General features: G+C 39.1%; 1 protein-coding gene across 1 annotated transcript; it reads right to left on the minus strand.

Annotated features, from left to right (window-relative positions):
- Window positions 1–21,836: 21,836 nt before the first annotated feature.
- Window positions 21,837–106,893, minus strand: grin2ca (glutamate receptor, ionotropic, N-methyl D-aspartate 2Ca). The gene is made up of 13 exons (XM_042505857.1): window positions 106,840–106,893; window positions 83,396–83,840; window positions 61,562–62,163; window positions 56,781–56,895; window positions 49,086–49,297; window positions 35,947–36,115; window positions 33,519–33,672; window positions 32,661–32,786; window positions 29,399–29,628; window positions 26,886–27,046; window positions 26,582–26,769; window positions 24,626–24,858; window positions 21,837–23,665 (listed from the first exon to the last, which is right to left on the minus strand). Exons 2-13 carry the CDS (start codon window positions 83,822–83,824, stop codon window positions 22,046–22,048), a joined length of 4,239 nt encoding a protein of 1,412 aa, XP_042361791.1. The 5' UTR covers window positions 83,825–83,840; window positions 106,840–106,893; the 3' UTR covers window positions 21,837–22,045.
- Window positions 106,894–137,971: the final 31,078 nt, after the last annotated feature.

The following is a 137,971-nucleotide window of genomic DNA, read 5'->3' on the forward strand; positions in this document are numbered from 1 at the left end:
ATTGATATCCATTGAAACAGCTGTTGTTGATTTTCTTTACGCTTTATTTATCCAGGGAAGGTTTGCTGAGCAGGAGCGCTCTTTTTTAATAAACACCCCGTGGACTATCTCAAACTCATACAGTTGCACACAGTTACACCTGCGATCTGCACAGTGTTAGTTTGACAATGATGTTCACAGAGTCTATGGGAGCAGGATAAAGGGGCTCCTCATGGGTGCTCAAGTTGATCAGAGGGGCATTTCAACTGACTAGAGGGGTGCTTGAGGGGTGTTTGAACAATCTGCAGGGGCATCTAACACAGCTCCACCTAGAAAGACAATAAGGCTCATCAGATAATTCGGACTGACTACAAGTTGGGCACTGGACTGAAGAGAACTTAAGGCAAAGTCCTCCTAAAACCTATCTATACAGACTAGAGAGGCACCTTGGTTGACCAGAAGGTCGGCCAACTGTCAGTCCGACTCAGCTACAAGGATGCTTGGTCTGAGTGAAGGGCCACTTGGTCATTTGTACTGAGTAGAGAATCACTTTGATTAGATCAGACTTCCTTGAAGACCAGTAGGGCATTTGAACCGACTAGAAGTAATTAGGCAGTGTCATACAACGGTTCATGTGATATCTTACAAATCCATACCACTCAATGGGGCAGTTGAGTTGACAAGAGGGCCGTTTAGACTAACTTGCAAACACCTGGGCATTTACACCAAGAAGAAGTGCACTTGGGCTGACCAGAAGGGCACTCGGTGGGTGCCTTTGAAGAAATATGACAATGGAATTGTCCTTTAAAATCTCACCATATCCTGGTTGAAATTAAGTCTTTAAAAAAGAACCAAAAGAAACACCACTTGCCACAGAGTGTTAGTAGAATTACCCATCATGCCAGTCAAACTTGCAGTGTTTTGGGTGAGACAACCTTTCATGTCAAAGCTGCCCTCATCATCATTTCACAGATAGAGGAAGTGTGTCGTAATGTTCAGTCCCTTCAGTTCAGTGATTAATAGATTCAGTGAAGTCATTCCGTAAAGCCATTCTTTAAAGAAAATAGGGAGTGGGGGTAAATGGACAAACATGTTGACATTGTAGTTTCTTTGGGGAACATTAAGCTTTTATTGATTTTACCTTGATTACTCACAGGCTCCCCGACATGCATACAAACAAAGACTCTACCATTTTCTTACAAATGAACTCTGAAGAAAAAGGTGAATGAGCGCATGGGAAAAAAAGAATATTCTTTTTTTTTGTGTGTGTGTGTTCCTCAACCTTGTACCCGGCTCTGTCTCATTACCAGAAAGGGAATGGCTCTCCAAAATGATCAGGCCTGTCCTCCTTTCATGTCTCTCTCATCTCATAGACATGGGAAATGAAATGGAGGAGGAATGGAGGACCCCATTAAAGCACTCCCATTGCCCTTGCACCAGCCATAGCCAAAGACGTGCAACGCTGGAGGATTAAGCGAATGATGAGAGGAGGTATGTACTTGTAACTGATGGGATTTTGAAGGTCAATACCAAATGACATCAAAGGTGGATGACGCTGATTAACTGATGCCCAGATTTTTTTTAAACAAAAAAGCCAATATTGTCACAACTGGTCAAACCTTAGCTGTGACAGGTGTAGACATACAGTGTCTATTCACATCTGGTACTTTTCACTCTGATTTCCCTTTAAACCTATCTTCAGTTGCTGGGTTGAGCCACTCCATGTGACAGACTTCCAGAAAAAAGTCACACATTGGATTAAACTGCGGTGACAGTCTGATGAGTCCATGCTATAATTTGCAACTGCGTAAAAATTGCATTACCTTATTTGCTTTATGAGTTTGTGAAGTTCTCGCAGTGGTTTGTTCTGAAGCATGAGCTGGCCTTAAATCAGTGGTTCTCTGCCACATCCTGGATACCTGTGTTTTGCCACATGCAGTTCTGTAGAAGTACAACAGGCTTATGTAAATATTAGTGCAAATTTAATGATATACTGTAAGTGGCACAAAATGCATGCATACATGGATGGTAATTCCTCTTATGTGACATGTAAGTTTTAACTTTTTTTGGCAGACTTAATTATTATGTTCTCATGGATAAAATATACCAAGACCAGCCCAGAACAACTGCCTAATTGAATATTATCCAGTTGGCTTTGACAATTAGTGGACTGTATAATCCCATGATTTTGGTCTTAGTTTAGCTTGTAAGGGATTAATCTATTATTCAGTGTTAGCTATGAAGAAACTACAAGTATACTGAATTTAAACACTTATGAACATCTGCCCACAGCCAAAAAGAATCCTCTCCAGGATTCAACTGATTCAGTAATCAAAGGGCTGGGCAAACATGTCAATATATCATAAAAAAAAAAAAAAAAAAAATCAAAAATATCAGTATTAGTGTCACCCCTCAAAGAACCATTTGACTTGAAACCTATTATTGCCAGATATGCACTTACTGTATTGTAATTAGGTATTTTGACCACATTATTTCAAAATGAGAAACAACACAGTTACTTCCTATCTAGAAAAAGTTGAGCTGTCTCACAGGAGCAGTTTGATGGATAAAGTAATATGACTCTATTTAATAAGTCTTCTTCCTCTTGCATTCTTTAATTGTTGAACCTTTTCTTCTCATCCACCCTTTCACACTTTCACCCTTTCACCACCCCACGAAAACCCCCTACCCCTATTCTCAAAGTGACTCTGAGCATCTGGGAAAATTTATGGAGTGTGAGGCAATTTATTCAATGTGTGGATGAGCGGGAGGCTCAAGAGGACAGTATGATGATACCATCCTGTGTGTGTGTATGTGTGTGTGTGTGTGTGTGTGTGTGTGTGTGTGTGTGTGTGTGTGTGTGTGTATTAAGATGCATGCTATCAGAATGCATTTATTTCCATAATGCAAAGAAAGTTTTCAGAGATCAAGTGAAGTTATTTGCCTTTGCTATAAACTGCCCTTCTTGGTAACTTACATTTGTGTGAGTATGTTTATTAGATGTAATGAGGAGGAAAATACAAGGGTTTTGTCGGACACCACTGACATGAACGCATAATTTGAATGTAAGCTTGTGTGCTGCAGAGCAGGTAAGTGGCATGACATTAGTGACATGAATATTGCCTAAAAGAGGGGTGAGGAGAGCCAGCGGTCATAAAATCAATTGTGTTTCTAAATAGTCTCGAGTAGCTGCCTTTTGTGTTAATTGATCCAACTGTGGCTTAATTAATGGCATGCCACTTTAATGGAGAATAAATACTCATCAAGGTCACTGAGTCAACTCCCCAACAGAAACAGAAGGAGTGTCCCACGGCTTTCATTAGGATTTATATCCAGACATTCCTAACCATACCAGAGGGTTTTATGGTGTCTTGAGATGAGCCAGGTACACATACATCTGTCTGTCTGTCCATGCATCCGGCCATCTGTCCATCTGTCCATCAGTCCATCCATCTGTCCGCCCATCTGTTCATCCATCCATATGTCCATCTGTCTGTTCGTCCATCCATCTGTCCATCCATCTAAAATCCATCCATCCATCCATTCGTCTTTCCCACCGTCCGTCTGTCCATCCATCTACAATCCATCCACCCAATCATCTGTCCATCCATCCATCCATCCATCCATCTATCCATCCAATCATGTATCCATCATCCATATGTCCGTCCATCCATTCATCCATCCATTTATCCATCCAATCACTTATCCACTCATCCATTATTTTCCGCTAATCCAGGGATAGGTTGCAGCAGCAGGCAAGCAACACTTTCCAGCTCCTCCAAGGGGATCCCAAGGCATGCCTTTGCCAGATGAAATTTAATCCCTGCAGCGGCGTATTCTGGGTCTACCCTGGGGCTTCCTATCAGTGGGACATGCCCAGAAAACCTCTGACGGGAGGTACCCAGGAGGCATCCTGATCAGATGACCTTCCGACACAAAGAGGCAGTGGCTTGACTATGACTTTCCTATGGATATCTGAGCCACTCACTCTATCATTAAGCCTGGCCACCCTACAGAGGAAACTTATTTCAGCGGCTTGTATCCATGATCTCATATCTGAGGTCAATAACCCAAAGCTCATGACCAGAGGAGGGCTGTAACATGAAAAGTCCAGTAAATCAAGAGCTTTGCCTTCAAGCTCAGTTCTCTCTTCAAAAGAACACTGGACATGATAAAAGAGCACACACAGGGAGGCAAACCTGAAAAGTAAAACATTTAAAAGGGTGCACTTCTAATCATAACTTTCCTCCACTCTCCTTTCAGCTGTCACATCAAAGAGTCTGAAAGAGATAGGGTCATATAATTTGCATGATGGAGCTGATGATATCATCACCACAGTCGCAGTGTGGAGAAGTGCTTGAGAACAGCAGGTTGCTGGTTTGAATGCCTGGGCCAGATGGCAAAATGTGGTTGGAGAAAATTAATGATTAAAGAGTGAATGTTTACCTTTCTGGGATTTTAAAGGTAAGGCCATATGGTCGTGTGCGCAATCAAATTATCAAGGGCACATGTGTCACATGCCGGGGCAAAAAGGTCAGTTATGATAATTTTGTACCCGAGGAAAAAGGCATTTGTGTATATTGAGCTATTTTATATAAGGGATTTGTTCAAACTTTGTATATTTGTCCCATAATTTGGTAAAGCACTGTACACAAACCACAAACAGAATTATACATAATAAACAAGGACAGCTTCCATCAAGCGTTAAAAGCTACAGTAAAAAAAAAAAAAAAAAAGGTGGGCATTTGAGACGTGATTTGCTGTGATGGAGGCTGCAGAGCTAATATGGAAATTCTAAATTACTGAGTGCTTTAAAAACAAAAAAATAAAATATTAAAATAAATTTTAAAAGTGCTGGGTGCCAATCATTGCGCTCATTCACCTGATGAACCAGCTCCAGATTAAGAAGATCTGCAATCAGCAAAATGCAGCCCAGTATCCCGGAATTATGTTCACATTTGACTGTTCTACATTGCATGTTATATGTCCAATGCCAACGTTAAATGCCAGTGCAAGAGGTAGAGTGCCAATAGCAAGGCAGAGAATGAGCATGTGGAGGTCGTGATTATAGATCAGAGTGTGTATTATCTTAATGTAATGCTGGAAACTGGAGTTTGTGTCCTTTCATAGACACAGCAGTCAGTGTGTGCTTCTAAAACCAGGACGTTTCTCTAACCCTAAGTTGTCCAACCTTAGACAAATTAAGTGTATAGCATACTTATCCAAAACCAATGTGATCTCACAGGAATGGCAACAACCTCTGAAGACAGCATTACGAGCTCAATGGTGGTTTGTATGATATCTAACGAATTTTTGCAACATGAATAGTCATGTTGTGTACTTTATATCAAGGTACATACTTAACACAAAGTCACAAAGGTTAGATTTAGGCAAGCAAAGTGACATAGTTTAGGTTTAGGACAGGAAATATGGCTGGGTGACATGAAGTTACATGGTTAAGTTAAGCAAAAGAAACATGATTGGCATTGACAAGAATTTTAGGTTAGGTCAAGGCAAGTAAAGTTACAAAGGCTAGGTTTAGAAAAAGATACATGGCTGAGTGTTGTAAAGTTCTGTAGGCTAGGTTTAGGAAAAGAAGCCTAATGACATAACATAACTTAAAATGATTTAAAGTTCTCTTGGTTTCACATGATTCTAGACACCAGTCTCTTCAGAGAAAGTCCTGTGTTTTCTGACCCATCCATCAACCCAACTTGCCTCCTCATATGACTTCCTTTCTCCCGTTAGTCCATTGGTCACATGATGGCAGTCTTACCGACTATGTGGGTTATACACAAATTACTAGCTCATGATTATATGTGTTGTGTATAAAATATGTTGCATTACTTTTCATAGGTACATGAGAACAGTGCACAAGAACAGCCTTAAGTGGTGGTGGCATGGTTTGGTAGGCACCAAAAGTAGTTGGTTAAGTTTAGAAAAACACTATGGTGTCCATTAGAATAACTACGTTTGCTGTGTATGGGATGTAGGTATTTTGTAAAATCTCGAAAATACGTCACATAAGGTGACTTGAGTAGTGACGATTTGCATTGGTAGTTGGACTGAACCATCAATGCAATGGGCTGGTATTTGGGGACCTGGGAATGAGACTTAACAATCAACTATCTTCCTCCAGAGTTACATACAGCACTTTTAACTACATAAGAATATGAGTACAATAAGTTAAAAGACATCAATGTCGGTTTTTAGTTTCACACAAGACACAAACAGTGGTCTCCTGGGTGACAGTCCTACATTTGTTTGATCTATCCATCATCCCAACTTTCACCCTATGTGGACTTTCTTCCTCTTAACAATACTTGTGGGATCGTGACATTATTGAACCAGGGAATTTGTGTGTCCATCAAGACAAAGAATCCTAAATGCCTTTCCATCGGCACTGTTTCCATGGTGCCAGAAAATAAGCTCTAATACTGCAGCTCTGTTAAACTACTGCTTATCTGGAGCTATCAGTACAGTGTCTCTCTGGTTTCTGTCTTTAGTTGGCTAGCTTTGCCCGCATCTTTTGTTTGCCCCAAACCATAAACTCTCTCTAACTTTAAATCTAAAGTACTTGCAGTTTCTAAGAGTTTTTCAGATGTTGTTATTTAAAAACATCATCATTGAAAGGGTGTTGCAGAAATGTTTAGTACCATCCTTCTTATCTGGCGATTAGGTTGCAAAATGTGATGAAATGAAGGCATGAATGAACACCTAAAGGACATGACATGCCAGCGTTATCTTGTCTGTGCTGTCAGTGTAAAGTAAGATGCTTTGACATCAGGAGAAATTTGTATCCAAGGACTCAATCAAAATAACACCACAAGCTCTTACATGGGATCTGACAGCCGACCAAGGTATGGTATCATTTACAGTCGCTTCTGGGAAAACACTTGTCATATTGTTGCTGTTTTGTATTTACTTTACTGTTTTCACTGGCTGTGATTAATGAATCTGTCAGGTGAGGCAGTTAAATATATTTTGATTATTTAAATAGTGTCATAGCCGCTGAATTTTCTATTTATCTAAGACAATTTACAGGCTTAACAGTAGTTGTGACTGGCTGTCAATCAAAACTTTTCACCAACCTATTATATGCTAGATGACATTGTTCCTCCAAATGATTACATAATGTAAGCCCAACATACAGCAGCATGTCTAAATGAGTTACCAGCACTGTTTCTGTTTACCAACTCATTCCCATGCTGTCCTGGCACCACAGACCCTCACATGTGGCCACCATCTTTTCCTGACAGTGCAGTTCAGAGGAATGCCCCCGTGGGATCCTGACTTATCTGCAGGCCTTGGATAATGCGCGATGGAAATCAGGCTCCATCATGGCCAACAATCTGCTCCTCCGAGGGCTCCTGGCTCTGCGTTCTGGTTGGCCCATAACATTTCTCTCAGCGCCAGCACGCTCACGGTTACACACTAACCCAGGGTCCAGATGCCGAGGCATCTGCCCATATATACAATGTAATGCTGGCGCCCTGTGGACCAGGCAGAGTGGCTGGATGCCAGCAGACTGGAACCACCAGGGGCCAGTCCCCAGCCTGTCTCCCCAGTTTATGGATTAGTCCTCTGAAACAGCTTTGTTTCATTCACTCAGTCAGGACATGAATAAAGTACATTTACTTTGATTGATATGATGCAACAGACATTTAATTTAATTTGTGACATTTTCATGTATGACGCACAATCCTACCTGTTTTTTGTTTTTGATCAGTAGCACTTGTTACCTTGCAAAGTTATCAGGTCCATACCACATGGTATTACATAACCCAACTATTTGTAGATCAAAATTTAAAAAACACAGCCATCTTTTGATGATGCAGTTGTACTTTACCCATCTGCACAGCTGCAAAGGTCAGTGTGGTGTAAATTTTGCACATATCAGCAAAAGTCTAGGTGGGCCTCTGTGCAAAAGTCCATGTGGAGTCTAAAAATGACTAAGTGCAAGAACTGTATGCTCTGACACAGACATCCAGTGCACAGTAGTATAAATAAGTATACTCCCAACTGGACTCAGCAGATGTGCATGCTTTTCTGTTTTACTTTACTTGTTGTCAGCATATGTGGATGTGTCTCCATGTGTCAGTGGATGGTTGCAGACTATGACTTGAAGACATGGGCAGATTACATAGATCATAAAGTATTCACCTGTTCACCACTCCTGAAAGAAGCGGTCTCTTCGTTGACTTTACACCCATTGCTGTGGCCATGTCTGCTGTTAGCTACCGTTCCGTTAGCTTGTTTATCGTCTATTTATGAAAGCACATCAGTTGTGTTTCCATAGTTCTTACTTGATGCCTGTCTACAAACTATATGATCGTCCCGCTATTTGAGGTGTGAGGTGAAAGTAAAAATGGAAAGTTAAATTCCTTAAGTAACCAAAACCAACTATACTTTGGAAGTCAAGCCAAGGGCCATTAAAAATTGGCTTGAAGGCCACAATTGGCCCCTGGGCCAGACTTTGGACATATCTGATATAATAGATGCAGATTCAGAACTGTTTTTGCATCTACTGTCTACTTTAAAGACTGCAGTTGTGTCTGTCTTGTGCTCTTTTTACACAGATATTGCACTTAAGGGCCACTAAGGAGTTCCCTCTTAATGCCTCCTTTGCATTTTTACACAGAAATTGACTGCTCCTGATTATAGATATTATCACATAATTAAAAAAGGAGTGATCAGTGTGACACATAACACTATGCACGTCAGCAAAGCTCTCTAGTGTGACATTAGACATTAAACATTAAAGATAAGTCTGCAGCACTTTTTTTTTTTTTTTTTTTTTACAAAATAATGCAAAAACATAGCATTAACAATTTAGTTGGCAACTGATACCATCCTCTGCTCAGGGGAGGGTATGAGCTCCCAATTCTCACAGTTTTCCCAATATGTGGACGCTTTCGACTGCTGTTCTTCCTCTTTAAGTTAGCTGCAAACTGCCATCAGCTACTTTTTAAATCTTCTGCATTGGGTCGCAAACAGATACGTCTTTCCTTTGCATTTTTAAAACAAGAAAACTGCGTTGTGATGTCACAGTTCTCATAGAATCCATGCATTGTGATTTCACACGCTGACAGAAGGCGTTGAGATTTCAGAAGATTGTACTCTAGAACTTGGTTTCAAAATTTTGCACTTACAGGCCCTCCAGATTGCTGTTGTTGTTTGAACAAAAGGCCAAACTGCAACAAAAGTTCAATGTTTCATGCAAGAACCATTGCTGTGTAAACGGCCCTTCACAACATCTTATCTGTCCTGGCCATGGTTCTTTCCTGCCGCTTCTCCTTTTTACACAGACACTGTTTCAGTGCTGTTACGAACGTCTCTGGCTGTGCCCCCATTCTGGGATCATCCCTTATATACAAAATGGCAAAGCAACATAAAGGCACCATATTCCCACCCTGAACAGCCAGTGTAAAAGGGGCTTTGGAGTATGTTAGGCCCTTTAATTACCACATTGCATATCTACATAATTTCAGGTAACATATATTTATGTACAATATTTTTAATATCTTGTACATCAAATCATATAAGAAGATAGAAATAAATGAATTTTGCGACAAGCATATATATATTTTTTTATATAAATAAAGGGCTTCTTCCACACTGATACCTAGTTCTAACATGAAAAGATAAGATGTAAGATAGGCGTGTACTGTAAACTATTTGATTTAATGTAACTGCTGAAAAAGACCAGTTAGAGCTGACCTGTAAGAAATGCTCTGCACAGCAGCAGGCAGTTTTGAAAAATGATCATATAGAGATTGTGATATTGATCTTTTCCCTCTGCATACCAGTTCTGCATTAAGAATTGGCTAAATCAAAGGGTCAACAGCTGTTGCCTTAATCCATAACAGTCTGCTTTACTGCATTATTTCATACTTCCATTAGCCTAATCACGTCAACACTTTTCCTCCTTCTCCTCCTACTCCTTCTCCTCCTCCTCCCCTGGGCATCACACAGTTAAAATGACCACATATCCTGATTGAAAATGGATCCAGTTCATCCATCAAAACTACATCGACATGACTTTCTCAATACCACATACATTTAATGCTTAATGTCTTTACTTAGCAGATGTCTGTTGAAGTCTGTAAGAGATACGTCAGAGGGTTAATTAGCTTGCATTTTTTTAAAAGTAAAATGTGGTCATTTAACCCTTTAAAACCTAGAGTGACATCACTTACCTTGTGCTGCTTTAAGTTGCCTTTCACAGGTTTTTAAAGCTTTTAACATTAAACATATTAATGCAGTTTCTTTCAAAATCATAGAAAAAGGCTATGAGCAATTTGACAAGAAATCTCCTGCCATTTGCAAGGAATTAGTGGATTTAGAAAATATATATTTTTTAAACTAGGGAAAATATATTATTATATATTTTATTTGTAACATATTACCATAGTTAAGTATTTAATTTTATTTATTTGACAGAATTATTATATTTTTTTTGTAATTGTAATTAATTTGTAAATTGTAATTACAATTTTCTTTTTCAAGTCTTGTTTGACTTGTGCATTCTTCTATTGCTCATTGCCTTCTTCCCATATTTTTAAAAAGAAATCAAGCCAATTTTCTCAGGTTTCAATTTGTTCAGTCTAAAAAATGAATTATTTCACAAAAACAAACTAAGAGATTTTTTATTTGTGATTATTTTTTCCTACCTTGTACTTTGTACCTTTTATATAAGATTGTATTATTTGTCTTTTGTGATTGGGCTCATTGTCTGTATGTGGAATGCCATGTTTGGGCTCTGACTGTTTCGGTTAGTCTGAGTTTGACTGATACAGCTGCACTGCAGCACCAACTGTTTGCTTGTTGGATGTCCGTTGCATCATTTAGCTTTGAACCCCTCCCCATAATAAAGCAGCTGATTATCAGACATCTTTTAAAGGTGACACGTTCGACTTCTCGGCGTTGCTATCTTTGTATCTGTGATTTAGTAAGATAAAAGTTGGAAATCTTTTTCATGTGCCGTTTCCATTATTTTGTCCACACCCCCCTGCGGCTCTGCGTTTCCCTCCGCAGAGCTGTCATCCCTGCAGTGGAAGGGGAGTTCAAGGATTCATCAAACAAACAGCAGGCCTCGGTCTCTGCAGAAACTCGCTCAGCTGGTCAGCGCAGGTCCACACATCACAACTGAGCTAATGAGAAGGGCCTCGATGGGTCACTTTGTGTGTGTGTGTGTGTGTGTGTGTGTGTGTGTGTGTGTGTGAGTGAAGTGAAGTCTGGCTCTCCTCCAGCTTTAACTCATCCAGGTGGTTTGATTAAACACATCACTAACACATTGTCTGTGCGTTAAGCAGAGAAGTGTGGGAGACAAAGTGAAGGGTAAAGTAGAGGAAGTAGACACTGAGTAGAAAATCCACACAGAATTTCTCACTAGAAGCTAATCTGGTATTTACAGTACATACTGAACTATTACATTACCTCCCTCTGCTGTGTGTTGACTCTCTTTGGGGCTGCTGAACTACAAAACACGAATCCACTTTTTCTTCTTCCTCTTCTTGCATCTTTTCAAAGTTCTGCACTGCAAGTCTCGTTCATTGTATTAACTCTACACATGAGAAGCAGCAGAATAAATGTGTGCCGATGTGATTATTTGATGGTGGGCCACATGTGGCATTATACTGCTTTCACCTCAGTCAGGTTCAACTTTGACCTTGTTAGTCGGTGACCTTTCATTACAACCTACAATATGAAATGACAGCCGTCTGTGACATCACCTGAAGTGATATGTGATGGACGACAAGCTTATTCTGCGTGTCTTAGATTCTCCACAACGACCTTAACCCTTTAAAATCTGTGCAAATTGGCTTGATTTCTGTCAAAAGCACGGGGAGATGGCAATGGGAAAATTGGTAACAACGAACAAGCAAAAAAAAAAAAAAAAGACGAAGAAGTACAAAACAAATAATCAAGGAAATTAACTGAAAAAAGTGCTTTTAAAATGAAAAATTCTGTGGCATAATTTTAAATCTGTAATTGTGATAATTATAAGCATAGACATTTATCAGTTTTCTAAATTTACTAACTAAATTTACTTGCAATTTATGGAACATTTCCTACCAAGTTGCTCATTGGCCTTTCTTCCCATTTTATTGAAAGTAGTCACACCGGTCTGAAAGCAGCACAAGAAAAGTGATACCGCTCCAGGTTTCAAAGGGTTGTATTTATTTATTTTTTTTGTGCCTGTTGACAGTATCGTCTTATATATTGAGATATGCAACATTCTTTTGGTAAAAAACACCAACCTTTGACTTTATTATGTCAACAAAATGAAACAAGGAAAGAATTTTAAAACTGGCTTTATCCAATGTTCAGATTTCTGATGTGGAAATTTATGCAAATTATTGTATATTTAATTATGCCTCATTTGGTCACTGGGCATTTACAGGGGTTGCTGCTTGTTTATTTGGTTACTTGGCGTTATTTCTTCCTAGTCAGCCTGCTGATCATGTGTTGAGAGTTTCTCTCACCTCTCTCTTTACAGATAATATCAGCTGCTTGTTCCCATCTGTGAGCTTCAGATCCACTTTGAGAATGAAGGCAGCCTCACCCTTTACAAAAGGACTTGACACTGATGTGTGTGACCTGTGTGCTCTGTCAGTTGATCAGGTATGTGGTGAGGTGTGTTTCGTTGTTCCGAGCTGAAATAACTTTTTTATCTGTAGTTCATCTAATTTAATGAAAAAGATGACAATAATTCAACCAGTTTAAGGGTGGCAGCAGGGAAAATAAATCGTTCATTTAATGTGATGTTAGACGCCACCATATAAAAAAAACCCTCCAAAACTGAATGCCTGTCGCTTGTAGCTATAACTTTCTGACTACAGACACACATCAGAAGCTCAGATGTACCTCTGACTTTAGCTCATTTTAATATTTTCAATATGCCAAGGGAATCACGAGTGAAATCATATTCATAAACTCTTCCCTGGCGCTAGATATAATCTTGTCCAGTATTTATGTGGTAAAATTGGGAAATGAATTGTCTTGCATGGCTCGACTATGCCCACCTTCTGCGAATTGGTACGTTTCAAAGAGGGCCGCAAGGGAATGAATTTGTCACGATACAAAGCACACAGATCACAGAATTAGTCATTAATTATTGTGTGAAATGAATGAAGATTGGTCTGGTCAGTGAGCATAGTGAAAGAGTTCATCCACAGAGATTTACTTTAGGGTTCCTGAAATGAGTTGATTCGGCTGAGAGTCAGTTCTCACACTTATTAAGTGCTTGTGGCATTAATCTGTCTTTGTCCAATTAGGGGTCACGTTTCTATATGATACTAGGCTTCAATGAAAAGTGCTCTTGCGAGGTGATATCAGTGAAAAGCTCCAGTTGGTGAGTGCATCATGCTGGGATGGAGCTGCACAGAGCATTTAACCCAGAAAGACTTTCAAATGATATCAAAGTCAGCTTTTCCTTGGTAAAAAAAAAAAAAAGCATGGATAGTTACACAGGAAATCTATTACATGGAAATCTGCAAAGTCTTTATGAGTGTCCAATTAACCACAGTGTTTATGTTGTTGAAGTAACTGTGGGAATAACAGAGAAGCTGCAGACATAATTAATAACAATTGTGTGATAATAACAAAAACAATGAGACAGGATTTCCCTTTCATCGCATGCCAGCAAGACGAGGAACATCTAAATTCTAATTCCCCTTTAGTATGTGTCCCCTCTGACTGTGTATTTCATGCCAGGCATGAGAGGAAGTAATGAGGGGTTCTTTTTAAAGGGACAGTTCATGCAAAAATAAAAAATACACCTCTAGTGCCATTTATCAGTCTAAATTGTTTTTGTGTGACCTGCTGAGATATTAGACATAGAGATGTCTGCCTTCTCTCAGATATAATGGAACTATGGCGCTTGATTTGTGGTACTCAAAGTAGGAAAAAATACATCTGAAAAACTCCACAATAATCAGTCTTTACAGAAATCACGACCTGGTTACTCAAGATAATCTACAGACCACCCACCAACTGCACAGAAAGGAGGGTGCATCGAGTGCTGGCTCGCCTTGCACCACTGAGCTAGCAAATGTTACAGCTCACCCGAGGACTATGGCAAAAATTTTTACATCCCGTGCAGTTATGAGCATGAGCCTCTCGTCCATGAGTAGTTGCACACTTCCTCCTGCGCAGTGATACAGATGGAAAATGAGAAAATAGTTCCTTGGGGAAACTGCTTACCACAAGGTGTGCAGATTATCTCTTAGGTGCGGATATCTCCAGTTGCCTCTCTGGCTTTGCTTGGCTAAACTTGTCCTAAATTTAGGCTCTTATGTATATGTGCAACTCTGTATGGTGCTTTCAGTGGTTGGCTTTAGAGAGTATTGTGTGGCACTCAGTAAGATGAGGAAAATCACTCACCAGTCTGTTAACTCTCTTACCGCTGACTTCTGGCTGGCTAGGTAAAGGTTTTCAATTGTAAATATCAGTAGACATTAACCAAAAGAGGATGAATATGGGCACCCTCTGAACTAGCATCCTGCTAGCCATTGTGCAGGCATTGGAAATAAACTGGATGACCTTTGCACCACATATGTTTCCAACTGGATATCAGGAATTGTAATATCACTTGATTCACCAAAACTAGGCTATATCCTGGACAGCACCATTTAACCCGAAGGCTCCTTTTCAATATGCTAATCCAATAGAGTCTGGCTAGAGAAGGAGAGGAGGAATGTGTTATAAGGTGAATAAGGACTGGTGTGGCGGTGGAAATGTGAAGTGATGTCCCATTCCTGTTGTGAGCTCCACAAGCCGAGTGCTTTCTTTTATTATTTGTATTTAAGAGAAGGCAGACATTTTAATGACTGATATCACAAACACTCGGCAACTCACACTGAAACAATCTAGACCTATTAATAGCACTACAGGAAGAGTAAAAATATGAATATTTTACTTTCAGTTGAATTGTCCCTTAAAAGGTTATCATGATCGATTGATTGTAGGTTTTATGGGCTACTTGTTAGCTGCTTGATCCAATAAGTTAACTACAAACCCAACTAGCAATTTTTGGTTCTAAAAACATTCTGAGAATGGCACTAGTAATGTTTTCAGCATCACTTTGTTTCCAGAATGTTCATTAAGTTAGGGTTTTTTTGTTTGTTTTGTTTGCATGTCACATTACATTTCCTTTTCATTAAAAATGTTCCATAATTTCAGGCCTCAGTTACATGTTCTGAATGTTACTTTAAAAATGTTCTTCCTTTGTTGTCATGTAACATTGTGAGAGCATTTTATTAAAAAGAACACTCTATGTCACCTCTCAGCATCACCAAAACATTCTCAAAATATTGCAGTTATAATGTTACGTCTTTGTCAGCACTTAACCTTATATGGACATTATTTGAAACGATAAACATCCTTAAAACGTTATGTGAACATTAGAATAAAACATTTTCTTTAATATGTAATTGCAACTTGTTAGCCAATGTTGTGGGAACGTTTCCTGCCAGCTAAGTAGTTTCTTCATCGAGCTATTCCTAATGTTCCATTATGACTTGGCACACAATGCTATTTGCCTTAATTTGACAAGACAGCTACAACTTCAGTTCAATTATTTTACTGTTATTTTCTGTAAATTAATAAAACAGAGGAGGATATGAATAGTATATAATTTAAAGCAAGATACTTTACTTGCTTCTAACGTGGAATAAATAATCAAGGTTTTTAAAGGCCTCAGTATTTTCAGCAGCGTGCAGTCCTATTTAACAACAGCACCTGAGTGGATATTTTGGACGTCACAAATGTCTGCTGATAGTTTATCGGCATGTGTAGAGCCATTCATCATCTGCACTGCAATCAGCCAGCCCCCCCATCATTTCTGCAGGTCTCAGAGAGGAGTGCAGAATACATAAATGCCTCATCACCGCACTATTATATCCCCGTTTGTCTCTGGGCCTACCTGAGAACACACAAGAGCCCGAGGTGTGAGGAACAGAGACGTCCATTTCGAATGTTTAGGCCTGATGAACTCCTTCTGTCCGAGTTTAAATAGCAGTCATGTTGATGAAGCACTGTAATCTGGTATATTACAAATATTACAAGATGGGTAATTGCTCTGACAGGAGAGTTTGAGGCTGCCATTTCTTTTTTAGATGTGTGGTAAAATGTAGTTTTGTTCCTCACTGTGTGATTTTTAAGGATGAAGAATGAAGTTTAGCTCTTGGCGCTGCTCAGCAATTGGCATTAACATTTGTCTTACGGAAACAATGTCAGAGTGACAATAAACTCTCATATTTTTGTGAGAGTTGAAAAGCCTGTTTGCCAGCAAGCCAAACTCTATGAAAGAAAAAGAGGTTTCATCACCTTTTCACAATTGTTTTTTAACGCGCATTTTTATCTTCAACTTCACTGTTCAAACCCACACAAGTGTATTGAAGATTCAAATGGAGATCTCGAAGTTTGGAGAAATGTTTTTAAATGTTACGCAATAGAATGATGCAAGTATCATAAACACTGGAGTACTGGGTTTTAATGCTCATTGTAAACATAGTTTTAATAAGCTGATACAGAATTATACTGTCAGATTGTGTGAAATAACATGTTTTTTCCACAATTTTAAAGCAATTTAAAAAATATGACTAATTTATTCATTTATAGCCTAAGGCAGGGGTCCGTAACCTTCACTATCGGAAGAGCCATTTTTTGGCCAAAAAAAAAAAAGAAAAAAAGAAGAAAATCCGTCTGGAGCACACATTTAGTCAAAATTAGCCTATCAATATTATTAATGGGTCTATATGAGCATTCATTAATATGTTTTACCACTATTTATTATTTGTTGTTACACTGACTTTGCAGCATTGGTGGTAAAAATCTATCCAATCAGATCTATCCATGCACTATTAACTTCTTCCATCTTGGATTTGGAATCCATTGCTGGTCAAGCTTTTTTTGATTCAGGACCGCCCACCGCTTTTCAAATTTTGCAAAATTTAGCAGAAAAAGACTCCAAGGCCACAGAAATATGATGCATATTTTAGTTGATGAAATGCTAATACATTTTCTATATTATGTGTACAGGCTACAGATTTTTGCAATTGAATACTGCAAGATTATTTTTTTGCGCAAAAAAATGATAAAATTGAATAAAAAATCTTTAAAAAATCATTGCTATACATTTCTATAGATTTTTTAGTCAGAGAAACAGGAGCCACTGGAGAGGGACTAAAGAGCCACAGGTTGCCTACCCCTGGCCCAAGGGGTAAACCAAATTTAAGAGATTAGTGCTGCTGGTTTTTAGTTGGTTAACCTGCACACAGAACAAAGAGGGATAACTAATTTTAAAAAAAGAAAGAAAAACAAATTTTTATTAATAATAATAATAATAAAAGAATTATAATCATCATAATCATAATAATATTAATAATAATTACTTTAAAATATACCCACGCTTTTATTATTATTATTGTTTTATTACTCACTGATATATAGGATCATTTTAATGGTCACTATTTTTAAAATTTTTATTTTAGTTATTAATTTTATTTTCAATGCATTCATTAGTTTCCCTGACTGCTCGGTATTATGAGCGCCCCCTGCAGGCCGCTGCAGTATTGAGCGGTGCACCCCGTAATTCGTTACCATTCTTCTTTCACCTGTTGTGGTAGGTTCACCTGTCAATTGAGCTCCATTTAAGTTTGTATAAGCTTCCAGTTGTGCTAACAAATGTTTCTGTGGCTTTGTTTTGATGTAATTTATTGAGCACACCACGATATTTGTGACTTTGCTGATGATAACTTTGTTGTTTTAAAGAGTCACTTCATGTTAGCTTCATAATATACCTCTTTGGTGTATTTTGCCAACCGAAAAGTGGCTCAAATAATTGTTTTGTATTTTTATTTTTGTATTTTTTAGATGCATTTAACACATTATTAATAAAACTTAAAAATGAGATATTAAGGAAAGCAGACATTTTTATATTGTTTTCAAGCTATATTTTTTTCATCCTGATTTATGTATTTTTTGGTCTACTGTGGACACAAAACATCTATTGCATGTCAAGCCCCTTGAGGCAGATTTGTGATTTGTGGTATATGGCTACATAAATGAATGTTGGTCAGTCCTGAGAGAGGGATTCCAATTTTGTTGCTTCTACTGAGGTTTATTCCATTTGTTCTCCCATTTAAGCCTATTTTTTGAGTTTTTGTTTATCCCAATCAAGGGTCAAAAGCAAGTGGATGTAGGATACTGTACAGATTGTAAAACCCCTTGAGGCAAATTTCCCATTATTATTTACTGACTAGAATTTATGTCACTGATTGGCAATCTACATTTTTACATCAGATAACTCAAAGTAGGTTGAAAAATACAGCTTAATTTTATCCAGATACTGAAATGGCTGCTGCGCTAACAAGACTCTACAAGGTAGCAGCTATATCAAAAACACCCTTTTGCAACACAGTGGCCCTTTTAAACTGCTCCAGTCACAGTTATGGGATGTAAAAATGTGCCATTTGATAAAACAGTCAATATATCAATAGTCCTGTTATGTTGCTTTATTACAGGTTTTTGAAGGAGTGATGCAGATGTTGTGGGATGCACTCTGTGCTGCTGCTGCTGCCTGTTCCTGGTATCATCTGCTGCCTACAAAGTACATAAAGCTGGAATTTTCTGCCATTACAGTTTGCAGCAGCATTGTTTCTCCCTGAAGTTAACTGCAACGGACTGTTTTCCTTCAGTAAGGTAAGTGTCTGCAGCTACCTTTCATATTGTGATTTTATGTCTTTGCTCTTTATGGAATGTGGCTGTGCAAACTGCTGGCTATACAGCTGTCTTGTGCTTTTATGCTTTTGCTTCTGCTGGCTGCTGATATTTGCCCCAGTGCTGCTGTTTCTGGATCTATATGGAAAATTTGTAGCTGTAAAAATTGTGATCTCATCTCTTATGTGGCCGAGCGTATTCATTTTTTGAGTTGATGTTTGCAACATGGTACTTTCATGCTGTTCGATGGATGAAAAATGGACGCTTATGTTTTAATAATACCTGTTATAGGCCTGATTGGTTTTGCATTGTCATGATTGCCTTTGTTTTGTTTCCTCTGATCCCACTGTAACTAGAAAAAAACAATCATGGGTAATACATAGACAGCTTCACAAAGATCTTGGAAAACAAAACAATTAAAAAAAGTATTAAATCTCTGAAAAAAATGCACTTCAATGTTGATGACACAAATATTTTATAATTTCCCATTACAATGATAAAGGATGCTGATTTCTTGTACACTAACTGCAAAAATGCTTTAAATCTTAAAACATACTGTGTAGTTTATTTGCAGTATAGAATTGGGACACAATCTTGGCTCTGCTCTCTCAGTGTTTGTCTCATGTCTCATGTGCTTGTAAATATGTCCGCTGACACCGCCGGCTGTTTTTGCTGCTCTTGTGTTGCTGCTGCTTTCTACTGTTATGAACGTGCAGATCTGCAGTGGTATCAATTCTGAATTAATTTGTTTTTGTAAGTGTGCTAATTTTCCTCCGGCTGAGGTTTGGCACGTGTATCATGCTGCTCTCTTGCTGTTGATTTTTTTGCTGTGATCAGTTATGATTAGGGATGTCTGAGTAGTGAGTATTGGATTTCATTGTATTCCCCTCCAGTTTGTTTTTGTTGTTGTTTTGTAACCAGCCCTAAGGCTAAGTGTAATACTTTACGTTGGCTCTAGGGATGTAAACATCAATGTTGTTGTTGCCACAAAGTTATTTTCTGTATTATTAGGACAATATTTGCAGTTCTACATAATAATGACTTTTGAAGTCTGAAGCTAATTTTTTGTGTCCGTGCTGCTTGAAAGCATGTGGCTCTTCCAAAAACTGACACTGAGCTGATGCTCATCAATCACTGATTCATGTTGACAGGGTGTTATTTGTTGTGCTAATATGCATATTGTGAGTTTGTGTCTTGGCTCTGTTTAGACACTGTTTGTTATATGCTTAGAAAAAATGGACGCTGCTGACGCTGCCGGGTGATTTTGATCCCTGCTCCATGCAGATCTGCCTCTGGTCGATTATTTAATGTCTGCTGGCTGTATACTGGAGATCTTATGCTGTTGTTTTGTTTGTGCAATATTTGTGGAATTTAATATTATTTTTTAATAGTTGTAACAACAACTGTAGTTGTAATTATTTAGTAATTGCCCTTTGCTTATTGTTTTACACATATACTGTGATGCCTTTATGTAGTAATGGGGTGTGAATACTTATGTTGAGTAATATGTGCTGGATTGATTTATTGATTTTTTTTTTTGTTAAGGATGTACCAATTTATGGGCTGAACATTGGTGTCAGCCGATTTGCCTTGTTGACTTTAATCAGCCTAACTCATGACTCAATGACTTTAACATGAAATCATAAATATTCCGCCTGAAATGAGCATTTCTGCCAACATGACAGGCCGATAAGATGAAACTTCAGTAATGTGACTCTAATTAGTTGAAATAGGTCAGATTTGTTTTTGGCTATTGTCAGGTTTGTTTTCGGGAGAGCACCATACAAGCCTGTTAATTGAATTTTACAGTTTTGTTTAAAATTCTTTTACACAGAAATAAATACATGAAAGAAGGAATAAATAAAATATACATTAAATGCCAATTATTCTTTTTATTATTGTTATTTTTCAAATTTTAATATCTGTATTGGCGCAGAGTTTCAAAAGTTGTGCTTTTTTTTCATATTTTTCTTCTCACTGCTCACTGTAAGCTTTTTGTTGAGGTTATTTTGCATGCTTGCTTTAGGGATGGTAACACGAATATTGTCTTGGGCAAAGACTCATTTACCGAATTATTTGCTGAAATATTGGCTTCACAGGCAACTCATACAGCTTAGGTAGTCATTTCTCACCCTGACCCTCAGCATCAGAGAAATGTTTAACTTACTGTTCATCATATCATAATTGGAACCAAACTGCTTAGCTTCTGTTTTTTTGCTTGATCTAATGCTCAACTGCCAATCTGAAGCTCAAAGCCATGTACTGATAAACATCTGCTGTTTATCAACGTGATATCATATTTCAGAAGATCCGCTTTTCTCATTCAGACCTTGTGCTTTTGTGATTTTAATGTGCATTACTTTATTATCTGCTCCATAACTGACATGTTCTTGCTCCCTACTGCATTTCAAGTGAACTGCTGGCTTCAGTTTTATCTATCTTGACTGTACCTTTTAATGTCTTGAAGCACTTTGTTGTAACACAGTGTCCAAGGTCTCAATGTCAGCTTTGAACATGAACCATATTCACATAATCATCCATTCTGTGAGAGTTTCCAGATTGATATAATAGATTGTGTGTACGATAGAGAGTCACATTCATTATCACGCTCATAGATGTGAGAGCGTGTTTAATATATAGATTGAGATGACAGATCATTCCAAAAGGCCCTTGAGATGACCTTGTTCTTTATTAAAGGGTAGTGTAACAATGGAAATACATGTGATACGTTCTTATGGTTTTCCCTTTTTAAAATCCCGCTCAAATTACATGAATGACCAATGGAGCAGAAAGCCTCAGAGCAGCGGACCCAAGGTTACGGACTTAGAAAATCCAAAGACGACATGTCAGTGGGTTGATCACAAAATTATCTTAATCATTTATATCTCAATTGAAATGGTGGGTACTGAAATGACGAAAAAGAAAAAAAAGAAAAAAAAAAGAAATGTCTCAAGTCATAATCAGATCGAGAGGCTACAGTATATTGTCTCCCAGAATTCTTTCACATAGCAACACAGCATTTAAAAATCCTTTAAATAACAATCAACAGGTTAAATTCTTATGTATTAAATACTTTTCAACATTTCCTTTTCTTTTATTAGTATTTTAAGTTTGGCTTACAAAGTCCCAGCAGTAATTTGCTTGTAAGTGTCTTCTCCTTTACATGTCGCTGCCCAAGATTATTGCACTGATAATTGAGAGCCAACACTCTCAAATACACTTATCGGTGTAGAGTTTACTTTTTGCTTTAACCAGAGGCTGAGAGGAGAACCCCCAGGCGTGCCCCTCATCAAAAGGGCTTAGTCTGAAAGCCTAGTGGAGGTCCCCTAAGGATGGGGGCTCAGACCTCAGACTCCAGGCTGGATACCCTGCCCCAGGGCTTTGGCACATAGGGACTGTTGACTCTGCGCGCCACCAACACCTGCCTACGCTCTCTACTCCCAGAACCTGGGTCTTCCCTCTTTCCTGTGCCATCGTAGGCCCCAAACATATTGTTGTGGTAAACCACTTGCCTGTCATTCATACGAGGCAACATTGCTGCGTTATCTGGGCAGTGGCTTGTACAGGGAAACAAGTGGCACATGTCCTTGGAACTGCCATAGAACTGGGATGGTCCCTGGGCCAGTGGCCCCACATACACTGGTAAATCTGTGTACGAGTTCAGGTAGGTAGAGTAGTGTCTGTGCACCACTGTGGAGGAGGAGCGGCGCAGGGCAGCGGCATTTTGCAGGATGGCTTCCCTGTAAGAGGGCAGCCGGGTGGACTCAGAGTACTTGAGCTTTTGCTTGTAGGGGTAGGAGCCCATGTGGGCTGGGTCCAAGTATGCAGGCTCAGCAGCCAAGGGGTAACAGGACAGGTTGTGCCCCAGGCTGCCGTATAGCTTGTGGGGCTTTGGGTTTGCCACTACCACCCGAGGAAACAGGTCAGGCATGTCTACGCGGGTGGAGGAAGTGGATGTTGAGGGCTTTGTTTCATCTACCTGATGGATCCTGTCGTTGCCCCATGTGGCTTTGAGGAATGAGGCGCGGCGGTTGAGTTTGTCCTTCCCCAGGAGCGGTATGTCATCCATCTCAGGCTCCAGATAAGACTTCATACAGGAGTTGCAGCTCGTGCTGCCACCTGGGTAGTGTCCTGCTGTGCAGGACATGGCAGCAGCAACAGGGGCTTGGTTGTTCAGGAGGTGATTGGCCCTCAACTCAGCAAGGCAAGATCGAGGTTCATCATAGTCACCTCTCACTCTGGGGTCTGCAGCATCAAACACATAACTATGGGACCGCCTCCTCCGGCTCACACAGTCAGGGGGGTAACTAAACTTCCTCCTCAGTGGTCCTTTGTGCTCCACGTAGATATCTGGCACCTGGAACTCCCTGTAAGGAACAAACGGGGATGTGGGGTGCCGGGGCTGGTTCTCCACATACAGCCTGCTGCTGTGGTGGGGGTTTGAAGAACTGGGGGTGACAGGGTCCCGCATGGCGATGTGAGGACTGCTGAGGCTGGAGATGGGCAGAGTCCTTTCTAAAACATGCTGGGTGTTGCGGGTCGGCAGCGTGTAGCGGAGCGGGGTGGGCCGGGTCACCACTCTGGGCTTATCCAGGAGGGGCTGGGTAGCGCTGTCCCCATAATGAATCGGGAAGGTTGGTGTGAGGGCCCTCTGAGGGTATGGCGAGTGGTTGTCTGTGATGCTGGATATATAGGGCAGACGGCCATGAGTCATGTCTGTGGTCGTCACTCTGGGTGGCAGGCCAACCCTCACATTGTCGCCCCCTCGCCTGCTCCAGTTCTCTATTGTTTTGGTGGCATTGTCTAGAGAGTTCTCCACTCTGGCAGAGGACACCATGTCTTTGGCTGTCTTCAGCATCTTTAGCATATTGGCTTGTGTGTAGTTGGTCGTGACGTCCGGACTCGGCATGCTTCCATTACGGTCAGTTTGCTCGACTCCGTTAAAGCAGCTGTAGATGCCCTGCAAAGAAACGAAAGGGTGAAATCACGATTTTTAAGCCTTATCAGATACCAGAGTGAACCAACGACAGTGAACTCCCGAAGGTTTCAATCATGTTTAGCTACACTCACCATGAATAGTTTTGGTCAATTGCTATAAAATTTCTATTAACTCACTGTGCAAATGAGGCAGAAACTATTACATGGAAAACTGTCATTGCAGAAAAAGATATATTGTTGTTTCGCTGTGTTTGAAATGTTTGCGCACGCTTGATCTTTAAAAACAGCTCAGTCATATAAACGAGTGAGTTGCTGATCACACACTCACAACATTAGTTTCTCCGTTTTTTCCTGCCAGCTTTATTTCACTTTCAAATTGTGTATGTTTGTAATACTTAATCTCACCTCTCAGTGCTGTCGACACACAGATGAAGATTTTTTAATGGGGCAATTTAAATTCAATTTCTCACAGGCATCACAATATTTCAGCAAGTATCCATGAAGTCCTTTTATTGCTTTAAGCTCATTTGATTTTACTATCTGTTTTTATTGTTGCTGCCCTTGACCCATTCTGGCTGTGTACTGATTTGACTTACAGCATTGCCAATATTTCTAAAGTTAAGTCTTGAAGGATATCTCTGAAGCAGCAGCAGACTTTACAACCACATTTTTCCCCCCATGTAGCAAGGCCATCACAAAAGTAAATATTACATTCTCTGCAACTTCTGTCTGCAAAAAGTGTTTTGTTACTTTGGTGGCATTGAATAAACTTTAACACAACTCAGTGGATGCTATAAAATGAGACCTTATCCTCAACTTTCACAACTTGAGCTGTTATTTATTTAAAAACAAAGAAGCCAAGCATTGATGGATTTATACATTTTTTACAGCTATGGTGTTTGATTTACCTCTTTAATTTCATATACCAACAATTTTTATATCATATGTTTACTTCAGTGTTTTCTTTTTAAGAATGACTTACTCTGCTGATGGCCAGGAGGAAGTCCAGGCGCTCTGATTTGCGGACCGAGTGTCGTAGTTTCCAGTAGAGCAGATGTTCCCAAGCGAAAACCAGCAGGCTCAGGCCCATGGCCACAAGCAACATGTAAAAGACTCCCGCCATGTTGTCAATGTCCAGCTTACTGCTCATCACCTCTTTCTTCTCATTACGGCAGATGCCCGTGAGCCAGACGGTCTGCAGCTTCTGTGTGTCACCTGTGTGTGAGGAGCACAGAATACAGATTCAAGCCCCATTTGCATAACATTGGTATTATTTGGGGGACTTTTGAGTGAGTAATGAAACACCCTCGAAACTCTCATGAAATACATTTGCATGGGATAATGAAATTCTCTCAAATCAACAACACTCCAGATACAACTGTTTGAGGATGCAGAGTTTGTGATTTAGTGAGTCCAAAACCAGTCCTGATCGCTTACTATTTTTATTCTTTTTTGTTTAGTAGACAGCAGTTGTTCTGCAGCAAATCAAAGCTGCTACAAATGCACTGAAATAACTTGTATAAGGAAAGGTTACCATGTTTTAATCTGGTGGCCCCTGAAAAAAAAAAAACTACATCTAGTTGTTACTTCTTGCCACCAGTTTTGCATGTACTTGTTGTGACCAGTTTAAAGACTGTAGAGGTATGATTATCAGTAGTTCACAATCAAAAAAGGAAAACACTAATGGCATGTCTAAAAAGACAACAATTTTATAAGCCAGCAGTTTTGGAGGAAACATAATGCTGGCCAGATTATGTTTTCTGCTAATATAATGACAAAATGTTGGTAGTTAATGTATTCGGCAAGGCACATGTTGATACTGAATATATCACAATGTAACATATTTCATTTTTTCTTCAGCCCAAATATCCAATCTCACAATATAATATTGTGATTTTTTAATATACTTTATAGACTGAAATTCTAGAAGAAAGTTTTTTTTTCTGTTTCCTCTTCTTCATTTAAACTTTGCTAAAAACAAACATGGCATTCTTGCTTAGGATAAAGCTAGCAGTGATCTACTAAGTTATTAGCCTTGCATTCATGTCATCGGGAAAATTAGTTCCCAATTTGGAAAGTTCATGTGAATGCCCCTTCAACATCTCAGAAAGTTGGCAAAAAATGTGGGCGTATGAGTTTCCAATTTCACATCATACATGCTATTACATACTCTGTTGCTAATCAATATGGTAATAGTTTGTCAAGTTTGAGACCTTGATTAGTTAGAAAAGTTTTTTTTATTAGCATTAGTCAGTTAAAGCAATATTTCCGTAATGTTAGAGGACCTACTGGTGAAACAACAAATCCGGGACCAAAGCACCTTCTAATGTACAGCTTCAAGCTGTTATCGGTTTGTTTTTAAATAAATTTGAGAAATAAAATGCAGCACATCTTCTTTATGGCAGCCACATTTGGAATATTTAATATTTCCCCTATTTTAAATTTTAGTGTGTATACTCCGGCCAGTGTCTCACTCTTCCTGACTAAAATGAGTTTGTGTTTAAATCCCATGATTTTACTGTTGCTGGTCTCTTTAAAAAGTAATAATACCACAGCACTTTGTATATGGCCCCTCAGTTTGGCATATTATGCATTGTGCTATATTATTCCTCGTACTATCTATTGCATATGTCTGCCAAAGGTGACTGGGCTTTCTGGCTGAGGCTTCACAATAACTCGCCAGAGGAGCTTTGGTTAGCAGAATAAGTGTCACATTTTGAATCACCTCATGAATTTTTGTTTCATCGACATGCATTTATGACGTCTCTCTCATTTATATGAGTTGTACTTTAATATTTTGTACCCTATTTCCATACCCATTTCCACCTTTTCATGTTATTGTATGTTTAGAGAGGCTGGGCAAATTCAGTTACTATAGCAATACTGGCAATATTGTATGAAAGTCAACATCTCTTGTATATATATGAAAAAAAATTACCATCAGCCAGGAACTGGAGCAGAGCCAGGTCGATAGGGCGTTTCCATCGTGAATCCTTCTGCAGGGCAATGCCATAACCAGTGGTGGCAAACACTTTCCCACTGCCAATGGTCACCAGCTTGCAGCCCTCATCTTTGCCAGCCATGTAATTCAGCACAGCAGCATCATAGATAAAGGCATCCAGTTTCCTAGCAGGGTAAAGAAAAGTATTTTTACTCAGGTGGCCATTATATAACTGTTTGGCTCCGCCTCTCCTCCCGGCTCCTCTGTAAATATATTTTTACGAGCCTTGGCTGACACCTACCCTGTTTTGAGGCTGTTAAGGGCATCCTCCACTCCCTTCTGGTTGTATTTGACCATGTGGGAGTGCATCTCGGGGTAGTTACTCCTTATGTTGCGCTCTGTGCTGCCATTTGGGACTGTACCAAAGCGGAACGGAGGATACTGCTCCTGCGGCTTTTGAAACTGTCGAGAGAGATACAATCAGGGTTGAGAACGACACAATTTTCTGTGATAGTGATTGATCGCACATGTTATTGGATATATAATCAAATTCAGTTTGTCCCATCACCCAGATGGTTGTTTTTTGACTTCAATATGGGCTCTTTTCTGTCATCTAGAAGGCTTATATATAGATATACAGTATATATATATATAAAGTCTGAGGTATTAATACAATGACATTCACCACCTTGGCCTTCCTGTGGATTCTGAATCCCAAGTGCCTCTGCGCTGTGCCTCTGTGCTAGTTATCCTGCAGGCCTCTTGGTCTATTAATTTACACATTCAACTCTACAATTCAAAGACCAAACAGCCAGAAACAGTGTTTAAATAAATCCAAATATCCTTGATGCTTTCCTTGTCCTCAATAAGAAATGAACAATTTATCCTTTTGCTTTTGGCAGTACTATATGCGTTTAATTAGCTGTGAGGACAGGAAGTGAGACGGAATGGAAATACAGTCGACAAAATTGCACTTTTTCATTAACCTTATGCAAATCTGTTCTTCGTACATTAGCAGTGGGACAATTCAAACTTAAGTTTATGTATGAGAAATTCTACGGAAATCCTGAAAATGAGACAGACCTTCTCTGCATTCTGATATCAAACCTGAAAAGGACAATTCACCTCAAAGTCAAAAGTGCATATTTTTTCCTGCTGCCTGAAGTACTATTTATAAATATCGATTGTTTTGGTGCGAGTTGCCGAGTGTTAGCAATATTTGCTATAGAGGTCAGGGGTATAACAATAGATTTATCAGGATGGACATATCTGTTTAATGATCAAATTTCCAATAATATCGATGCAAAGTAAAAATTGATACATATCTTCAACTTTAAGACACACCTTCACTTTGAAGTTCCCATGGTGTGTCTGTGTCCCCATTTCTGTCCAAGACTTCCTTCCATTATATTTCATATAACTCAAACCAAAACAATCAAGATTGAGAAATGGTACCACTGTTAAGGTTGGGTTTTGGCAACTAAAGCTACTTGGTTAGGGTTGCAGACTAATTGTGTTGATAAATAAAAGAAACCAAGGATGATTGTTAGTAGGAAACGGAATGCAAACTGCTCTCTGTGGTGTTAGTCACTTTGTACAACCAAGCACATGCTACTACCTCCTCTCTAAAAGGTTTTGCAGTGCTTCAACAACATCCTGCTACTTTGACCTTGATGTCTGAGAGGGAACACTGATTATTTGCAAGACCACATGCTGTCTTTTGAGACTCCAAACAAAGAAAACATTGACTGTTTAACCAAACGCCAACTGTAGTATTTGTTAGATCCTTCCATGTGGCCTATGTGTTGTTATATTCTGGCAGCAAGCCACTGAAACATTTTCTGCACAGCAGTCACTTAGCTATATAGGACAGAGATGTAGTGAGTCGGACACAAATGGCGGATTGAAAGAGATTGGGTGATGTCAGAGTTAACATGATGTGTTACCCCATCGCAAGGACTTATAAGTGAAGTGTCTACACTGTAGGGATGAGGTAATCATCTGCCTTTACACAGAGCAGTGTCCTTAGAGCATCTCAGCTCATCTTCATCACTCCCTACTCTGATACAAGGTCACTCTCTGTGACTTCATCTTGTACCTCATTTACATTTACTTAACCTGAAGGGTTCTTCACAGCTGGACAAACAGCAGTTCAGCTCTGCATTCCCTCCATGCCACCATGCAGAATGGTGTTCAATAATCTACGGACATGCTGTCAAAATGGCTCACTTTCTTTCTCTGCATACTGGGAGTTAATGTATAATGAGACGGGAATTGTAAATGACTTTGCCAGAATCGTAATGAGCAGTGGACAGCTTGGTCTTTTCCCCAAATGCCTCTTTAATCCCTTCAGTTGCCTGCGAGCAAAGATTCCACAAACCATTTCTTGTGCTGGCGGTTTAACATGGATTTCCTTGTCAATACTCCTATAAAACACATCCTCAGGCCAGACAAATACGCATGAGATAATACCAAAAATTGTAATCACCGCCTGCCCAGAAAATCCACTTGTGTAATACATTTCATAGACTTTTCACAGGCGACCCCATCTAAAGAATCCGGGGATGTAATTCAATTTCTCCAATTACTCTCTGAACCTTTTTTATATTTAGCGGGAAAAGGGAAAAGTCAGAGCCATGACATTGACACTTCCAGATATTTTCCCTGTCATAGCTCTACCTCACACTGTTTACACACTCAAAATAGACCACTTTGTGTTTTTCCTAAGCTGTACATCAAACACAACAACACGCTTGACAACACACACACACACACACACACACAGGACTGTCAATGACAAACAGAGCTCTGTACCTTTTTGTCACTGAGTCCAGAGACCGTGTCGATGTACTGCTCCTGGATCATAAAAGCTGCAAGGTTGGCTGTGTAGGAAGCCAGGAAGATTACGGCAAAGAAAGCCCAGACCAGAACCATGATCTTACTGGTGGTTCCCTTTGGATTCTCAATGGGGACAGAGTTGTTGAAGACGATTCCCCATAGCAGCCACACTGACTTCCCAATAGTGAAGGTGGGACCTCCAGGATCTAGAGAGGATGGAACAAAGAGTGGACAGAACTCGATAACACTCTGTACATGCTTGACAGTGTTTTAGAACATACACCAGGGCCCCTACAGCTTAAGGCAAGTTAGATTTAAGACTTTTTAATGTCACCAGGGATGAAATTTAAGACCAATTTTACAGTAAGCAAAACTGAAAACAAAAAAACCCACAAACAAACAAAACAAAGCAAAGCAAAACAAGAGTCCTCTTTTTTTACCTTAAAGTTAAGGGCAAGTTTACCCAAATGCTTAATGTTACATAAAACATTTGACTCCGGTGAAAAAGTCAGACCTGGTTCGAAGGGGGAAATACCTGGATTTGTTTCAGAGTTTTCTTTAAAATTTTTGTTGAAACAAAAAAAACTTTTAAAAAAATAAAAATTAGGTGTTACCATTTATTTTGAGATTTTACAATGCAGTGTTAAAAAATAGGCTCATACTCATACTCAAAATACTACTTACATTTCTAGCATTTCTAAGACTTTTGAAATATTGATTAAAGACATTTCAATACCAATTAAAGCCTTATATTTACTATGAATCCAATGCCTTTTAAGACTTTTTAAGGACATGTGGGAACCCTGATATACTCATAACTATACGATGGCCAGGGTTGCATATCAGTTAGGTTTTTTCCAATACTGGTGCCAAAATGATACTTTTAGAATTGGTGCCTAGACAGTGTCTAAACTAATACTATTTTTAAAAAGATGGACAATGGCATCAATTTTTTTTCTTACTACAAAAAAGCAAATTTAAACTTGAAATTAAATATATTCAGTTTTAAGAGATTAAAGTAGACTTAGATATATAAATATGAATTAATACAGAACACAATCAAATTCACATAATATATGCACATAATCAATAAAAACTAAACCAACTTAACTTTGGGGTTAACTCCCTTCACTTTAACCAGTAGGTGTAAAGCAAGACACAGGAGGTTTGCTTGGATTTAGAGGGGTTGTAGAATTTACTCACGGACAAACAGCCTTAACTATTCACACTGCACTGTTGTTTTTAACTTCATACTCTCTGCTGTGGTCGCTGCATCCTCACTGTCACCGGCACACACCGCCAGACACACGCTCACTCTTTGCACACAATGTGGTACCAAAATGAGTCAATCTACTGGGTATCCAGGAGTTATTGGTGTATTACTTCATAGTGAATTGGAATATGTCAGTGTTGCCATTATGATGAAGAGAGCTTACATCCTTAACTAGACATCAAGTATCAAAAACACAAAGTATTATGGAAGCAGCTGTCTTTTTCGTAGTCTGGAGGATAAGTTAGTTCATGTAAAACTCAGTTACATGGCAAAGCTCAAAAGTATACAACCAATTTGATGCCCCTTTTGACATTGCTATAAATATTGGCATCTTGTATGCAAAACCTCCTGAAATACTTCCAGAGACGAGAAGCCAAGCCATGAGCGAACCCCCTTTGGCCTTTCTTCATCCATTATATGATGTTTCATAGACCACATGGCTCCGAAATGAAACTGCACTATCTCAATTTTCCAGGCATTGATCCAATATGTGGTCACTGTAAATAGGCTTGGATTTCACATGTTCTCTAAATCCCCTCAAGACTCTGAAGACTTGAGTGTTTGCCGCCTCCATATGTGGAAGTTCAGGGATGCCAATATTGAAATTAATTAATTTAAGCACATTTAAAAATGCTTCATATCCTCTACATTATGACAAAATCAGAAAAAGTAGCGTTTTCATTCTAATCTTTGAAAATGCATTTTAACATTTTACATGAAAATAAAAACCCCTGTTGACAAAGTGTACCCTTCCATAATGACAAGTACATGAACAATACTTAAGTAAATATACTTTGTTATTTCACCACTGCTGTCCTGCTAGTAGTGTGAATATTGGTTTACTTAGTGGATTATTTCTATTCTCATGTACATGCAATGTGCAAACCCATTTCATTTTAATAAAGTGGAGACAGCTGACTCACAGCTTTGAGTCGATTCCTTCAGCAGGGAAAACAGTTTCAGACACTGTCTGTAGCTTAAAAGAGTCAGTGGCTTTATGTTCCATGTTGTTATCTTTCTGACATCTCTCTTTTGCTGTTGTTCTCTCTGGCAAACAGTCTACACATGTTAAACAGTCAATTTGATTGGCTCACTCGAGTAAGGCTGTTGCCGCATATTGAATAAGCTGACTGAAGTCTATAGATGCAACCGAGTGCTCTGTGACAGTTATATAATTATTTTCAATTCATCTGGATAGAGCAATCAGTCTATCTAGTTCTGGAACACGAACAGCCATTTGGTGATGCCTGACTACAGTGTGTTTTTGCCACAGAATGGTCATTACATTGACTTTGCTTTTAGCAGTTATATTTGTGAAACAGATAAAACACTCCTGCTTCTATATTCTCCAACTTCAATGTAGATTGATAAGAAAGCATTAGTTTCTATATACGTAAATTAGAGCTTCCCACAGAATTAGAATCTTTGTGTGGCGGTAGCTGGTGGGAGACCAAAGGCTGTGCACCATGTGTATCCTTGCTCATTAGTCTGTGTGTACTCTCTAAATTAAGAGTTTTTTTTCCTACTCTATGAATGCAGCACATTTTTTCCTCTGCAGCAGGTTATTACAGTTTATGGAGTTCTGATGGATAAGTGATCTGTTGATCTGCTGGTCAGATCAGATCAGATTGATGGATGGGAGGAACAGTTGGTTGTGAGTGAAAGCAAACTTTTGGACACGCAGAAGTAATGTTAAGTTTTTTGTGTAACTGTGCCTGGCGTTCTGCTGCTCTGTTTTTACCTAAAGTACGTTCTGCACTGTTATGAGCAATGCATAACTGAATGGTATATACATTCCAACAGCAGCCATAATACACAAACCAGCCCAAGAAACAGAAAATCAGTATGTGGCGGCACATGTTTTCATTGTGGCATAGTGCCACAAATAAATGAATGTGAGGGAAACCCTGGTTGATGGTTTAAGAAAAAAAAAAAATTACAAGAACAAAGAAAGTCGAGACTCACCTTTGGCACTGACCAGGCTGCGGTTGTACCCAACTGGACTGCAGTATTCAAATACAAAGACTGTGATGGCAACGACAGTCAGACACATGACGAACATCATCACCCAGACTGCCGGACTGTACGGTTCTATGGGGACAAAGGACAGAGGGCACAGTCAGGATAGGAAGAGCTCAGTAAGACGATCCAGATTCAAACTTCATCTGTTAGTAATGATAACAAAAACTGGAAAAACTAAAATTAAGATAAACAATTCTACTTTCTCATGGACGTATGTCATATTATCTTAAAGGCACCTAGATTCTACAACTAAAAAAGGGCTTTAAAAAGGACTTCTTTATTGTGCATTCTCTAAATAAAAGATTAAAAAGAACATATTACTATAAAAAATAAATAAGATGAACATGAACTGCAACTCTGAAAAAATATATGGACATAAAAAATGATGTTTGATCAATTAAAATCAAACCGCATACAAGACAATACATAATAACAATATAAAATAAAGGAAGTTTTGATGAATAAAACACACATGACACGCATGAGACAATTCACATTCAATCAAAAAATATATAAATATAAATGAAATATAAATATATGATTTTTTAAAAAAATATTCTGCAGAGAGGTAACAGGAAGTGAGAGCAGGTGGGAGAAGAGGAGTGCATTGCATCTTTAGGTATAAATTGCAGTGGCACTGGTTGGAACGGTGCCATTGCAATCACAGTAAATTGTATGTGAGTGAAACACTTGGCCCTCCTCAGCTCCCCAGCAAAGTTCAGGACACTTTTTTAAGCAAAGACAAAGACATCCGCTGACACGTCTTGATTACTTCAGGGAAGCACAGAGGAGTATTCTCACCTAAAAAGGCAGATGGTGAGACAGTCCCGTTACTTCTGGCCACCATCACACTGATACCTGTCTCCACAAACGGCACAGAGAAGTCAATAATCTCAGAGCGCTCTTCGTTTATGGTCAGTGAGCCGATGGCCATGTCCGCCCGTTTGTAGAACACCTGTGGCAGGAGGAAAGCAATAGACATATATATTTTTTCGTTTGAGATGAAAATGCAATATTTGTTTTATCATTAACTGGATATAGTGCAGCAAATGCGTGGTGTGATACTGGACTTCTTAAAATAAATCTTATCTGTCAGTGCAGTCAACACACTCGCCCTCTGTCCCTCAGGGTGACATATTGTCTGGGTCTTCCAATGTGCACCCGGCAGCCAGACGGACTCAACTCTAAGCCTGTGGCAATGTGATCTTGCCTTTATCCTACTCTTGCATTGTGTAAAGCACGATCCATCATCTAATCCATCATCTCTAATGCATTTTAAGGTATTGCAGCATATAGTATAATGCCGATTACATAAGGCGTCTGCTGACAGATATTACAAGCAGGAAGTGGAATTAATCACTGTGCCTCTGGCTGAATAGAAAGTGATGCTATTTTTGCTAATGCCTGAACCTGGCTCTACAGTTCAAAAGCCCCTGTGACTGCTCCTGCAGCCTTTTCAGCCACACCACACCACTGTTTATCATACTGATGGAGAGCTGGTAGATTTACAGTCCAGACACTCCGCCTCATGCAAGCCATTAGCTCTCCTATAGAGGTCGATGCCTCATTGAGCACAATAGCCTTCCTGTTTTTGAAAAAAAAGGGGGAAAAACAGGCCAACTAATGTTGTATCCTCCAACTCCTCAAGCGGAGGGCTGGCTAGAACACTCTGACTGTGGAGATTATTCACAAGGACACCTACTCCTCCTTTTTCTTCTATCGTCCCTCCCTCACCTACCACAGTGACCTTGTTACCTATTCATGTACTCATTAATCTTGACTTCAAAATTGCTTTTTCATTTTCTTTACTAAAGAAGAGGCTTTCACTCTAATTTCACCCTTATCTATCACTGGTGCACACAGTTTTACTCATCAAAGAAAATGATGCAAGTTTTACTTTCTTGATGTTTTTTTTTTTAATTCAATCCCAGAATTGATCAAAAAATGGGTTGTACTCTGATTAAATTATATAAGTTATAGTTATAGATACAGTAATAAGTAATAAATAGTAATAAACTAATAAAAAAATTAATTCAAGTTTAAATCAAAGATTTGCATAGATAACATTAATCAACACTAGTTTTGGCATGAAGTTGTGAATGTGAAGAAAAATGAGTAGATATTAGCATTAATATTTAGTTTTCCTCCTAAAAAAGGTGGTGTGATCTTACTGTATAAGGCCTGATTATTTTAGTAAACTGATGCTGTCTATTGCAAAAGCCCTTTGTAAATAAAGGTTGCGCTATAGGGCCACTTCGAAGCTCAATCTTTACACCGTCTTCGCATTTTTACACAAATCAAACAACGCGGGCATACTGCACAAGAGTGTGATTTCAGACTGTATGCTGGGATTGTGGAAGCAAGAGGCGTGACATATGACATACAAGTCAGCTGCAGTTTCTAGACGGTATCAATGACCTAAACAAGGCAACAATAACCATTTTCTGTCAGCTGTTTTTAAATTTCTCACCTGTCCGTCACACTCGTAACATGTTGCAAAATGTCACACCTGTCCTGCCCATGTTCCTGTCCTGCCGGCTGTCCAGTTCACACAGATCTTTGTTTGGGCGGTGTTACTGCCTCCGGTGTTGCCTTGAAGGTGAGCTAACTCTCCACAATCTTAGCTATTATATAGAACAGAGAGGCGGCATAATGGCACAATTACACTGCAACAGGCAGTGTAAAATGGGCTAAAGAAAGATTCCCTTTCTTTTTTTCCTTTTTTAGAATAACACAAGCCAAACATTTTTTTAAAAGTTTTAGAGTCATCCTTAATTCAAAGGTGATTTCGTTACTCCATCCTAAATAGGAATTATTAATAAAAACTAAAATTTTAATCTTAAACTGGCACTGGCGCATTTTAGGCCATATTTTCTTTGGTTTGCTATCCATGAAAGTGTCACACACACACACACGCACACACCGCCCCCCCTCAGTTCAGCTTATTCAGCACTGGACATGCAATTCTAATGAAGTAACTGTAACAGAGCTAAATCTAACATTTCAAATGACCTTTAGTCTTGTATCACTGATTACAGGAATGCCTAACAGACCTTCCCATGTATCTTTTTTTTGCATCTTTGCAGAGAATATTTTACCCCTGGCTGTTCACAATAATGACAAGCAGCTATCAGAGAAATGACCTGGTTCATAGTCTTGGCGATGATATTGTCACTGTAGTGTGAATTGGGATTGCAGACATGTAAAACTAGCTGCAGGTACTTCTTACCTCTCCAATCATCCCGTTCCAAATGCCTCGGACCAGCTTGCCATGCTTGCCGTTGGTGACCAGGTAGAGGTCATAGGAAAACTTTATGGTGCGGGACAACTTCTTTAGGATGTCGATGCAGAAGCCTTTACAGCACAGTTTAGTGTACGGCTCAGTGTGACCCACAATACTATAAGCAAACAGAGAGAGACAAAAAACAAGAATTTCATGGTTCTGATTACCCCAAACGGCAACACAAGCATTTAAGGTAAAGCTTATTCTTCAAGGATTCACGTAGAGGTCAGTGCAGACTCTTTCCTGCTCTGACACTGTTAGGACTGGTTTCTTAACATAATCGCTTTCTGTTGACCTAGACTGCTTAGCTCTCATTGTTATAGATGATGCTATTAAACTCTCATTATACATTATCAATTGAAGGGAAATCACCAACTGCTAATCCAGTTAATTATTTATATTATATGGAAATACCAGTATAATCAATGCTCATATTTGAAAAAGAGAAAGCAGTATAATGTGAATTATTAAGGATATCAGGGTTGATATCTGCAGAACAGATCAGTTATAACCTTCAACAGTCCACTACAGTTTAGTTTTGACACCAGTATTTTACAAGAAATGCATCCTCTGTAAAGAAAAGCAAAACAGCACTAAAGGTTTAAAGCATAACTGTAATAATCGAAAACACCCAAATGATATAACATAATGCAATACAGCCGCCCTGTGTAGAGAAGTCTGGCTTGAATATCAAGGAAGGTGGGAGGTAGACTCAGCAGACATCTTTAGTTCCCAGGGGTGATTATTTATTTACAGTGCTTCTATAATGTGTTTCTCAAATAAAACAAAAAGCAAATGTTTATGGCCTCCCATTTCCTTCCTCCAGGAGCAAATATCCAACCTAAAACTGAAACTACCTCATGATGGTGTGCTTGCTTTAACCTACTCATGCATTTTGATGGCAACTGTAACTTAATGCTAACACAAACAAATCCATTATAGTAAATGTTGCAATGTTACAGTGTGGATGGTAAATTATAGTAACCTGCACATGTGGAATACTGGAGACTATTTTGCAGCTTCTTTCACTCCACGTGATACAGCGATCTGCAACTTAAAACAAATGTGGGCTTTGGGCTCCCTTACATGAAACACAGCCACCTTCAAACTTGACCTTCATTTTGATCTCAGTTGTATGCCTGTTAAGTTTCGCGACTGCATCTCGCATGGTTGTGACTAAGGATCGACAGATTCTCAGCCTGGCCAATTATTGGGGCCAATTTTTAACATTTTACTGATTATCTGTATCGTTATTTTATTTTAATGATCGACAGTAAAATCAATTAATTAAAAAGTTCTCATCCACTTTATAACACCTTGCAGTGGTTACTTTCTGACTTAAATGGAAATCCTGCTTTAATAAGTCATTTTTCCCCCTATTGTGGACATTCTACATGCGTAATAGACTATTAGCTATGAAAGCATTGTAACCACTAATCTGATTATTTTAGTAAACCAATCCAGATCATTGAAACCAATGTATTTGGATTAATTCTTTATGCTATTGCTCATACAGTGCCTCAGTTTTTGACAGAGGTGAAAAAAGGACCGACTGTGATGTCAGAAAATTTGGGAGGGTGTTTTTTGTGTGTGTGTGTGTGTGTGTGTGTGTGTGTGTGTGTGTGTGTTTGTGGGGGGGGGGGGGGGGGTTTGCAGGAGGGACAGTTGGAGCTACTCTACAGGCTTGCGCATTATGTCACGCCGCAGACAGATGGACGGACAGCTGGGTAGACCAAAACAAATCCGGCATAAATTAATCACAAACAAACAATGGCAGACAGGAGTGAAACTCAGTGCTGGAATGTTTTGACTGGTTAATGGCAGCTTGGCCATAGTCAGTGTTTACCTGAAGAGGAGGTACAACTTTAATTTGTCACTGCCAAACTAAAATCTTGGTGGAAACATGTAGTTTTACCATTTTTAGTTGTTCTTATCATACTTTGAGTTAGTCTGAGCATCTCATTTGCATTTTTATTCAGCAGAGCTTGTTTAATATAAACTACGTTTGGGCAAGGTGACAATATTCTCTGGTGTGAATGTGAGTTTGCCAACAGTCGGAGAATTTATGTCTGTCTGGAAGGATGCAGACTACAAAAATTTCTTTTAATATGATTTCTCTGGTTCTTCATTTACCAAATTAGCCAAAAACAGACACTTGTTTGGTTACATTTCCCAAAATACTTATTAGGACTACAGCTAAGAGTTATTGTTGTAATCCATTAATCTGTCAAATAGATTATAATTGATCTATATTGATTGATAATTGATTGTTTGGTATATTAATTATCAGAAAGCTCTGAATAATTCCCAGCTCTATTACCAACTTCCATCTTGCAACCTGTCTTGGACTTGAACACCAATGACTCATTGTGGCGTCACTTGGATTTCAGCCTTTTGACCTAAAATATACTTGAAACCTTCCTTCAAGCCCAAATGTCGAAACGTATGTGATTTTAAAAAAGGTACCATAAATCTATTCATTTTCCTCTATTTTCTGAATCAACTAACATTAGGACAACTCATTCACAGCACGTTGACGCTTAATTAGTCTGATAAGTTCTGTGCGAACCAATCCGACAGATTCCAGTCAAGTTGCAGGAGACAACCCGAAAACATTGCATTACTGTTTGCCAGAAAAATGTCACCAAAGATATTTTATTTTCATAGAAAACTATTTGGCGGTCAAAAAAAAAAAAAAATGCAGTTTGGAAAATGTGCAGGTTGAAAACTACAGACTGAGACGCAACAACGCCCAACACACTTGTTTGAACAAATAAATACAATTAAAAAAAAAAAAAACGTATTCATGGTTTTTGGAAATGTAATGTATTGTTACTCTGTTGTTACATTTGGTGAAGTGAGCATTATGACTTGTTATTCAAGACATTCAAAACATAATGCTTAGGACTTGGGACCTGACTCAGGACTTGCATGTCTCAACTTGAGACTTTACTTGGAACATAAGTGCAAAGACTTGAGACTTAGTAGTGACTTGAAAAACAATGACTGTATCCCACCTCTGCTTGTTAGCAATGCCAGTTAGTTGTTAATGTTGCTCTCTGATTCTTAAGATTAAGACCACAAACTACTAAGACCCTTCCACCTTACTGATGAGAACAAATGTTGATTAACCCTCTGACACCTAGAGCAACTTCACTTTCCTTGTGCTGCGTTAAGATGCTTTTCACAAGTATTTAAACCCTTGAACACTGAGAAAATGGTTTGATTTCTTTTAAAAAAATATGAGGGAAAAAAGGCAATGAGCAACTTGACAAGAAATGTCCTGCAATGTTCAAGAAATTTGTTTTTTCAACAATTATTTTTAAAAAGCTAGGGAAGCATTTTTAAAACTTATCTGTGTTTATAATTATCATAATTATATATTTACAATTATAGTAATTTTCTAAGTTTTTTTTGTAACTTTCTCTTTTTGGCATGTTTTTGGCACAAAACACAAAAATTCTTGCTAATTTTTAGGTCATTTCTCATTTTCTCTTAAATTGCCTTCTTCCAATGTTTTTTAAAGAAATTGAGCTAATTTGCCAAGCTTCCAAAGGGTTAAGCTTTTAGAATATAGCCAAACTCTAATAACAGCAGCATCATGTTGTATTGAGCTATGCACCAGTACACTATTTTTACAAATCCTAACTAGTTGTACAGCATAGTACATAAAAACTGGGCTGCCGGTTTCCTCAGCAGTTGACACATCTTTTGTCACAGTTTGTCTCCTGCTGCGAATCTCTCACTGCTGTATCACTTTTAAAATGCAACCCATTGCAACTCCTAAGTATTTTAGAGTCACACTGACATCTATTTGTTCCCACATGTCTCTCACTACCAAACACCAAACAATCTGACCCAGACTCCAATACGGTGTGGACTTCAATTTGCTAAACCTTTTTAATGAGGACATGTGCCTGTGTAATACCTCCCACATGTCAAGCTGTCTGAGTGACCCTGACGCAACAGACCCAGCGTGCCTGTCCACATACAGTACCGATCCTCAGACAGAGCACGCAGCAGAAGCTAAACGGACAGTTTCAGGCTCAGCATACCAAGTAAAAGAGGCTGACGCAAGGGTTTAAATGAATTCCCCTTACTTATCAGCAGGATTACCAGGAACGTGGGGATGAAAATGTCCTTCAGTTTCACACTAACAGGATGACGCCAGTGATGTGAGTCAGAAAGAGGGCAGAAAACACAGATTGTAGTCTGGCGCCTTGCAAAATACCCTGTACTCTGCTCTGGTTTGGAGAAAGAGTTGTCTTTTGTCAAGCAAAAGCATTCATTGGTTTTATGGTTATATGATGATTTTCAACCTATGGCACATTGTCAATTTGTTTTCCATGCAGTATAATCAAAAGAACCCCTTATTCCTGTTATGTTTGCTTATAAACAATAAGGGCAATGCGCTTAAATACATTTATTTAAGTGGCAAAATAACTGTACATTTGCCTGTTTCCGGTCAGTCTATCTATACGTAGTGTCTGAGGGAATTTCTTTAAATTTGGCACAAACATCCACTGGGACTCAGCAATGACCTGATTATATTTTTTGGTGTTCATAGGTAGAAGGTCGAGGTCATTTTTGTGAATGTGATATATCAAGAACACCTTGACAGACTTTCTTCAAATTTGGCACAAACGATCATTTGGAACCAATAATGGACTGATTCAATTTTGGTGGTCAAAGAGCAAGCTCACTGTGACCTTGCATCCATCTCAGTCTCATTCCCATAAGCGTGAAGAAGGCCTTGAGTGTGTTTCGTCAAATTTGGTACAAATGTCCACTTGGCCTCAAGAATGAGGTGATTAGAATTCGGTGGTAGAAAGTTCAAGGAAACTGTGACCTTACAAAACATGGTTTTGACCAAAACTCTAATTCTAAGGCTAGTTTTCACAAAATTTAACACAAATGTCAAACAGGATGTTAAAGGGATTTTGTGGTATTACAGAGATTTGAGCTGCTTGCACATGCATACATGCAGACACCAACTGCTTTGTTTAGTGTTTGCAAAAGGGGTTTTGGAAGGTTTAAAACATTGCTTGCTGTCTTTTGTTCAGACTCTGTCCAGACTCTGCCTTTTTTTTTTTTTTTTTTTTTGGCACTCCAGTTTCGTTAACCCCTTGAAACCTGAGCAAATTGGCTTAATTTCTTTAAAAAAACAAGTGAGGAAGGCAATGAGTTACTTGACAGGAAATAACCAAAAACTAGCAAAACAATAGTGAAAAATTACAAGAAATTACCTAACCCCCCCCCCCCCAAAAAAAATTGAGTCAGCAACAACAACAACAAAAAAAACAAAACATCAACATAAACCCAAAAACAAACAAGGAAATGACTTGGAAAACAAGTTGGAAATATAAATGTAATTAACTTCAAATATGTAATTATTATTTACTTTTTTTTTTTTAGACTTTAGCCCTATTCTCTCTTTTCTGTCCTTTTTTCGTCAGATCATTTTCTTGCCAGTTTTTCCTAATTTCTTGCAATTTGCAGGGAGCTTCTTGCCAAAATGTGCGTTGCATTTTTAGCTACGCTTTCAAAAGAAATCAAACCATTTGCTCAGGTTTCAAATGTTTAAATGCCTGTGAAAAGCGTATGAATGTAGCACAAGAAAACTGATGTCGAGCCGGGTTTCAAAGGGTTAATGGCACTTGATAGTAAAACTTTTTTCTGGGACCACAGAGAGTCTAGAGAGGTCAGCACTATATACACTTTATATTGTTTTTGGGTGAACTACTCTGTGCTGTAAAGTTCTAAATGACTTTTCAAAAAATCTGCACTGGTGGCAGGTCTTATCCACATGATTCTACTTTGTGAGCAGTGAGTGAGCCATAAACATGAGATTTGTGTTGCAATCATTAGTTGTTGGTTAATACTGATAGAGACCACTGCACCTAGATGAGCCTGTTGTGTGGTGACATGCATTTCCAGATACAAAGGCACTAAAATGTGTGGGGGGGAATCTATTTTCTAAAACTCTAAAAGTGTCAGAGTGGTTGTGTTTCCCTCAGCCTGGCAGGATCATTTTAGACAAACTTGACAATCCATCTTCTCTGTTTTATTCATCCTCAGAGGTTATGGTCCACCATTAAGTGCTGATTTGCTCTCAGAGATACCAAAAACAAACACACCTCTATAGCGCATAAGGTGAGCAGTTTGAGGTGATGCTGCAGCAAACTAGTGAGCCATGGGCGCAATGCAGAGAGCACTAATGACACATCACCCCTAACCTCCCCTAGACCTTCAGTCTAATGGACTCTGCACCCACACATCAGCACCAGTAGGCAATGAGACGAACAGGCGAGGCGGCGAGCAGGCACAGCCGAGCCACAACAAACCGAAACAAATGAACACTTTAGAGGAAAACAAGGCTGCCACAGCAGACCGTGAGTAAACACAGTGGCCCCAACATCCCCCGTCTCACCAGCTGCCAGGGTGCAAGGCTGAGCTTTAAGTTGGCAGTTGCATTAAAACAGGTCTTTGGGAATTGTGTCAAATGTTTGTGTGAGGTTATTTATTCCAAGTGCGGACACTTTTGGAGTATTGTTTGGAAGCCGCTTTATGGATGATGACAGGCAGAAGCATGTGTTCTTTCAGTGTGTGTGTGTCACTGTCAGCGGCCATCTGTGTCGCTGAGGATGTCTGTATCCTGTTGTAAGAGAATTTAAAGACATCACAGAGAAGCTCTTCAAATATTCACCTCTTAAACAAGTTGTAAGGCTTCACCAGGTGATTTTTCGTGTAAAAATCGGTTAGCCTAAATCAAATTCTAGTTGCAAAGTAGAAGTCTCACTCTGTTTCCTCTGTTATGATGCTGTAGATTTGCCAAATTTGAAGAAACTGAAATGCAAACTATATCAGACCACTGGGATGAGGAAGAGGTCACCAAATGAATTTAAGGGGTCACTACCTAAGACAATTAAGAGATGAAAGAGGAAGAAAAAACATTTCTGCTGCCCAAATTATTGTAAAGTTTGTTTATTCTGACTTTAAATTGTTCTGTGTTGAATAAAAGTGCTACTACATTGACTTCAAGAAATTTGAGAAGTACAAATAGATTTTTAGGGGCATTTCTGCCTTCATTTGATGTTGGACAGTTAAGAAAGTGAGAGGAGATGAAAAAAGAGACGTAGCAAGAATGACCTGCAACCATGGTCTCCAGCTGGAATCAAACTGCAACTTAAAGGTGGTATGTTGCAATCACACAATGGTGTGCGTGCCTCTTAACTACTTGGTCATCAAGACGCTCCTAGTTACTTTTTAATGGTGGACACTTACTCATTCCTGGAAGCTGCCTATTGTAGTGTGATCTGTTGGCCATTTCACTGGAGGTTTAGTGCCTTGCTCAAAGCACATTTTTAGCAGACTTTTATTACTTTGATGATAGGTTTGGAGATTGTGTAAATAATGACTGGTGCATTAAAGAGGAAGACTTTGTTCTGTTATCTGGATACACAGGAATCCCTGGATTAGGGGTCGACTGATATTGTTTTTTTAGGGCCAATACCAATACAGATTATTAGTAGTTAATGAGACCAGTAACCAACATTTGGAACTGGTATGCATTTATGATGAAAATGTAAATCTTTCTGTCAATATTTAGAATTTGAAATATACACACTCCAACACAAACTTTGTCTAAATGCCTTTAGCAATTAGTAAATCAAAACTGAAAGTTTTTATGAAGTCTAGCAAAAATTTAAATAAAAAAATATTAAATAAAAATAGTTCTCTAAAATGCAAAATGTTGGACCAAATAATTGGCCAGGCTGATAATCTGTTGAACCCTAACCTGGATTATTGTCCATCGCCCCCGGAGGCTAAATCATTGATAGACTGATAGCTTTTGGGCTCTGAGATTGAGGCCCCTTAGGCCCTGAGGCCTCTGCCTGGTAGGCCTTTTGGAAAATCAATTCAGGAAGAAATAGCTACCTTAAATTTGGGAACAACTAAACAGTAGTGATTAGTAAAAAACAGTTATTTGGTAGCTAGGAGAATATCACACTCTGCACACAACTCTATGCTGTGCTGAACTCACATGACACAATTTAAAGTTGCTACAGCTGAAAATATGATCCCCGCTGTGTGAGGTTGTTTAGTGGAGCTTCTGTACGTGGTCCTGCTGCCCCGAGGCCCTGGGGAGCTCATCTACAGCCGCACTCAGTCTCAGCTTTAATTAAATCAACTTATGATCTAGCTTCTATTGAACACAGCTAATGTATGATGACATTATCTTCCCAGGTCAATACCGCCCTTCACCAGGGCATTACCTCTGAATTAATCTCCGCCACTGTGCTCTCAGGGAGAAGAGTCTGCCTGCAGTACTATAGCAGTGAAGAGGAGGGCTTGAGATTTTTCTGATCTCGCTGGAGGACATGTGACTCAAAGGGAAGCGTTTGTGTTAACTGCATTGGGCCACTTTAGCCGAGTATGAGCCCAGCACTGTTGGCTGTGTGTCAGGCCTCTCTGAGGACGAATGAGGGAAATACACAGATGGTCTGTAGGGCTGGACGAACAAATGGGATAGAAGGGGGTTGAGCGATTGAAATGGAGAACCTGTATGACCAATGAGTCCCCATTTAGAGAGCACTGATGTCGGTCTGAGCTGTGGGCATGTTGAGCACTGTTGGGGAACTTTGAGGCGTGGAGGAGATTCAGATGAAGAAAGGTGACTCTACAGGGAGGATTAGTGGATACATTTCTCAACCTGGTTTATAAGAGAGGCCGACTCATAAATTGGCTGGCTGTTATTAGTGATAAATTCGTATCGGCACACATGCTAACCAATGAGTAACAAAAAAATAATCAAAGATATGTTTGACGAAATTTGGAAATAGTGCTGCCATCTCATATTATGTTCATCAAAGAGCATCAACAAGTGAACAAGTGAACCTTCAACTGGAAACTGTTCTTAGTTAATTTCTTGAAAAATAATAAAGTTAAAGGGATCTTTAACCAAAACCATTTGATAATGTTGTGTATAAAATATTTATTGTCGGCTTTGTTATCACTTAATTATAAGTCATAGATATCAGTGTCCTATCAGCCTAAAAATATCAATTATCTGTTACACTATAGTTTTAAAAAATTCAGTCAGCACTAAAATGATAAAGATCAGTTGACATTAATCAATAATGATAATAATAATAATAATCTATAAATCTTATGTCACTTTTTTCCAAAAAAATATGCCTAACATTCACTGGTTCCATCTTCTTAAAGGCGATGATTTGCTGATTTGCCCTGTTTGATATTATAAATTGCATATTTTGTGGTTTTGGACTGGTGGCTGAAACAAATAAATAAATTAAATGTAGAGGTTGCTTTGAGGTGTGGGAGGCTGTAATGATTATTCTGACTGTCATTTGATAGATTAAATAAAATAGATTAAAAATACAATAAATATTTATTAAATAAATAATCAATTAATCATGAAAACAATACAGATCTACAACTTATGCGTTGTGTTGTGTTGCTTTTTCACCGGTTTACCCGGGTGTATGAAATGTCTGTCGTCACTGTGCTGCTTTTTATAAATTCTGATAATCTGGTCATATATCTCGCCATGTCCAGGAGCAGTCTCACAGTCCCTCTTCCTTCCTTTCTTGCAGTTCTTGTACTTATACGGATGAAGTTGCATCAAACTAGTAACAGCAGAACGTTACCATGGGAAACACTGGTCTGTTTTTGTAACTTCAGTATAGAGATTGTGATGTTTATCTCGACTTAAGTAATATTTGATGTAGGCAATCACTGGTGACGTGTAACCAATCAGACAGTGCTGTGGGTGGGACATTAAGCAAAGCTTTGGAGTAGCGACTGCAGACAGAGGTACTGCATCAGAGCCAATGTAGCGCATTTTTCAACTAATTTATCCTATCGAAATTAAATTCTTATGTGGTGATGACTGTGATGATTTCGTCACCATGACAGCGTCACGTGACCATGGTATTACATGCAAGTAGTTATCGCCTAAGCCCTAGTCTTACTATGCTCAGAGAGCTATCTTTAGTCAGAAACATCTACCTTTTCACCTTAGATTGCAGCATTCATTCAGTCAGTATTTCTCCTTCAGCGGACCAAAGTACTGATTGCTTCATTGAGCTTCTTATTGATTTTATCTGCTCCTGCCTTGGATTTTTTAGCTGCTCCATTAAAATGTGCCATTGTCCAACTGGGGAAGTTATGCACTTTCTATACAGGCGGGACGATTTGGTCAGCATGAGTGATAAAGCACTACAGTGCTCCATAACACTGAAGGGACGTGATCTTCATCTTGCGTCCCCCTCATCTCGTTAACACTATTGTCAGTAATGGATAATGGCCGGCGCTTCTCTCCCCCACTAATGAACACCAGTATCAGTCTCTAGGTGTTCAGGATTGATGACATGGCCTAATCGTCCCATCTAATTGATACCCCACCATGCAGCACATATATTTCCCTGATTGGGTCACAGGGTGATCCCTGGGATATAACACTCTGGCCAAGCTGCCTAATGAGTATCTCACCTCATTGAGTGATAAGAAGTCATGCCTGGGCTAATGGCAGGGGAAGAGCCTCTTAATCTCATACCTAATGGTGCTCTCAAGCTAGATACAAAATCAATTAAGATGGGCATGTTAACATGTGAGAGTGCATGTGGGACTGTACAGTGATATAAATTGGGTTTGCATATGGTTTCTTTGACTTAAGATGGTCTACATGCAGTTTGCTAACAGCCAATGATTTGTTAATACTGTCCCAGTAAGCGTGGGTGGAATCTTAAAACAGCGTCTACTCGTTTACCTCCTAAACCATGCAGAATTTAGAGGTTTTGTTAATCTGAACAGACATTTCTGCATGACATGCATTTTCTTTGATCAAGTGCCAGGTTTAGTTCCGATAGCTGATCCAAATCTTGTTAAAGACTGATGAAATTCTAGGATTTTCTTTCTCTCCAGGGACAGATATTTTATTTAATGTACCCCTCTCGTGCTCTTTTTATTAGCAGTGTGATAAAGACTCAGGCAGTAGCACTTTTGCCAGTGCTGACTGTTGCTTTAGCTAATTTAAATGACCAATTAACTAAGTAGCTATTTAACTGTAACCTGCACAAAATGCCACATGGAAGTTAGCATCCAGTTCGAATGTTATCACATGATTAAGTGTCTGTGATTAGCAGTTATTATGGGTTAGAAGGGTCCTAAATGCTGTTATCAGGAGGGTTGTAACAATCCATTGTATCAATTCAGTGATCAACAATAAAATATCAGTGATGCAAAAAAAAGAAAAAACTTTGATCCATATCATCATCTTCAGGATACGCCTTTATTTTGAAATCTTGTGTCACTGTCACCACAGTGTCAGGCAGATGGCGGCGAGTCAGAATTTTTGTTGTTTTTTTTTTTATCTAAAAATGGACAAAAGCAAAAGGGATAGTAGTAGCAGCTTCTTTTGTAATAAATTGTTTTAAATCATCATATGACATTGGCTTATATCAGTCACATGCTCTTTAATTAAATTGAATCAAACTTTTGTTGTGGTATACTTTACTTTCTACTTTATTTTTTTACTCAGTTTGATATCATATCGTGTTAAACCTAGTGATTTATACCCCTTGTTGTCAGCATATGAAATGGCAGATTTTATTATTTTTACTTGTCAGAGAAAGTCAGCTGTCGTAATGTTTGTATAAAGAGTGAGACTGTCTGTGGAGGGAGGGTGTTTAGATTGGTGGATGTGTCAAACACAGGACTTTGACCCAGGAGAAATAAAAAGGAGAAATAAAAATTAAAATTAAAAGGTGCATCCTCTGACACATTGATCATGAGTTCCTTAACATAATTTTAAGCCATACTATAATGTTTTCTAAACCTCACCAGGAAGTCTTTTAGCCTAAGCCTAACAACAGTAAACCCTAATGACAGTGCTCTTATGCCACTGGGCATTTCTTGTGCTGATAACGCATTCTGAACATACAAGTAAGTAGAGCAAGACCCTCCAAATGCATATCTATCATGCTGATAATCTCTATTAAAGCCCACTTAATCAAGTGATAATATTCAAAATGAGTGGGCTTAGTTGGTTAATCTCTGCAATCTGGTGTTAGCTAAGGATAATATGTGTCTGGTGAAACAAATACTAGTCTCATACTACAATTGTGTGTGTGATGGTATTTTTTGATAGTTCAACAACACAAGGCAGGGTTTCCCACATATTCATTTATTTGTGGCAGCCTGCCACAGCTGCTGCCAAAAACAGATTTTCTATTTTTGGAGCTGGACCATTTATTAGGAGCACTGTTAAATACATATAATATTTGGTTATTGATTGCATCACACTCTTGGAGCACAGAGTGTACTCTGGGCACAGATGGAGCAGTAGAAAGTCAGGCGCAGAGAAAGTGAAATTTAATTGTTCAATCTGGTAAGTCTTAAATTTTTCTCTGTCCACGGCAGCTGCTCCTCTCATGCATCAGTATAATCTGATCAAAAAATTATATGCTAGGCACAAACTGCTGTTGAGGAAATAAAGAAAAAACACACGGATAGCTCATGATGAATGAAACAAAGGGCCACACACACTGATAAAAGAAAAAAAAAAGGAAGTTATCTGTCATTGTCATTGTCAGCATCATTGTTTCACTGTACCTGCTGTTCTGCTACTCCGTCTGTGACAACAGTACACTCTACGCTCCAAGGGTGTGTTCTAATAAACAACCAGACGGTATGTATTTTTCAATAGTGCGAGAAGATCTATTTGCAGCAGCAGATGTTTTAATTGGTTAAAAAGTGTAGAAATGATATAAGTCCAATACCCTGAAAGTTCTGATATCTGGTATTTTGTGTAGATATCTTGTGAAAAATAATCTAAGTACCTAGACTTCAGCTGTTTGTTTTTCAATGTAAGCTTAACCTAATCACATTTAGTGGGAATACATAATAATCCAATAAAATAAGCGGATTCACCTTACTTGATAAGAAACTATTATACAATGCCTAACTTTAAGTGAGGCAGCCCTTTAAGTTCTGAGCCTGTGTAAGCTCTTCTTGTCTGTTATGTTGGAATGGGACTGTTGTTGAGCAGCAGTATCACTTACGCCTCCGTCTTGTTGGACTGTCGTCGGCAGGGCACAGTGTTGCTGACACATGTACCAGTCACAGGGTCCACTGCCTCCACAATAACAAAAGGCCTCTCTTCGAGGGTGGCCACTGTCAGATGCCTGTAGTCCGACACTGGCTCCAGGTAGGAACCGTACCGTGGCCACACGGGGTATCTCATTTGCAGTATCCCCATCTCGTAGGTCCCCACCTGAAGGAGTCGAGAGAGAAGAGGTGAATCAACATCAGCCAGAGAAAAATCTCTGTACCAAACTCGAGATGGTTACCATACTGCTATATTGCCTCTCATACATCTCTGATGAAAGCAGTGAGGATGAGAGTGAATAACACGGTCTATCTCAACCTCCAATCTTAATACGCTTGTCCCCAATTCTCTAACTGTATACGTTGTTATCGCACGTCCTTGTGATTTGTGCATGTGGACCTGGTGCAGCGAGGAGGGTTTTAGTTTGTCGACAGTTTAGAGGAAATTGATTTTTGGGTCACTGGGGATGTAGAGAGTGCAATTACACATCTAATGCAACGAAAGCAATTCCACTCTCTGCTATATTACCAGTTAGCTCATTTTAATTGGATGTTGTGGGGAAATGAGTGTTCAAGCAAGCTGAATACATAATCAAGATCTGAAATTAAACATTTATTTGAAGAAGCCATGACCTGTTTAGGAGCACATTCCACAAATTTGCCCCCTCTGACTCTCACTGTTTAAATCAGGCTGGGAAATAAACGAATGAAGGTCGTTGTTTTTGGACCCCAATTACCCAAAATACCAACACATCCCACTGATTGTTAACTCTGTGCTGAATCACATGGGGCTATTAACTGCTGCCAGAATTCAGCAAATAAATTCTAAACAGATATTAACATTTGTAGGCATTCACGACAGTAATAAAAGGCAGCTACCGTTGTTTTTTTTTTCTAGCATTTTTCTCAGAAAACATGATCTTTCCAAGGGTTGACCCTGCAGACTTTCTGTTGCAGACAATAATCATAACCTGTTTCTAACTTCCTGTTTTTCATGATTTGGGTGATTTATTAACAAAACAGCACACTGTTCTGAGGTTTTAAAATTAATTTTAGTATCACTTTACTGCACAATTGTTTAAATGTTTTTATCACATGCTTTGGTCTGGTCTGTCCTTTTAATTAGAAAATGTCCAAATTGTATTACTATGATTAATTATACTATAAACAAATGTGTGGGGATTTCCATTTACCAGGCAGTAATTACCAAAAACTAATCAAATCATCAGCTATGAATTAAATAATTCAATTAAATATTCATTTTAATCAATATAAAACACATATGAGGAGGCGGTGGGTTTTTTTAATACTTTTTTTACTTTTATTTTTAAAGTCTCCATTCCCAGACACACCAGCATTAGTTTTCAACTCCAGCTCCGCAGCTCTTCATTTGCTCAATAGCATACTAAAAAGTGTTTTGTATGATCGGTTTTTGTACTTCTTCTTTAGTTGGATTTTTTTTAGTTTTCAAATTTATTTTTCCTGCGTTATTGCACATAATTTAGGACCATATAATATTAATGGAAGTCACTTTTTGAGTCTCATGGAAGTTGAACACTTTGATTATTTTGTATTCAAAACACTGACATTGATGCGAGAGCAGTCATCACACCTTTCTGTGATTGTTGAATGTGTTATAAAACCATGGGCATTAATCTGCTTCTATAACAGCCTCTACTCTTCTGGGAAGGCTTTCCACAAGATTTTGGGAACCAGGCTGCAGGGATTTTCTCTTATTCTGTCAAGAGAGCATTACTGAGGTCCAACACGAGTGCTGAGCGATATGACCTGGCTTGGATTCTGCGTTTCAGTTCATCCCAAAGGCTGTTGGATGGGGTTCAGGTCAGAGTCAAAGTCATTACAGCAAATTGGGAAAACTTTTTATTTATGGACCTGGCTTTGTACATAGAGAAATCCCTATGTTAAGACAGTCCGTGAACACAGTGCCATCGGAGCTCTACATTTGTTTTGGGTTTTTTTTCCCTCAGGAGCAGTTTGTGGCTCATGGGTTGGATCTGTTGATCCGCTCAGAGCTGATCAGACCAAACTGATAAATGAGAAGCTACATAGGAGCAGCTACTGTGAGTGAATGCAAACTTTTAGACCCAGCAGAATGAACTTTTAAGTTTCACTTTCACCGTGCCTGACGTTCTACTGCACCGACTCGGTGATAGTGTGCTCTGCACTCCTCGAGTGTGGTGCAATCAATAACCAAACAGTACATGTATTTAACAACACTCCTAATGAACAGCCCAACTTAAAAAGAAGAAAACCTGTTTGTGGCAGCAGATTTTTTAATTGTGGTAGGCCACCACAAATAGATTAATGTGGTGGAAACTCAGTATCCATTCATCATTCATACAACCTCAACCCAAACAGGTCAGAAAGCTGTATTGGATACAAAAGTGACTTAAAGGGATATTTCGGATCTTTTGAAGTGGGGTTGTATAAGGTACTTTATAGTCAGTGTATCATATACAGTGGATGTTGGTCAGCAAGCCCCCATTTAGGGGAAGCATGCAGAGTTAATGTAAAATAATTATAATAATAAAAAAAGTCCCATTACAAAAAAGAAAATCAATTTTAATTTAAGTGTACCCTATAATAATTATATTATGACAGCTTTACCTGTCTGTCCGACAGTCGGTTCTGGTAGGGAGTCAGATGGCTTCATTTCGCCATCTACTGTACTTGCAAAGCCACCAGACTCTATTGAAATAAATGTTAGTTTTAGCTGGCGCAACACAGGAGTCACACAAAATATGAACAAATTAGCAGTCGACCAGCAGCTCCTGTGTTTACAAATGTTAAATAACAAATTTTCTTAACTGAGTCTGGTTCTAAAGAGAGCTATAAAACAACTTAAATTCCCTGTCCCACACTTAAACTGTTATTGTATTATTGTTTTTTTTTTAGGTGGCTAAAATATATTTTGCTTCTGCCTCTGTCCACAGCATTATGTAAGCTTCTGTGCGTCTCCAAACTGGGGGCATACTGCCCACCTCTACTGTATGTAATACATTGACTAACGATAAGTAACTCATACAACCGCACTTTAAAAGATCCAACCTATCCTTTTAATGTACTACATGGACTCTGTAGTCTTAAAAGGTCCAATATACCTTCTTTTCTGTTACTGGGGATACAATAAATATTAACTGTAGAATATATATTTTTCCCTTTTTCAGTAACCCTGTATCAGCTCAGTCATTCCCATAAAAAATCTATAGGTTTGACAGGACACTTAATCTGCACTGTTTACCATTTGGGGGTGGATGTGACACAGCGGGATAAAAGGTGAGGAGAGTGGTTTCCTCAACTTTGTCTTATTTGCTGTAGTTGGATTAATTGCACTTTTTACAATTAACTTCTGATAGCGAGGTAGAGTATTTTTTTACACAAACACTCGACTCTGCAGCTGTAAATGTCATTAACTTCCTAGAGGGCTAAACAGTCTGAACAAAATGTTTTTCCTCCTTCATAATCTCTGCTGTTTATGCAAGAAGGGGGACAATCCTGTCTGATCACACCAGTCAGCACAGCCTGGTAAAATGAAATGAAAAAAAAATGAAAAGAGGTGGGAAATGGTGCAAATATACCAATTCTCTCTGGACTCTACAGTTATTCCTTTCTCCTGCCAGTCCTATTGATTAGTCCTGCTGTTTATGTATTGCTCCACTCATGGGCTTTCAGTCAAGTAAATCAGAATTTCAGATTTCAGTAAAGTATTCTGACATGAAAGGCATCATGTCCCTGTGGCTGCTCAGACCGTGAAGATCTTCATTGTTCATTCATCTCAGATAACACTAAAAAAACTTTAGTTTTACGCAGTGATGTCACGACAAGGAGAGGAAAACATTATTGTAGAGATTATTCAGATTACCTGTTTGGAAAATGAAATACACAATGACTGTCAATCCAGTAGCATAGTTGGTATATTATAAAAAAATCCATTGGGAAAATACTTCAATTCGATTTTTTATTTGGTTTACAAACCAGCCAGCGAGACTGTAATTTCAGGGTTTGTGCTTGTCACAGATATACAGCCAGAAAACGGCAGCTTTTCAGTCCCGTATATCACCCTGCCAGATAACAGCAATGACAAGAACACTTCCAGTCCTCCTCCTGGGCTTCTCCTCTCTGTCGTTACTCTCTTTTGTCATGCTCTCCCTCCATCTTCCCAAGTTACCTTGACTTTTAGATCTGGGAAGGAGTCAGTGAACCAGTTGAACAATGACTCCTGGGAAGTAGCAAATTACAGCAGCTGCATTTGATAAGAGTGTTGGAGTGATTTAAGTTTAATAAATACAAAAGGTGAGGAGTGTAATGCAAGCTATTGGTCTACACAGTGTCAAGCTGAAGCTGGTTATACATAGGTAATGTATGAATGTAACTGAGGCTGTCCTGCAAATGAATACAATAAGAAGACTGGCAAAAAGGCAATCAAAAGATGGAATTGATTTTCAGCTCTCAGAAAAAAAAGATGCCAGAGGCAACAGAAAGTGAAGCACAAAAAAAGTATCGCCTCACACTAAGGTTTTTTTTTTCTGAAATGAGCACAATGTTGTGCTCTGAGGGAGTGAGAAAAATATTTTTCCCTCCCACAAAAGGTTTATTCAAAGGTCAGCACGGTGGAAGTCTTGGAGTCTAGAGGTGAATGAGAGGACTTGTTTACCTTCAACTTTGGCCTTAAGTTCAAACTCATTTTTTCTGATAAAACATGACCAAACTGTTTGGTTACAAGACTTGGGTGAAACGTTATTACAGTATATCAGGATATCTAGAAATCCTGAAGTAATGTTTTTCAACACCATAATAAATATAAGTGCTCCTTTTTTTTTTTTTTTTTTTATCAAACTCATTGTATGTAGGTGATAGCACATGCCACAAGAACTCAGTCTCCAGTCTCTACTGGTGGAACATGCAGCTGGGCTAAAAGACACCAAGACACATAATGGTAAAGGGAGAAGATACAGGACTGTAAACAGCCGGTGGCCAGCAGAAAGAGACCGTGGGGAAATAATGGCACATTTTTACATCTGACTTGGTGAATTAAGGATTTATTTTGGCCAGTGCGGGGCTGGTAATTATTGGAACAGTGGACTAACTAGAGTGGACTAACTAGAGCACTAACAAGAGTAACACAAACAATTTGGTTTGTTTTTTTTAGTTTTTTTAGTATCTCTCTAGTCTGAATGTAATGTGTTTTATGATGAGTTCTTCTGTGACTAAGAAAAAGTGGAAATCACAAGGTGCACAGTTGTATTTTTCAATTTAATAAGAAAAATAGGTGTGAGAATACTACTTTACTGAACACGTGTTCTATTGTCATATACCGTATACCCCAAATTTTAGGGGGGTCATGTAATCTTTAATTTACATGACCCCCCCCCCCCCCCCCCCCCCCCCCCCCTTGAAGTCTTTTACAGTCTGGTGCTTCTTTACACGTCTGCAGTGTTTCCAGGGCCAACTTTTGTGTTTGTCTTTGATAGCTCAGAGGACAAATTTTTTTAACATGGTTAAAAACCTCCCTAATCAACTGGTAATGTTGCAGAGGAGAACAATGCTCTTCAACATGAGCATCCAACAGTAGGACTGAAGTCCCAAAGAAAAGTGAAAGACAGCTGCTTTTGTCTGTGTTAGATAAACAGCTCATCAGGAATACAAAAGAAAAGAAAAAGGAAAGCTTCAATTTGAAGGTGATCAGTCTTTGTTACCCACAACCTGTTCTTGCATTTACTAGCTGACTGATGTATTTAAGATTGTCTCCATTGTAGCAGAAGCCATGCAATTATGCTATTTCATGCAGTGCATCCACAAGTACAGTGCAGAATTGTTGGCAGGCAAATGTCATGTTTTTCCTCTGATACATATGAAATGAATAAGACTGATAGACCAGGAAAGAGTAACGCACTTGTGTTAAAGTCCAACACCGCCCCCAAATCCCAAAAGTTCAAAATTCAATCTGGTTAGAGCTGCAATGATTTAATTTTTGGATTAGCTAAGCATTTTAAAAGCAACTAAAACTAATGCTGATTGCAGTTTATTTAGAGAAGAGACTGTAACAAGTGGCAACTTTATATTTCCTTTGAACACAGAGGTTTATTTTTAAAAGACAGTGTGCATGTAAGGAGAGGTAAGGGACACAGCGATCTTGCAGCATCCAAAACTGATGCTAGAGGGTTCCTATAGTGTTATAGTACAATACATAGGACCACTGAACAAGCAAATGCATTGCATCTACAAAATCACATATGCAACTCCTGATTTATAAACTAATATCTTCTGCAGCACTCTTAGAAGTGAATGCAGTTACTTGATGTGTTGAACTAATAAGTAGCATCTTTCATTTCAATAACAGTATTTCTCTGCTAGTAAAATCAATTAAGTAGTGTAGGCTGTTAGCCAGCTAACTATTTGATAAAGGTATATTATTTCATTAATACTGTTTAGCTTCTGTCAGTGGACAGTTTTTTGTTGACTCGCTGAATGAATGCAGCTGCTCAGTGATCTCAATGCTCCTCAGTGAAGAGCACAGGTAGCTGCCACATTGCAAAGTCATCCAAAAACAACAGTGGGTGAGCAGCTTTGTTGAAACAGCAACGTTTGGGAATGGCAGAGAAGAGAGTGAATGTTTTTTGACTGGAAGTGAGAGTGACATGATGTTTAAACAGGACAAAAACTGATCCACTGTCTTTTCTGCCATTTTGGAAAGTCATCTAAATGATAGCTTTAGTGACCTTGTGTTCGGTATCCTTAACAATGACTGCTCATTCTAAATAATAGTGATGTTTTCTTATAAGAAAGTGTAAATGTCAATCACATCACAATCTGTTGTGTTGGTCTGTCTGATTCTGCATAAAATCATATTTTACAGCATTTTGAGGGACCTGCATAACATTGACTGCCCAGTGATTATTTTATTGCAAATATTCTACCTATATCATTGGACCAGCTGCTGTATTTACTCATACATATAATGGTTCCTGTCTGCTTTCTTACCCAAATAGCCCCACATTAGCTCAGACCCTGATAACATATTGGAAATTAATAGGAAATAGCCTCCAACAGCATAAATATAGCATAATTAGGTTTGAAATGCTTGCAGCTGTTTACTACAGGTGTGACGTTTAAACACCTCTTATTCACCTGGAGGAGGAAGTGATCTCCCTCTAGTGTCGTGTCCACATAACATGCACCCCCTGTGGTTAAATTAATGTTTCGATCTCCAAACAAGTCAATGAGGTGACACTTTGCAAGAGAGTCACCAGAAAAAAAGTGTGTGCGTGGGTTTTCTCTTAATATCTCTCTGAAGAGATGGAGGTGTAGGAGTAAGTGAGAAAGGTGTATGTGAAATGTAGCGCTGTGTGTGGGATTAGGAAATGATCCTTCATTAAGTAGTTCATTGGTATCATTGAAGCTTTGACTCTTCTAACTAGTCTTTACAAAGAGAGCAGCGATGTATGAAATCACTCTGCCTTTAGCATGCAGAGGGAGACGTCAGCGTGAGACACAACAGAACTGCAGAGCAACTCTTCTATTTTCTCATTCTACAAGTAACACATTCTGTAGCACAAAAATACATTTTGTGGGTACACAAAAACATTCTCTGACGTGAAATATGAGTCATTATATTGTGAAAAGCTCACCTTGTCCCATTGTCTCTCTCTGTCCAAAGTGATAATTATCATGGCTGGATTCACCAGGTAACCGTTACTGTTGAAGGAGAAGTCATTGTGTTCCCAGGTTACATTCAACATGTGCCTGCAGAGGAAAAAGCACCCACAGAAAAAGCTCATCAGTCACTTAAACTTAAAAAAATTACATCATTTTATCACTTTAGAATTTTAAGGTTGGTGTACCAACACAAATTTGCAGGCAGAACTGGGTTACGCATTACATGCATTGACTGACATCCAATTCCTGCCATCCAGCTGTTAGCACCTGGTTCAGAAGGAAACACTAACATTGTTGGACTCCTTGTCAGATTTTGATAAGGAAGGATTTTGAAGCAAGAGGAGGGAAGAGGGACTGCAGTGTGTGTGAATGTTTTGACCTAAAATGAGGTGCAGAGCTGTTTGGGTGTTTGTGTTTTGTGTATGTTTTTTTTGTGTAGAGACAAGGAGAGACGTAGAAGTGGAAAAATGATAGTAAATGAATATTAAATTAATCATTTGGAATGAGAAAACCTGTATTGGTTGTTTATTTTCAAAGCAAGACCCAACAAAAGCTAAACAAACATTAGTTACAAAGTGCAATGTCAGGATGGCGGCTGGTAAAGAATACAAGTGGCTGGTAGAATTTAGAATCCATCAGACACTTTGGCTGGTTGATGAAAAAGTTAATTTCCAACACTGTTGAATTATACATTTGATAAACATAATTCAATTTGATCATAACTGTTTGTTGCCTAAAAAGGGGAAACTGTTTTTAGTCTCTTGCCCCAGTGGGTCTACTGTGTGCCAAGCCAGTCACTGGTGTCCTTATTACACTGGAATACAACATAACTGGCATTTAACATAAATGGTCAGCACATCACAACCTTGGTATTTTAAAAAGTTTACAGCATTGATGATGAGTTAATGAGTTAATGAATTTGAAAGCACTTAACAGTTTCCTGTTTGAATATCAAATTGAAGGGGAAGCAGAGTTCTTCGCTATGTTGTCATTAACGTCTCCTGCAGAGGAGAGCTGCCTCTATCCTGAGGAGGAAACCAAGACACTGAGTGGGCCAGGCGCAGAGTTTCTGAGGTGAAACAGACTGAGCATTGTTATTGTCTTCACCGCGGCCTTAGTTTAGGTTGTTTAATTCCACAGAGTGTGTTGGTCAGCTTCTTTTGTTGGTTAACGGTACAGATGACAACTGCTCTGCTCTGTTAACATTAGTTTCTAGGTGATAGCTTAGTGTCCCCACATATTCACGTGAGCCTCGCAAAAGTAATCATTTAGAAATGAAATAAAAGCAGAATTACATAATGACTCTAATGTGTACACGTTGTGGACAGTCCAGGTGCTGCACTGCCCTCATGGTTGAGTTCAGCCTTTTTTGTTTTAAAAAAGAATATTTAATGACATTTGTCAGTTGATGTCGATTCTTCCATGTCTGCACTGCAATGTGTCTAGGAATCGCTTTATAGCTCACCTGTATGGGATAGGCTCATGGATATCGATGAATCCAGTTTTCAGTTGACGCACAAATTATTTGCATGAATTATTTGTGTTTGTTTGGGTTGGGTACCATTCACATTTGAGACAATACTGGTACTGGTTCAGGTACCTGAAATTTACTCAATGGTCCCTTTCTTTTTTTTCTTTTTTACTTTTGTACTGATTTTTGAACAGGTTTCAAGGGCGACAAAGTAGACCAAAGTGTAATTCTGCTCCTTTGCTCTAATGACACGGCTGATCTTCTGTCTTTGTCCGTCTGCTTTTGTATGAGTGAGTATTCGGCTGTTCTATGAAAAGTTATGCACCCAAATTCTTACATATGGGGGCACACATGCCAGATATTTTGAAAGGCTGTAATCAGGTGATGGATTTAATGTGAATCGGTATTAGAAAGTACCGACATAATTTTGTTGGTACCTTTAAAAACACAGTTTGCTACCCTAGTCTGAAAAAATCTTAAGTCTTACTTAGTTAAATTGTTATTTATTGTTTCTTCTTCTCTGTTAATTGTTTTTCATATTGTATGTGCTGTGTATATACAGTAGATATCCTGCAAATTATTGTGAATGTTTCTCCCCAGTTGTGGGAAAATTATGCATGTTGCCTTAGGGATCGTGAAACCATTAAAACTGTTGTGTCACACATGCTCTGCCATTAAACAGAAAAAAACATGTCTGTGTTGACACAATAGAGACGTGCAGTGTCCTGACAGCTTGAGCGCTGTGAAGAAAGCAGCCATCTCCTTTGATTCCATTGTGCCATCACTCACATCCTGTTATATTAGACCTGCGGCGCTGCTCTCTCACCTCGTTCGTCACTCCAGCTGAGGTGATGAAAGCCTGCTGGGAGAAGAATCGCCTTCAGCTCTGTCTGTGCGAAAAGCCTATTTAATCTGGTAATCTGCAATAATCCCATTAACAGGTGAGCTGACTCATTATCAAAAGCTTGTTTGAAAAAAAAAAAGCTCCAATCAAGTGAGGACAAATCTGAGAACCGTGGGGGATGTTAATGTTTGATCTGGCTGGAAAGAGAAGAAATGACTGACTATAAAGTTAATGGAAAGTGCTTTGTTCTATCTCACCGACCTTCACGTTACTGACGAAAGCCGTTGCCGCTCAAATCGTGCCTGCCGGGTTTAGAAAGTCTAAAAGGAGGGGTTGTACAGTATCAAAGCCTGAGATAATGTTCGCCATTTCCACTTTTTCATGGACGGTTTGGGTTTACAAAAGGAAAAGTTGTCTCCCCCAAGGCTCTGAAGACTCCAAAAGAAAAATTACTTCTGACATCAGAGGGAGAAAGTGATGTTTCATAATGCAAGAGAAGTGTCTGATGATGCTTGTGTCCCGTTTGCAGCCCCTTGGTGACCATCTACAACAACACACATTTAGACACAAACACACTCCCGGTCTCCCTGAATGACCTTGGTTTGTACGAGCCAACACTGATGCTGGAGCAGTCTTTTTTTCCTGGCTCTTCCCTTTGCTGATTAAAACATTTTTCTAACAAAATAGGATTTGCTCCATGTTCCGTGGCACAGATGGCGTCAGATTGCTCTTTTGGGCATGATTTAAATGAAGACAAGCCACGCCCTTATTCATTGTCACCAACTCCCCACCCCACCGATTAAATTACCTCGCAATCTCCAAGAGATATAGTTGAGCGCTCAGTGCTGAGGACATGAGGAGATAGATGGCAGTGGGGCAGAGGACACAGTTTGGGGAAGTGACAGTCGCCATAAAATGTGCTTCACAACACCAGGCAGATGGGAAGTTATGAATAAATAAACAATTTTTGACCTCTTTTTTTCCATGTCCCACAGATGTACTGGTGTATCAATATGATATATCAGAAATTAAAGACAGTAATTATTCCCAGTGTGATCCCTTGACTAACAGACTACATTTTACTGTTTTCCGTAAACAATGTTATGCAAATACTAAGCTACTCATCTCAAATGAGACAGTAAAAGCAACAACAGGAGTAGCATCAGCAATTTTTTTGTGTTCAAACACTTAAAACGGTCTATGATTGCATTCCCCTGACAAGTGACCTTTTCTGCCTGCACAAGTGCTGTCTGTCCTCTCTGAGAAGCAGAGAAGTATGCCTCTACAAAGGAGGCTGAGGCGAACAGTTGGGCATGAAAAGTGTCAGACACAGAGAATCTAACAGTCAGCATTGATTTATTTTATCCTTGACCACAAACTGTCCTCAATATAAACCAAGTGACTTTTAACCAAAATATGGGTGGATGTTATAGCCAAAATCCTCTCTGACGGTATATGTAATTTTAAATCAATATAGCTGTATATATATTTTTTCATGATTAATGTTTATTATGATTTAAGGCACAACATATAAAAGCCAAAACAAAAAGTTCCTGAGAAAAATCATTTCAAGTGATCAAGATTTCTACATTTTTAACTTCACTTTCCTCATTCATGTTGAGACCACAGGATTGTAGGATCAAACAAGAATCCAGCCTTGATTTGCTACATAGCCTGTCCCCATAAACTCCTGGAGTAGAAGCTGAAAAATGTCGCACACATTTCTACCGTTGGACAGTATAGACAATGATATCACCAAACCTTAATCTTAACCTAAAAATGGGAGTGACGGATCAGAAAGCACTTGTGTGAATATCTTGTCAGAGCCATCATTTTGGAAGGCAATGACCATGACCTATGTTATTGTTTAGGTATGAGGTGCTGTGAGTGCTGAAGATTGTCCTCTTTTTTTTGGGATTGGGCTCATCATGCACTGTTGCAGTAAGGATTGGTCACATTGAGCGCATTTCATTGTACTCAGGGGTTCAATATAAAATGAAAGTATTATCCTTAGTGTCTAGTTTATGTTTAAACCCAACAAACGAGACACAATAAAGTACACACAAGATAGTCTAAAGCTACAGGGGTTTATATCTCATGTTCACCATTAGCAACATTAACGGCAAGTTGTCTCCGAGGGAAGACCCTCCACTCTGTAACTCACTTTCATCATGTATGAACCCTGTCTTCAAATGGCCCCGGTGGCCATTTCTCTTAATGCAAGTTCACTCTTTTCCAAGAGAACAAGCACTGGCTACTAGCTCTTTTTTTCTTCTTTTAACATGCACTATGCTGCAGTGTGTGCCTATGCATGGGTTATTATCAGAAATGGATGCTGGACTAGAATTTAGAATTTAGCTGCTCCATCCAACCAACCATGGCGAGCTGACACAACTAAATGAATGTGTTAAAAACCCCGCTGTGTAAATAAAGCCTACCTGAACAGAGTGTCGTTAGAAGCAGATGGCTTGACGGGGTTATGACAGTCACTGTGGCCCTCAGGAACGAAGCCCCTCTGTTTCCGAAAGCTCTGCACACCTTTCACCACAATGGCCACCCCATCCCGCACCCTCTTCCTCAGGCTCATCCTCCACCGGTCTGTGATGATGCTGATGAGCCCCACAGGGAAGCTGTCAGGTGGGGGGATGTCCGGGTTCCCCACTGCCAGGCTGGGGATAATCCAGATGTAGCCCGGCCCCACCAGTCCGGCCTCGGTTGCCATGGTGAACAGGTACTGAGCCTCTTCATGGGAGCAGTAGACCAACAGAACCTGGGCGTCAATCTGCTGCAACAGCCTTCGCGCCCGGATGTCGTTCATGCTGTCGGCGGACATGTCGAAAGTCAGCACGTCCTGCACCTCCCACATGAAGTAGCTGGTGTCTGTGAAGGACTTAATGTAATCCACGTAGGTTTCGTAGCCCGGGTACAGGCTGGTTATGACCACAAAGCTGTCCCAGTTGTACTCCTCCATCACCTTGAACATGCCGTTGATCTGCTGCTCGATGGAGGAGCCAAGCTGGAGGAAGTTGGAGCCCTCACCCTGGAGGAAGAGGAAGACATCACCATGAGTAGATGGAAAATGCATGAAGTCCTTTATGGTTAGTTAACCCACTGCATGCAATTTTCTCCTGACTAACAAGCAAAATTAACACAGTAATTTAATTTGTATAATGTGCAGTGCCATTTCTGCAGGGACTCTCTTTCTACCTGTGAGGGTGCACACACACAGAATTTGTACTCAGACAAATTACACATAGAGAAGTGAGATGCCCAACCAGTAGGGTCTGTAGTACAGCTCTGACAGGAGTTAAGTGGTTCTGCTTTATTTTGCTCTTCCAGGAGCTGGAGACCCATTCATCACTTAAACTCACATGTCTTACTTTTGCCGTGCAAACACTGGCCGTCATCCATACTTGCAAATTCAGAGGGATGGCACTATCACTGTGGCCAATGCCGGCTCTGCGTTTCATCTGTCTTTTCTGCAAATGCATGACCTTGAGAGAGGAATGAGGATGCTTGTTCTTTTAACTGTATTATTAAAGGAGTAGAGAGGAGGTCAGAGTACTTTATAGCATCTTGTGGTCTGATACTTAAAACAGTGTTCTCTAGTCTTTTTAAACAACATTTTCGGGTAAAGTGTTTGTCGTTTGGCGTTTGTCCGTCCCATTCTCGTGAACACCACAATCTCAGGAACACCTTGAGGGATTTTCCTCAAATTTAGCGCAAAGGTCTACCTGGACTGTAGTATGAACTGATTAGATTTTGGTATTCAAGGTCAAAGGTCAACACCACTCCATCCCATTCTTGTGAACGCGTTATATCACTAACGCTTTGAGGGAATTTATTCCAATTTTTCACAAACATCCACTTGGACTATAAAATGAAGTGATTTACTAGATTTTGATGCTCAAAGGTCACTGTGACCTCACAAAACAAGTTTCTGGCCATAACTCAAAAATGTAAATGCTAATTATGAGAAAATTCAGATTAAATATCCAATACGATAAAAGAAGTGAGGACATTTTCTATTCAAGGTGTCAAAGGTCTGCGTCACTGTGACATCATAATGTTCTGCAAAAACACTTTTCTGGCCATTATTCAACATCACAGCTCAGAAAGAGAAGGGCAGACATTTGGTCAGATACTGAATCAATGAAAATAATCTTGGGGGTTTAACTTGAAACTGCTGACTGTATAGACTGTGCTGCAGAGGGAAAGAAGTGTGTGAAGCATCCATGTTTTAGAATTTGTAGCTTCTTCGCAGCAATGTCCATATTTGAAGCATTTTATATGGCTACATATCAGTTAGGACAGACATGAATGTTAACTGGGACATGACTGGTTGGCAGAGACATACAACAGTTAGGTGGCACTTATAGTTCTATATAGTTCCAATTTTAGTCCTGTGTCAATAATCAGTGTTAGTTCATCATATTTAATCAACTACATCCGGTGTTTTAAGTTGAATAACCCCCTTGGCATTTTGGCGTTATCTTTTACTATTTTAGTATAGTTTTAGTCAATAACTGTTAACATTTAAGTCATATTGAGATACTGAACATTTCAGGCAATCTAGTTTTGTAAAATTCAATAGTTTAATCATTTTACAATTTGAATAGTTACCAATGCAGCTTTGCAGAAAGTGTCTGGTGTAAGTGAACTATCATGGTTAAATTTAACTTCAGTAAATTACTCTGAGTCATCCTGACTGCTTTTTATTGTAGTAGTGATGTGGCGTGTGCAACACAAGAAACAGAACTGCTGCAACAAAAATTAAATGGTTTGTAATACTTTGCTCTCTGTAGTTTTTATACTACATCTTAGTGAAGTCTTTTTTTCATTAGCAATATTGTATGTTGCAGTTGATGTATCAAGATGTCGGTGCTGTCTCCTCATCGTCCTGTCTTAGTCATGGAAAAAGAGCCGACTGATCACAGTTTTTGTTGACGAAATGAACACCAGCCAGAGGTGCCAGAGAGATTCTGTAACATTTTAAAATCAATGAATCACCACTGAAACAAAAAGACGAGAAAACCCGGTCTGTGCACTGTACAGAGCATTTTCTACTACTGTGTCATTTGGTGGGAAAAGTGCTGAATTCCCCTTGTCACAAAGATATAATTTCTTCAAGCACTAACATGAAGAAACAGTTGTTCTTCCTGCTCAAATAAAAAGCTACAGCCTGAAGAGGTTCTGTTGAAACTTTTATTGTTATAAATATTTTTTTTTTTTATTAAACAATGATGCTTTCTCTCATAAAGGGTATGCTGGATTATTCAAAGGTGTTCTCTTTAATGTCAAGTTAGCAAAAAGTGAAGATGTTAATTTTAATCAGCCATCAGCAAAAGTTTGTATGCCATCTGCAAATTCATGCCAAAATCAACAACAAAAGTGCAGCAATCTGCAGCTGTAAATGTGAATAGTTTTTAGGTAACTGCAATTATAAGACACTTACAATAGCAGGAGACTTACTAACTTTTGCTCATGGGTATCTCACTGTTTAATAAGAGAAACACATAAGCAAAAGTAGATTTATAGAATGTAGAACTATAAGTGTTAATATTAACGAGGCCAGCAGTCATCTCAACCATGATCTATTCTTTTCTCAGTAATTATACCAAGGTAGCACAATTAATGTGACAGTGACGGATTGATGCAACTCTACATGCAGAGCCATTCGTTTCAACAGAGATTATCGATTCTTTTTCAGATTCCAATTACTGCCTCATCTCTACTGTGCCACATTGCTCTGCAAAACAAACATCATCATTAAATCGTGGATCATTTGTCGTAGCATGACATTAGTGTGAGTGAGGATATGTTATAGTGTTAATGGGGTTTATTATTCTTTTAGGGGACGTAAAAAATAAAAACCCATCAGCGAATATAGGTTGCCTCTGATCTTTCTAAAGTAGAAATATGTGTTCTGATTCTGGTGAGATCTTGTCGTAAAAGCTCTTTCTCTTCCTCCATCAGGCTGATAGGTAGGTGGCCCCCTCCTGACCCTCTCCCCCTCTGGGGAAAACCACTCCACCCTGAGCATGGTGCCCTCGGAGCGAGGATTGGAGGGGGTCAGGTATCCTGAGACTGCAAACAGGCCTGTGATCTTATTCAGTCTGTCTTCCTTCTGTCCTTGAAGGAAGTTCAGCGCTTGTGTGATGTATGAGCATCTTACGATTTCAGACGTCACGGTTAAATCCACTGACTTTGTGCCTCTGACTGTACCGTGCTCACGCTCCTGAAAATATTTTCTTTTTCTGTTGGCTTGTTTCACTTCTCGGTGCCCTTGTTTTCTCACACTTGTCTTCTTACATCACTAAATGGTGAGTTGCATCTGTAGAGGTTTTTCATGCATAGTTTTTGACTTGGCATTTATTTATAAAGAGAAAAAAGTAACCCGCAATATTTTAATTGTACCTGGACCTACAACATCATAAATGCTGCTAAGAAATACTTAGGTTTGGTTGGTATGTAATATTTAATACTTTCCTGAAATTTCACAGGGTTGTACGGTATATGACGGTCACCTCCGTGTGCAGTGAATGAGCTAATTACTTTCAGCTATCAAGACCAACATACAGTGCCTATCATAAGTATTCACCCCCTTTGATGTTTTACCCTTTTATTGCTTTCATAAATCAATCATGGTCAATAAAATTTAGCTTTTTTAACAATGAAATGACAATGAAAACAGATTTCTATAAAGTAATGCTAATGAAAGAAAATTATATAAATGAAAATAATTGTTTGCATAATTATTCACCCCCTTCAAGTCAGTATTTAGTAGATGCACCTTTGGCTGCAATCACAGCAGTGAGTCTGTGTGGATAGGTCTCAATCAGTCTTGCACATCTGCCCACTGCAATTTTGCTCCATTCTTCTTTGCAAAACTGCTCAAGCTCTGTCAGGTTGCGCGGGTATCGGGCATGAACAGCCCTTTTCAAGTCCAGCCACAAATTCTCTATAGGATTGAGGTCTGGGCTTTGACTCGGCCACTCCAGAACATTTACCTGGTTCTTTTTTAACCATTCCTGTGTAGCTTTTGCAGTATGTTTTGGATCATTGTCTTGCTGGAAAATAAATCTTCTCCCAAGTCATAGTTCTCTTGCAGACTGAAAAAGATTGTCCCCCAGGATTTCAGTGTATTTTGCAGCATTCATTCTGCCCTCTATCTTTACAAGCCTTCCAGGTCCAGTTGCTGAGAAACATCCCCACAGTATGATGCTGCCACCACCATGCTTCACAGTGGGGATGGGGTGTTTTTGGTGATGTGCAGTGTTTGGTTTCCGCCAAACATGACGTCTTGTCTGATGGCCAAAAAGCTCAATTTTGGTCTCATCAGACCAAAGAATCTTCCTCCACTTGACCATGGAGTCTTCCACGTGCTTTTTGGCAAACTCTAGTCGAGATCTAATATGACTTTTCTTCAACAGTGGCTTTCTCATTGCCACTCTCCCATAAAGCTTTGACCGGTGAAGAACCCGGGCAGCAGTTGCTACATGCACAGTCTCTCCCATCTCAGCAGCTGAAGCTTGTAACTCCTTCAGAGTAGTTGTAAGGGTCTTGGTGGCTTCTCTCACTAGTCTCCTACTTGCACGGTCACTCAGTTTACGAGGGCGGCCTGATCTAGGCAGATTCACACAAGTGCCATATTCCTTCCATTTCTTGATAATTGATTTCACTGAACTCCGGGGGATGTTCAGTGCCTTGGAAATTTTTTTGTAACCATCCCCTGAATTGTACTTCTCAATAACCCTTTCCCTGAGTTGCTTAGAGTGTTCTTCTGTCTTCATGGTGTAATGGTAGCCAGGAATACTGATCAACCACTCTCTGGACCCTTCAGACACAGGTGTTTTACAACTCAATCACTTGAAACACACCCACACCACTCAGGTGATCTTCATTTCACTAATTGTGAGACTATTGGCAACAATTTGATGGACCTCTATTGAATTAGACCATTAAATTAAAAAGGGGGTGAATAATTATGCAAACAATTATTTTTATTTATATAATTTTCTTTCATTAACATTACTTTATAGAAATCTGTTTTCACTTTGACATTAAAGAGTTTTTTCCAATAAATTTTTGTGTTAAGAAAGCCAAATTTTATTGACCATGATTGATTTATGAAAGCAATAAAAGGGTAAAACATCAAAGGGGGTGAATACTTATGATAGGCACTGTATATACAATACAAACCCACAAACTGTTAACAAAAGTAATACTCTCACTCCTATTTTCCTTCCAACTGTACACCTTGGTATTCAATTGTCTCTCAGTCAGGGAAGGCTGACAAGGCTTAATTAATCTTCAAACTTGATAGAAACAAGTAAAACTCATCCAAACCATCTTGATTACTTTGGCACTTAATTTAGTTATTAAGTCCTCTCTTCCAACAATCACCAGCTCTGGTTTCGTGGAAATAAATCCTTACTTCACCAAGTTAGATGAAAAAACATGCAATTATTCCCCACAGTCTCTCTCTGCCTGCTGGCTGCCAGCTGTTTACAGTCCTGTACCTTCTCCCTGCACCACTACGTCTTGCAGTGTCTTTCAGCTCAGCTGTCTGTTCCACTAGACTGAGCTCTGGTGGTGCGTGCTGTGCACTACATACAGTGAGCTTAATAAAAAGAGAAGTGCCTGTATTTATGACGGTATTGGAAAACATAACTTCAGAATTTCTAAATACCCTGCTATACCATTGTATTGCGATACTGTGCAAGCCTAAAACTGATATAATTTAGGGGTGGGACTCAACAGAGTCCCCCACAACAGGATATTGTCACGATACTTAAGACACAATACAATATTTTAAGGATTTTATATGCCTTGCAATATGCTAAGTATTGGGATGAAATATATATCGATATTTTGCAATTTATTACCTTTTTTCAACTGCAACTGTTCATCCCACTTCAATATTTTTTATTCCTGCAAAATATATCAAGTGGACTAAAAAAGCACTTGATTATAATATTTTAGTAGTCTACAAAAAGTTTGATCTGTATTTTTAAAAATAGTACTTTATATAATATTTAAAAAATACTTGCCGTTCATGTGATGATACAATATTGCCACATAAATATAACTCGTAACTATGCTGTATTATTTTTTTCCCCACTCCTAATATTATTACACTGTAACTGTGCCAATGGTTATAATATCAAATAACTTGGCAACTACTCACTTTTACTTGATTAAATTAAAAGCCAAAGCTCATATCTTTTCTTTAAAACACCTGGTCTCATATGTTACTGTAACATTCACATAAATGAAATGTGGTTATCAGCGTCTATACTAGGAATTGGTTTCCGTTCAGTGTAAAGGACATGCTATGGACTAAGATGGATTGGACTGCAGTGAAGGCCAGCTGGCTGCACACATCCAGACTGGGTGCAGGGATCTTATGCAGGTTAGTCACGGAGGAGCTTTAGAAGATCGTATAAATCTACTCATTTTCTCCCTTCCCTCACTGTCCCACAGCAAATCTGTCAGAATTATTGCCTTATTCCTGTACGTGCTGCTGCCTCTTCCTGCATCTGCAACGGTTCACAATCAGTTTGTCCCCTGACAGGTGCTAAGGTGTCAGAGCGTGCATGTGCAGGTGTGTATGCACACACGTTTCTGTATGCTTTGTACATAGTAGCCCAAGGGTCTGTCAGAGTAAAGCCCCTTGCAAACTACAATCTCAACAGCTCAATTAGCAGCAAGCAGACTGATAGCGCAGTCCAAATGAGCCTGGGGCATTACCACAGGCTCAGCTGCAGCTCAAAGCCTAAAGTCACGACCGCCCTGTCAGTGTGCAGAGCATGTGCAGTACTGTCCAAGGCATATGGTTGTAGGGAATGAAATGAAACAGTCACAGTCGGTTACACAGAATGTAATATGAATTCCCCACCAGTACCTTTCTAGGAGCCAAACGCAGACTAAAGACTGCAGAAGGCTTGGAGTGAACAATTTGTGTGATGTGTTATCCTACTACATCTAATGGATAAATTTTGTTTAACCATATTCCAGTCAAGATCATAACCTTTTCCTGGCTGCATCCCACTTCTTCCCTCGTCTCTCTCCAACAATTCTGTCTTTTTGCCATTGACATGAAAATAATGTATTTTTGTGTGTGTGTGTGTGTGTGTGTGTGTGTGTGTGTGTGTGTGTGTGTGTTTTAAAGTAACTTGTCCATTCTTGGGATACATCCGTGCTATTTCAGCTAAATGTTGTTCGATCTGATTTGGCTTTTTATTCATTACAGTTGGCCATTAGAAAAAAATGATGCACATTATATTTGAGTGCTAAGTCAAAGTAGGGCTAGGCAATATATTTATATTCTATTGTGATTGTGATAAAAGAATAGAGATCATGATAGATTTTGATTCTTTTCGTCTTTTCCTGGTTTTAAAGGTCGATTACAGTACAATGATATAATTTACTGAATTACGACGCAATAACTTTTTTTTTTTCTCTTTTCTTTTAAAATGCATGTTTATCCCTTTGTTTCATTCTGTATCCCCTCTGTAAATTCTGATGTTATCACGGGTCTGTTGAAGTAGCGCAGGTAAAGCTTTCCGTGAGTTCTTTTTTTCCTTGACAGCAGTTTGTGACTTGTGCGGTGGAATATTTTTATGACGATCTGTTCAGAGCTGACAGATTGATAGATGAGAGGAGCAGCTGTTTGTGAGTGAAAGTGAACTTTAAGATCCAGCAGAATGAACAGTTAAGTTTCACTTTTCAATACTCTACTTTTTGCTGCACCGTCTGTCCCCAGAATATGTTCTGTGCTCTGAGAGTGTATTGGACTTATAAATCGAGTGTATATATATGTATATTTCAATAATGCTACTAATGATTGCTCCAGCTCCAAAAATAGAAAATCTCTTTGTGACAACAGATGTTTTCATGGCATTTTTTGTGGTGGGCCACCACTGTACCCTGAAAGGTGATTTGTTTGTTTAGGGTTGGGAGAAATAGATTAAAGAAATTCTATTTTTATATCACAATAGATACTGAAAATTTAAGATACTTCAACACAGTAAGATAGAAATCCTCTAAATCCAAAATTGCTGTAAATCAAAGAAAATACAGAAACAGTAAAATCTCTGCTGATTGACAAATCTCTTTCATCTCACAATACACTTTATATGATCGTATTGCCCAACACTACGAATAATATATGTTAGATTATGATGTGGGTGGAAATAAATGGTATCAACCATGACTCTATTGACTCAGTAAGCTGTACTTCCACAGTGTTGTCCACAGAAGCTCACAGTAATAGTCTACAGTCCCAAAGAAGATTACAGGCATTGAGTGGAAAGCTTAGCTTCTCAAGGCTGAGATTACATTCACAAGGGTAAAATATACAGAAGAACTCATATCTGTTTACCAACATGGATGCAAAAACTCTGCGTTACTCTACACAGTCAACTTTTAACCCTTTAATATTTTGTCAAGTGTGTTGTGTTCAGATCTTGCAGTCTCCACTTGGATGGGTGCTTTGGAGCCAGAAGATTAGTTTATAGATGCTTTGAAACTGCTGTGAGTTGGCGTTAGATGAAAGTGTAAAGCAGTGATTATCTCCAAACCACAGCTGTTTGTATGTCACTGAAACCAACATGTCTTTTCAGAACCTAGGACCAACAAACAAACAGCAGTATTTACCTGCTCTACAACTCGCACCGGGTAGCTGAAGGTTATTTGAATGACTCAGGTGAGGGATGCCTATTGATAGGCTTGGAGTGCATCCAAAAATCTAAAGGAAACAAGAGACTGAAGTCACTTGGCTCAAAGGGGCTGAAGCCACGGAGAAGTGATGTATTGCGGTAAATGTGTCGTGGCAGTGAGTGAAATTAGTGCTGAGGATATGGAACACAGAGTGGTGTATGGTTCCCCTGGTCATGTGACTGAACTGCAGCCATCTCCATCTCTCTATCTCTGTCCTTCTATAAAGAGTGACTTCTGGCCACAGCTCTTTGCTGCGACATATGTCTGCCTCCGCCACACAGCAGGAAATGCCTTGGCGTCGCCTTCCTGTGCTGCTGACGTCACATAGATCCTGAACGGCAACCAGGAACAGGCACACAAGTCCCTGGCCATTTTCCACTTACAAAAAAACAACATAATGACACTGTATAGATGGTGTGGAGATGGACTGAAACGATACACAAAGAGCATGGGAGTTCTGTCTGCATTTGACACAAGGGAATGAACAGAAATAAGAACAAAAAATGTTTGTCTGCTCCAACTGTAATTACAAAATAATCGTAGATGGACAATAAAGATAGTATTTTGGCCCATATATCATTGCATTTTTATCACTTTATTTTTATCATTTTTTGTAAACAAATGGTGATGCTCATGTCCCAGTTGATTATCATTACAAACATTACATGACCTCTTTTTCCTATTATATATTTACATATTATACATACATATATTATAGTATATAGTAATGTATATATATATATATATATATATATTATATACATATATTATATAGTAACAATTTTTCACTATTTTCTCTGTAGATAAGATAATCTTTTTGAAGCGTATTTTTAGATTTAGTTGTTGGATTCTTATAATCAGTACTCTATAAGTATGTAACAGCAAAAAAAAAGAATAACTCATTATGCTGAAATTAAACATCTGAGATTCACAGTATGTTTTCTCTTAACATTGATAAAATGTTAGAGTTAAGGTTTGTTTAAACCAGACACACTGTGCAGCAAGATTTACATACAAAATACATATGTAGACATGAACGGGCAACGCAAATGACAGGAAGATGTGAAATTATGCTTTAATCGTGTATTCTTGTGAGTTAACATTTTTCAACTGTCGTTGACGCTGTGTTGTGAAATCCAATCAATGTTGAGATCTAGTTGAGATTCTCCTGATGTTATTGAGATTCAAAAATGAAAGCAAACATCTTAATCTTTGGGCATCTGGAGCTCCACCATTAAACGTCAGTACTACACAGAAACAGAGTTGGAGATTAGTGAGCAAAATGCTCTGTGTAATTTTAGTTGCTCTTTTTATTGTAGAAAGTAAACAACAAAAGGCGTGATGTAATGGGCAGGCAAAACGTATCGGCTGAAGTGCAATCTCGGAATCCATCAGCTATTGTCTGACGACAAGTTAGCTTTATATTAGCTTTTTTTAAATTAATCCACTATAATATGCAGATTATTACCTCTTAAAAACTCTGTTTTTTAAGGTAATATATAAATAAAGTCATTATATTATTATTATTATTATTTATTATTATTATTATTATTATTATTACTATTTTTTTTATTTTTTATTTGTTTTTGAGCTGATCTGAAATGACAGGTGCTTAAAAAAGGAAGTCTTGGTCTGAATAGCTGCTGGTTTAATCAGATCAGCCTGAAATATCTGCCCTTGGCCCCACAAGCCTTATTGTCATCAAATGATAGCTGATGGGTCTGAGGTTGCTAATATATAAGCATATGTTATTTGTTTTCTTACGTTATCCATTCACAGCATCTAAAGCATTAAAAAACTTTGTTTTGATCATATTTCAGTACTTATAGCACTTATTAAAGGCAAGGAGTTCCTCAAATTCTTTATCTTGACACCACACAAAAATATTGGTTGTTCCTTTACACTATACTTGCTGATAAATAATCTCTCTTGTCGAAATATTCTGTACCACATCAGCCAGCCTGACATCTGAGTGGTATAAAGTTTAAGTTACACTGCATATGTAGGCTACTGACTCACTGCTCCCCTCTGGCTGCTTTGTATTACTGTTCGACAATTGCTCTGCCTCAGTCTAGACGGGTTACATTGTAACTGTGCCAGTGGTTTTAAAATGCAGTGAGAGGTGGAGGAAGAGACAAGCGAGTTCAGGACATATTGAAGGCAGACAGAGAAATAAAAGGAACTGCTCTAGTTTTGAGAGAAGCCTCGGGCTTGTGTTCCTGCAAAGACAATCAGGGTTTTGCTCTTGTCTGACTTACATTTTGTCCATTTAACAGCACTGTGGCTCGGAGGATGCAAGCTGTCACACAGCACAATGAATTGTTCAAAGGATGCTTTGAATTTTGGGCCAGGGTATTGAACTAAATGCATAATGAGAGTAAAAGATGATTTTGCGCTGTTTGTACTGGAATTAAGAAGTTACAGATTGAGTGTATGATTACTTCTAAAAAAAGACATAACTGGGTGTATTTTTGTTGAAAAACTCTTTTCCTTCCATACTGTAATGAAATTAACGTAGTCAGCGTTACATAAGGACATCATCAGTATGAAAAAAAAAACTGAGCTGTTTCAAAGTCATTTGATCCTCCATTACGCTACCTTTGAATGAGATTAAATTTATGCATACAAATTTATAAAGCAACCTTTTAAATAACCACCTTTCACCCAAAAAAAGAAGTACTTCAAAAGTTTTTTTCACTATATATAATATTTCATAATTCCCTCTCTAATGTCTATTTTTATAATGGTGTGAAAGCATCAACAAATTTGTCCTTCAAAAAGTTTATTTGTTTGAGTTTCTCGGCAAAAACCACATTTAACAATATTACATTTTAACACATCATGAGAACATCATAATTCTCCCTTGCCCAATGCTGCTAGAGCTTGAATAGATCTTGTAATTAATATTACCTAAAATATCTTTTCTCTTAAAGCTTTTATAATAAGCCTCTGTCCTTTAATATGACATAATAAGGCAACTTAAAAGATGGCCCAAAAATGTGCAAGTTAGCAGTGAAAGTTATAAAAAGTAACTTTAGTGACAAATAAATGACTTTAAGCCAAAAATATTAGATTTCAAAATAAATGAATAAGTAAATAACAAAAAGAAACAACTGAAAATACGCACAAAAGAAAAGTATAATATGTATTTTTCAAAAGAAAACTACCTGGAAAGAAAGGCTAAAAATTAAATCAAATATTTAATGCATTCATTTTCTGTAAAATAATATTAAAGAAATATTTTGTACTCAACATCTCTTTAATTTTCTAAAAAAAAAAAATTCTTCTTATTTATTTTGCGTGACATTTTTCACTAACATGCTCATTGCCTTTAAACTATGTTTTCAGAAAAATCCATCCAGTTTGTTAAGGCTTCAGGGGTTTAAATGTTTGAGAAATGTTGTCTGAACACGAGAAAACTGATGTCGATCCAGGTTTCGTGGGGTTAATCTCAAACACATTGCACCTCCTCTCTGAGACGACAGAACACCTTTAGTCACATGCCCTGCTTTTTGGCCTGGGCAAAATTAATGTGAAACAATGGCCATCTCTGCCACTGGTAAAACTAATCTTATTTGCCAACAGGCCAGTGGTCAATAAGGCTGATACTGATTTATGGCCAATAAACTGGTGCAACACCAGCAATTGGAGCATCTTTAAATCGATTAACACAGTCACTCTGTAGTATTACCCAAATAGTTTAAAAAGCCTGAACCTTGCCAAATGTTAGCCATAGATAGTTTTGGAAAGTACTTACAAAGTACCTAGTTTGTCATTGTTTCCTAGAAGCAGCAGCCTGATTTTCACTTTTAAAACAGGTGCAGGGCAACCTTTTTACTGGGCTTCACAAACATGTCAGTCAGTTATGTCAGCCATGATTACTGCTATTGATTTATCAATTGTTTGCACATTGAGCAGGCCCGTGGGCACTGATTGATTTGCTGGTAATTGTGTAGCTTTGATTTTTTTTGGTCCATCTGAAATTGATAAATGGCTGCTAGAGCCCTAACTCTATAGATGTATAAATAAGCAGTATTTTTTGTGGAGTATGCTCAAGACTTTCAGTCTTTATCTAAACATTAGTTCCTTCTGAAGTTTTCCTCATTATTATTTCCGTTCTTGTTCTCATTGGAATAGAAATTGAAGAGGATAAGAGAATGTGTGCACTGATGGCAGCCGATCAACAAACTAAAATGTCCTGAGGACAGGAATCAGTTTATCACCTAATTTTATGCTGTCACTTTCAGAAAGATCAAACCCTCGACTCTCAGCGATATGTATAAAAAATGAATGAGCTCCATTGCCTTGTTGACTACCTTTGACAGCATCCCATAAATCAATCGACAGGGTGGCGTCACTGATTGTTTAGAAGAAGATCAAAGAGTGCTGGAACAAACTCATCTCGATGTACCAGGTACCAAGATGTCATGTGCACATTGTTCATTTACAACACTTCAATATTATTGATAAATTACCAATTAAAGCATAAAAAAGGTGACTACTGGAGTTATCTAAATTCATCGTGGCATAAATATTTACTGGGGACATAAATCATTTTGGTGCCAGTACTCATTTCACATTTTGAATAATAGAATCTCAAACAGAATTAATACCTCAGTGATGTTTCAGAGTTTCTATCTCAATATAAAACAGTGACTGCAATGAGTCTCAGTGCGTCACTACTTGGTAGTCCATTGTTTTACGCTTGTAAAAACTTGGACTTGGGCCATCTGGATTCTGTGATATGCTGCACTATAATTACTCTGGATAGACTGATCTCAGAGGTAAAATGCCACTACTCTTTTGACATGATGTAATCTGTAGCGGCCCGTTGGATATTGAGCAGATACTCTGACAGATTTTCTATTTTCCCCCGCCGCCTGCTACTGGCAGCCCTTTCTCAGCTGGGGCAGCAGGTCACTGATGGGTTATAAAGTAGGCTCAGAAATCTTAAAACTTATCCATAAATGGTATTTCGTTGGCAACTGGACTTTCAGTTCCTTGAAAACGTTTTGTCTCTCATCCAAGAAGCATCTTCACTTGCAGGCTTTTTAAGCCTGTGTGGATTTGTCCTACTGAGTCATTAAGGTCAGATGTGGACTTTGAGTTTCACAGTTGTTAAGGCCACTTGTGAGTCGTTGACCAAAACAGCATTTGTGTGGGTCGTTGGGGCTAGATAGATCCAGGTGTGAATGGGTGTTGATTCTTCTAGGGAGGGAACTTAAAACTCATATATTCATTATTTATACATATGTAGATATATATATATATATATATATATATATATATATATATATATATATATATATATATATATATGTATATCTACATATATATTCTTAACTTTACTTGGTTTTAATATTTTGGTTGGTTTGTGTGTAGATATTCTTCTGAGATGGCTTAATAGAGCTTGGCAATGTGACGTCATTAGGCAGTGCATTGTGGGTGTTGTTGGGTCAGAATAGTTGTAACCGCCATATTGTGTGGCCACCCAGCAAATTTATAGCTAACAGGTAATAGGTAACATATAGCTGTATTGGTTATTTTAAGCTAATTTTTCACTCAATGTGCTGAAAGTAGTTCAAAAGACAATGGATTGTACAGGGAAAACCTTTTACCCGACGCAAAAAAAAAAAAACCTTACATTGAGAAGATTAACTTTGTCAGAGGAGCAGATCCCTATCAAATGCCAAAAGAAGACTGGCTTCGTGACCCAGACGCCTTGCCTCCCCTTACTTCCCCAATATTTTTAGTTCATCTTGTGTGGTGCCAGTGCCTGCACTGCATCCCAGTTTCCAAATTTTCAATCTTTATAAGCCCACATTCATTTTTCCAATGGCTGGCTACATGACCTGGAAATTTCTATAAGTCTAAATTGTGATTCACAGTTAGTAGTGTAGTGTAGTGTAGTAACATTACAACCACCGACACAACAAGTCCTTCCTCCCATGCTGTTTCCACCGGTTGCATGTTCATTGCATTACGGCTGTACTGCGTTTTTTCTCCGTGCTCACTCATCTGTCAACTCCCACCGGTGACGGTTTGAGTCTGGCACAGCGCAGCGCTCCCGGATCAGCTGGACAACCATAGAAAGGAAATTGCATGGAACAACTTATTGGGAGTTATGGGAGCGAATGGAGATATTACTTCTTCTTCTGTACTGATATAATGCACGTGAATCTGTAATAACCACAGGAGCTCCTCGGCCTCGCCATTCCAGCTGATCCGACAGTTTTTTATGTTGGGTTAAAGTTTTTCCTTGCACAATCCATTGTCTATTGAACTACTTTTCAGCACACTGAGTGAAAAATGAGCATAATAAAACCAATATCGCTCTCTGTTACCCTTAACCTGTTAGCTATTTGTTTGCTGCGTGGCCACAAAATATGGCGGTTCCGACCCACAATGCACTGCTTGATGACATTGTTTGCCAAGCTCTATTCACGAGACCTTATATCAACATTTAACAGTGTTTACTTGCTGTGGTTCGTGGTTGATAATTGAACTTCATTTTGCATATTCTATCAGATAAAGTGCAATTTTTTTAAGCTTAATGCTAAGCTCAAGTGGAATCAGGCAGAGGGCTGACAATGCTCTTGACACCATGACAAAAACAAACAGAATAGCAGGACAGTGAAACAAAACATGCATGACATATGTTGTGATGATGATGATGACACTGTATATTTTTTGCAAGGAATGGAATAAAATATATTAAATAAACTTGTTTCATGCTTATTTTAAGTAATCATTCAATTATTTACTAGTAACTTCCCAGATTGCACTTGTTTTCCTCTTCTGTGAATGTGCTACTTAACATCCAGTTGTAAATTCCATTGTAGACGACAGCAAAAAGTTTAATATTTTAACTCTGAATGGCAATAGCATCTACTGTTACCATTGTTGGAGCTCTCTTCCGGCCTAACCTACTTTTACCATCCTGCTTTTGTCCAGTAAAGCGATATCTGGTTTGCCTTGCCGTCTGCCTGATTTCATGTGAACACAGATTAAGCTGCACTAATGTGGACCTTTTTCCAAAACATACCTGTAGATATTGGACATTAAAGCACATTCATTTGTCAGAATTACATTTTTTTCCACGCAGACAAACTGGGCAACTTAGAGCTCAGTGTGTTGCTCGTGGCATTTTCACATTTTTTCAGGAGAGGGTGTACACTGAAGTTTTCAAGAAGCTACACTTCAGCTACCCCTGATTGTATGGAGTTTATTTATTAAAAAAGGGAAATTATAGTCACAAGGTTAGGTCTTAGAAAAGCCTTACATATTTGAATGTACAAGTACTTGCAGGAACTTGCTTGACAAATTCTGCTTCAAGCCAAGACAGTGACAAATTGAAATGGTCCCATCTCACATTGTCCATGTTTGTCTGGGTTTGATTTTCAAATGATATCTTTACTGTAGCTCATATGATCTTTTAAAACAAACCAAATGTATTACTATGCAACAGTAAGATAACTCTCATCTACAACAAAACACCTCTCAAACAGGTTTTGAGCTTTTCCAGTTTAATTTTCATAGCACACTAACAGGAAAAGAACCAGAGACTTTCCTGAAAGATAGGGATATGGTCATCGGTATTCTAAACCTAAAATACTAGTAGTTTACATTTGGAATTCTGACTGCATGAGGCATAAGACTCTGAGAAATTGTTATTTGTCCAAAAAGTATTAAATTATGAGGTGAGGCAGGGAGGCGTACGTGTCAATCAGAGGCCTGGAACCTCAGTGGGTAACAGAAGATTACGTTTGGTTTCCAACTGGGACCGTCCATATTAATAATGCATGCAAAAACTATTCTGTAAGGAACTTGTAATGCATTCACTACAAGGCATATATTAATGGCATCAACTTCCATCACTGGCTAATTACTGATGAAAAGTAGTCATTCATTTTAACAGCTGCCAGCCTTTGTCATTACATTTATTTCTTATTACATGTGTTTATTTTGTAATTTACTGTGATTGAGTTGCTGTTACTTTCCTCAAGTAAGGATAGTTAGAGTGCAAATGAGCAGCAGGAGGCATTAACTGCTGAGTGACATCTCTTTTATTACCCTGTAGAAGCCATGCTGATGGCAAGATCACCCAACATGTTTTCTGAAATGGATGCAGCTGACAGGGGAACTGTCTGCACCCCCATATGAATTAAGGAAATTACAGGAGTCTTACTGGGGTCTCCTTGGTTCTCAATAAAAAATGCTGCAAGACTAGATAGAAAAAAGATAACAATATTTTAATTCAGTTAGAATCCTGCATATCCACGGGTACCAACCAGGTTACCAGGAAAGAACTCAAGTTATAGGTAGAGCTGCAATGATCTATTATTTGTCAACTCTTAAATTAATCACAAGGTTGTTTGATTATCAATTCATTGGTATGAGTAACTTGTCAAACTAAAAAAAAAGAAGTCAAAATTCACTTATTTCAAATGCTTAAATATGAATATCTTTTGGTTTCTTTAGTCCTTTATAACAGTAAACTGAATATCTTTGGGTTGTAGACAAAATAATTGTAAAAATTAATCAAATGCGGGCCAGGCGCGAGTGAGAACAAAAATAGGTACCTAAATAATAAATAAATATTATTTTGCAAAGTCTACTTTACCCTAAATCTTTAAAGATCATTCACTGGCAGAATCTTGTTGCAGAGCTTCAAAATTTATTTTTCTCAATGCAATGTTGTTTTCTGATGCTGAGCTCTCTGTCGTTTTCTGCAGGAGGCACTAAAATGTCACCAGAAAAAAGCCATTCTAAAAGGATTATAGTTGGTTTTTGTGGCTGAGCCTTTTGTGGTGGGTGATCATACTCCTATCCTATGGATCTCTGCTGCTAAAGCCTTCAGCTTCAATGCTTATATGTTTTACAAGTATATCTCAAGGCATTTAGCTTACCTGAGAGTTACTGCTGCATACAATGCTGATAATTGGTTCAATACAATAATTGAAGTCAACAAATCATATATATCAACTAAAACTGGATTTTACTGTAAAATTAGAATAAACATTGTGGAATCCATACTTTATATTTGACCCTCTTAAAGTAACCTAATTCATTTCTTCTATCTTCAACCTGCTGAAACTCTAATGCATTCCTAAGTAAACAGGTCCATTCCATCTATATAATGCTAATTATGGATGATGTAATTAGCACTTATATTACTGTTTTACTGTTATATAAGACACACAGTGATAGATGATTTTCTGACTGCTCCCAAGAAAATAAATGTGTACCTTGAGTGATTACAATTATTTAATTTTTGCTTTGACATGTTACAGTTACCACAGACTCTGCTGCAGGCTCATTTTCATTTATTGATTGGATATCCTAACAATACCAATCAATCCATCCAGCTTTAGTGAAAGTATGGAGCGCTTGACACCAACAAATAGCCTAATACAAGATCGAATTACATCAATTTGCAGTTATGTTGTGTTCTTCTGCCATGAGGATGATGATTTATTACATAGACTGCCAGATGATTTATAGTACATCAGAAAAATAATTTGTGTTTTTGCCTACTTTCTAGCTCTAGACTAGATAAGGAAGACATCTGTTCCGATGGTTCACACATTCCCAAGTACTTGCTATTCAAGCACTATACTTAACCACACATCTGAGGGACCTGCTGGTGTAGTGGAGGCGATGCCAAGTTCTTTTCTAACTGTTAATAGTATACCCACCTATCAACCAAAAAGCCATTGGAATATATAGGAGAGTATATCCACATTTCCCTTTTTTGGCAACCTACTCATCTACCTAGTAGTGCACTCACCTCATCAGCTGCCACTACACCACTGGAGGGTCCATTTATTTGACAGCTGTAGTTACCACTTAGATGTGAGATTTGACATCCAGAATATTTGATCAGTTTATTAAATAAGATGAATTGTTATAGATTAAAAATGCCAACGGTATATTAAGTACATATCTCCTTGACCAGTGTTACATTAAAATACTACTTAAACATGAATGCATCTGTGATATTATCTAATAATATGATAAGTAACGTATGTTATGTATGTATTGCTGTATCACAGATGTGTGATTCATTTGTGTTTGTGTATATATGAAACAATACTCTCATACACTCTCAGATAAATCTGTCTGGAGATAACCTGCCTCTGTTGCTCTGCACCTGCCTGCGTCTCCTAAAGCTCAGAATTTATAGCAGTTACAAACCAGGATGATGGCGAGAAATGATGAAAAGCCATTGGCTTGCCCCCGTTAGCGTATGAATTTGAGAGGCTATCATTTAGCCTATAACATTAGGAAAATGACGTGTAATTTGCAACCCAGATGTGGACTGTAGCTGGTGGCATCTCTGTTGTTGCTATTCAGTTGCTGCTTATCTGTATTCATCCCGTCATTTCTTATGTTCATTACTTTATACAGCTCACTGTTTAGCTGCAGTGGTTTTGAGCTGACTGTGAATGATATTAATAAGAAACTAGAAACCATCTTGGGATGGGATCACAACAGTTCCACACAGCGATTGGGGGACCAGTGGTCTCTTTCCTACTTCCTACCATGGATGTATTAAAGGGAGTTAGTGATTTTTGAAGAGGGACTATGAGAAATACTTATGTATAGTCAGTGTATTACATACAGTAGCTGGTGGTCACACAGTCTCTTCCTGGGAACTACATTTCTCATCCACTGCTGGTCAGTTGTGTGGGTCATAAAAGTGCTGTTGGTGACTGTTCTGCAATAATTGCTGAAACAAAACTTCACATTCAAAACACTCTCAGTATAGAGTCCACTTAAATGGATATTGCATTTTTCACTTTAAGAGGCCTGGATGCAGCATTGGAGGTGGGATCCCATTCATTCTTATGAATGTTGCTCGGTGGCGCTTGATGCCAAAAATGTTCGACTACCATCTATAAAATTTCCTGAATGATTGGTGCTGCTTCTGGATCAGTTGGCTTATAGAACAAGTGCACAAGAGACTTTTGCTGGCTGAGCAGGCTTCTTCTGGTTTAACGCTCAGCTAACTTGACGTGGGGTAAAATTATTTAATCTTGCGGCTCTCCTAGACTTTTGAAATGTTTTCAGACCAAATGGATTAAATCCAGATAGTGAAAAGGCCTTTGAACACTGAGCCCGCTTTCTATTTTAAGGACGGATGAAAGTTTCAAAGTTAGTGTACAAATGTGATTGACACAATGTGAGGCCATTTTTATTTTTAGATGTGCAACAATTTAAGACAAGAAAAAACTGACTTGTTAAAGGACTTTAAGGCAGAGTAATTTGGGCCATTCATCATCCTGGTATTTGCAGATTTGCTTCCAGGGGGCCTGTTTCCTACCCTTTGACTTCCAGTGCCACTGCCACTGCTTGATGACACCCATCTCTAAACTTGGCCTGCATTGTCATCTCAATAGCACACCTGCAAAGTTTTGTGACAGCATCTTGCACGGTTGAGATGCTGTTAAATTTACAAAATCTGTCCACAGACAGATGGACAGACATACATCAGACAGACACAAACACCAGCACAATACTCTAAATGCTTCTGTGGTAGCTCCCTACAATGGGCGTCATCAGGCACTCATTTTGCTATGATGACACACACACTGACGTTCAAGGTGAAAACAATGCCAGTCCCGCTGTCATGGCTGATAATTACCTTAACATTTAATCAGACTCTTCAGACTTCCCAGTGGCCTTGTTTATCTAGAGTGCGTCTCTCTGACTCCCTGTACGTTTGATTTGGACCTCTCTGCGACCTGAATACTTGATTTGTGTCTGTGCAGGTTTCATGCAAATGCAAGGGTAATTTAAGATGCCATAGTTTGATAAGTTTCCAGTGATACTCTAGACTAGCTACAGTTACATGCACATCAATATTCCCCTGTTATTTAGAATAGTTTTCCCAATCCAGCATTTTCTGATTAATACATGGGATATGCCGGTATTATTCGGGTTTTTGGAGCATTATCTTGACATGTATACAGCCAATTTGGAATGGCTTTATTAACAGTGGTTTTTATGGCAATTTGCACCACACAATCTCTCTTCTGATTACAGTTGGCTCTGTGCATTGTCATGGATACGTTGTACACAAACCAACTCACCAACAGCTTGCTAAGCTGTGAGGCAGAGATGCATGCAAAAGATAATGCCACCTTTCAAGTCAGTGGAAGAAACACACCTGCTTTTAAACTTTACAAAAAGAGTTAGATATCAACAGGTTTAAATTTGCACACAGGACCGATCTTTTCAAGAATGTGAAGGAAGGAAAGAGGGATTCCAACAAGCCTACCACTGGTAGGAGACAGCAGGTCCAGCTGTTCTGCTTCTTCATATTTTGACGTGATAAACAACATATTAGAATGTTTATCAAAGTACACACGTCTGCATGGAAACAGGAGTGTTATAGAAATATTTATTTCATTTGACATGTAAGCAACTTAGTAGGAATGCTGTCTTTTTCAGAATAAGGGCAAAAAAATGACTCACTCAGGGTCCTATTTATGGCCACAACAATCTTTCCTGACTCTCTCCTTGCCCCTGCCCCCCTAACTGACCTTGTATGGCAGGACGACAGCAGATCCTCCACTGATGCCCACAATGGGTACCGCCGTCTGAGTGGAGATGAAGTCCAAGATCTGTGCCACGGCCTCTGAGCCAACGTTGTCCTCGAACACCACGCCATGGACGCGGTTGGTGGAGAGGGTGTCACAGATTCGTGTGAGCAGTGCCCTTGGGTTGGTGTTGTTGACCAGCACAGTGATGGGGTTCACCTCCAGGGGCAGGTCCATGAAGTTTTCCCGGCTTAACCGGCCCTTAATCTCTGTCTGGTAGGCCGAGCCGCTGAACACCACCGCCACGTTCACAGAGGGCGTGGGAATCCCAAAGGGCCGGCCTGAACAGAAGGGGACGGTGCAGAACAGCAGCAGCAGCAGCGGCGGCGGCCACCACGGGGAGTCGCTCAAGCAGCCTAGACGAACGCCCATCTCAGTCACCTACTGCCTGGAGGAGGGGTCAGAGTGGAGGGAGGGGTCAGCAGAGGGATTGACATGTTAGATACACAGAACCAGTTGCTGTCTTTTTCTGAAATGTTGTGATAATACTCAGTAATCCCTGCTGACTGGGCAACCAAACTGCCTTTTGTTTAGAGTTGGCTTATTTTGATTAATGACCTTTTAGCTTCATCTCCGCTCAGTGTGCTGGTGTGCCGGCCGTAACTAAGACAGTGTAAGAACCCATTAACGGGGCCCAGAATAGTATTTTTAGAGTGTGTCAGCGTGCGACATGAGGCTGTGGCCAGGCTGTTGCGTCTTAGGGTGGCAGCTGCCACCCTGCTGCTGTTGTATTCTGCGGTCCAACCCAACAGATGGTGTCCAGTGTTTAATGCAACAAATGGAGAACAAGAGGATTTATTATTTTTCTCTTGTGACATTACTTTTGAAGCTGTTGCTTAATTTTTTTCAGCAGCCCAAAGCATTTAAACTTAATCTGCCAAAGGTCTGCATGCATGTGTTTGGCTGTGCTGATTAATTGACATCCATGGCACAGTGTCATTATTATGATTTATAAGCTGATCGGGAAAGTTTTTCTTTTCCAGTTTTGAAACTGACATTTGAATTATTCAAACGGCAAAGTCTATATTTACAAAGGGATTGAAATCCCCAAGTTAGCCTTTGAAAAAAAAGTCTAAGCTCTTTGTGCAACATTGCATCACTAATGGTCTGGATTGCAACCAGTAACTCTTGGCCAAACTGTCTTAATTTCTTCCAGAACCCTAATTGCTTTGCTTCCTGCCCTCTGGAAGGTAATGGAGAAGAAACGCTGTGGCAGAGCGCCGCGGTGTCAAACCCTGTAGCGTTGGTTTAACATTCACATTGTAGCCAGACAGCGGTTTGTGTAGAGCTGTCAGACAGACTTAGGCTCTTTGTCAAATCTGTCACGGTAGTGTTTGTGGCCCTGGGGGAGTGCTGCACACTGGTCCCCTGTCACAGAGATCTGATCCACCATGTGATGGAATCCCACTGGGGTGAATATATTGTAATCCCTCGGTAATCCCTGCCAGGCGTCATGGCCTACGGCTTGATTGTAGTGTATAAACTTATCAAGAGATTTGGCGACTGCATGAGGCTCAGTGTAGCTGTGTGGCGCAGTTCTCTCTATGTTCTACTTCTTGTGTGGGACTGAGCCACAAGCTCCCCTATGAAAAACCAGATAAACAGGCAGGCAGTGGAGGAGCCATGGTCGGTACGTCACTGGAATAGCTATCATGTGATTTTATTTGCAGTCATATCACTTGCTGAAAGCCACATTAAAAAAATCACACATGCGTGGGAAGCTGTACATTCTATGTCCTACATGTGATTCTCCAGGTACGCGCCAGCACATAAATCATTTTTATAAATTGATTAGTCTGCACCACGAGAGGGCATCTGCCACATTCCTCTCAATGACATTAGCCATGTTTCAGCTGCGACAGCAGTGGAATAGTTGAGGGTTAATGTCTTTGATGGGGCGCAATGTACGTGGTCAAAATGCTTAAAAGCTTCAACCTCCCATGTGTTCAATCAAGGCGGGGAAACAGCTTAGGCAGATATATGAAGGTCGAATCCTGGGGTGGTGGATATAGAATTAACCCCAGCAGGAAATGAGTCATCAATAACGTTGTGACAATGCTTTGTACTGTCAACATGCCTTCTAATGCCAAGGCAAGGAAATAAAACTAGAGGCACTAAAGGTAGGAGAGGCTTAAATAAAGGCTTATTTAATGTAGAATAGTGCCGTCAGGGGAAGCTTTGTGACGCAGCAGACTTGCAGATCTGCACTGATTTGGTCCTGACCCCTGAATCTAAAAGTCAGCTGAACCTGTAAACGGGACCAATACGTAAAGAGGCTTTTCATCTGTGCTTGGGCTAAATTCCTAAAAAAAATTCCTGTGTACACAAGGGCTGAATGCTTCGCTCAGATGTTTGGATCAAAAGTCACCATGGAGGATGCATGACAAGGTACATCCATTGTGAATTATAAGAGTACACAGCTTGTTTGGCTCTGCAGCCTGGTTGTAACAGATACAAGGTACATAATGTAGTCTGTTTGCGTCATGACACTGGATTGAGCATGAGTCATACTGTACTGAGTGACAGAGGGAGTCATGGCATTACGACCAAAACCCTGTAATCCTTATGTTATATACAGTATAGGCAGGCTGGCATGACCCATTTGACATAAGCTTCTTATGGACCAACTACATTTTTATGTAATAACAATTAAATATAACACTTCCTAAACATGTTGGTTCAAACATATATTGATAATATTTAATCATTAGGCTAATCATTAAGTTACATAACATAACTCAAGACATGCTTAATGATACCATACAGTAACGTGCACAATTAAAGATTTAGAGTTTTTCAGAGTTATAAATTATTTTTGTCTGCTTATCGACAACAAATGAACAGCTGTTTTAAAGTTTTGTCTCCTGTCTTTTTCTTTAGCTGTGTGCATCAGAGGCCTCACTACACATTTTTTGTTCACTAATTGCAACCAGGGACCTCTCAGTTTTCTTTGTAGTTTTTCTTTCTGGGCCACGTCAGAGCTCCCTTTACTTCACGGTATTAGATGAAGTGCCAAAAAAACCCCCAAAAAAGTACCAGAAAAAATGTTGAGATAATAAATACTAACAAAGTGATGTCTGCACAGCACATTATTCTGTATGCTCTGTGTGGTATTAAAATATTGACAATGAGTGCGATTACACAGACATTAATAACCTATTGTTAAGGCTTAGCCCGGTCATGATCTTATTTGGGATATGGTGTTAACATGAGCAAAGGGAAATTAGGTTATTCATTAGGGGTGGGAAATACCAGAGGGTCCTACGATATGTGAGTATTGCGACAACACATATTGCAATACATTGCAGTTTGTTACGTTTTCTAAACTGCTAATTATGTCTTGGAAGAAAAACTTAAAAATCTACTTTTGAATATATACTTTCTCCCTTAAACCATTTTTGCATTAAACTGTATTTAGCAGATCGTTAAAATAATTGATTTTAGTATTCTAGGCTACCAACACTTTAATTTGTAATATTAAAAAATGCATATAATAAATCAACCAATGCTTGGCGTCCTTGTTTCAACACAATATTGCCACGCAAAAACATTGTGATACTGTGCTGTATCGATTTTCCCCCACCCCATCATTCATTACTGTATACATCCTGGTTTCTTTCTTTCTTTCTTTCTTTCTTTCTTTCTTTCTTTCTTTCTTCAGAACAGCCTAGCTAGTATATTTGAGTTTCTGAATGGAATATGGTGTCAACATGCTCAAACACATAAATGGGATACTCCAAAAACCTGATCATAAACAGGTTATTCATGTCCATACAAATACACTAAATGCTTTTATGTCCAAGGTGACACAGTCATTCCACAAAGATTGTTCACTGTAATCACAGATAACTACACCATCTTACACCGTCTGTATTATGTACAAACTGCTGGAGCTGCTCTCCCTGTTGGACAGAAAACTAGATGGAGATACTGAAATTCCAGTGTTTAGATCATTTTGGTGTCATTAACACTTGCTGTAATTACAGAGGTGCAAAACGTGAAGTGGTAATGTGCACAGACATTAAACTGTTGGTAACTGCTGTAAGAAGTAAAGATGCATTTTCAACATTGCAAAATGTGGATGGAATGTGTGTCAAAGCTCAGGTGAATCAGATAACAATCCATCCATAATCCTCTCTGCAAGCATTTGCACTTTTATTGCTTTTAGATATTGAATTGCCACACATGAAGTGCCTGTGTGTAAATATAGCATTAGTGTGTTAGTGAGTGGGAGCTCTAGTGTAGATGATTAAATCTTTGAGAAGACAAATAAGGCAAACAGCACTAAATAAAACACATTCATGGCATACGTTTCTCAAGGTAATGATTTAAATACGCTCATGCTTTCTCACACAGTTTTCTCCCACAAACTAACAGACATAGATACACCTGCAGCACTAAGGACTCTCCATACCAGCTGTGACTCTTGAAATTACACTTACATACAACTAGTTTGAAACAGCAAATATATTCTTATATATTGTATATATTATTATTAGATTTTTATCGACATTTAACTCAAATCGTGAGCTTTCTAACTTTAACCAAAGTGCTTTTGTTGCCTAAAGCTTATCATTCTATAGACAGCATGTGAACCAGGGATTCTGGTGTCACAGTCCATCAGCCAGCACGACCACCACACTACAAATTCAGTGCAGTACATAAGTTTAGTGTTATATTATCCCAAATAAACATTGTCTTTGAACGTACTGCAGAATGCTGACTAGACCACTGGTTCCCAGCCAGTGTATTCCCATCCCCTGTAAGAATTATCCAAGCTTTACCAGGGGGTCACAAGGCATCAGCGCAAAAAAAAAAATGAATTTGTCAAAAAAATGTAATGTAGTATATCTGACAGTTAAAGTAATAGTATCAAAAGTTCCCCAAAAAACAGGAAAACTTATATCTGATGCAATATTCACAGGAAAATGAATTGCTCAAAATTCACTCAGATTGCTCATTTTTACACAAACTTACCACAATTATTGTGATCAGTATTTTAGTTAATTGTACTGTTTATCAGTTGCTCTGTACTTTTATTGTTATGCATTAAATATGATAAAGAATATCAGTATAATATAACTCAGTCAGGGGTTGTCAGTTCAATGATAAAACGGGAGCCCTTTAAGAAAAATGATTGGTAACCACTGGTCTACCCAACCCATACCCTCACACTGGCCTAACCCTCAGCCTAAACTTAAACAAAAAACATGTCTTAAACATTTCATGGTTTTGTGGGGATTGTTTCATGTGTGCTAAATTAAACAACAAACTTTCATCTAGTACATTTGTACAAGTTACTTAAGTTATTTATAAGGATTATGGCCTGAGGAGAGAAATGTGGCGATGGCAGGTAAGCAGTCTCTCAGTTTTTACAGTTTGGGGAAGTTTTGGAGTTTAGTCCCCATAATGTGACTATACAGACATGTGTCCTTGCAACGTGATTAATACAAGTACACACACACACACACTGCACAGTCCTATCTCCCAGTTGCAGATTATTTAAATAGCTGAACTTGTTCTTACAACATCTCTTCCTGGGCTCTTGCCAAAGTCAGTACTAGAACAAGGGAATATAAAAAAGTGATGTGATAAGTTGTTCCAAAATAGCTCAACCATATTCCTGTTTATTGTCCTATTGATGCTGTGAACACTGCATGCTGTGAACATTGTGAAAATAATTTAAAGAGAGATTAGATTTAGTAAAGTGATACTACATTTTTAAAGAAAAATCTACAGGAGTCCTCACTGATCTTTATACTCTGTCTTCAGGGTTGTTTGACTAACAAACATTTAAGATGTGCTTATCCCCCTCTAGTGGGTGACATATGGTGGAAGCAGTTTCTTTACAAAATTAGCTACCATTGCAAAAGTGCTTTCAAAATAACTGCTGGGCCTTTATCAGACTATCATATAATTTTCTCTTCTTGTGGTTTATCCTGTGGTGCCTTCACACACCTGACATCTGGACGTTTTGATAAACTGAGCAGGTGATAATGCAAATAGTACATCTGCATGTTCAGCCTGCACGTATGTTATCTGCTCCTGTAGGTTGAATATTGTTGATAAGCTGAACAGAATTTTTCTGCCCATGTTGACACTTCCTGCTCAATATGTATGGCCTTGGCAGACTAGGTGATGAGAATGTGAGCACATTTTTATACACAAATGGTATAGTATGTTATGTATATTAAAATCTGACACATTGGTTTTTCCTTACTGTATAATTTATTACTTATATTTTCTTATTTCATACTGCATATTGTTCCTTTCAAAAACCCCTAACCCTGCATGTTCTTTTTTTAAACTGTAGGTAGTTCATTTATGTTATCGTTATTTCAATCCCATTTCTTTGCTGTGTCAATAATTGTAACAATTGGGCTTCCCCATAATGCATACTCAGTTTCATCTTATTGTGTCCTTTAAACCCAAGTGCTACAGTACTTCATTTTCTGGTATTGACCATATGAATTGTGAAGTCAGATAAAAAGCTGCCATCTATTGACGGCATAAGTTTCCGCTGAGCTGTCGAGTCCTCCAACTGATTCCTGATCCAGCTCATTAACGTGAGGCCGCAGCGGTAAATACATCTGGCTGAGAAGTGAGGTCTCATCGGCGCAGTGTTTAATGACTGCTTTTATATTCTGGGCATGACGCCTCTGCTGCAGCTGTTTAACAATGTGCACCTGTCCTGTCTTCTGCTACATGATCAATACGCTCAGCCATGCATCTGCAGCCTGCTGCGTCTGCGGCTCACTTGCTGATAAACTCATCCTCCTCTGTCATTATCAGGAAAACCGCTGACCATCCAAAAAGTCCACTGCATCTTCCTCTAGGACAATTTATGATAGTGCACCACGCTGGAAGATCCATTTAGTAATCTATGACCTTTAGTGACCTCTGAGGGAGAACTAAACTGATATGACTTCCATAAACCAACATACCACCTCCTCCCATCCACTCAGAAAGCTTGGGACCTGGGCCCAGATATGAGAGCACTTGACCCCAAAGCCCTGTTTGTTTGATTAGTGTTAATTCGGGGGCAACAGATCATCGGCCTGGCAGATTATCTGGGCCGATATTTGGCGTGGTGCTGATTATATGTGTCAGCGTTTTGTTCAAATAATCGCTGATTAAAATTACCAATGAAAAAGTGTATGTATTGCAGTCAACCACACCAGGGAAGGCAGTCTGCAATACATGAAAAGAAAGTGTTAGCATAGGAGGAACTTTTATTTTCTTAAACCTCAGTTCACTGAACTTTATAAAAAAAAAGTTGCAGGGAACTTTTTCTATGATGTTGAAAGTTTCAGCATTGATTAAACATTTGCTAAAGGCATTTAAATAAAGTTTTGTGTTGGAATTAGTTATAATCCTAATTCTAAATTTTTGACAGAAATAATTTTATTTTTATTTAAATGAATATCGGTTCCATATATCGGTTATTGGTCTCATTAACTACAAGTAATCAGTATCGGTATCGGCCTTGAAAAACTAATATCAGTCAACCCCTAGTGTCAACACTGCATATGGTACCAACTTGGAAAGGTGGTCTTGAGTTAGGTTAATGTGCAATCAGGTACGACTGGCAACAGGTGTGAAAACCTATTGTACCAAAACACATTAGTGGACTGCAATTTATCACGAGAAACAGTTGGCAAGCAGAGCTGCAAAGGCATTTCTTAGCGTTGCCTCCACATATGAGCATAGCACTTCCTAGTCTAACTTTCTGAACTGCATGGCCATTGTTAATAAAATAGGAAGGCAGATGAGAGGATTGTTCTTGACATTGTCTCCAAAATATGAACAAAAATAGGCAAAGTGCAAAGGTTGACACCTAGTATGAGCTTGGGATCATGCGACTGATGCCTGTATTTACACTGCAGCAACTACATAAACAAATGTCACATACGTAGATCACAAGTGTACTTGGGTAGCAGGGTGGCAGAAGAGTTGGGGGGGGCAATCGTCCTTGGGCACGGTACAAATCAATCATACCAAATATAAAAACGCCCTTAAGCTATGTCACTGCTCTGCAATTGACAAAAGCAAAGTCACAAGAGAAGTGAGTTCATATTCACTATGTTAATGAGTGAAGTAGCTAATTAAAACAAAGAACCAACAGGGATCTCCAGTAAGGATCTGCTGCATCGCCGTACAAAATGATGATGATAATACTTTATCAATATTTGCTTTAATACCTCGCTTGAGAACTGAATACGTGTTGTGACTTTCTTAACTCTGTCCTTCATCGTCATGGCTGTCTTCCTAAGAAAAACTACATCAGTTATTTGTTGTCAGTGCCTAAATACAACAAGTTTATGTTAAACTGGCAAAGATCTCCAGAGGCCTCGTAAATTATGACTCTTGCGTAGTTTATATCCCCACAAAACTTCACAGGGACGCTGTTGATGGGGATGGATGGGTCGACCGTTGTTTACTTCTTGTCTTTTTTTTTACCAGTGAGCACAGGATTCTTTTAATGTTGAACAGTCTTTCCCTAACCAAAAGGATAGGGTCACATTTTCAAGTGTAGAAAAGTACAATTCTTAACCCACATGTATACTGAACTATTACTGGTTTATGTAATTGTTGCCTCTGCCAACTGACTGCAAAGAGATCCCTTTCTAGGCTGTTTTCAGTGTAATAATGCATTGTGAAGTTAAGATGGAGCTTCAAGACTGATTTTGAGAAATCCAGTGTATTTTCCAAAGTTGATGTGTTTTTGGTATAAAAATTCCTCTGGGCTTTAGCAGCTTGCTTAGCCATGGAAAAAGGGACAACACAGTGACATCCAATTTGGAAGACACCCACTTGATCTGACCAACTGAGACCACTTAAGTCTCACTAGCAGTTTTTTTTTCTTTATTTATAGAAGCATTTTTGCACAGAACAAGAGTAGAACAAATATAGATTATGTCCCAAACATTTACATCTGACCCCTTTGGGGCTAGTATGGACAAGATTAATCTCTATAAACTGATATGTGCATATATAGACAGAATCTGTCGGCAAGGGGGCAAGATTTTGGGTTCTGGTTTGTGTTTGTAGTTTGAATAGCAACAGTCATGGTTGAGAGGTGGAAAGCATTGGCAAATGCAATTTTGGAACGGCTATTGTCTGACAACAATTTAGCTTTATATTAGCTTGTTTAAAATTCATCTGCATTAATATGAATATATCTTTCAATAGAAATTCCTAAATGATCAGAGCATGGAAGAGGAAGTCTTGGCCCGGTATTATCTGCTTGTTACACCAGATCTCAAAAAATATTGCCTATTGTCCCCTGAGGCTTATTGTCATCAGACCAAAAGGGTTCCAAGATTGGGACAGGAAAAGACAATAAAATAAACAAAAACAGATTAAGATAAGATATCCAGAGAGACATTGCTGTGAAACAGTTGCAGGTATAAAGAGTGCAAAGAATGCACTTTTGCTAAAAGACAGGCTTGATAGAATGCAAACCTATCAGTTCACCATTTTTATTGGTGATTTGTAATGATGTCATATTAGAAAAGGCTTATAGGAGCAGATGGGAAGAAGGTAATGTGTTTGGAGAACTTCTTGTCATTGTCAGGACAAACTTAAATCTGGGTGGGATGTTTTTGCTGAATATGTGTTTGTAATGTGTTACAAATGAAGTGTCTGGAGTACATTTGATTTAAACAGGCTGCAGACTGGAAAAGTTTTGGCAATCTAAAAATTCAGCCGCACACCAATTGTTTTGTCATTAGTATTAAAATGTGTCGATATCAATTCCTTGTGGATTGCAGTGAATTTAAGATACGCTTATTTTATTTTAGTATTCTATTGCATGCACAGCCTTTTTCCTTTTTATTGGATCTTGCCTGGTACAGTTAATCCATCCATCTATGCTTAATGCACATTATCCTGTTCAGAGTTTTAGGAGGCTGTAACTTATTCCAGCATGCAATTTATGAGACACTGTGTATTAATGCAGTTTGCACCCGTAAATTAGGATTTTGCAGAATAGTAGATGCACATGTAAATACAATGCAACACAGCAGCATCCTGGAATAATGATATAGAATATGATAAGCTTCATAAATATGGGATTTGTTGTATGTCTATTGAATTATTTTAAATTTATTCCTGTTTATCTAATACATATGTGACTCAGTGTAACCTATCCCTGAAATATTATCAATGACTTTTGAGCTTAATAGATTTTTGTGTGATAGATCCCCAAGGAGGCACTTAAACATATTTGACCTCCACTATTACAAAGAGCATGGACCTATTTATCACCACATAATTACGACGGTCATGTCTCTTTTTGCTTCCACCTGTATGAATATGTTTAACTAAGCTCTGATTTAAAAAAAATACAGCCACACTAATCTCCTTAAATCCACAGCCATTTAACTAATCTGTAGATTCATCAGCATCATAAGTACAGTGAGAGCAGAAAGAGGTGACGAGCCAAAAAAAAGGAATCTGCATCCAAAAATACCCACAGTTTGACATACTTGGCGTGTGTCCACAGGTTCGAGTCAATGTCAAATCAAAAGCGTTTTGTGTATTTAGTTTCCCTCCAAAGATGTATTCCATCCAAAGCTTCTCTCCACTTTTCTAAATGTGATTCATCCTCAGTATTTTTTCTCTATGATAAACAAAACACTATCTGCAGCCAAAATCGTACATATCTTTGCAACCTAGCATTTATCTCTGACCCTACCTTGCACGTCTCGACCAATAATTTGGGGACTGCTGAATCAGATCATCATAAATAAAGCTAAATTTCTTGCTGTCCCTGCTATCCCTGTCTGATCTTTGGACATTTGCTCAGAATGCAGAAGATGCAAGATGTATTGAAGCAACTCTAAATCCAGTCAGTTAGTAATTTCTCATTGAATTGTTTGGCCACTCTTTTCTTTTCCTCTAAAACAGTCAAACAGCATATAACATTAGTTATAGGCCACTACAGAGTCATAGAAAAACAACAAACATCCTGTTAGCTTCTATTTAAACAAATTCAGACAACTGGTCTTTATATTCATGAGTCTGGCTCAGCTCCACATGGCCTGACGCTGAGTAATGGAAATGGAGTTAATTAACAGGGCCAGACCCATTTCTTAGTCATAATGGTCCAGATAAAAACACATGAACTGTTCTACAAGTTTTTTTTATTTCCAATAACACTAATAAAAACAATCACAATAATTACTTGTTTTTTTTCTTCTTTCTGCTGGTTATGTGACAGTTGTAGATGTAGGGCTGGCAGTGTGGGTACCAAGTCAGTCAAGGTCAGTTCTTTCAGTCCAACAAATATCAACGCATATGAAAATAAAAAATTTAGGGCGTTACAAAACCAGTACCAATATCAGTACCCTTAAAGTGATACCCATGCCAATACTCAGTACTTCATTCAATCTATTTATTTTCTACTTCATTTGTTACCCATCATGCGAATGGAAACATTCAATTGCATAAAATGCCACAAATGCACAAATGTATAGTCTAGACATACCTTTGAAGGCTTTGTTGGCATGCTGAACTGCCAACTTCTTCAAATACACTCCTCTTGACTTCACCTTGCCTCATATGGGGTTGTATGGGTTGTAGCTGCTGTGGCAGTGGGCCAGTCAAATATTGAGTTATTTTGATCATGGTGATTTTGGTCATGGTAATCATAGTTGCTATATTATAGGCAAGTGGACTTGCTTGAGTCTCTTGAGGACATTTTGCCTCTCATCTAGGCAGCTTCTTCAGTTCTAAGAAGCAAGTCCAGCAGCCCACAAAATATTGTGCTGTTTTCTTGTCAGTATATATAGAAAAAAACAGGAAAGGATGGGAAAGACAGGGTGAATAATAATATATATTTTCCCTGCATAATTTATCATTTAGCATCCCTATCAAGTTAAATCTAAGAGTGGCAGTTAACAAATGTGCCTGAGGCTTTATCTTCTCATGTGACATAAAGTTGCATGTTACCTACTCAGTCAGGTCTTCTGATGCTGAGACATTTAGGAGACAAATGAACTGAAGCCAAAGCCGAATTTAGCAAACCTCTACGGGACAGCAGAGTGCACAAACAACTCCTGCATTCATGCCATTAAGTTTGCAAATATCTAATCAAATATTAATGCCCAAAAATTGCAGTCCTCTGTATGTGCTTACAATCCCTGAACCTCACAATTGCTGTTTATTTCTGTCACAGTCTGAGACAGTTGGGAAAAGCTTATTTGCTTTTAATGTGTCGTACCGCTTCACTTAAATCACAGGCCAGTCAAACTGTTAACAGCTATGTGATGTCTCTGTAATGTGGCAAGCTGTAAATTAGCACTTGTCCTTAAAGGAACAATGAAAGGAAAAATATAAAGAAAACGATAAAGCAGGTAAATGCCAAAGACAACTGTTTGTAGAAGTGTGAATTTATGTATTTGCTAAGGTAGGCTGGTGTACACGTCAGGGAACACAAGAACAAACAGACAAACCTGGTCATATTTTAAACCCTTTTATGTAAAGATGAAAACATAATCTTGTGCTGGCAATATTCTAAAACCCTTTCAAATAGACATGCAAGTAACAGATGGATGGATTTATGAATAGTGGTCTGATATTTAATTAAATACCTAAATCAACTTTTAAGCCTTTGTGAAATACAACTAAATCATCTGACTAATAATATTACATGAGGGTGTCACGATTTTGATCTTTATTCTAATCCACTTTGATTGAGATTTTGATTTTAACCTTCAAAATACAAACTAAGTTTGGACCCCTTTTGAAAACAAGATGTTTCACTTCAAGGGGCTATCCACTAATAATCTTTTTAACCTTTGGCGATAACCCTGGTGTTTCTTTTCCTCTCCACCACACATACTTGCAAGCCTTCAAAGAAAAAAAAAAACACTTCAAAGGTGACAGTACAGCCTGCAGCTCAATTTTTGAGAAACCATGGCCACTGCTAGTGTCTGGTTTACATTAAATATTTGTGCAAAACGCGATATTTTCAAAATGTCTATAAAATACAATTGCAAAATTACTGCATTTTCATTGAGTGATGTTTTAGGATTTTTCTCGCGATAACATTTCAGTAAGCATGGCCATGAATGTTCAAAACGTCAGCAGGTTTATTTCTAATGCAGCCACCGCAGTAGCTGTTATTATTTTCAATCGAAGGCCATATGGGCATGTTATTAGAGTGACAATGGAAAGGCAAGCCCCTTATACATGGGCGCGGGCACGTATGAGGGATTTCTGGGGGGGTGATAGTCCACGATTTCAAAGAGGAATTGTGGTTTCAAACCTGACAGAAGATCCGCTCAACTTTTGAAGAGTTATGCAATGCAATAACTCTTGTAGCTCCTGCTGCATCATGCCCTGGGGAGCCCCTTCCTACTGACAAGCACATAGCCATAGCATCATGTGACCTGTTAAAGTGAAAAAAAGTTTTTCCATTGCAGTTTTGTGAAATATGGCTTTTTCGAATTGCCTGAAAGACCACCTCATGCCAGCATAAAAGCGTTTTTGCGATAAATGGGATTTTTTTTTTAAACTGACGTGTTTCCATTGGGTGTATTTTTATATATCGCAATTTCAAATTGCGCAATTTAAGGGTTAATGGAAACCTGCTTAGTGACACACCAGCTTAAATCATGTCAGACACTTGTGTCTATTTGTTGTACTCATTTGTACAAAATCTCTGGTTTCTCCATTTTCTCAAGGTCAGGTTTTAGGATATCTAATTCTTGCAGTAAGTCTGAGCGTGTTCCCCCCGAGCCATCTCTAAACCTGTCTGTTGATTTACTGCTCCATTCTTTTAATATATAGTTTTTGTATCATAGCCATGTGATAAATGGCCGCCTTTCCCTGTCAAATAAAAAAATATAAAACCGAGCTAGTGTCCAGCAGCGTTTCTTACAGCAGGGGGCCCCGAGTGAAACCACAATGGAGGCTTTTCAGTCCAAACCACATGAGATTTATCTGCTTCTGTTGACCCCTGACACACAGGCACATCTGACGGATTCACTCAGTGATATTAGATCTGTCACAGACCCCCTGCCTTCACTTGTTCCCGTGGCAGTGCAGACATATTTAAGACATGCACGCCTCTACATTAACTATACTCGACAAGTGATTGATCTGCCATGGGATGAAAACGTGGGCTAGCAAAATCCTAATAAATCTGATCTGATCTTTACTGCTCTCTGAATAAGGGTTGGGTAGGATGGAGGGGGATAAGTGAGGGGGTCCTAAAATGTCTTGTAAATTTTCACATACTGCAGCAGGAATGAGTTGAAGGGTATTCAGGCTGTGGCTGGTGTCTGTGTGCATTAAAGGATTTAAATATTCAGGAGAGAAGTGGAGCTGAACTGAGCAGTTGGATTTTCTGACAGTGTAGTATCAGAGGGGCCGTGATCAGCAGGTTTTAAATGCCACAGCAGATGGAAAGCTATGTCGTTGTGCTTTATTACAGTTCTGTCTTTCAAATCCCATCTAGCACTGAAGCAAAGCCCCCTCACCAGCATGTGTAACTATGATCTTGTCACACGGCCTTTTGTGTAGCTTTATGTAAAAACAATCAAAGCACATCTAAATAGTTTAAGCGATGTATGAATCAACACAGCTCAAACAACATCATCATTTACGTCAAAATGCCAAACAGGCTTTCTTCATCCAAGGACACGGGTCGATGTTCTTCAATGTCATTGGACAGATGTTTGATATATATCTCTCCTCTTTGCTTTATCACGTTTATAGCATTTGGTGCAACACTCCATCAGACGGCTTTGTCAGCACGGCGTGTAGAGATTGAACAGATTGCATGTGCAAGTGTTTGGAGGGTAATAATGTTTGAGAGGCTGCAGATTACAATGGCGTTGCAAATGTAATCCATTTTGCCATAACACATGGCTTGATGTTTACCTGAAGCTTTAAAGGCCTCGACATGGAGCTCTGATATTAACATTCCTACTTTGACCCTGCTGGCTGACCTGGCTTTAAACCCGCAGCGGCAGGTGACCCGCAGAGTGGCGGAAGAGTCCTCTGTCAGACTTTTGGCAGCGCCTACGCTCAGCCTCGTGTGTGTCCGTATGTGGAGCAGGGATCAGTGTAAGACCCTGGTTAAGCTGAAACCGCGGCTGCCCGTGCAGAGCCAGAGCGCCCTCCTCCACCCCCGCCACCGGTCCAGCTGTCATCAGCCTGCCCTCCCAGTTGACTCGGTGGCTGCCCACACATCCAGCTGATCTCTGACATACACACACATGTACACATGCTCTAATCCACATATGAGCATACCACTTTGTTTTTAATCTATCCAGTGTGATTGTGTGCATGGTGTTGTGCTATAAATTGCACTGACAATGATTTCTCCCTCTGTTCCTCTTGCTTATGTGTTTAGCATGTATTAAATAAACCTGACTACAATCGATTTAAAGGCCAGTTCACACAAAACCACATGCTTACTCTTTTTTGTATTGAATAATGCAGTCAGTTTTTGTTTTGATGTAACCTTAACATGACTTGACTGTGAAAACATTGGAAAAAATACATTTGAACAACTCACAAAAAGTGATATATTTTATCTTTAACAACTATTATTACAGAGTAAAGTTTCCTCACTTCTTCAAAGCTGCATTATTCAATCTTTGGCCCCTTGAGGCAGAAGAACATTAAAGCAGATCTGCACCTATCATGTATTACTCTCGTTTAAGATTTAAAAAGTATCTGGCCTTTTAGCTGCTGTAGCTGCTCCACTTTTCTTCACCACATAAATGCTGAATTGGTGATCATACCTCATTTTCAATGCTTTTATTCTTTGGCTACAAGCTGACGTGTAATTGTGATAAACTTCTGTAAATGGTCATCTGCTCTGGGCAGGCTACTGCAAGTGTAGAATACACTGCTACATGCAGCTGCATGCTTTGTTGCCGATTTTGTACATTTTTCTCCAGTTTTTCCTGCTGGAACATGTCAGCTTGTGACAATAGAAAGTGGTAGAAAGTGGTGCTATAATTTTTTCCAGTTATTCCTGCAAGGAGAGCGCAAATATGGAAGACCTGTGACACCCGTGAACGCTGACCAATCAGAGCAGACTGGAAGGGGGCCTTAAAGAGACAGGCACTAAAACTAAGTGTTTCTGACAGAGTGAAAACAGATGTTCCAGCACAGACAGTATAAGGAAAATAGTGTTTTGGAACAATAATGCATGTAAACATGTTATAGTAATGAGCATAGGTTCATCTCTAATGAAAAAATCTTGTAATGATAATCATAAAATAATCAAAGAAAAAAACAGTCAAAGGAAAGCTTTTATATCATTTAACATGGAATTTTTGCTTGTATTGCTGTCATAATGACTGATTGGGGGTGGTGGTAGTGACAGACAGACCCAGTCCCAATAATTGCAGTAAAACATGTAAACTGCTCTATGGAAAGCTATCAGCATGTCATAAACAACTCTGGCTTTTATAGTTTTGTCTGGAGATGATGTATTGATTTTTTTTTGCTGCAATAAACAGTCTGAAGGAAAGTGCAAACAATTCCTCATCTTTTGGAAAGCAAGCTTATGCAACTCCCAGAACCAATCTAGTGCCAAAAGTTGTGCCTGTATTTAGAGCATCTTTCTGGGTCTGTTGAGCATTTTGGCTGGATTTGTTAGGTGTCGACAGAGAGTGACAAGAGGGACAGGAAAGGGAAGGAGGACACATGTGACAAAGAAAAGCCAGAATAAACCTTAAGTACGTCACAAGCTGCCTCTGCCAACAGAGCCACCAGAACGCCCTGTGTCACTTTTAGTTAGACAGTCGTGCAGAGTATCCAGCCTGATTTCTTTAGATTCATCACGCAAAGTCAAACCGCTCTTTCTGTTTGGACGCTGAGAGCTGTCTCTCTCCACCTCAACCACCCTCCCACCCTCACTTTGCAGGCTTCATTTCTAAGGTTATCGTTGTCATCATCCTTCATTGCGACGCTCCCCACCGTGTCACCGCTCAGGGCTAATTGTGAAAAATTAAGCGGCACACATGCAGCTTTGAACGGAGAGCAATTAGGCTAATCAATTTCCCATATTACAAATTGCATATGCAGCCACCCGCACCACACATGCATAAACACTCAGGTTGGTGTCAGTATCCACAAGAGGCAGAAGAATGACAAGGAAAGAGAGGAGATACCCCCGCCCCCCAGCCCACGGCGTGTCAGTTTTCCTTCTCAACAGGGACAGGACGTTAGACGAGGTGCAAGCGGCACTGCGCCATGAATATAAATGGGCCCAGAGTCTCTGTTTTGCCCGTGAGCGCAGCCATAAACTTGGGGAGGGAGAGCAACACTGCCTGCCAGACTTCTTCTGCCCCGAGTTTAAGATCTCATCAGATAGCCGGCACAGTACGAGAGCACCCTGAGGACTTGTGCACCTGCAGTATCGCAACACAGATCTGTGCTTGAACATGTAAAAGTGGTCTGTCGTCGCTCTATAAATTGGCGGGAGAGTGATCACATGGGGATGCAGTATTGCCTGATTCTGAACAAAATTTACAACTCCTTGCTCATGACCTTGGATAAATTGCGCTGATATCCTGCAACCTTGGTCCCGCCCCCTGCAGTAAATGTTTTTACTGCCCTGGATGCTTATGACTGGCTGTCAATCAGTGCAAAATCCATCAAACGGTTGTCTATGCAGGATGCCCACCTGCCACTTTCCCCCCCTCCAGCCCTCGTTTTCTTCCTTTTTGTCTTTCCTGTGTCCTGTCAGCCTCCTCCCCCTCTCCTCCCTGTCTGCAGAGATAGTGAAGATGGCGTGAAGTCTGGTCTTTTAACAATTGATTAAGCAGATCGGCTTTAAGTGTTTGTGGAAGAGCTGGACAGCTGACAAAGCAGCCGCTAACCCTGAGATTCAAACCCAGAGGTCATTTGAGTCTGGCGGCAGGCTGTAAGCACATGCTAAGATTCCACAGCTTTACATGCAGCATTGCAGCAGGTCGTCTTTTTCCTTAAAAGAAAATAATTTTATAGGATGCTGCTTTAGGAGCTTAACCCTTCAATGACAGTCTTCTTTTCTTTTGGTTTTGGCACCTTTTTGGATGAGATGTTTTTTTTTCCTGGTGGTGCTCTTTACTTGTTGGGATGCACTGATTTATCAACCGCAGATCAGTATTGGCTGATAATCACCTAGTTGACGGCCATCGGCTTTCACTGACAGGCAGTGGCTGATGTTTTTTCCTTGTATCACGTTAATTTTATGAAGACTAAAGAGCTGCACTCAAAACTAACAGAGTATTTTTGTCTCATGGACAAAGAAAAGTGTGTTTTGGATGAACAGAGTCGTGCATGACGCAAGTGCATTTAGGGGGAGTCCAACTCCACTTTACTAGATAAACGGCACTTAATGTGGGTGCAAAGTAAGTTGGAAAGGGCACAGGAGTTGTATTTAGTCTCTGCAGAATCTTAATTAATCATAGGTGTATTTTGAATTCAGCCAATCAGTGTATCATTCCATTCCATTTAAAAGCCAGGTGCACCTGGATCTGCTGCATTGCTATTCACATGGTCGATTTGGCAAATCAGAGAGGTGAGGTTTTCTTCTAAGAGTAATACAGTAAAGGCAGTAATGTCACTGCAGCAAATATTTTGTGACATTTAAGCAGCAAAACTAAAACCTGTAATCATAAGCTTGACAATGGAAACAGAAGTAAACTTTTAGCTTCTGAATTAATCAATAGAGTTATGCAGCTTCTTGTGTGTAAACATACACAACTTCCATCTAAAAAGGGAGTCGGACAGCAGCTCTTCAGCATCTGCTCTGCTCTGCTCTGTGCTATGTTCACATTTTAGAGAATGCAATCAATATTTTCCTCATTTGTCATGATGTATATTTTCACCCGCCTGCAACACATCCACACATTTCTGTGTGTCTAACAAGCAGGGCATATGCAAACCTGCCTTTGTAGTCAATTTTATAATCAGAATTGCACACTTTAAATAGCAGGAAAAAACTGCACCATTCTGTCTTCAAACCGTGTTTGGCACAATGACTTTCTGCTGCCTCAAAATAGCAATACATCAATAGTAAGTTTGACTACACCTCATTTTAAAACCTCTACACCCATGGGGGCACAGATGGGTGCAATTACATTTGCAATGTAAAAAACATGGGCCCTGACAATGGAAATTACAAATGTGTTACTCTGAAACTGACATTATCAGTTGCGCTGTGCTGTGCATTGCTTTTCAACGGGTGTATGACAGGACCCTGTGTGTTTTAAGTTTCTGCATGTAATAAAAATCAGAAATGCCTCCTTCATTCCGCCTGTGCTGTAGATATAATGTTACAACTTATCACTGCTGCTCAGGGCTGTCTAGAATCTATTCACAGGTCATTTAATCCTACATGACAAACAAAAGTGATACATGTGTAAAAGTGGAAATAGACAAGTTTTTGGCTTTAATTACTCATTATATATTAAATGTTGATTGTGCAATGTAATGGCTACAGAACAATGACACCACCAGAATTTAAATAGGTACCCTATAAACCTTGCTTTTACTATGCAATTCTGCCATGGGGTATGATCTCCTGGAAAAATAAAGGCTTGATTTACGGCACAAAGACATTGCATCAACCATTGCGTAACCAGCACAGGAACAGGATAACACTTTTATTTGGAAAATTGGAAAATTTGTTGGAAAACTTTGGAAGAAGAAGATATTGATAGTCATGAAACTCTAAGTGTAAGTCCTTGTACATCTACCTTTGTTAGGAGCAATCTGAAATTCAGTTTTCACAGTGAGGACATTTGATGTGACATTAGTGAGGATCCTCACATGTACAGTCTGTATCTCAGTACAAAGGTGTGTTTGTGTGTAATGGCTTTGGGGGCTGGCAGCGGGATAAGTAGAGCATCAGTCTAAAACAAAATAAATCTGCTTCATCACTAATGTATCACTTGTGTTATTGATCATACTCCTCCCTCAGCCTGACGTCCAGGAGCCAACTCCTCCATCATGGCTGTTGGTCCTCTGTGATTAATTGTGTGTGTGTGTGTGTGTGTGTGTGTGTGTGTGTGTGTGTGTGTGTGTATAAAAGAGAGAGAGAGAGAGACTGCAACATCTTGTGGGATGGGCTGAAAATCCTTGCATCGGTTCCTCTGTCACATGTTGCCTTGTCACACACAGACACACACACAAACACACTCACACACACGTGCATGTACAAATTACACTCGCATACATACAATACATCCAATTACTGAAACTAGGATGTGGTTGGTATAACATAATGAACAGCCATTTTTCACCTGCCTAACTGCTGCCACAGTGTTCACACCATCTCCCATTCATGCTCAGGTGAAGCCAGTAGAGGAAAATCACATTTCATCTGGACAAAGTTAAACCTCCACCTGTGGGATGCCGGGATTTGCCAAAAATTATAACCCAAAAGGGATATTTAATAACACTAATGGCTGGTGTTTTGTTTTACATCCAGACCACTGAAATAAAAAAAAAATCTTCCTAAAGGCTTTAAAGCCTCACTTCTCCCAAATTATAAAAAATACCTTTTCTTATTTTCCCCTTGTTTTTTCCTCAATGCTGTGAGTATCACAGATGAAATGCAGTCAACATTATTCAAATGGATTGCTGCACTGGAATAGTGGTTCCCATTGTGGTGGTGATGAGCCTTTACTGAGGTGTCAAAATAAAATTCTTAAGGGTCTTGAGTTACTTAACAGGATAGGAGATTATTTAAAAAATCACTTACTTTACTTGTTTTCCAAATTTTAGTCCAATTTTTGCTTTTTATTTTTAATCAAGAAAGAATTTGAGCTCTTCTGTCTGTATTCAAATTAATGAGTCTAAGAAGAAAACATCTCACATCTGTTAGACATGTCAGTCCCTTCAGGATTTCACAGGGTTACCATAGCATTCCCCCTGAATGCTGTGCGACCTTGCAATTTTGTCCAATTAACAGTACTGTACCATTCCAGGTACCATTCCATTTTATTGTAGAGATGCACACAGAGTATTGATTCGCTCAACCCCTCTCCCTCTGTGTTTAAGATGAGACTGCTGCTGTGGGACCGGAGCTCTGTCTTAGACAGTCACAAACCTTTATTTAACCAGGAACAGTCCCATTGAGATTCAAAACTCTCCCAAAAATTATTTATTTTATTATTTTATTTTTATTTGGTAACACGTTTTTGCAAAAACCTCCAATGTATCACACAAAAAGTCTTTAAGTTTGCCTGTGGTGATATTTCAGGCGATTCAAAAAAGGCATATTTCATGAGACTGCAATGGGAACACTTCTTTTGCTTTTAACGGTCACATGATGCTTTGGCTATACCCTTGTCAGTAGGAACTGGGTTAGCATAACTCTTCAACAAGAGGCAACAAGAACATCTGGAATTTTTGAATTCACAGTTCCTCTGTGAAATCTTGGACTGTCACCTCCCAGAAATCCCTCATACGTGGCCGCTCCCATGTATAGGGTGCCTTTCCATCGTCACTCACATAACACGCCTACTTTGCGCTTCAATTGAAAGTAATGATGGACAGTGCAATGGCTGCAATAGAATAAACCTGCTAATGTTTTTAACATTCATCGCCATGCTTCTTGGAATGTCATTGCAAGAGAAGTTGCATGACATCGCAAGAGAAGTCCCATAACATCATTGGAAATGCAGACATCTCGCAACTGTGTTTTATCGACATTTCCAAATTTAAGTTTGGCACAAATCTGTAATGGAAACCAACCTAATGATCTTGTAACCCCTCAGATTAATCTTGTAACTCCTTGGGGCCCCCATCCCATGTTCCAAAGGCAAGTGAAATATGTTTTGTGTGTGTAATTTAGGTGAACTGAACTTTTAAATTGAGGCATAGACATCTTAACCTTCTCAGCAATGATCCAATCTTTTTTCTAAAGTCAGACATCTGTCATTAACTCTCCCTTATTAATGATCATTTTAAATCTTTCCCACAGCTGTATGCTGCATAGATATAATGTGCCTTTCCTCCTCTGGCTGCATGACTAGACACCACTACAGAGGAAAGTAAGAATAAATGTTTATCCTGTAATCAGGGTAACCTGAGCCTTTAAGTTAAACAGTGGATGCAGGCCAAAGTGGTTGGAAAGAGACTGGCTCAGTTTTTGAAAAGCTAAACTCCTATCGGAGCTACAGGACGTCCCAGTGGATTCCTTGTCTCACTGCATCACCTCTGAATTGAACTAATTGAATAAACAAACCTGTGCCTTCCTCTGACCTCTCATTTTCATGTCTGCATCCAATATGTTTCAGTTGGATAGGCGTTTTGCGGTCCATGACAGAATAATCTAACTGGCACTCTGAGATAAAGGGGCAGTCAGTTATGGACGATCTGATCAGTTGTTCGGGATGAATTCCTCCCTGTGTGTTCAGCTCCTGCTGCAGACGGCACCTTGACACTTTGTAATGAGGACACACGCTGCTGATAAGCAGCTGCTTCTACAGGTTATTACACTTTGTAGCTGATGATTTACCTACAATCTTGTGCCAGTGTTTGTGTGAAATGTGGCTTTGTCCTTGTTCTGCTCTGCTGCGCTTGTTTTCAGTTGTCTTTTTTTTTATTTATTGCCTCGCCTTGATTGTTTCTCTGGGTTAACTCAAAAGGTCTCACACCTTTACAAAGCCATCAGTGGAGGCTGTTTGCTTGTGCATGTCTCTTCTGCTCTACATGTCAGTCACTTTCAGCTTTCCTAAAATGGATATAACTGAAGTAAGCTGTCAGTTTACCAATTCAGGTCTCATTCTCATGCCTCAAAAAAAAAAAAAAGAACCTGTTCTGTATTCATAGAGCCAAAATGCCAGAACAGATCCTTCAGTAATTACAGGAACCTCTCATTCTCTCGCATCCTGAAAAGTCACTCTTCACTGGCAGTTCAATTTCCCATACAGCAGCGGCGGCATCCTGGGTCCGGCGGGCAGGTATCAAAGCCCCTCTCAGCTGCTCTAACTGTTTACAATGACGCATCGATCCGCTCTGCTTAATCCTCCCGGCAGCTCGCTGAGTTAAAGCAACAGTTACAGCCACCACACACACCTACAACAGGCACAAAACACAGCGTACTGCCTCATCCCCTGACAAGGATCCTGTCGAGTCCTGCTTTTGATCTGATCCTCTGTGCTCTGACAATTCCACTATTGACAGTTAGAAGGGAGGAGGAGTAGGAGGAGACATAGAAATGGAGGGATGCTACTTAAAAAACTACAACACACCTCCAAACACAACAGAAAGAAGCAGAAAGCATCCCCAACACTCAGTTTTAAAGTAAAAAACAGCATTTGAGGGAAGATTTTACCCTTAAGCAGACAGATGAATGTGATCAGTGAAGTGATGACACATCTAAGTGTGGCTCTAAGTGTGAGATGAAGGTGATCCGTTACCTGTGTTGGCAATCCACATCCAGCCCTGGCTCGTCACCACTCATCCCGTGTCTGCGGCTTCAGCTGTCCTGTTTCTGTTTTTTTTTTTTTTTTGGTCTTCTTTTCACCCCCTCCTCTCCTCTCCTTTCTCTCCCTTCTTTCTCTCCCCTTTGGCCCTCTTCTTCTCTTCCTCTCCCTCCTTCGTCCTCTCTCCCTCCTCCCTTCCTCTTCCTCTCCCTGCACTTGTTTGAGTCTATTTCAGTGGCAGCAACAGAGGAGCCCGCTGCGACGGTGGCATGGTTTCCAGCACTTTGGCAGAAGGTCACATTATCACTCGCTGGTGAAAAGGGGGGAGGGAAGAAGGAGAAGAAGAAGAGGAGGAGGAGCAGGAGGAGGATGGACAGTGGTGAAGGGAGATTGAAGTGAGCAGGTGCCGGCGGAGGAGGAAAAAGAGAAACAAAATTAACAAATCGTTGCTGTCCACAGTTGCACTTGAGCTGCTGGCTCCAGGTTAGAATTAAAAGTTGAGACAGCTACCTAAGTTTTGCAGGTGAGATGTCCCAGAGTGCTTTGAGGAGAAACCTGTCAGTGTGCATATTTGTGTGTAAAACCTTTTTAAGGTCTTCCGCAGCTGCTCACCTCTGGGGAAAAGATAATTCCTCTCTTGGCTGGAGAATACGACTTCAGAAACGCTCCAAAAGCTGCCAGAAACTTACACCATATTATATATTGGCGCAAAACAAATCCTCAACATTCAACTCTTCAGTCTTGTCCGTCAATGCCCAGTTCATACACACACAGAAGTACTCCATGTTTGGCTGTCCACACTGTGAGTCCCATCTATCACAGATTGCGCAGGGTGACCCTTCTCTTCATTTCCCAGTCCCCCCTCTTTGCCCTCCTCTGGTGCGAACGGCGCTCTTGTGGCTTCTCCATCAAATAAGACTTGAAGAAATGATCCAGCTGCTGGGGAGGAGGTGGTTGGCGGCCGGCGACAGATGGCCGGGGCAGGGGGACAGATGCAGCCGCTGGAGTTTGGAAATATCTTTGAAAATGCCTGGATCTGCCTCCTGCCTCCCGTTGAAACACACCTTGTTTGTTTGGTCTTCAGTTAACCGCACTTGTTGTCCTGTTTGTCTTTTCCCTACCTGTGCCCCCTCCTTCCTCCATCAGCAGAGCTGTCACTCTGGCTTCACTGGCCGGCTGTAATCCTGACTCCTACACTCCGTGTCACAGGAAGGGCTTGTGAGCTCTAATCATTATGTAGTAAGGATTTATCCTCTCATTCTCCCTCCCTCCTCTCTGTTTCCCTCCCTCCACCCCTACCCGTCTATTTCCCTCCCTCTGCTGTTGGAGCGCCGGCCGCCTTACAACTCTCAACATACTACAGCCTCTTTTTCAGCCATCGCAGTATAATGCATCATCTCTCCTCACTCTTCCCTGGGACCCATTCATTTGTCAACTCCTTCTTTTTTATTTTTTGGCATCTCTGGTTCCGCTCCGTGTCTTGTCTGTCTTGCCGCAGCTCACATCAACAGGTTTGTCCTTGAAACGTTCTCTGGGACAAACAGAGTCAGTGCTCGCCTTTTCCCTCCAATCTTTGTGTTTTGTCTCTTGAAGTGTGAGTTGTGTGTGTCTGTATACATACGGCATGCATGAATATCTGTGTTTGCATAAACAGTATTTATACACTGTACTGTTTGTGTATATTACCATATGCAAACATATACTAGAGCCTGACTGACTGGCTGATTGAAGCTTATCAGAGCTATATCAGTATCGGTAAACATTTTGGCTGACCTGTAACAAGATATTTTAGCACATAAATGCTCAAGATCTGTCTGAGGTGGTATAGAAACCATGTTGCCGTATCATACTTTGCCCACCAGAGAGCACAGACAAGTTTGTCCCAGTCAATGCATAGACAACATAGCCACAAGTATGTGGACACTCTAACATGTCATTCCAAAAACATGGCATCACTCTTCCTCTTTATCTTTACTCCTCATTTTTGAGTACCACCTTTGGCCTTCGGAAAAGAGTTACAAAGGGGTAGTTTTTGAAATTTCTGCCGAATATTGCAAATATGTTGTCTTTTGCTGTTGGCTGGATGTTTTCAAATAGCTTCAGTTTCACTCTATCAACTGGTAAAACACAAGTGATCAAATAAAAAAGACTTTATTTATAGGCCACTAGCAGCGCTGTTTAGGCTAATGTCAGCAACCGGTGCTCCTAACCTTCCTGTTTGCACTGATATTAGATGAGCAGTAAGACACGCAACAACTTTTTTTTAGATCTTTTTGGTGCTTTTTATGCTTTTGCATAAAAAGCTTTTTATATTTTTTTATATTTGGCCATAATACACTTCTAATACACCTTTGAGTTTGAATGTTGGTAAAAGAGCTAAAAGAAATTGTAATACAGAAATGACAAAGATATGTTTCAGGTCATTTAGATACATTGTTGTCATTACATAATTTGTCCACCAGAGAGTACTAAAAAGTTTAATTTTCAGATATCAGTATCAGCTTAACAGGTATGAGTCTGGCTTGAAAATACAGCATTGGTATGATTTATTCTCCTGCAGGTGGTGGGCACACTTTTTGCCCTCATTTGTAATCTATTACTTAAATTAGGCCTTTAATCAAAAATATTGAAAAGATGAAAACAACTGATTCTCTGTCTGGAGCATAATGATTCATTCCGTTTCACTAAGAGTCAATAAACTGCCTGATTCATAATTGCTGGACCTGAACCAAATACCTGAAAGTGGTCCAGCTTCAATTTGTTGTTAATTAGAAGATATTTAAGAATGAGAAAATTGATCACAAAGGAAATTTGAAAAAAAAAGTTCTCTGGGTGGGTGTAGAATAACTTTCCAAATATCCAGTTATTGACAGATTTAGAAAACCACTTCTGAGTTAAATGCAGAAGTTTCGATGACTAATTTGTACTTGGTAAGACTGTCGAAATGCCTAAATAGTATTTGTTTAGCAGTATTATTTAGACTTATTATACAACATTTTGTTTAATGAATCAAAGTGAGTCTTCAGATTTTATGAATTGCTGCTTGTTCAATATGTGATAAAGTGTGGCTTAACTGCAGTGAAATTGGGCTTTTAAAATATATATATGAAAAAATATATGAAATAAAAGAAAAGAAAAAAAGATTTCTTGTAGTCCAATATTCACTTTACCCCTTCCATTCTACATTCTATGAATGTATCCACCATGATGTCACCCATTGGTTTGTTTGACATTTTGAAGCCTCAGCCTTGGCATGTTGGCCATCTCTATCTTGGTTTTTTGGCACCAGAAGTGACTAAATTTGGAACAGAGGGTGGAGCTCTGAAGGAGTGAGGGGTGGATCTGACTGAAAGCGCAAGGACACTATCCGCAGACAACCCCTTACTTAAACCAGCCATGCCCTTAATTATACATAACTTTAAGCCCCAGTAAAATGTAAACAGTGGTTCTGAACTATGAAAATTAGCTATAGAGACCAAAACAATTTTCTGTACTAGGCTGAAAACATGTTTATTTTTGCTGTCAAGTTGGGCATTTTAACAGCGGGGTCTATTGGGAATGGACTTGCCTTGGAGCCAGCCTCAAGTGGCCATTAGAGGAACTGCAATTTTAACTAGGGAATCATTATTCTCTCTGTTGTGGGGAAACTGAGAGAACGATGATTCTAACAGATAGTCCGGACTCCAAACCATCTGAGAGGGTTAGGGTTAGGAAGCACTTCTGGATTTGACACCCTGGAAAAACAATTGTGGATAATCAACAACAAGTTTCAAGTATCTTGTTAGCTTATCACTCAACTGAGGCAGCAAAGTGAACAAAACAATGTCCATTCTGCAACATAGTTGAGGATTAGGCTGCATAGGTGTCATTCAGATTTATTCAAATGAAACACATGTTGGTTTTCAGTGGATGGAATCTGATTTTTATGTCTCTGTGCCAGCAATAGCCATGGCCATGCTTTGGTCCCATCCTCATGGATGCAAATCACTAAAAAAGCCTTGAGGGAATTTCTTGGACTTGGACTCAGTGATGAACTGCTACGATTTTTGCAGTCAAAGGTCACTGTGACCTTGTTTTCGTCTCATTCTCATTTTCATGACATCTCAAGAACACCTTGAGGGAATTTCTTCAAACTTTGACACAAATGTCCACTTTAAGGTGAAAGATGACCTGATTAGAATTTGGTGGTCAAAGGACAAGGTAACTGTGATTTACCTCCTTCTTATTCTTGTGAACATATCTTATAATAGTCTCCCTTTCAATCTCATGAATGCGATATCTCACTAAAACCTTGCAGAGATTTGGCACAAACATCCACTTTGACTCAATGGTGAACTGATAAGAATTTGGTGATCAAAGATCAAGGTCAATATGACTTTGCCTTTGCCTCATCCTCATGAACGCCATATCTCACAAACACCTTGAGGGAATTTCTTGAAATTTTGGCACAAATGTCCACCTGGACTTAATGGTGAACTGATTAGAATTTGTGGTCAAAGGTCAAGGTCACTGTGACCTTACCTCTGTCTCAGTGTAGTGAACACAATTTCCCACGAACACCTTGAAGGAATTTCTTGAAATTTTGGCACAAACGTCCACTTGGAGTCAGTGGTGAACTGATGGGAATTAGATGGTCAAGTTTACTGTGACGTTGAGTTTATCTCATTCTTGTGAACTTCAGTGAGACATAAAGTTCAGCAAAAACACTTCTCTGGCCGTTACACAATGTCATAACTCAGGGAATATATTTGGTCAGGTACTGAATTTGGTTACACTGATCTCGAACTGTGGTCATTGTATAGATCTCCTCTGCCTGTTCTGCCTTTAGATGCTTGTTTCCTGGTATTTCTGTGTCCTGCATCTCGTTAACCTTTAGTTTTTCAATTGTCTCACGATATGCATATGATATGCCTCTTTAAGATATAAAGTTTTAGTGACAATGTAACTTACTGAGGATATTAAAGACACCTGACATGAATGCTACAAAGATCACTGGAGAGTTGATTCTTCAGTGTGATGATGCTAAAATACAACCTCAGGTTTGACCTTTGCTGACCTTGGTCATCAGCCAACAGATGTTCCTCTCACTGCTGATTTCACCAGCACTCCTCTCAGCACAGAACTGAGTGTGGTTTTCTGGAGTCTACTGGATGTGTATAGTAAATTCTTGAAAGGTCACGCTGCTTTTCAGGACATAGAACAGCATTAAGAAAGACTTCACTTTAATAGATCATTGCAGGCTCTCTGCAGGTGACTCATGCTTATCCCTTTGTTTCTCAAACTCACCACAAACTTGCTGCCTGAAGGTATTTTAGCTCCACTTTTCTGTTAGGGTCAGGGCATTAGCCCCCGCTGGAGTTCAGAGGAGAAATGCACCTGCTGATTTGCATGAAAAATTATTGTTCAAAAAATCTCTTATCTGTGTGTCCTAATGCACTTTCCCTTAGCCCCTTAACATTTTAGTCTTTCAGCCTGTACTCTTGTTTTAACACTTCACCCAGGGCTGGCTCTTGGCATAGGTGATATAGGCGATTGCCTTGAGCGCCACACGCTGGAGGAGCGCCGCTGGTCGCACTCAAAAAAAAAAAAAAAAACTTGCTGCACCCATTTGTACCCTTTGCTCATGTTCTCCCTTGACAAAGACAAATGAGCACATAAAATAAAAAAAATAATCATAAACTCAGCGCCCCTGTTGTTTCTCATCATTTGACCTAGCTCTGACCAGCCTGCACTGTGAGCACTAACGGCGCCGCGTATTGGAAGTGAAAGTCGGGTGTTATTGATGCATGACTGACACATGTCAACAGGCAGGTTATAAGTTATCTACGTTTACATTTCTTTTTTCATGAAAAATGGTCTAAACCATCAGGTGCGCAATTTATAAAACTAAGAATAGAGGAGGAGGAAAAGAGATCCAAATACAGAGGTATGTCTTCTTTTACAACATAAAAAGGCAGTTTTGTGTGAAGATGTTTCATTTGTACGAGCTATCTAAGTTAAAATCAAACAAAGCTATTAATAATGACAGATAATGATGCTATGATAGCTGCTAAGAATTGAGGGATGTTTTTGAATCATCTGAATGTCAAGTCAGTAGTTTATATAGTTCATTGCTGCTGCTGCTGCCTGCTTAGTGCTGCTCTTTCTACCCCAGTAAGCACATTAGACATTGTGCTGAAATTAGCTCACCAATATGGACACATAATTACTCATATTGTTGGGCATATGTAACTTTAATTGTGGTGCATCCTCTTTTACTTTATTAATGAATTATCACAACTAAGAAATAATTGATGCACTGCAGCAGGTGTTTGCCCTACACTGTCTGCTGCATGTTTTTGCTTGTGCAGTAATAGGTTAATGCACTCTATAGCTGTCCAGATGCATTCTGGAAACTTTTGCAGAAGCTCCCAGCAGCTGCTGGAGAAGGGCCTTCTAATCTGCCATCTACACATCTCTTTGAAGTGTGTTTGTGGTCTCTGAGATACTGTTGGGAATGCTGCTAATGATAACATTATTGTTATTGGTGGGGGGACCTTCCCTAGGGCGCCAAAATGGCTAGAGCCGGCCCTGACTTCACCCAAGACTTTCTATAAGCACACAATAATTTTGTGTGTACCCATTTATGCACTTCCAGGTCACATTTGCATATATTACACTGCCAAGCTGTAAACAATCTCCCCCACAAAGACAATTGCAAACTGTAGCAGGACACAGAAAGCCATTAATCTTAATTTTTTCCTCTGTGGAAATTGAATCCCTCGAAAAAAAAAGAAAAAGGAATGCTTTTTCCCAGGCAGGAGGACATCAGTGGGATTTTATGAGGCTGTCAGAGCTGCACTGAGAGATGTGTCAGCAAGGCCATATTTGTTTCTCTGTGGTTGATGATGGAGGCTGGGCAGCATGACCCCAATCGATCGCTGTGCGATAATAAATGTCCATGAATCCCCTACTTGTGATCAACAGCTTATAGAGTTGGCTTTCCTCGATCGATGGGTAATCGATAAGGCAAACAGATGGGACTGTAAAGCAAGAGATAATTACGTGTCGGGTGGTGTTGGAAAGGTTTTCAGGTTTGTGCTTGTTGTAGAAGATAAGAGGAACACCTACCTGCGACCCCACCTGGTGATAGTCGAGGATAGGCACATGATACAGCAATATGTATGGATTATTATTGCTAATGTAACTCACCCATCCTCCCATAAGTCACAGCTAATGATAATGTAACAAAACCTGTGCACACTCAGATGCTTTTTTGGTATTTTAAGGCTCATGAAAATTACTGGAGGGTAAAATGTTGTCACACAGATTTTTAAAAAACCCTGTATGTTAAATAATTGCAGACTTTCGATCTACCTAAGCAAACAGGCATCCCATAATATAAATAAAGACTTTCCTAAATCCACAGTAGAAGGTCACCATGTGTAGAGTTTTTTATGTGATCATAGCAGTTTTGAAATATTTCTGATTTTGTATGGTTTGTTCGTAGAGTAGAATCAGATCTAGTATATTTTCGGTTTATTCCATGAACACCACTGGGGAACGCCAAAGTTGAAAAATGTAAAAGCTGAATAACGTATTTAAGCTCTATCTAGGGCTTTACTTTCGGTTATTTTACCCAATAATGATATGATATGTTTTCATGTGCATTCCATCCTAACTTGAAACTCCCCCTCCAGGCACATTTCAAAGTATGTAAAAATGCTAAATAATTAGTTATTACTTTGTTTATCTTGATTTTTGTACACAAAATTGAAAAAATCTGACCTCCGCCCTGACCACCACTGCTCCTTTGCTAGGTTTTGCTTTGCACTGTCAACAGTGCTGGCACTGTCTTATTAGGACAAGGCGGGTAACCAGTTGAACCCGGAAAAAGCAGTGTGTATCAAGATAGCTGTTGTTGCATTAGAGGAAACATAGGAGAAATTCATCTATGCATGTTTGAGCCTCCATCATGCTCAGACAGACGAGATTGTGCCTCAATATCGGCGGATGTTTAGAGGGATGAGTGTAGTTAGCTTCTTCAATCTGTTTATGTTGTTTATTAGCTTGTGTGCTTGTAGGCTGCAGTGGTTGCAGTGGCTGACATGGTGATAATGTTTCTGAAACAAACTTCTGTTTTTTTTCCTTTCTTTTAAATGCATGTGTGTCCTTTCTTATTATCCTATGTCTCCTCTCTAAATTCTGAGTTTTTTAGATATCTGTGAACACAGTTCTTCTTTTCCTCAGCAGCAGATTGTTACCCCAGATTGGATATTGAATTTGTTGATCTGTTCAGAGCTGATCAGATCAGATCGATGGATGAGAGATGCAGCCGCTGTGAGTGAAAGCAAACTTTCAGAACCAGTTGATTGAATGGTTCAGTTTATTTTTTAATGTGCCTTACATTCTGCTGCTCCATCTGTTCCGAGTATACTCTGCAGTCCGACAGTTTATACAGAACAGTGCTTCCAATAAACAGTCCAGCTCCAGTAATATAAAACCAATTTGTGGCGGCAAATGTTTTAGTTGTGGCAGGCTGCTACAAATAAATGAATGTGGAAGTTAGTATTAGTTCATGGGTCAGACATTTTAGGGGACATAAAGCATAAGAAAAAATAAATTTTTGAGTGAAGAGGCACTTCAAGTTTGTTTACGGGTTGCTTTTACCTCTGCCTTTGCAGATTCACATAATTGCTTCCTTTTAAACCTGTGGAGTCCAAAGTGTCAGACATTTAAGTTATCATAGGTATTTTCAAGTTGAAGTTACAGGAGAAAACTACTTAAATAAATGTATTACTCCCATTGCCTATAGTAAAGTTCAATCAATATTTGTGAAAATGATCTACTCTCTCTCAAAGCCAGAAACCTGAGAGGTTAGTCTCCAACTTGTGATGTCATCAAGTATTAGTCTGGAGCTGCTCCATAGACAATGAATGGGAGGCTGATGTTGTGGACCCACAGAATGCTTATGTTCTTTTTTTTGTTATACCCAAATAGCATTATTCTGTTGTAGTGTTCTCTTTTCTCAGAATATTCCCCTGGGTGCGCTCAGTGTCATAATGAATCTTCAAAAAAAACCCTTACGAATTTGTGTTGACTCATTCACCCGTAACATGTAAATATGATTATGATGTTAATTAAAGAAGAATTGCTGACAAATTAATTAGTGGACATTGCTTTTGATTAATGTCATTTGATCCTAATTCAAACTCCTCTCTCATAGTGTACCTCTGAGGAGAGTGATAAGACTAATCTCTGCAGACTGACACATTCTGCATGCTGTTGCTGTAGGCTGGCATTCTGGTAAACTGTAAGGCTTGGCCGGGCAGGTGGGCTGTGCGAGGAGGAAGTAACACATGTCAGGGGCGGCAGCAGAGGGAAAGGCAGGCATATGCTCTCTCTTTGTGGCCTGGCCTTCCCGCTTCAGCGGACAACATGGCAGAGAAGACATCTGACCCAAAATAATATCCTCACAGACGGCAGAGCAAACGTCATCATGGCCGTCGACGTGGCTCAAACTCCTGGCATTTACCAACCCCTCTTTTCTATCTGGGTTAGCTTGGAGCTATTTTCAGAGGTGTTCTTGTGACTGAAGCGGGGGAAAACAGTGCAGTAAAAGTCCGCACTTGGCTGTTGTCGATCCCAAGAGGGAGGCCGAATTTATCCCGGTCGTCTCCAAGTATTGACCAGTGGCATCTCGGCTTACACCCTGAAACCTGTGTTTCTCTGTTGCAGTTATCAGTGCTTTCTTTCTCCTTTACTACAACGCTGTTGCTCCTGACACCACAGCAAACCCCCCCCCTGCCCCCCCCCCCCCCCAAAAAACAAATATGAGCTCTCAAATATTTCTGTTGATGAATCATGATCAGATGTCTCGATTGATTTTCCCTCTTTTCAAGAATGAACATCATGTGCTTGGCCCACAGTCTGTGGCAGTGACGTTTAATAATAGCAGCTATTAACTTAGTATTGATTTGGCTATTTTCGGGGCACAAGAAGTCTATAAAACCATGCCAGATTTCAAGTGTGTTTTAGCTGTATCGGTTACATATGACAATCGTTCAAACAGTGTTTTTGTGTGAAGCAAATCTGATGTATGTGTTTAAATGTAGTCGATAAAATGCTACTGAAAAAATGATCACACATACATACCCTAAAAGATTTTTGTCTTCCAACGTAATAAAAAGAGAATTCCTGAACACTGTCCTATTATTTGCAGGTTACTGAGCTGTGGACAGGTGTGGACACACCTGTCCACAGCTCAGTAACCTGCCAACCACAACCTGCTGATGGCATTAAATGATGCCTCCACAGTCAAGTCTTCTTTTGCAACTTACCAGAGGTGACTAACTGTTACAGTTTTGGTCATTTGTTCAATTGCTCAGATTCAATCGCTGAGATTTTTTTGTCCTCTCTTAGTATCAAAAGTGAAAATAGTGTTTTGAATAGCAGAACCTGGCAGGGGGGCTGTCAAGTGGACTTTCTTTTAAATGTGTGATTTTAATACTGTTTGCATTTCGTCCCTTTCCAACTGTCATCATTACTTTCTTTTGACCACAAAAATTGTAAAAAAAAACTGTCATATGAATCAGTTTTGTGATAATTTTGTAATACACTTACTATTTTTTCCTAACACGACCAAGTAGTTTTAATTGCCTAAAATTAACTACAAAGGTAGAAAACACTCATTATGGTCAGTTTTTGTAATGCTCATCAGATCATTTGGACTTACTAAAACTGTGTTAAGTGTGTTGTAACTATATACTATAAACTACCCTGATGTCACCCATTGGTTTGTGTACTCCTGTGCTGAAACCTTGAGTTTGGCATTTTGGTTGTTGCAATCTTGTTTTTTTTTGGAGCCAAAAGTGGCCACATGTAGGTAAGAGGCTGGCGCTGTGGAGGAGCGAGTAGTGGATCTGACTGAGAAACCGATGACAGTATCTGCAGACAACCTGTCACTCAAAGCTGCCCAGCCCTTTGATATGCTGCTTAGTTGTGACTTGTAAATATTGTCAAGCATCACTGATGAAAGATCTTGTGTCTGTGTATTCCTTTTTTATCAATAAGTTACTTAATGCAGCACAGGTGCAACTCTCCATGAGTTCTGTTTTCACTTCGCACCACTTTGTGGAGTTTGAGTTACTGGGTGGAAAATTGATCTGCCAATGGTCAGATCAGATAAATGGATGAGAGGAGAAGCTGCTTCAAAATGAATGCAAACTTTAAGATCCAGTGTAAATAATGATCAAATCCCACTTTGACTGCACATGATGTTTTGCTGCTCTCTCTCTCTCTATATATATATATATGTGTGTGTGTGTGTGTGTGTGTGTGTTGAGAATGAGGTTTTAAATCTCTGCATTGAGACATAATCTATCAAGAGAGAGTCATGATGCATGTAATTATCTATTTTCCCCCACCTTAAAAGAATATGTAGGCATGTATTAAAAAAAACACAAGCTCACATTAAACAGTGTGGTATGACCTGGAGTGCATCCAGCCTTAATCATCCAACCCAATCATACTACTGCCATCATGTAATTTGACAGATGCTTTAAACCTCTGAGAAAATGTAAATGATGTGTAAAATCAAGCTTCCCCCATAACCGAATGTTGTATTCCCTTAGTCCGTGATGTTAATTGCCACGTCTCCAGGTTATGTAGTGCTCTCGAGGCCGTGCACTGTCGTGTCACTCAGCTCTTCACACCTCTTTTCACTATCCAGCAGTGCCTGAAGCTGCAGCCTCAGCTGGCAAGACCGCAGGGTGTCCTGAGGCTGTCTGGTGTCTCCATCCAGCAGCCGGCGGCGTTTCGGTCAGGGCCTGAGAGCCTGGACACAACCTGTCATGCCATTAAGCATCTGTGCACTCTGGGAACTCGTGCCAAGCCCCGACCTGTTGCCTGATGGATGATTCAGTCACTGTAAACAACTCAACATCAGTGCTCAGGCCGCTGGTCCATTTTCTCTGCTTGCTGCCAGATGTCGCCAAAAAAAGAGAAAAACAGAAATGATCCAAATACACAGAAAACGAGGCTCTGCTTCATTTTTATAGAGCTTGTTTGTTATACAAGCAAGTTCATTTCCTCACATATACTATCAGCCACCTGCAGCTTGGCTCTATAGTCACAAATGAGTGTGCACAGAGCTGATGGATCAGTCTCTTACAATGTGCTGCTGATGAACTTTGTCAAACAAACATCCTGATGGCAGACACATGCCTGCATTGTGCTGTAACACACAGAATGGCACACCAGAGAGGGAGAGATGTTTGCAATCCAAAGCCATTAGCTCAACTGTCACAGAGTGATAGGAAGCCTCTGTGTTCCTGGGCGGACAGTCACTGCAGCTGATGTATGTGAGAGAAAACTTAAAGATGCAGCGGAGATACATAACAGCACTGCAGAGGCTCTGCTGCTGACTTTCTGTGCTCCAACAAGACATCAGAACCTATGTGTAGTCAGGTCTATTTATAAAACCCCTGATCACAAGTGTTTCTAATGTTTTTTGGTGCTACTACTACTACTAGATACTAAGTCGTCCACATAACTTTGTATTATATTTGGGCTGTCAGGGTTTCTGTTAGGTCTCTCAGGTACGGGAAAGAGAAATGCAATCTATGGCATACAGTGATATTTTAGACAGCAGTGTAAGGCTGGGTGATATGGCTTTAAAGTAATATCACAATATTTTTAGGCTATATCGCAATACATGATATACATCTCGATATTTTAAAATCTCCTCTAAACTACTGAAAAAGTACTGATATAGTAAAATTAAATATAGTATTGTTATAATTTAATAAATCAAAGTAGGCGGACACAAAACATTATCAGTTGACTTTATCATTTCATATTGTGCTATATTGTTTGTTTTGTTTGACTTTTTTTTATCGTCAGATGATATATTTTGTCAAATTACACAACCCTACAGCAGTGTTCTTCTAACTTAGCATCAACATTTTGGAAAAGACCCTTTCAATATGACAATGCTCAGAACAAAAAACAACTTTTTTTTGGTGAGCTTTTTGGAGGCCTTGCTGTATTTTGCATGTATTTGTTATAAAGGTTACCATTTGTGTATTGATGCTGTTTTTCATTTTCCATGTAAACAGATTAATTTACTAATGCAACCTGCAAGATTTATAAATGCATATCTTTGAGAATGCATTTTAACCTTAATGATGTTTGTATTTATTTAAAATAACTGACCTATTTATATATAGTGTTTTTTTTTGTTTTTTTTTAACCTTTTCACCTCTCTATTTCTATGTGAAATTATTACATAAATTGATGTTTGGTATTTATGCCTTCCCACTGCACTTGAGGAATGTGGCTGATTGCAAGCTCACAGCCTCTTCTCAAGAGTGTTCAAGAGAGTTCTCTTTGTCATAAAACTGTTTGCCTGATGAAGGCCTAGTAATGAAACATCGCATTAAAATAATGCTTTTTGCAAGTTAGACAGTGTTTTGGGGTTTTGCTAATAATAGGACTATGCCCTTATGCACAAAGCCAGGTCAAAAAAAGAAATGCTCTTCCTCTTTGGTTTGGAACAGTGTTTTCCGCAGAATTAGAATCTATTGTCTTTTCCAAATGCACATGTCCCCTTGTATCAATTCTTGACTCCTCTCTAAATTCTGGGGTTTTTGTGCGCCTTTGAACACAGCACAGGTGGAGATCTCCATGAGCTCTGTTTTTCCTGAGTAGCAGTTTGTGACTCGCTGTGTGGATAATTTACCTGTAGTTTCATTCAGAGCCGATCTAAACAGATCGAAGTAGAGAAGAAGAATGAGAGGAACAGCTGTTGTAAGTGAGTGCAAACTCTTAGACCTAGTAGAATTAACTGTCAAGTTTCACTTTCAATGTGCCCGATGTTCCACTGCTCCGTCTGTGCCCAGAATATTTGCTGTGCTTTGGGAGTGTGGTGCTATGCATAATCGAATGGTATATATCTATCCCTACAGTGCTCCTAGTTACTGATTTGACTCCAAAATAAGAAATCAGTATTTGATGACAGCTGTTTTTGTCATTGTGGGGCACCACAAATAAATAGGTGCATGGGAAACCCTGATTCACATCATTTTTGGATATCACTAAACAGATGCTCCTGATGCACAAGTTTTATTTTTATTATTCCATGTATTTTGGCATTTTTCAGTTTCATGGTATTGCTTATTGTAGAGTTGCTTTTCAGTTCAGTTTGAAAAACAGTGTTTGAAATGCTTCTATATCTTCTTTATTTTTATATTAAAAATACTTTACCAAAGTTGCCAGTTGTCAAAATGTTACCTCAGTTATCCCCCCCCATTGCACTGTCTGTCAAACCCCCCCCCCCCCCCCCCCCCCCCCCCCCCCCACTGTACCAAACTTGCAAACGCATGCCTTTTGTATACTGTTCCACTTCTATTCTTGAATGAATGGGAGCAAATCTCTGCAGCCAGCTTTTCAAGTAGTGTAGAACTCTTTGAGACCAGATTTAGGCGTCTGCACCCCTTAGGCCACATAGAAATAAAGTGCCTGCGTTTCACATTTAAAAAAATGCTCTTACTGTACATCAACACTCCATAGTGTTGATTAAACAAATCTTTCAAGTTGTGATTGTTCCCAACTCTCTAGTATAATGTTGGAAATAAGATCCGCAGCATCAGATTTGAGCCTGAGCAGCATCCAGCTCAGTCCCTTTATGTCCTCCTGTGTGCTGTGGCAGGCTCAGAGGTCTGATTGAGGACGTTCTCTGCAGGAAAGCGTCACTTGTTAGCACCTTCCCAGAGACTTCACACACAAGCTGCGGCTGAGAAGTGTGTCCTCAGCACCTGCACAGACCGCTGCTGCCATCATCGGTGTGTCAGCACCCTCTAAAGGCCACTCAGAGGAATAATCTGACACCAGTCAAACACTGTCTGATCCAGAGCTTAGTCCTTTTGGCTTTTAAGTGAGGAAATATGGAAGAAAAAAAAACAACCTATATTTGTCAGGTATCCACAATTTTCCATGCTCTACAGGCAGGGCACCCACCTGCATGGGCCTTTTTTTGGCTTCGCTACCACGAGGGCAGCCTTGCCAACCAGTCCTATAATCCACAGGGTGAATAAAAATGGATTTGGCTGGAACAGACACCCAGTAAGCCGCCTTAACCCAACAGGCAGGATCGTCCACAACACAGATTCTCTCATGTACATCCTCATTTTTCACAGGTCATACACTTCGACCTTCAGGCCTGTGAACACTTTGATTCCAGAGCTTTTCATTTAAAGTTAGAGTTAGCATGCAGAGACAAAAAAAAAACAGCAACCTAACCAGCACTTTAAAAGTATCCTCCAATTGTACCTAAGACCAAAGGTGAAGATTAAATAATTTAAATCCCATCAGTGATAATGTCCAGCATAGATTGAGTTTGACAGCAGAGAGAGAGAAACCTCTGATAATGAATCTCCACAATCTCAGTGCTTTATACATCCTGATAATGATTTTTTCCATCAATAAAGCAGCATAACTGCACATGTTTGTGGAGGACGGAGGCCGTCAGAGTGAGCGAGTGTTTCCTGGCACGGTGTCCTCTCCTCCCTCCGTCTCCAGAGGCCTCGGACAACAGACGGGTCACAGCGAAGCCACATTTTAAATCCGGTGTGCAGATGGACACCAGTAGTTGTTCTAAATCCTGAGTGCCTTGGCACCGGGCGGCAGCAGAGGGAGGAGAGAGCAGGCCGAGACCGATATGTCTTCATGTCGATATTGTGATTTTACTATCGTCTGCAGGTTAGCAGGTTGGAACAGGTTCAACTTGTGATTTCTGAGCTCACTACCTGACAGATTTTGTTTTTTAAAAAGCCACTGAAAGAGCATTTGTGAGCCATTTAGTCAGACTTGAATCATTTAGATAACACTCGCATGCTGATATGCTCCATTTAGAATAATAGAATGTAATAATTTTATAATATGAATAATAATGTTTTTAATAAGTAAGTTGGGATATAAAATAAATGCATTACATTATTAGCAGAAATTATTCTAATTTGCTGCAGCAGGCGTCTGGATTGTAATATCTGTAATATAATTAATTTAGCTTTGCAGGATTAATGTGTATTTAATTTCTTACAGTGGCTTAATTTTATTAAAAATATTTAGGAAACATGTAATTTTTTGATGGAAAGTAATCACTGTTTGCCCTGTCCTTACCCAAATTACAAAGGTACATTTTTAAACCATAATTTTAATTAATAAGTTATTTTTTTTGGATGACACGGCCACAAAAGTAGATTGGTTTATAGTCGAGACTTTTTGTGTGAGGTGATAGTTGTTCTCAAAGACTATGACTTGTGGAACGTTTGGGTATGTTCCTCAATTTTTAGTGTAGTTTAAACTATATAATGTATTATAGCTCTTCTGTACTGCATTTCAGTTTTTCAGTTTTTACGATTCCACCTAACAAAGTGCAACATTCTGTCAGAAAATAACATTTTTAAAGATACAGCCAGGAAATGTAAGCTACTAGTATTTTTCGAAATATTACTAGTTTACTGCCTTATGTATTGGTCTAACCCGGGGGGGGGGGGGTGATGATTCAGTCAGAATGTGAGAGGTGACAAGGATAACAGAGTGAGGTCCATTGATGAATAAACTGTTTCAATCATTTATTTTTTAAAGAAAATAAGCTGTCAAGATCCAGACTGATGGAAAGATTTTTCTCTTTGATTATTTTCACATCTGATTATTTAGTCAGATACATTGATTTCGGCTTAAGTCTCCCATCTTCTCACTTCAGAATCTTAAAAATGATCCTTTGCTTCATCTATGTGGTCCAGATTCACCTGCATTCTGCTGTTATTTTTCTGCTTCACCTCACTGAATCCAGATGTATTTCTCTATATCTAAAGTCGGCTCTGAGGTCATCTGCTGAAAGTGCGCTCCAATATTAACATCATTCCACTTGTCCTCACAGCTCGCAATTCTTTCGGCCGAACAGATTGAGTTTATTTTGGGAATGGTTGAAAAAAAAAAATCATCGCTGTGGGAAGCAAATTTAAGGGAAGTCATTCTCTCTTTTTAGCCTCCTAATGGAGAGTGCAGCAAAGTATTACATCTATGAAAATAAAGTTTCCCACCTTGTTCTGACTTCTTTTACAAAGATGCTTCTAAGATTTCCTGTGTGCATGGGAGATAAATAGGCACTAAAAGAGAAACTGTCATTTTAACCAGTCATCTAGGATTCATCAAATGCTGCTAAAATGCGGTTTTGACAGCCTGTCAATGAATTAGAATCATGGGGCATGTTGTATTTTTTTTTTTTTTTTTTTAAATATTTAGACAATAATCTGTCAGTCTTAGATAGGCGTGGTTTTTGTGCTTTCTTGCCTGTACGGTCATGTATATTAATTTGCTTAAGTCCATCCAACTCACAGTTACTTTTGCTTCCTGCCCAATTAAAAGTGTAGATAACACTGAATAAAGTGTGTATGAGTTCGTATGGGAACCTAGATTTTACAGGTAGGTGTTTCTTGTGCACCATTGCACAGGTTTTAGTTAGTCAACCGGGAACATAAAACTTTTGTTTAAGCTGCATTTTGTTGAACTTTTCAATATCCCTTGTATTGTGTACTTAGGACTTCATATTGCATGGCTTTCTCACTCTCAAAACAGCTTAATTAAGCCTTAAAGTTTATCTCCTACATTGGAGATAACACCCTGTATGTAGGTGATATTATCTCTTATGTAGGAGACAACATCCCTTACATAGGAGATGTTACCTCTTACATCGGAGATGACATTCTGTACATAGGTGATATTAATTCTTACGTAGGAGATAACATCCCTTACATAGGAGATAAACTTTGCATTGCCTGAAAAAAATGTTGTTTTTTTTTCTTGCCTCTCAGGGCTTTTGTGATGAATTATTAATTACTTTTTAGTTTTACTGATAATGAAGTAATAATTTGCGCGGCTCTAATCTTATACAGACTTTCATTTTACCTACCCAAACTCATGATTTTTGCTCCACACACACTTCTTCCTCTCTTCTGTCCCTCCATTTCCTCTCTCTCAGCCTCATTTCCTCTTCTCTCCCTCTGTCTCTGCTGTCGTTGATTCGCTGCCTCATGCCAACATAGCTAGTTTTCTAATGCCCTGCTCTCAGATCACCCAATCCACCATTTGACCTTGCATTACCCACAAGGCTGCGGGTCATCAGCTGTGTGCTCACCTAATTCCACAAATTGTTGCTGGAGCTCCTGTTCTGTCGAGTCCAGCACTTTTGTTTCCATTTATAGCGAGGTGCTTTTTGGGATTCTTATCATTATTTCCCGTAATAGGTTAAAGGAGGGAAGGTGAGTTTCAGCCCGGCTGAATTCCTAATGACAGCACCTCCACACTGTTGTAATGGGTTTTAAACCACAATCATATTAAGCCGTCCAGAGTAGAGCGACTGTCACGCAGGACAGTATTTCTTCTTGCCTTTGTGCTTCATGTTTGAGAATGGGAACTGCTGAGGAGGCTGAACAACTTATTTAAAGGCAGTTTTGCAGAACAAAACGTTCTTCGGGACATAAAATCACATCATTTGTGTACATACTTTCTGTGAAATATAATCATTGAGCCTGAGAGATTTCTTTTTCTAACTTGAAAAAACTTCTATTTTTTTTTTTTTTTACAGTGTATAGTGGAGTGGCAACTGGACAAGACTTCGGTATCTGAAGCCTTCTGGCTCCTGTTTGTAGTCCGAGTGGTATTGACCAATCACGTGTGATTCTACACTCTGTGTAGAAAGCTAAAAACGAGGCACACATCGACCAAAATCTTGGAACACTTCACCTATCATCTGACAACGATTTAGCTTTAGATATTAGCAGTCTCTTAACTCAAACTTCATTCTCACTAGTCGGACTGTAAATAATGACCGGTACACAGAAGAGAAAGTCTCGAAAATTCTGCATTCACTTCACATTTCACTACAAACTTTAGAACTCAGATTGTTAAGGTTTTATTGGTTTATCGACATTCAAGAATGTCTTTAATGTTGCACTTAATCTAATTCACAATACTGCTGCTTTTGTGCAAAATGTGAAAGAATACATGGGCAAAGTGTTTGTCTTCTTCGGAAGTCATAGACATAAATCATCAATAATGCAGCACTGAAACAAACACTACATACTGGATATTTAAAATAATTGTTTAATGTACAGAATAAATGCTTGAAATCCCAAATTCATGTCAACATGCATTTAAGGTTACATCATTTTCTAAAAACATGAAAAGGCCTAAAGTTAACACTTGTCTATCACACTGAGTGGCATAAAATGCAGAATCACTTTGTCACTTAAGTTTTACATACAATGTTTCATCATTTTAAGAAAATCATAACCCATCGAGCAAATGTTGTTAAGTTAAATTTGAACAAAAGTACAGAAAATAATTATTTAAAATACTGTATTTTATGTATCTAAAGTACATTGGTAAATATTTTAAGTTAAAAAAAATATTAAGAATGCGTTCAGTCAGGAAAGAGAATATTTTACTTTGGACATCGCATCCAGTAACTGAAATTGCAGCTCGTACTGAAAAATTTAAGTGTCAAAGAAGGAAATCTGGTTAAAAAAAATAATAAAAAATGCTATTCTTTGGCTGACATGTTTGAACTTTAAGAGTTTAATTGTGGTTACACTGTACTTTTTCAAGTAACAGCAGGGGCTTCTTTAATATGAACTTTCTTCTCCGCGGCTCCATAAAACAGGCCCTCAGTGGAACATCTGGTTGCACACAGCCAGTGAGATAATTTGTGCCTTCACAGCAATTTTGGCCTTTAGATGCTTCCGAAGCTAAAATGATGGTAAGTTTGTTTCAATGATGTTTTGTCATTCTGATATTAAGCTTATTATGATGGCGTGGTGGTTTTATTTCACCCGCGTTTTCAAATCTGTGTGATTTAAAAGCATTTGTCTCCCTCTTGTGGATTTGTGGGGTAACTACAGCTTTTTAAATTGGAGCACTAAGAGTTTGACGTGCATATCCAAGCTTAATGCTGTCAGAATAATTAATGAGCCCCTAACAAGAGGTTATGATAATATCTAACATTATCAGCCTGTATGAAAGGTGATTGCTGCTGCAGAGGGAACATATTATCTCCAGCTTTTGCCCTTTTATCTTTGTATTTTAATTGCATTTTTATAGTTTCACAAAATAAAGTAGCTCCTGTTGTTCTCCTTAAAAGCCACTCAGCACTTGTTGTGAGTCCAAAGTAAAACTTCTCAGAGCGATGTAAATGAAGTCAGCTGCAGATGGCTCTTAGCTGGGCCGAGCGCTGCAGTGTTTGCAGCAGATGGTGGAGTGCCGAGCTGATGGATGCACTGTCGAAAACTCCAGACAAGAAACCTGCTGCTCCCCCTCTGTCTGCATCTCCCCAACATCCAGGCAACACACACACACACACACACACACACACACACACACACACACACACACAGAGAGAGAGAGAACACGTAAAGCACTGCAGTATGAAAGAATATGATGTGGATTATACAACCAATATATGCTACATTAGTTGATTTATTAGAGAAATATGTAGTGTTTTTCCTATATTATTTTCAGTACTTGTTACAGTGTGTGATGGGACAAAGTCTGTTGAGGAATCAGGGGTTCTGCGGCTGAATTTAAGACCTATTAAGTACCATGATGAATACCATTTAACACCTGTTTCCATAAAACTGGCCGAGGTTTGAAATGATGATGGGACAACATGGCCTGGATTTTTTTATGATTATATGACATATTTTTCATGACTTCCCATTAACAACTGATATTAATGATATGACTGATCAAATGAATGTAACCTAAATCCGGACAAGTGACATTACATGGATGAATAGATTAACCAATTAAAATTAGTTTATTCATTTAAGTTTTGAAATGATAACAATACTTGCCTTTCACAAGATGATTAATATTTTACTTCTGTAGCTACCAGTAGCGAAAGTGTTTACTAAAGGTCTTATAGTGTCGACAAATACTTTTAAAAAACTTTTAATTACTGTTGCAACAATCCCCACTTTTGATTTATAGGTGTGAGACAGCATCTGGTAATCTGAAACACAAACTTATAAAATTAGTTCTGTAGTTTACATTAGTGCTGTCCATGCAAGAGAAAACATTCCAGACTTTTGTATATTAAATTGAATATTTTAATACCTAGTTTTTTTTAACCTGCACAGGATCAAGGGATATGGTAACTTAAATGCATAGGAGCCCTTTTGTGATAAGTCATGTCATCCGAGAAAAAATGCCAAATGTTTTTCTTAGATTTTTGGCAATTCATTTGTTTTAATATCAGTATCTTATGGTTTTAGATTGTGTTGCGGTGTTCTACTCCAAAGTCCTTGAAAATTTCAAAAAACAATGGCGTAGTCATTTGTCAATTGTCTTGGTGCTTATTGTTTATTATGCTTGCCTCTCAAGGTGCAAACAGTGCGAATATTTACAAAAGGTGAAAACATTTTTAAAAAAGAAATAGAAAAAAAAAAGTAAATAAACCCCAGAGTTGATAAAACAATTCAGGTTGGTCAATTTTGCCGAACAAAGGCCACACAAGAGTTTAGGGCAGAGTAGAGGCGGAAACATGTTGGAAAATTACAGTAGCAAAATAAAGGCAGTAGACATAGAGCATTAATAATAATGACATTAATAAGCAGGATCAAGACAGAATGAAAATATTTCGAGATAAAATAAAATGACAAACTACAAAAAATAAAGAGATAAATAAAAGAAATTAAAAGATGACATCACCTGAAAGAAAGTCTATAAAATGGGTTTTAAGAAGTGATTTAAAAGAAGTCACTGATTCTGGGAGCCTTATCTCCTATAAAAAAAAACATTATACAATATTACTCAGTGGAGGAGTTGTTTACAGCCCCTTAAGCTTAAGTATATTTTACATAGCCTATTCATTTTCCACATCTGTTCAAACTCTTCCACTCAACCAAACAAGTTAATTTCCACTTAAATCAACATTAAATACTTAACATTATTTAAAACTCCCCTAAATGTATTTTATATTGTACAGTTGTTGGTGTAACAGTTTGTTTTGACTGGCAAAACAGAGGTGCAACCATTTCCTCTGTTAAGCAGGGCGCTCGCATGCGCTTCAAGTGTCATGTGACCCGCATAATTTTGTCTATTATGTTTAAACTAATGTCCACAACATATGTGTCTCATTTTGAACAAATTAAACTTAATTCATATTCTGTACTTACGATCTGTACACAGTCCATCTTCAACATGTGGAGTTAATACAGAGCCCAAATCCACCAGGCAAATAATGCACATGTACAGAAAAACGAGGGTCCTAGATCTACAGTCCTGAAACTACGGTCCTGAAAAATAAAAATATATAAATACATTACATTGGTGTTTTTACCCCCTGGATGAATTACTGAATCGATCACCCTGAAATACAGCTGATTCAGTATTAGTCTTCAATAAATAGCAGTTTTTTTTTCCAACAACACAGAGTCATAGCTACAGACTACAGTGGGGCTAAATTAATATTAAAGAGACCAAACTATTTCCAACTGTGGAATAATCCTGTTTAAATACAATTAAATTTAAATCAGAGGCCTTCTTTAATGGTTTGTACAATATTTTGTATTTAATCCTAAAGCTGCGACAGTATGACGGAGTTTTAGGGCCATGTTGAGGGATTTATTTATTTATTTTTTGACATGAAGCAAGGGCCAAGGCCAGAATCAAACCCGCGGCTACTGCGACGAGGACACAACCTCTACATATGGGGTGCTGCACTATCCACTGGCCCACCAGGCACCCCGAGACTAAAGTCTTGGTGTAAAGTCAGAATTTTGACATAATGATAAAGTTCAGCGCTGAAGAGTGACAAAATGTTGAAGAAAAGATTTAAAAATGACTGCAAGTAATACATTTTTTTAAATCTAATAATCAGTCAGTAGATAAATTAATGCTGCTGACAGATGAATCAAAAATGAAAATAATGTTTCTGGCCCTGCTCTTGGTTTATCAGTTGTTTTCTTATTTGCTATAGTGAGTATATACAGTAAAGAAATAAAAAATCCAATAAAACTAGATTAAAAAGAGTTAAGTATACAAAGATGCACATACACACATACTCACATACACTAAAAGATCTATATTCACACACACTGACAGCTGAGATGAATTATTGTCATATAAATGCTTTAATAAACCATAGAGGGAACTGTGTTTTCAGCTGGTTTGGATTCATTTGGCTCATGAATCATCTTTGTTAATTTTATTTGCTGCTGAAATTACACGAGGGAATTCTGTACCTACAAAATTGATAGCGCCCACAAATATCCAAGCCGTGTTTTTCTTTGACACCAACAGACTTGCCGTTTTGTCAGCCGCTCTCTGCTCCCCTCTGCTAGATGTGCCGTGACTTGATATATTGGGTCTTTTAGCCCCTGCTTTGGCTCAAATCCAAGGCCCATTTGTACAGATGGGGTTTTACGTGGGCCATTTTAGCAAAGCACCCTCCCCATAAAGCCAAAGTGTCTCATCGCTTCATAATTGTGTGATTATGGTCAATTGCTGTGGTTGGGGTGACAGATTCTATTCGAGCCCAACAGATGCTTTTATCATATTTTAGATCCCCATTTGACCTTAATCAAGCGTTACATGTATGAATAAAACAGGGAGATAATATTTCACTCCAGAGGTGGATCAAGTGTCTGAGAGGATCTGCTGTGACAGAGGAGAGGGTGAGGCTGTGAGAGAAGATGGTCAAAGCTGAAAACTGGTGCTACTGAATGGATTATGTGACCACTGAGGCCTTCAGTACAAATGTATGAGTCTGATAGATGGTGCCACCAAGTGGGAATCAGATAACATTACACTTACTGTATGTGAACGTAGGTGTGAAATAAATACAGTGTATCACATGGTAGTATATTATAATTGTTGAACTTTGGATTTCAAACAACTGCTATAAATTTGTCTGCATCAATTGCTCACCATCCAAAGTGGCATACAAAAGTCACTGTATGGTTTTATAGCATAAAAACATATGGTATAGCCTCCAAAACAGCATAAAAGCTTTATAGTAGAATATGTCATCCAAAACAGCATTATTACATCATAGTATACTTTGTCATCCAAGAAAGCATAAAAAAGTCACAGAATAGCCTATGTTGTATGGCCTATGTTGTCTGAAATGGCATAAAACATCATACATATAGTATGTACTCCAAAACAGCAGTAAAATTCAATAGTAAAGTATGTTTTGCAAAATAGCATAAAAATGTCATGGCATGTCATCCAAAATAGAATAAAAAAGTCATAGTATAGTATGTTCAAAACAGCAGAAAACAGTCATGGAATAGTTTTTGGTGAAGCAAGAGTTACGGTCAGTATCTTTTTTTCAGCACATTTCATGTCTCTTCTTGGGGTTGTGCTTGTTGCATAGCTGAGGAGACAGGCAAGGTCATTTAAGGTACACAGGGTTCCTCATGCAATATACGAAAAAGTTTTCTCTTATTTTTGCTCGTTTCCAGGACTTATTTTGTTAGTATATTTTGTTAGATTTTTGGGGATTCACCAGTGTTCTCTCTTTTAAACTTTTTTACGAGTGGTCAAGAGCACTTGAATCGAGGATAAGAGGAAAAACATTAATATCATTCAATAATATTAATATAATTTAATTAAAATTTAGATGCTGTTTTAGAGGAATTACAATGACTAATATTAATGACTGATTTTTAAATTTCAGGGGTAAAGGGATACTATACTTGGTCTATTGATCTAGATTACTGTAAGGTGTTACTGTGCATCACTCTGCTGACCAGAGCTGAATTGTAATTAGGTACATTTACTCAAATACTGTACTTAAGTACAAGCCTGAGGTTACTGTTACATGAGATGATTATCTTGGGGTGCTTTCACACCTGATGGTCCGGACCAAGGTCCGAACCAAGGTTCGAGTTTTTGATACACTGTATACATGTAGTCTGTTTGGTTTTGGTTTCACACTGTCATTAATGCAAACGGACTAATAGACTTTACATGCCAAACCTACGTCATATAGTCATCGTGGGTTGGGAGTCTCTATACTCGGCGCCCTTGTTATCAAGTTCCACACTGCGCACCTGAGCAGTGATGGTCAGGAGTGTCTCATCTACAGAAACGGTGGCTCGGATTTTTATGCGTGCCACGCAAGTTTGTCATCAGGAATAGACACTGAAAATTGTGTTTTGATTATATTGACTCCATACCACTTTTAACTGCAGTTTCAAAGTCTCTGTCTCAGAGAAGATTAAACACAGAGATGTTTGTTTTACTCCAACTTCCCTTTAAAAATAAAAGCCTCCTAATGTCTCCATGGACAGAATCCCTTCAGTTGCTGACACAAGGCATTTTATTTTGAAACATTTAAAGGGCCATGTTGTCTGCAATGCAGGAGATGCACAACTTCATAAATGAGTGGGATTTTTGCAAATAAATGTGGAAATAAAGTACATAAAACAGCAGGCAGTGATGCAGCAGTGTCGTTAGAGCGCTGCATGTGTGAACACCATAAAATAAGCTGCAGCTCAGCGAGGCTGCAGTCACGCGCTGCTGATGCGTCCTGTGTGAAATGGGCCTATTTCTAACACTGCTGAAAAAAAAGTAGGCTATCTTTGCACTGTGGTAGAACAAATCTGAAGTACAAGGAATAGGTGGAATTAGACCTCCTCTTCTCTCCATGTGCGTCCACATCTCATTTTGTTTTGTTAATGTCAGTGTTCCTTTTACCGGTTAGCCTGCCTTATTTCCCTGTCATTGGTACGAAGGTCCGAATCTTTCAAAATAATGCTTTCACACTGTGTGAAAGCACTCTTAATCACACTTCCAAGGAAGAATACTTTACTTTTTACTCCATTTCTGTTATTACAAACCAAAAATATTAAAATATACAACTGGAGCAATTAGTCGATTATATGGAAAATTAATTGGCAACCCTTTCTTTTAGTGCAAGTCATATTTCATGCAAAAAAAAAAAAAAAAAAAAAAATTTAAAAAATCATGGTTCCAGATCTCATTTAACTTTGGTAGGACCCAATTGCAGCACAACAGAGCAGGAGAGTAACTGGTAATGACTTTTATTTAATCTTTTGGCAGGTCGAATGGAGCAAAGGTGGGTATAATCAGGTTGCAGGTAAGTAGGGACAGTTATCAGGGTCGAGGAGAGTTCGTATAGAGACTAGGGTAAGCTCACTTTCACAGGTGATAGTTCAGAGTTCCAGTGGGGAAATTGTGAATGTGGAGCAGACTGGCAGGTGAATGTATCAGGTAAGTTGCAGAAACACTTACAGCAGGGAGCTTGTGGGAAAAGCAGGGACTCCAGAGAGGGGCAGGTAGGGCTCCTGGTCGAGGAGGAAGCAGAGTTGGTGTCAAGCAGGCAGGCAGCGGAGCAGACAGCGGGATCAATGAGGACAGGCGGGGAATCGATGTACCATCAGAACAATAAACACCAGCGGCACTCACATGGAGGAGATGTTTCGCTCGGTGGGAGGCTCAGAAGACGGCAGGAAGAATGGCGATCTCTCTTGATGGAGCGTAAGTAGTAGTTAGGTTTACTGGGGCAGAGACGAAGAACAGCAGCAGGAGAGAGGCAGACATTTTCTTTTAATTACTTTCATTTATTAAATTTATTTGAACCTTTTTGCACAAGCACTTTTACTACAAATACTGCAATACATCTTCCTGAAATCTCATTTACTTTGTTTAAGTTTGTTAAATTTGATTTGATATGATTTATTTAGCACATATTAAAACAAACAAAAAAAAAAACGGCAATCTTACACATTTCAATAAAAGGAGACATGCAGGGGAAACCAAGAAAACCCTCAAGGGACTTGACAAGTGAGGTTCCCCATGAAACTATTAATCAGTGCATACAGTCTCTTAACACTGATAAGAAAAAAAACAATTCTAAAATTGTTTTAAAATATACATATAGGCCATAATAAAAAAAACAGTCTGTAATAAAAAATATACATAGGCCATAATAGAAAATATATACAGAAGGTCGCCATCAGCTTCACTGCAGCAGATCTTCTTACAACTTTTTGGGTGTCATCTCTCTAGTCTTGGCCATAGGCCAGAGTCTTTGCACACGGCACAAACCCTGCCCTCATATAGTGTTACCTATACTAACAGGTGACTTATGATCAAGTGGGATTCATCATTTGGCACACCTAGTCAGAGCAGATTTGGGTGGATAAGAGCGTTTGGTGCACCTTGAGTTGACTTCTCTTATATTTTATATATATTATATATATTTTATAAGAGAGATTTAAAAGAATGTTGCTGCATGAGGCCCAGGCTGATCACACTTGTTCAAATTAGGGACCAAGAGAATCTTCTCTTACTCATAGATGTATGCAAATGAGATTTTATTTGATTTTGTTATGGTTCAAAGATGACACCCTCAGTCACCCAGTATCTTTTAGTTCAGGCTGTCATTATTGAATCAGTGTTGTGGAGATGCATGTGTTGCCTCATCGCACAAAGGTTTAATGAGCTTCTAAACTCAAACACATGCCCCTGTTTAGCTGAGACTGCAACAAATTACGCTGATTCAAGATATGTAGCCTAGTTAGTGTGACCCATGGACTTGATTTTGTGACCACATCTGACTAATGCAATCTGATGATCTGGTCTCTTTCTAGTGATTGAGAGCAATTACTTGTCTTCACAAATGGCCGTTGTAAATTGTGCTAAATTGTGCTACTGATTCTGTTTCTAAAATGTTACGCATTTAGTAACTATGTATTAAACAATCCACGTTTGATTTATCTCCTAGGAGGTTATGGAAAACTTCTGCATGTCATTGATGTTGACTTTTAAAAAAAAAATAAAAATAGCAAGCCTTAAAATGTAAAACAATCAGATCATGTAGATTATCATGTAAAAATATTATAGTGTAAAATAATTGAGGTTTACAGTTTAGAGTAAAAAAAAAACGATTTTGTGTTTGCTTTCTGTGTTTTGTGTGGTTTTGACTTGTGTTGTTTCCTCTTTATTTCTTAGATGGAGTATAGGTGGAGGGAAAGCAGAATGATCTATGCCACAAAGTGTGGGAGAGATCCGAGCAGGGCACGTGTGGTGCCAAAAGCGGCTGTGGTTGGAGTAATGTCTCCGTGCTGCCATGTGCCTCCTTCCTGGAATCAGAATGTACATGTTCACATTCACAACGCTGACACCTATCCTATTTTTACACATATCAATCAGAGTGCTTTGGCCATAGCACCTCTGAAGGACAAAATGAACTTTGCTGAAGAAACCGAACTTTGCAAAAGAACTGGACATCAGGAGATGTCACAAGCAAAAGAAATAAAGCTTTATTATACTGCTGATGTGGCCATGCAAACAATGAGAGACTGTGCCAGCAGCAGAAGTTTGACTGACTGTTGAATATGTCAACAAATGCCACCTTTAATTCACTCACCAATGCTTACTCTAGTTTCATTCGCTTTTGCTGATTGCATCGCATTTTACTCTGATGATCTGGGTGATGAGTTCAACCCTTACCTACCCAGATTTACAAAGGAAAGCAGTTGATGTTATAGTGTCATCCTAATCTGTTACATCAAACTCCAAATGTCAACATTTTTGCTGTACATCAGGTACTGAGTTTTTAAAATATAGAAAAATAAACAAGTTTTACAGTTTTAAATAATAATTTTACATTAAATTTTGTGTCTTCGATCTATATAAATGTAGACTTTCTTGACTGTAGAATTTCTGTCTGCTTTGCTAAAAGAACTAAGAGACTGTTTCACACTACAACCAAAAGTTCATGAGTTAATGGTTTTTCATTGTCTTAAGTTTGTTCAGATCAAACTGTATTTGATTCTTTTATTCCAATTTTGCTATGTTTGGGTTTTAAACATTGTTCTAATATCACAAAAGTATATTTAATTATTACACTGTTCATTCTTCAATGTGTTTACATGATATGTTGTATTTGTTATTTTAGGACACAGTGCAGGGAATAGTAGAATTGTGCAAATACATGTATTTCATCCAATAGATTACATGATGGGATTATTGGGGTTTACAAGTCTCGCATTGTGAGTTTTGTTTTGTGAAAGTAACAGATGATGTTATGCAAACGTGTGTTTAGGGAAGATTTCATAGACCTGCTAATATGCTAATATGCATGCAGGCATGTGAGGAGGCTCCAAAATGTTTAAAAGTTAAAATACTACACGATCAAGACCTGGGAGATTTTAATCCAATGTTAGACACAGCTGTATGACATGGGAGATACACTTTAAAAGGGTGAATCGTTGTCCTTTTTCTTGAATTTCGATTTCTGTTAAGATATACTTTGGAACTCAGTCCTTGATCTATTATAAATTTATTAAGGTTATTTGATTTAATGATTGTTGATGATTAATCTTGTATGTGTATGCCTGTTTAGATTCTTGATGGTGTCCAAAATTGAGTAAGAGAAAGGTTTTGTTGGGGGTTAGTGTTGATCTCTGGATCAAAAAAGGAGGAATTTGATAGAGAATTTTCAGTGACGCAAGGGTTAGGTCAGTACAAAACCTATAAGAGGCCTCAAGGTCACATACTTGAACTCCAAAAGTGCCTTTCTTTGTCTTGGTCTCACTGGATCTAGTGTCTCTTCTTGGGGATGTACAGTTGCATTGTTGCAGAGACAGGCAAGGCGATTTAGGGCTAATCGGGGTGACCACAGTTGTTTGTTCATACTTGAAAACCACTAGAATCTTCTCTCACTCATAGATGTATGCAAAACAACCTTATTTGGCAACATGTTATGTCTTTCTAGGGAGGACTGTTAAGGTTAAGTACCAGAGTCTTTATTAAATCTGTGTACCAGCTCAAATTATTTTTTCCTCATTATATAGTATGTAATCTAAAACATCATAAAAAAAAGTCATAGTATAGTATGTCATCCAACACGACATAAAGGCACATGTGTGACATCTGTATCTTCCCGTGTCTCCCTGTCATAGGTTCTGTTGTAAATCAACTTTTTATCCAGTCTTTTTATCTTTTTAACAATCTACATTTTAGATCATGGTTGTTTTTAACTCTGCCTTTTTAATGGATAGAGGATTTTAGTCATCAGACGTTTGGCTTTTAAGTTATCAGTGAGATGGCCTGACAGCTGCAATAATCCTTGGAGAGAAGCTACACCAGCTCAAACCTGCCAGTGCCTGATCATCACAGTGGGCCCAGTTTTTTGGGCCCACATCGGTAGGTTCTGAGCTTAAGAATCTGTCAACTGCAACAAGAATGTCTCAGCCAGTCATTTTTACTATCAATGACACAGTTTTGAGTTTTGTTTCTCCCCTTTCTTTTAGACTCTGCGATTTTTTCCTCCTCCTTCATCAGCTGATCAGTGTCAACACAGCTCCCCCATAAAGTGTTTACACGTTTTTAACCCCCCCTTTATAACACACACTGCAGATATAGGACATTTTAATTTTTTTTAATACAATATCTTTTACCTGGACAGATTTTAATCACCAGGTGTCTGGATTTCTAATTATCTGAGAAACGGCCAATGAACCTTGCCTTCTGTGGATTCCAAGCACTACATTTTACCCCAAAAAGCAAATAAAAGGATAACTGACCTTAAGGAGGACATTAGGCGGCTCTCCGATGAACTTGAAAATAAGGACTCCTTTTTGTCAAACGTAATGGAGGTAGCCTCACCACCATTGCCTTGCTTAGCACCACCATCCAGGACACAACATTGTGGGATTCCACCACCTGTCCTTGGTCTTCCTCCTGCTCAGCCCCCAGCCATTAGCCGTCTGGTGGTCTGCAATCACAAGGGACTCTAAGATAGGGCTGTCTCACCGCTTCACCTGATCCTGTCAAACTTTTACGCACCCCTTGCTGATGTTGCTCTGGTCCACCCTGCTGATGCTCCTGCCGCTGCGGAACTAGCTGCTCCTCACCTGCTCCTCACCTGCTCCTCACCTGCTCCTCACCTGCTCCTCACCTGCATCCGACACTGACAACGGCCAAGCTGCAACCTCTTTGTCGCGAAAGCCAAATCTGCAGCCCTTATGCCATCTAAAGATGTCCCGGCATAAGCTTTTCAAAGAGGCTGATGAAATGCACTGGAAGTGTTCATTGCCAACCCTGT

This window comes from Plectropomus leopardus, chromosome 17 (assembly GCF_008729295.1).
Source record: "Plectropomus leopardus isolate mb chromosome 17, YSFRI_Pleo_2.0, whole genome shotgun sequence".
Taxonomy (NCBI): Eukaryota; Metazoa; Chordata; class Actinopteri; order Perciformes; family Serranidae; genus Plectropomus; species Plectropomus leopardus.

Excerpts from the sequence above, each read along its gene's own strand:
- grin2ca (XM_042505857.1), bottom strand. The coding sequence starts at position 83,824 with ATGGGCGTTCGTCTAGGCTGCTTGAGCGACTCCCCGTGGTGGCCGCCG. Across the intron at positions 24,859-26,581 it reads GCTCCAGTTCCTGGCTGATG|GTGACACACAGAAGCTGCAG; the intron begins GTAATTTTTTTT and ends CCTCACACACAG. Across the intron at positions 23,666-24,625 it reads TCCTCCTGGCCATCAGCAGA|GGCATCTACAGCTGCTTTAA; the intron begins GTAAGTCATTCT and ends GTTTCTTTGCAG.